The 116800-nt window shown below is 36.0% G+C and overlaps 2 protein-coding genes and 1 pseudogene across 20 annotated transcripts; 2 read left to right on the top strand and 1 right to left on the bottom strand.

Moving 5' to 3' along the window:
- The first annotated feature begins 16248 nt into the window (after nucleotides 1–16248).
- Nucleotides 16249–76203, top strand: LOC143244520 (cytospin-A-like). 16 transcript variants are annotated; one of them, XR_013025131.1, is made up of 5 exons: nucleotides 17731–17855; nucleotides 25439–25548; nucleotides 30353–30493; nucleotides 43466–43582; nucleotides 75077–76203. XR_013025131.1 is itself a non-coding variant. In XM_076489362.1 (4 exons), exons 2-4 carry the CDS (start codon nucleotides 30479–30481, stop codon nucleotides 75164–75166), a joined length of 222 nt encoding a protein of 73 aa, XP_076345477.1. In that variant the 5' UTR covers nucleotides 16249–16371; nucleotides 30353–30478; the 3' UTR covers nucleotides 75167–76203. The 16 variants fall into 16 exon arrangements, 13 of the variants coding, with proteins under 13 accessions (XP_076345477.1, XP_076345470.1, XP_076345465.1 ...); XM_076489362.1 differs by lacking the exons at nucleotides 17731–17855; nucleotides 25439–25548 and adding an exon at nucleotides 16249–16371; XM_076489355.1 differs by lacking the exon at nucleotides 25439–25548 and having other exon boundaries at nucleotides 17718–17855.
- Nucleotides 16484–110742, bottom strand: LOC143244518 (zinc finger SWIM domain-containing protein 7-like). 4 transcript variants are annotated; one of them, XM_076489345.1, is made up of 6 exons: nucleotides 110520–110742; nucleotides 110130–110151; nucleotides 97998–98179; nucleotides 90744–90769; nucleotides 78540–78665; nucleotides 16484–17840 (listed from the first exon to the last, which is right to left on the bottom strand). In XM_076489345.1, exons 1-5 carry the CDS (start codon nucleotides 110593–110595, stop codon nucleotides 78561–78563), a joined length of 411 nt encoding a protein of 136 aa, XP_076345460.1. In that variant the 5' UTR covers nucleotides 110596–110742; the 3' UTR covers nucleotides 16484–17840; nucleotides 78540–78560. The 4 variants fall into 4 exon arrangements, with proteins under 4 accessions (XP_076345460.1, XP_076345462.1, XP_076345463.1 ...); XM_076489347.1 differs by having other exon boundaries at nucleotides 110551–110742; XM_076489346.1 differs by lacking the exon at nucleotides 16484–17840 and adding an exon at nucleotides 62361–62691.
- Nucleotides 61097–62751, top strand: LOC143236903 (uncharacterized; annotated as a pseudogene).
- Nucleotides 110743–116800: the final 6058 nt, after the last annotated feature.

The raw sequence follows: 116800 nt of genomic DNA, 5'->3' as shown, positions 1-116800 counted from the left end.
TGTTTACCATATGGTAATGAATACCAAATAAAGGCTTGTTTAGAGTCTGAAAATTGGTAGTTACAGTGGACTTAAAGGAGGGGATGATGGTTAGAAATATACTAGTTAGCTTAGATTATTGTTTGGGACCATTCATACTAGTATAGTTTGTCTACTGAGCTACTAATTAGTGTCTTACCGCCGTAATGGGGGCTGGAATGCTAACTTCAGGAGATAAGTTTATCTAGTATTACAGCTTTTTTTGGACTTCAAGCATTTGTATTGATTTTTTTCAGGAATTCTCAAATACAACCAAATTAATTTTATTATGTTTATATCCTAAATTTCATTAATTATTTCCAACTACTTCGGCCCGGCATGACCAAGCGTGTTAAGGCGTGCGACTTATAATCTGAGGGTCGCGGGTTCGCATCCCCGTCTCGCCAAACTGTTTTGTTTTGTTTTGGGAATTTCGCACAAAGCTACTCGAGGGCTATCTGTGCTAGCCGTCCCTAATTTAGCAGTGTAAGACTAGAGGGAAGGCAGCTAGTCATCACCACCCACCGCCAACTCCTGGGCTACTCTTTGACCAACGAATAGCGGGATTGATCGTAACATTATAACACCCCCACGGGTGGGAGGGCGAGCATGTTTGGCACGACTCGGGCGCGAACCCGCAACCCTCAGAATACGAAGCGCACGTCTTAACGCGCTAGGCTATGCCGGGCCAAGTCTCGCCAAACATGCTCGCCCTTTCAGCCATGGGGGAGTTATAATGTTACGATCAATCCCACTATTCGTTGGTAAAAAAATAGCCCAAGAGTTGGCGGTGGGTGGTGATGACTAACTGCCTTCCCTCTAGTCTTACACTGCTAAATTAGGGACGGCTAGCGCAGATAGCCCTCGAGTAGCTTTGTGCGAATTTCAAAAACAAGCAAACAAATAATCCAACCACTTCAATTAAACTCGTTAAATGTTTGGAGGTGCAGATACATAAATAACATCCTTCTACATCGCCAGAAAAGGATATAACTCGCCACCCCTTGTTCATTTTGAACAATATTAGAAACTAGTTGTACTAACCTGGCGTTGCCAGAGTATTACCTGAACAGAGGATCAATGTTTAGCTACTTTTTAACAGTAAGAATAAACATTTCGCTTTTCATGTATTACATGTCAAATATGTAAATACACAAATACTGAAAAAAAAAGACACAGGCGTTTTCTCTCTTCTCACTTTTTGGTGAAACTCACAGTTACACTGCTGGTTCAGAAATGATTTTTGAAAATGATTGGAGATAGTTTTACATCATTTTTATCTCCTTCAATATTTTGAAATATTTTAAAATAAAAGCCATTATTGCCCGTTTAACGAAAAATCAAATTTAACTTTATTTCAGTTTTGTTTTTTTCGCTGCACAGGCAATAACGACATTTATTTTAAAACATTTTTTATCAATTTGCAAATCAGAAATACAAACGAACAAACATTTAAATATAACCATTTACGCCTGTGATATGAGTGTTAACAGGTTTTTTACATATTTCTTTTGTTAAACACTTATTCCCTAACAATTTGTTAGCCAAGCGACAGATGACAGCACATACGTCTTTATTTTTGTGGCTTGTGGGCAAAATTATAGGAAAAAAATTGACTAAAATATACTCTTCAAAACAAGAAACGCAAAAGGGATATTTTTGTTATTTTAAAGAGACATATATGTAATAACGTTACAAGCTCAGAGTATGTGATTTTACACGTGTTAAGGCACTGATTGTCAGACCAAAATGACAATAAAAGTTGTGCACTTTGAAAACGGAGGAAAACATCGAATTTTTCGCCAAAACGCATTCGTGTCCAATAAATTTGTTTGAAAGATCTGCATGTTCTGCAAGTGCAACATGTGCAAAATCCCTATAAAAGTGACGGGTTCTCGGTTTCCATAGCTCAGTGTTAAGCCACCGACACGCAATACAGTTACGCCAAGACTGACTGAAGCACAACGCAACAACGCCATTGGTCGATTGGAAGCAGGCGAATCTCGATCAGATGTTGCCAGAGCTGTGAATGTCCACCCAAGCACCATCACGAGGCTATAGAATCGTCACCAACAACATGGATCAACTCGTGACCGTCCACGATCTGGCAAACCTCGTGTGACCACGCCCGCACAAGATCGCAACATCCGGTTACGTCACCTTCGGGATAGGACCACCACTGCGACGTCTACTGCCTTAAACATACCAGGGCTACGTAGGATTTCCGATCAAACCGTACGCAACCGTCTACGAGATGGAGGAATCCGACCTCGACGTCCAGTCAGAGGCGTCATCCTCACCCAGCAACATCGTCAAGTACGGCTGCAGTGGACTCGGGCACATTGGGTATGGCCTCATTGACGATGGAGGCATGTTTGGTTCAGCGATGAATCACGTTTTATGCTTCGTAGGCAGGATGGAAGGACCCGTGTTTACCGTCGCCGAGGTGAACGTTTTACAGCAAACTGTGTGCAGGATGTTGACAGATTTGGTGGTGGCAGCGTCATGATGTGGGCTGCCATCGCCTACAATGCCAGAACAGACCTTTTGCACATTCGAGGGAATCTTACGGCTCAACGATACGTCGACGAGAATCTTAGGGCCCATGTGCAACCCATCATGGTGAACGTCAACGACGTTTTTCAACATGACAACGCCCGTCCTCACACAGCCCGACTCACCACTGTCTTCTTGAGACACCACAACATCAACGTTCTTCCCTGGCCCTCCAGATCACCATATTTAAACCCAATCGAACATCTTTGGGACGAGTTGGACCGACGTCTGCGACGGCGACAACCTCAACTGCAGACTCTACCTTAGCTTGCAGCAGCTTTGCAGGCTGAGTGGACAGTCATTCCACAGGATGTGATTCGTCATCTCATCGCTTCCATGGGCAGGAGATGCCAAGCAGTTATTGATGCTCACGGGGGACATACTCGTTATTGACGTTGAGTGACGTTAAAGTTCACCTAGTGAGCGTGGACTTCGCCTTTGCAGACTTTGGATGTTCAGCAGTGAATGTGCAAAGTTTCACACATGTCATACAGAACTACCCGGAATAAACTTGTTAACAATTTGTCTCATATTTTGCCTTTTGCGTTTCTTTTTTTGAAGATAATATTTTTGACAAAAATATTAATATAGAGATGCACACTCTCAGAATTCTTTTAGTATGCATGAAGAGTTTCAAATCTTTAGGGTGTTTTTTTTTTTAACTATGGCGTTGACTGACTGACAAATATAGACGCAACGGTTGTTTATAAGAATGTATGTATATTTTTATGTGAAACATGACAAACAACGAGGAAAAAGAGCATATTTTAATCGTAAGATTTTTTAAAGCTAAACTCCAATGCAAATTCCCTTTTTTTAAATAAAAATTAAAACCTTTCATTCGTAAAGAATAAAGCAATATGCCACAAAATAACACTGGCAAGACAAGACCAAACAAGGGGGTAGCTACTCTTATTCCAGAATAAAAACAAATAAAGATTTTAAACAGTTAAAATTGAGTAACAATTATGACTCAGTTTTTGAAGGACTAAAGTAAGCAATAATCCCACGTGTAGATGAAAGCTAAAACGATATGCCCGTTATTATCATTACTGAAGTGATAATTGTGTATTAATTTTATTGATGTATATATTGTTAAGAAACTACGCGCATCATTACAATTAGATCTATATATCATTAAGTTTATTTTCGGGTCCAGAAACTGGATCCTACTTCAAAATCCTATATATGCTGATACCAGATTTCGAAATCGTGTTATTATTATTAAAAAAAGCACAGGTGTATGTATATATAAATAGAATTATGACTAGAAATGGTATACAAAACCTACATAATAGAATATTTTGATGAACAAAGAACAAGCATACTTATTTGATGTTTCTATAGTATTTTGATGATTAATAAGAGAAAATTCTACACTAAACAACAAGTAATCTTATTAAGCTTTACGGAAACGATATCACCTCAAATTCTGACAAGTATGATTTAGAGCGATTTTTTCTTCGTATATCATTAGGTGAATAAATAAATCTAAGCATATTTTAGCTTTAGAGATGTACTGTATCAATTGTTTCTGATTCTTGAACAGAATTCGCAAGTTATATCGTAAAAAATACATAAATACTTGTGAACCTACTCCTGCCCACTTATCAGATGTAAATAATTCGTTAACAACTTTACGAGCATCACTAATTAATTTATCAAGTCATCCAAGCACAAAATTTGAAATTTTTGAGTTAAGAACAGAAGATAATATGCGATCATTTGTTACAAAATTATTAAATAGCTCCTTCTGTCAACTCTCTCACACATATACGCTTATATGTGCATACACATCTTATTCATTAAGTGTTCATCTTATCTATTATACAGATGTACAAGTACAAGTAAGGTTGCAAAAACTAAATAAAAGAAAAGGAAGAAAAATTAGAGAAAGTAGTAGGTGAAACTTAAAAGCTAATGGAATTATAGGCTCCGTTCCCTAGTACTGAAACCCTCGCGAGCCAAGACAGTGTAAACATTAGTATAGACACTAAATTTCTGGATACTGATAAAGGTCAACCTCATCATATTAAATAAAACCCTTGCCCTCAATCAGAAGGTCCCAAAAACATAACTGCCGACCAAAACCATAAAAACAACCATTTGATGCTGATGACTGTTAACCTCATCAAACTGAATTGATCCGCTACCAATAGGAAAAAACAACAACAATTATTGCAATGGCAATGAAGATGCTAATCCATCCTTTATATTCAACACTGGAATTGGACACAAGTTTGTGATCAAATGAAATATTTTGTTTATGCATAAGAAATTACCTCTTCCCAGAACATGCCTGCGGATTTCAATGCATCTACGAAATGATTGCAGTTGATAAGTATAAATGCCAATACTTAAAGACTGCTTTTTTATTTATCAAGCAAATGAATGCGAAAAAAAGGTTAAAAGAGATTGGCCTTGCTACTCGTGATAGAAGGGAGATGTCTTCTGCATTATTAGTTAGTTCATTGTACTTCAACACAAAGTTAGACAATGGGATATTTGTGCTCTGCCCACCATAAATATTGAAACATGTTTTTCTAGCACTGCGAGTCTGCAGACAAACAAATGTATCACTGAGAGGCTTTCTGTATTATATGCAAATCGTTTCAACAGCAATGGAAATTTCTCCGCTAGTAACAACTAATTATTCTGACTGGAAATATGCCGCAAGTAATTTTAGTCAGTACAAAACAAACTTGGTGCATCAAAGTTGTATCACCAAATTTGTTAGCTGTAAAATTAGGAATGAATGAACTGACAAGACTTAAACATAGTAGATAGAATTAGAGAAAAAATACTAACAACAAGTTCTAGAGCGTATTTTCTCCAACATAAGTTTTCTACTATTCAGAGGGCTAGCATCAAAAAGAAGTAATGAATTATTTGGGTGAGTGAATAATGGCAATTACTTAGAAATAGTGGCGCTATTGGTTAAGTATGATAGATTTGTTGCTGAACACATTAAAAAGCACAAAGTAATGGAAATTTCATGTTTCATACTTATACCACCAAGAAATAAAAATATCCAAGTATTACTCAGTGTTTGTTGGTTCTTCTCTAGACATATTCTACGCATATCAACTGAAAACAATCTGTACATAATATATTCTGCATGATGGTCCCATAGAGAGGTTTGCCACATTATTACTGATAAGCAATTACATTAAAGCAGATTTTAATAGAGTTCTCATTAATTTCCTTGGAAAGAATGATAAAATAAATTAAGAGCAGTCTTATGACAATATATCCATTATGGGCAGTAAATATGTTAAAATACAAGCTTTGATCAAAGAGAAGTACCTCTTAGCAGAGTATGTTCCCTGCTTTGCTCATTTGTTCACCTTGGTTGTACAATGCACTGTGAACTGATGTACTTAAGCTTGTTTCTTTTTGCATTTCTGCAAAAGCTTTATGTTTCTTCAACCTTGCATCTGCCTGAAGAAATGCATAGAGTTTCTTATGATAAAAAAGTTATGAAACACAAGATGGAGCACCCATTGTAGGCCTTTAAAATGGAATACAAAGCCACAAAGCCAATCCTCACTTTCATTACAGATGATGACTTTGAAAGGTCTCAAGTGCACTTAGAGTGAAGGAGTCTTATGCTTGAATTAAAACAATTAGAAACAGGTATAATGACGGAATTATGGAATGTTATCTTTAAGATGTTTCACAAAACATGCCAAATGGATGTCAGTATGGCATGAAGAAATTACAAGATTAATTTTCCAAATATGAAGAAAAGGGTAAACAATTATCAGGATTAGAAACATATAAGGTAAAAGGATAAAGTAAGAGGAGGAAAAATGTGCAATTGGACGAAGGATGGGCTGAAGACAGTGGCTTTTCATCCTCTATTCAATATAAAGTTCAGACTTCCTTAAAACTAACTGGCAGACTGTCATTTGCTCAACATAGTAGTGGCTTATGAAACGTTATCTGCAAATCTGGGTTTCTACGAAACTTAAAAGTCCTTGCCTACAGAAAACCACCACAATGCTACCAAAAACTGATTAGTACATATCCAACACACTTAGAGGGTTGTATACAGGAAATAATTGTTCAATTTGTCGTCATTTGCAAGGCAGAGTTCATTGAAAAAACCATCTGAATCCAAGAAACAAAGTATGCTGAAAATGATATGCGACCAATCTTTGAAATCCACTTTCCAAAACGTCCTGATAATTTTAAGGATGTACATGTGTTTTATGTCAAGCAATTACTTGAGTAAAAGATCATTCTAGACATTAAACAGGATAAAGAACAAACTTCAATCAACAATGTGCCAAGACAGACTAAATGAACTAGCACTTTTATGCAAAGAAAAGAACTTCTAAGAACCACTTGGCAGCAAATATAACATAAAACGTTTGCTACAAAAAAAAACAACAACACACGAACATACTAGAAAAATAGTAGTTTAATTAAGTATAGATAACATGATCTACTACTGTTGCTGGGTGTACTATGTGAGTACCAGTGTAAACTAAACGTACGTGTATATGTATTTGTATACTTGATTGTTTATTTGTGCGTGTATATGCGTGAATGCGTGAGTTGTTGAGTTTACGTGCATGTATTTTGTTTCAATATATATACTTTGTTTTCCAAATGCAGATTTTGTTTATGTTAGAGCACTACTTTCCCTATTTAAGAAACATCTGATACTTTTCATTAATTTGTAAACGAGGCTTACAAATCTGTGGATATAATTTTTTCACTGTCTCCAAAAATAAAACACATCTCGATATTTAGTTTATTTCACCTTAGTCCTTAATCGAGTTCATAAGAGGCCCAGTAGAAAGATTTAGCCTCAAGCCCAGCTGACCCATAATCCGCTCCTGCATGGAGTATTTGTTTTGTCTCTTTGAAGTTTTTGGTAATATATAAACCTTATTTATCTGATAGTATAGAATGAATTGACACGTTGTATGTGTGATATTACATAACTTCTGGTACATAAAGAAATGTCAAGTTTTAGAGGCTATAGAACGAACTGATTATGAAAGTCCAGGCTATGTAATGTATATTAGTGTTACTACTTGACTTTTGATACATAACCATTGTGTTTTGCATGCGATACTTGTAACGAATTTACCATTATACGTTTATTATAATACTTACGTTTGTTTTTATATAGTTTTCATTTTCGCCTGTGAAGTATATTTTTAACTGTGTATTGCGCAAGTCCTACCTGTTCTCGAAATTTGTAGAGAATTATTAAAAGTGAAAAAAATTAACAATACTTGTTTGACGAAAGAGCACAAAAATTTTGTTGAAATTTCTACAAACTCACACGATTCTTATAAAAAGCGGCTAGCCGAGAGGCAGAAAGAGAATACTACACTATGTAACACAAATTTTGTTTCTGGATAGTATGTGTTGTTTCTCAATTACCTATGTTGTAAAAAACACAGAAAATGGCCATTATTCCCTTCAAACTTTGTTTTTGTGACCTGGATAACGAAATTTAGAAATTACCATATTTTCTATGTAGAAATGGGCAAATTTGCCCATTTTCATTTACATAAGATCTGAATAAAACAACATATAAATCAAGATTTACATGTATTTATATTAAAGTTATACAAAAATGTCTAGAAGTGAGATTTGCGACTGTAATGTAAATCAATTTCACGTATCAGCCCCCAAATACAGTCTCCTATCATGTTTTCGTCATACGCTCCTTGGCAGCGGCGTTCAAAGTCCAGTATATCTTAATGGAAGCGCTCGCCTTGCTCCTCTAAGAACGCTACCAGGTTCTCCTTGAATTTATCAAGATGAGCGTCAAGGATATGGACTTTCAGGGACATCCTGCAACCCATTTTGCTGTGGTTCTTCACCAGAGTCTCAACCAGTTCCACATAATTTTCGGCCTTGTGATTGCCCAAAAAGACACAAACCACTGCAACAAAGCTGCCCCAAGGTTTTTTCCTTCCTACTGAGCTTTTTGGGGAATTCTGTGCACTCCAGGATCTTCTTTATTTGTGATCCAACGAAGACACCAGCTTTGACCTTTGCCTCAGACAGCTCAGGGTAAAAGTATCGAATGCACTTGAAGGCTGCAGACTCCTTATTAAGGGCTGTGAGAAATTGTTTCACAAGACCCAATTTTATGTGCAATGGTAGGAACAACACCTTCTGGAGGTCCACTAGTGACTTACACTTGACACTGTGCCTCCCCACAGAGAAGTCGGTCCATTGTGGCCAGTGCTTCCTGTTGTAGTGTGCTGCAGTGGCCCTGCTGTCCCAAAGGCAAAGATAACAGGAAAACTTAGTAAAGCCTCCTTAGATAGGTGTTCACTTAGGCAGCCAGAACTAAACTGAAGTGGTGAGTCCCTGTATATATATTACTATGAAAAGTTCTAGAAAATTATAAAAGATTCTTGAAAATGTTCATAATTTTTACAACATTCTAGAAAATTCTTGTAAATTCTACAACATTTTAGAAAGTTCTTGAAAATAAGTTCGAGAAAATTCTCTATCAGCTACTCAGCATTGAATCTACCTGGAATGTTCTGGAAAATGGGTAAATTTGACAATTTCATTACCCAGGTCACAAAAGCAAAGTTTGAAGAGAAAAATAGGTCTTTTCCATTTATTTTAGGCGTAAATGATTGGGAAATAACACTTTCTGCCCAAAACAAGAAAAAGTGAAAATTTCGTTACATAGTGTTATTGGACAACTACAGTCAGTGTGCTATAATTGTGATTAGCGTCTGTTTGTCGGAAAACTACAGAATTGGACGGGGAACGATTTTAGATTTCGAACATAAACCGTTAAAATTCAGTGAATTACTTTGGACGTTAGAATCTTTACGAGGACGATAAATATCATCATCAGTAAAAGTCAGCCATGTGAAGCCAATCAAGCCGAGCTAGCTTAAGCAAGGTGCAACAACGTCAACTCAGAATTAATTTACTCGTTGTGGACATAGATCGTCGATAAAAATTAAGTTCCAGACCGAATATAAGAATCGGTACTGTCTGTAAGTTTGTAAAATTATTGTATATAAACTATCATTTGTAATAACTATTAGTAACAACCGTTATTATAAAAACGGTGAATTATATTGTTTTTTATCTTTGTAAGTTAACATATATTTGTGTTAAAAAAGGAAATTGTGAATCCATCTTGTTATCAAATAACAAAAATTTAATATATATTAACATTTAATTAAGGCCCGGCATGGCCAAGCGCGTAAGGCGTGGGACTTGTAATCCGAGGGTCGTGGGTTCGCGCCCGCGTCGCGCCAAACATGCTTGCCCCCCCCAGCCGTGGGGGCGTTAAAATGTGACGGTCAATCCCACTATTCGTTGGTAAAAGAGTAGCCCAAGAGTTGGCGGTAGGTGGTGATGACTAGCTGCTTTCCCCCTAGTCTTACACTACTAAATTAGGGAGGGCTCGGTGCAGTAGGCTAACAACCTACTCACTTAAATACCTGTTGAAGAATCCGCAAGCGATTGCGGCCCTATATTCCATAATGGTGAATGAATGAACATTTAATTAACTACTAAGCTCAAATTCAAATTTCCGGTTATGTAAGATAGTAGTACATAACGTAATAAATCGCATACTGGTCCAAAATGAATAATAATATGTAACATAAGACCTGACTTATGTTACAGAACGTACAATCATGTTGCACTAGTGTTGTGACCTGAATTATAGTACAAAACGAACCCCTTGTTTGATTTATAATACTGCATGATCTGGTAAATAACAAACTGTCACGTTGTTCACTTGGTACATCTAAACACATGATTTTAGTTTGTGTTGAAGATAAGCTTCACGCTTAAAGAGATTAAGAAATGAGTAATAATAACAAACAGACATAATCAAATCATGCATCACACAGTTTTGGGGAAAAGTTACACACAAAACTAAAATTACAAAAATTAAAAAAATATATACGTTTGACACTTCATAATTCAGTTGTAGTAATCTCTCTCTCTCTCTCTAAACCAATGGTTTTTAACCTTGGTTCAGTGAGTCAGTCTCAGGAGTTCCGTTCACCCCACTCGTATGATTCGTGACGTCATGCTCCACTTGGCCATCAATGGCTGCGGCTGGTCACGTCACATCACTTGGCCTGAATATCTGTGCTGCAGGGAACTTTGTGCGCTTAACAGTCGACTTGTGACTGTAGTAATCGTGTGTCATTTGTGATTTGTTTTCCTAATCTTTCAATCCCTTCATACTAACTATGTCGAGCAAAAACAGAAAGTGGTCGGACGAATACGTACAATATAGATTCATGTGCATAACGGAACATGATGGGAGTCAGCGTCCTCAATGCATGATTTGCAATGCCAAGTTGAATAATTCTAGTCCAGCACTGGCAAAACTAAGAGAACACTCCCTATAGCTGCATGGAGATGGGAAATACAATAACACAACGCTTGCTGAATTCAATACCAGATTCGATGAAAAGGCTACTTTGCCTGTTCTCGGCTTTGTACCCATCGACAAACCGATCCTCACAGCATCGTACGAAGTTGCGTACTTGATCGCAAAGCAGGGCAAACCCCACATCATTAGTGAAACACTCGTAAAACCAACTGCGTTGAAGATAGCGAAAATCATGCTAGGAAGAGCTGCTGAAAATAAGTTATCCCAAATTCCTCTTTCAAATGACAACATCAGCAGCAGAATAGATGACATGAACGATGACATCTTGGCACAAGTAGTTGCAAATCTGATTTCAAGCCCAGCAAAATTCAGGCTTTAACTCGACGAGACCACCGACGTTTCCAATCTAAGCTAGCTCGTTGTATTCGTGCGCTATGTGAATGTTTGTTATAAATTTATATTAGTTTGGATGAGAACCTAACTTATTTTGTTGATATCTACAGCCATTGCTATGCTCTTCTTCTGTGACCATATCATATTTATCAACTGAGCTTTTTTTCTTTTTTACGGGTATTGATTAATTTTCAATTTTGGATATTGTTTGTAATTAAATACACAAAATAGTTCTGAAACTAAGAGAGAAATGTTTTCTGGCTGTAATAAACTAAGTCACAAAGTGTGAGATCTAAATTTGTACATACCAACGCACAGTATTTTTGCATAACGAAACTTGACTAAGAATTAAAAATTGTAATTTATATATATATCCCAAAAACTTGAAAGTATTTGTTTAATTAACAACTTATAATAGCCCACATGGAAATCTGTACCTAACTTCTTTTTTTTTTTACTTTAGTGAATGAACCCGTGTCCGCTCGATGTCTGTGAAACGGAAAGTCTGAAGAAATGTGTACTTTTTAAGATAATAACACTGTTAACAGCAATTCCAACTTAGAGGAATTACAAACAATAAATGAGAAAGAAGTTAAATATTAGGAGAGTGAGTCAACAATAGAATAGTTGGTAGACCTAACAGTTACTAAATGTCAGTCAATAGTTTATGGCAATTATTTTGTTATTTTGAATTAAGCACAAAGCTACACAATGGGCTATCTGTGCTCTGCCCACCACGAGTATCGAAACCCGGTTTTTAGCGTTGTAAGTCCGCAGACATACCGCTGAGCCATTGGGGGGCGTTTATGGCAATACTCTCGCCTTCCGCTAGTACAGCGGTATGTCTACGGATATGTAACCCTAAAATCAGGGATTCAATTTCCCTCGGTGGGCTCAACAGATAACCCGATGTGGCGGTGCTGTAAGAAAACACACACACACAATGCTCTCAAGTGATATGCAATGCACTCACTACCTTACTGTATAATTATATCACGATGTGTATTAAATATTGTCACTGTATTCAATTTACTAATGTGAGAATGAGATGTACTTCTACTCTGTAAAAGGGGGGAAAAAAATTGAAACTCCGATAAAAAAATCAGTTCTTGCAACTGACCATGTCTTGCTTTCTCAAATAACATTTCAATATATATATTTTTTGAAAATTCGTGTTTAAAACTTGGCGATATTCATATATCTTACTAAATCATTCATCTGGTGATAAATGAAGTTCGATTATATCCTTGAACATGGTAAGTTGCCCCTCTTGGACGTTGACTTTTATACTCCTTTTCTTTTTTGTTACTATTCATTTTATTTCATCATAACCTTACAAGATAAACTTGTAAACAAGATTTGACCCATGTTCTCTCCTAGTTTGTTAATGTTAATTTTGTTTAATCACAACCATAAACGCGATGAAAGGTAAGCTATCTCTTGGTAACTATTCTCTCTTTATAGTTATGAAACAGAAACCCTACGGCCCAAGCACTTTCGAAAGGTAGACCTTTCAAAAACTACTCCGGTTATAGGGTTTCTGTTTCATTTCTTTCAACATTTTTTGAACATAGGCGTTTTTCTAACACCATGAACTCTCCTTTTAATTGTAACTATTGATTTTGTTTTATCCTAACTTTAAACGTAATAAGATGTGGAGTAGCTGTTGGTCCATATTCTCCTTTTCTAATCTCTTAGTGTTTGAGTTACTTCACCATTTCATTAAACCTAGTAAAATATAGGTTAGCTGTTGGTTCATATTATTCCTTTCTAGTTGTTGTTGTTGGTTTTGATTATATCCTCACACGATAACATGTTGGCTAACTGTTGGTCCATCTTCTTCCTTTGTAGTTTATTGCATAACTTTAAACAAGAAGTATATTAGCTGTTTGTTCATATTCTCTCTTTATAGTTTTATTACTGTTCGTTTCCTTTCACCATAACATTAAACGTGACAAAACATAGGCTAGCCTTTGGTCCATATGCTGTTTTTCTTCTTTTCTACTGTTCTTTTTTATAGCATAACCTTAAACATGAAAAACAATGTAGGGTAACTGTTGGTCCATATTGTCCCCTTATAGTTTGTTAGTCTTTATTTTATTTGATCATGATTTTAAAAATCAGTTGAGTGTAGGTAAGCCATTGGTCCATATTTTCCGCCTCCTAGTTCGGTACTGATCGTTTTGTTAGGTCATACCTTATATTATAAAATTATAAACTAGATGTTGGTCCATATTCACTTTTTATAGTGTGACACAGTTCATCTAGTTTCATTATATCCTTGAACGTTATAACAAATACGGTGGCTGTTGTTCGATATTCTCTCCTTTTCGTATTATCCCTTTCTATTTATTACAGTCTGCTTTGTTTGATCCTATACCTACATAATAAAATTTGTCATCTAGCCATTGATTAATATTCTTCATTCGAATTTGTTATGGATGATTTGGTTTGATTATAACGTCAAAAATGTCAATGCAGGTAAGCTTACTGTTCTTTTAGTTTGATCATAACTTTAAACGTGATAACATGTAGGCTAACTATTGATCTATAGTTTCCCTTTTAGTTACTTTTCGTTTTGTTTAATGGTGTCCTCAAGCATTATAAATCCTACACTAGCTGTAGTTTCATATTATCTAGTTCTAGTTTGTTACTGTCCAATATGTTTGATCATAACCTTAAACGTGATAACATGTAGGCTAGTAGTTGGTCCATATTATTTCTTTTGAGTTTGTTATTTTTGTATGATTATATCTTTAAACGTGATAAAATGTACGCTAACTGTTGGTTCGTATTCTCTTTTGTTTAGTTTGTTACTGTTAGTTTTGGTTTACTAAAAGCTATACTTAAATGCAATAAATTATGGACTAGCTTTTTCTTCATATTATTGTTTTCGTTTGCCTTGGAGATTTTGAGTCATAGTTCATCTTTTTTGTTTGCTTTGAAAATACTATCCATACACACATACCAGTCAACGAGATATAACGGTCAATTTAGTTTGTGGTCGCCCGTTTCCAAGTAGTCTCTCAGAACTCAGTAATATAGACATCCATGCCAACTTTCGCCTGTTACTCAACGTGTAGCCACTACCTTACATTGACTAATAACGGCCACGTCTTGTAGGTGTTAAAACCAGGTGACCATCGATCTTTTCTAATTGATGGCGCTAATCCTTAAACAATCAAACAAACGGTATGTTTTCACACCGCTTTAGATTATGTTATGTGTAACACTTCCAATTCGGTGTTTCTTTGGTCTTCTTATGAAAAAATGTTCTTTCGTGATTTGAGTATAACTACAAGTGTCAATACATTTATATATAAACAACAGCGTCATGCCCTGGGCTCTAATACTGTGAGGTTTGAGGAAAAGTCACGAAGCTCATTGTCGTTCTAACTTTTCACATTTGTCTATAAATTAAAAATACAGTATAGTTTCATTTTTAGACAAGAAATGCAGAAAATGGGTATGTAAATATGTTATTACATCACGCTGCATTAAACAGCACCATAAAAAGGTGAATATTGTGGACAAATTGTAGAGGTTTGTACTATGCTTTTGATCCTAGAGTTGATATCGTGCAGTGACACTCGGTAATACGGCCATCAATTGCTTAGACCGAGTGAACGGGGCTGAAATGTCTTTGAAAGAGCGGAATGTTTCGGCAAAGGTGTGTGTGTGTGTTTTCTTATAGCAAAGCCACAGCGGGCTATCTGCTGAGCCCACCAAGGGGAATTAAACCCCTGATTTTAACATTGTAAATCCGGAGACATACCGCTGTACTAGCGGGGGGGCGTTTTGGCAAAGGAAAAAATGTTTGCTTAGAACTTCCCGTATGTCGCTCCGATAAGTTATTGTTATTAAACAATGTCTAAAAGAACATCTTATAGAATAACACGGTTATTAATATCATGTAATAAATGTGAGCTTAGATTGTAAATATACAGCGTTAATAATATGATTACTTATCACTTAACAATAAAACTTGTTTATATTACTGTGAGGAGTCCAGAATACTTAATTCTAAGTATTGTACGAAAATATATTAAATGAGGCAAATCACTCATGTGTGTGTTTAATATTTTTAACTTTATATTAGGTATTATGTTATTTTTACCATAAAGATTAGTTTGCGTTGTTGGTTTACCATTTGGAATGAGGACAAACTCAAATCTCTAAAATTAGGTGGGCCTGGCATGGCCAAGCGCGTAAGGCGTGCGACTCGTAATCCGAGGGTCCCGGGTTCGCGCCCGCGTCGCGCTAAACATGCTCGCCCTCCCAGCCGTGGGGGCGTTATAATGTGACGGTCAATCCCACTATTCGTTGATAAAAGAGTAGCCCAAGAGTTGGCGGTGGGTGGTGATGACTAGCTGCCTTCCCTCCAGTCTTACACTGCTAAATTAGGGACGGCTAGCACAGATAGCCCTCGAGTAGCTTTGTGCGAAATTTCAAAAAAACAAAACAAACAAAACTAAAATTAGGCAAACCTCGTAGGGTATTATGGGGATTACGACAGAAAGTATCGCTAATAGCGAAATTTTCCACTTATTGAAATAGTACATTCTAATCTTCGCATGTCATAACCGGGCGCGGGAATTAAGGGCGTGACAATATTCCTAATAAACTTAAGCCAAGAGGAAGCGTTTCCATACTAGACAGTAATCCAAGCCCTTCTATATGATCCAGAATGAAATGTATAAGTTACTTGGTATTAAATAACAAATAAACAAGAACAGGTCACCGTACATATGGTGCTGTAATAATGACACCTTTTTTCAACTCCCCAGGTTTAGAATAACGTTATTACTGGTAGTAATACATATATTCCAGTGGTAATATAAGGTATACACTTTCAAATGTAAATATGACAAGCGTATAGCTCGCAAAAAACGAGAAGTGGGTAAGAGGATTTATGTACCGTAAGTCACTAAACCATCCACGCAACATCTTTGTAAGATTCTCATTCTTTTTTCTTTTCAGAATTTAGCTGATCAAAATGGGCGTGAGTCTTCGACGCTGGTGCGTTTTCGACGACGGGAAATACGGTATTTTGTTTAAGTAATATATTTCATATATTTGTATAGCTACATAGCTGGTGTTATAACTATGCTATAATATTAGAACAATAATAAAACAATAATAATATTTTATACATTGTTTTATGCAGTATAATTTCACTTCGGAGCAGCTTCCGATTTATTTTATTACGTATGGTACGTATTACAACTTGAAATAATGGGAAATTTGAGCTTAGTAGTTAATTAAATGTTAATAGGTATCAAATTTTCCAACAAGATTGATACACAATTTTCTTTTTAACACAGATAAATTTTAATATACAAACATAAAAAACAATAAATTTATAATAAAGGTTATTCCTAATAGTTATTACAAATGATGGTTTATATACAACCGTTTTACAAATTTACAGACAAAAAAGAATTGTATCCGTTCAAGAACTAAATATTTTATCGACGATCCAAGTTCACGCCAAACAACTTGAGTTTATTGTCGAACCTCGATTGAGCTAACGTCGTCTTTCTTGACTAGCCTCACATCGGTTAGATTGTTTTTGAATTTCGCACCAAGCCACTCGAGGGCTATCTGTGCTAGCCGTCCCTAATTTAGCAGTGTAAGGCTAGAGGGAAGGCAGTTAGTCATCACCATCCACCGCCAACTCTCAGACTACTCTTTTACCAACGAATAGTGGGATTGACCGTAACATTATAACGCTCCCATGGTTGAAAGGGCGAGAATGTTTGGCGCGACGGGGATACGAACCTGCGACCCTCAGATTACAAGTCGCACGCCTTAACACGCTTGGCCATGCCGGGCCCACCACATCGGTTAGAAGTTCACTCCTTCTAGCAAATATGTTTAATGTTTTGTGTAGAAATACCAATGTCCGAAATAATTCACTGAAGTTGATCGGTTTGCACTATTCGAAATCTACAATGTGCCTGGTCAAATTTTTTGTTTTTTTCTGATTGATAGACGTTAATCACAATTATACCTTACTAGGCCTATAGCGTACTGATTACAGCTATTCAATAATATTATCTCGTCCGTCCCCAAATCTACTTGACAGTCATTTAGGTTTTGAATCTCGCCAACTCCCAGGGGGTTTGTGAGACAACGTGGGGCGCTCAGAAACTTGTGCTTCTCTTCAGCCCCGTACGCGTTGTGAGATGGAGCTTTACCGGTGTGCTGCAGGTTAGGCACGTGACGAGTTTGTTGTCGGTCGAGTGTATCGGGAAGAGCAGTGACGGAAGGTTCGAAGAATCCACAACTCGATGTCCAGGCCTTGACGGTGAGGTTTGTGAGCGATGAACTCGATTATATCGAAGGAAGGAGTGAGAGTTGAAGAAAAGAGAGGTGAAGGCAGTTAGGTGAGATAGAGATCCTTCCTGGGTTATGGTGCCAGGGATCTATGCATCCAATGGCTAGAAATTTTGCTGTAGAGGAAACTTTCACTGAGCAGTTACCGAATATTCTACCTGCCCAGTGCTCATCGCTGAAAACAAGAAAGGTAAAGGTTAATGCTTACCAGTGGTAGTACAATTATGTATTATTGTTTATCATATTATGTGGGAAGGTGTATTTAGCCCTGAACGCATAGGTTTTGGCTGTGCTTGGTAACTGGTGGGTTTGTGTGTTTATATTCCGAGCGCATTTTTAGTATCTGGATGCGAGCTTGATGAAGAGGTCTTGTACTGGGGATAATTCGGTTAGTGTTTAGAGATATATGGGTGGGGTGTAGTTAGGTAATCTAAACGCGGTTTTGATGGCTTTATTCTGTAAGTTTGTAATTGTGAGTATAGGCGTTATCACACCTAAAGGATCTAATATAAGCTTTGTAAATTGTAATAATGGTTCTGGCCCTTCCGTCTCTTGGCTAGCCGCCTTTTTATAGGAAATACGAGTTTGTTGAACTTTCGACAATATTCTCGTGCGCTTTCGTCAAACAAGTATTGTTGCTTCTCACTTTCAAGAGTTCTCCAGAAGTTTCGAGAACAGGCGGAACTTTTGCAATACACATTCAAGAATATGTATCACGTGCAAAAAAGAAACTTGGACGGAAGCAAGCGTAGGTATTATAAGAAACGTTTAACGGTAAATCCATTATAGTTGTTAGACGCAACCTGTAATAAACAGACTCGAGAAATAGAACATTACAACCAGTTTATAATGTAACGAATATTCTAACAAACGTTTTGTATATTAATTCTGAAGAAGCCGCAAAGGCGAAACGTTTGTTTAAATAAAAATATATTATTTTATAGTTATCTAGTGCATAAAGGTCGTTTTTTCTTAATCTTTGCCAAAATAACTATTACGGTTTTAAATGCCTAAAGCAGGTGAAGCATTAGAAACTAATCAACTCAACTTCTCTGATAACAGATTTTCTTCACATTCCATTTCATTTGTCCATTTTTGACAGAATTGTGTAAAAACTGAGATTTATATCTTTTACTTTCCACAAGTTATTGACCAATGCTAGGCTAAATCATTTTAACTAGCCTTATTTAAACTGAGGAAAACTGGAAAATTGAAAATAATTGAAACTTCCATTAACACTTGATTAAATATACTGAAAGAAACATCAAACCTATTTGTCCAATAAAAATAAAGCTCTATTCATCAACAGTTAGCACAGCAATAAAAATAAAACATTCATTGCTTTCTTCGTAAACACAGTACTTGTACGTAGGTTTCGTTAATCTCCTGAAACTTGTAATGTGCTCACATGTAGACCTGTTTTAGCTTCAAATTTCAGTAATGACGTCACTGATTGTCAATTACACACACACACACACACACACACTCTCTCTCTCTCTATATATATATATATTTATTTATATGGCTCTAACTATTGCTGCCACAGGTATCGAATTCCATTCTTTAAGCGTTAACCTCAAATTTGCCACTGAGAGCATCACAATGCCAACTTAATTTGGGCAATGAATAGTTTTGATGTATTTATCGAGTGATCTGATTTAAACTGTGCGCAACTAGCAACAAACATTCACAAGTCCAGTACATATCTCCAGATGGATCAGTGATAAGTTCATGGACTTGCAACGCTAACATACGAAGTTCGAATTCCAGATCTAGAGACAGTTAGTCTGCTTGTTACGAGATAAATTTTGCAACTTAAACTGGTATGGACAGTTGTTACAGGAAGTTCAGTTAGGCTTCCGCTGACCAGTATGTAAACTGATTTCCATATATAGAATCTTAGCTTGACCAAATTGTCCTAATGGCAGAGATAGGCACGTGTACATAAACACACACACACACACACACAATAAAAATCTAGTTGAGAACAACATCTTGGGTGGTACATTAATAAGTTTATAAAAGCAGTGATTTATTTAACATTGCCATATTTCAGTTCATTTAACCCGTTGGCCTGGTGGTATGTTTTTATCAAAGGTTTCAGCAAATAAACATACAGGTGTAAAAATATATATTTCTTACATTTATTAAATTTACTTTTACAACATTAGTCAACGCTGGGACAGCGGGGTGTCTCCAGATTTACAATGCTAATATCAGGGACTCGGTAGACCAGATAGCCTGATATAGCTTTGCTATAAAAAAAAAAAAAAAAAAAAAAAAAAAACGAACACACTATAACATTGTTTTTATAGGGAAATCCCGCAAGTCTAAATTTATGGAAACTGCAGAGTATAATTCCATGAAACACAACACGCAAGTTTAATTTTGGTAGTGTGTTTATGTGCTAATATGATTAATTCACAATTAAACAAACATGTCTCATTATTTTGCATGATATGATAAATTCTTTTAAAACGTAAAGTGATTTTTTTATTCTTTTTATCATTATATCGTTAATTTTAGCGATTAGTAGTGGTAAATGTTTGAAAATGTAAATTCATTATCTTGCTTAGATCATATGCTTTTGTTAACTCTTACAGCATATTTAGGGTTACCAAATGCCATAATGAAACTGGGATTGTCCCATTTTCCATTTCCATAAGAAACAGTAAAAATATTAAATTATCAGTTTTTAAACATTTCAATGCGAGTCTGGTATGTACAGTTTGTCATCACACACAACTCATTTAAATTTTACTTGCAGAAACAGCAGTCAAAAACAAGTCACACAGTACAGTGTTCAACCCTCTCTGCTAAGTTTTTAAGCTAACCTGTCATTGGGCAGCAGCAGTAGGAATTAAGATTTGAAGATCTGCCTTGCCGCGAAAAAGAAAACGAAGAAAAAAAGCGTGCCGTTGTAAATTAAAATATTTCAGATCTATTACAGTGTTGCTACATATTAGGGAAAGAATGTTGCGGTTTTTCAATCAGGTAACCTTAAGCATATTCGTCAGTCGAAGAATATGGGCCATGGCAGATGTTCGGTGTGTTACGGTATATATTAGTTTTACAATAAAATACAAGGGCACTTGTGTAGTGACTATATAAACCAGTAGTAGGCAAACATAGGCACAGATCACTGAAAAATCAACAAAAAACATACATATTTGTATGTATACGTTTAGGTATATAGTTGCATTAGACATACGTAATATATCTGGAAGTATTGATATATAATAGTATTGCAGTAATGTTATTGTAATGAATACTGTGAAGAGTTCCGTGAATTCAAAAATGTTGAGAAAACTTTCCAGATAACCACATTTAAGTGGTAATTGGGAAGTTTGAGTTTTAAGACTTAGTTAACCTAAAATTTTAGGTAGCGATATTTGGTTATAGATTATATATGTAGTTTCAGACTTAATTTTTTTTTATAGTGTGAACGTCTTTCACAAGCTAGTGAAGCATAGTCATAAAACTGATATTAGGCTTATGATATTTTAAACTATATCCTAATGGATTTTCAGTAATTAGAAAAGTGTATAATAATAGCATTCCAATCGTATTACATTCATGCATTAATCAGTGCTGATGATATGGTTGTCCCCTCTGTTAGATTATTTCTCTTTATTCGATAAGAATAATAAATATAGTGATGTCGAGTATCTATTATCTATCGTTTTTTTATTTAATAACGGGACTATTATGGGCTCTAAAGTGAATAATGAATCACAGAGTGTAGGATAATAGGAAATGGCATGATATTTGAATGTATATTTTTGAAGAAAGAGATAAGCAGTTATGTACTTGTGCCACTGTGGTAAGAACCAACAATAACACAGGAAAAAAAAAAAAGGGTTTTGTGCCTCCACTCGCAGACCCCTTTTAGGGTATATGAATAAAACTCCTTAGTAATTCTGCCACCATTGTAAGAAATGTTTGTTTGCTTGTTTTTTCAATTTCATGCAAAGCTACATGAGGGCTATCTGCACTAACAGTCCCTAATTTAGCAGTGTAAGACTAGAGAGAAGGCAGCGAGTCATAACCACCCACCTCCAACTCTTGGGTTTATCTTTTACCAACGAATTGACCATCACATTATAACACCACCAGCTGAAAGGGCGAGCACGTTTGGTGTGACGGGGATTCGAACCTGCGACCCTTGGACTACAAATTGAGTGCCTTAACCCGTAAGAAATGACACTCGCTTTTATAATAGTTTCTTTTAGCGAAGCCACATCGGGCTATCTGCTGTGCCCACTGAGAGGAATTGAACTCCTGATTTTAGCGTTGTAAATCCATAGACTTACCACTCTGCCAGTGAGGGACTTTTATATGTCTTTTATGTTGTGATATTTATTATATAAACTTGCAACTACTAGCAGAAAAAACACTAAATTACATAAGAACAGACAGATACTTATGGAACTCATCATATTTACTAGTACACAAAGTTATTGCTTGTATACTTGATTCTCTTCTGTGTAAATAATATTTGGTTTGTAGCACCAAAACTCGTTACTTCTTTGTTGATCAGTGTGACGTACCAAATATGCTGTTTCCGTATATGCAAAAATTAATCTGAAACAGATAAAAACTAAAAGAAATTACTATGCTGCTCCATGCAACTAAATTTGAACCACTGTAGATAACAGCATCTTGTTTGTTCTAGCAACATGATGGGTGTGTAGTTCAAATGTTTGTTGGGAAACCACCTAACTATAACCGATAGGACTGACTTTTAACAAGGGAAATGTGTAGTAGCGATATTTTTGGTTATTTATAGCTTCTGTTGTGATGATATTATTGAACAAAACCGTCCATAGCCACTGTGGGGTCTTAAGTAAAATACACACTAATAAGCAATAAAAAATGTAACGGAACTTGTACTATGTGGCATTTTTGTTAACTGTATGGTTTTGGGCATTGCAACTTCATTTTTAGAACCAATTATAAAAACAAAATATTAGTGCTCTAGATAAGAGGTTTCCCAGCTGTGGTATGTGGCCTATTGGGGGTCCACGATAGTACTTAAGGGGATTTATAATAATACATCAAATTTATGAAAGAGTAACGAATAATGTAAAATGCTAAAGCATTATAAAACTGAGATAATAATATATATATAAATCCCAATTTAATAATTAACATAAATTCGTTGTGCACCTGGTACTGTTGCCTAGTGATAAAAACAAACAAACAAGACAGATGATTTCCAGTTTGACAGATTCATGTAAAATTGAAGTATAGAAATAAGATAAATATGGAGCCGGATCTTCGTGTGAAACTGTCAGACATTGACACAGAAATTTGCAAGATTGTTTCAGCAAAACGGTATCATCCTTCCCATTAAAGCAAATCATATGATTTTTATTTTCCATTGTTCTTTTCTTAAAACTAGAATCAAGCTATAAAAATAGTAAAACAACTACATGATACACCAGTTACACATGATAAAAACTATTTTTAATGGGAGGTGGTCTGCCAGTACAGTAAAAAAAACAACAAAAACTGAAGGGCTCTGCCAGTTGAAAAAGTTTAGAAACTCCTACATTAGGTAGCTGCCATTCTTTAAAGCTGATTCTACTTTTGTAGGTAGTTAAATTGACAGAAGAATGAAAAGATTAAGAAGAAAAAAAGATATTGAAGCAAAGTTAACAATTTTCAGTATCTCATGAAAAATCTTGATCATGTCAGTTATATCGTTTCTGGATTTAATTTTAAATGCATACATGCTTGTTATACTTAGGTTGTAGTAGGGGATTGTTGGTATGCCCCAGTGTACAATTTGATGTTGCAAATGTTATGGGGAAAATTTCTCTGAGTACATACCTTACACAAACATATAATAATTTCTAAATGATACACAATAGACACTTTGTTTTTGAATTTCACACAAAGCTACACAAGGGCTATTTGCTCTAGCCATCCCTAATTTAACTGTGTAATACTAGAGGGAAAGCAGCTAGTCATCATCACTCACTACCATCTCTTGGGCTACTTTTTCTACCAACAAATAGTGGGATTGACCATCTTTTTATAATGCCCTTATAGCTGAAAGGGTGAGCTTGTTTGGTGTGATGACGATTCAAACTCACCATCCTTAGATTATGACCCAAGTACCCTAACAGACAATGGACAGAGCTTTCCAAACATACATATGTTGAATTTGTGTTAAGTTTTTCTTGCAAACCAGGAAAATAAATAATGGTGGGGTGTTAAAAGTAACATACTACAATAACCTAGACAAAAATTGCAAGTATGAATGAAGCCTTTGAAAATTTATTAGTTGATTGTCCCTATGATGTTTCACGTATAAAAATATCCAAAATAACCTGTTGCCATAATCATGTGTTATCTATCCTTTACAGTTGTTTATTTTCAAGACAATTATTGTACATTTTTGAGTAAATAAAAATATTTAGTCAAAAATCAATCTAGGAAATACATGATTTGATTTGATCCTACCCCAAATACAGGGTATCAAGAGATAATTTGAGTATGTCCATTTGAAGCTTGTAATAATTTTTTTTAAGCGTGCAGTTTCTTTTGCACATATCTGATGTAGATACGTTAATTACATCACATTGTTACACACAGCAGCTAAGACATTTGTTGTTATCAATAACTGAAAGTGTAAATTGCATTCTTGAATAAAAATCACTGAACGTGAAATTCCGTGAACTCATTTACGTGTCTGTGGACTTGCCACTAGAAACCAGGTTTCAATACCCATGGTGGGCAGAGCATAGATAGCCCATTATGTAGCTTTGTGCTTCATTTTAAACAAACAAATTGTTTACATATTCTTTACTTCAGTTTTGCTTAAGACATTTCTCTACATTAAGGTTTAGATCCATATAGATCTTGAAGGGTCAGAGTGTATAATGCTTTTCCTGCCATGTTTAGTTAATTAGGATAGGGTGGATTTGAAATGTATTAGTCAAAAATCAACTCATTTTCCTGCAAGCCCTTGAAACTGGAATTACATAGCAGCTATGCATCTCTTTAACTGTGTAACTAACATTCAAATGGTGTGAGTGGTGATGGTAATAAGTTTAAATTACTGATACATTACAAAGCTGAATTTGTGAACAATAATTGCTTGTTTATAAAAACAGATAATCAGGGATAAGGTGAGATTCAGGTAAAGGAGTTCACATAATGAATGATGGAGATAACTATTTTAATTCAACTCCTTATACATGCTTTGCACTTCTTAGTATAATATAATAAAAGCTTACATTTATGAACTTTGCAAGTAGTCTAATACAAATAACTATCCTTATTAGCCTACTATAGCTGAATATGTAAAGGAGGTCACATTAATTTCTGCATATGTCTTTGCTAATATACAGAGGTAGCATGCATAAGGGGAAACCTTATAATTTATTTGCTTTGTATAACTTGATAAAAGAGAATACATGTGAAAATCTGTATTAAGGTGGAAAAATATGACACAGTCCATCCTGAGTGTTAGGTTTTGGCACAAGGTTCTTCAGTAGTTATATGTTTAAGAATTGTATGAATCATACTTAAAGGAAAGGAATTTTTTCAACATTTTTTATTGAAAATGGATATTTAGAAAGCCTGACTTGTATCCTCTTGTGAAAATTAATCTTTCCATAAACTTCCATTTGTTGTGATTGAATAATGTTTTATGGTTACTACAGTTTCCATGTAGCTTCAGTTTCTGATATGACTGTTTTATGTTGATATAGTATCACATTTTATTTTCTCTGCTTTTATATATAATGTGCATCTTTATAGTCAACTCTGCCTACACAGTTGAGCTGTAGGAATTACCTCTTACATTTGAATATGAATAAGTCATCTGTTGGTAGATTCAACACATCTATCCCTTCCCTGGTGGATCAGTGGTAAGTAGCTAAGGATTTGCATCCCTAAATTTCAGGATTTGTTTCCCAATAGTAGACAGAGAGCTTATAATTCATTGTGTAACACTGCACTAAAAACCATAAAAGATAAAATGCAGCTTGTAAACCTTTATTATAAAAGTGTAAGCCACCTTTTGGTGGGTTAGTGGTATGCTTGAGAGCATATAATGCTAAAATTCAGGTTTGATATTTGTAATGGGCATTGCCTATAAACCAACATGTAAATTTCATGCTTAAGAACTTAAACACATGCATAATTTAGATATATCTAGATTAAGGTATGATATTTCAAGAAAAGTTATGTTATTGGAAACAATGATAATTCATTGTATAATTTAATGCTAACACTAGCATTTTCTTTCTGTACCTGAAATATAAATAAAAATGATTTTAATGTTTACTGTATGCTGTTTCTTTTACCAAAAACAAAATATTGTGAGCTTCAGAAAAATGTTATATTTCCTTTTAGTTTCAGCCTTTTAAGTGAACAGTACTGTAGTTTTATTGACAGATAGACAAATGTTTCATTATTATTATTTAAAATTTCCGTTCAAAGCTGCACAAAGACAAACTGCACATAGCTGTTGCTAATTATAAAGTTACAAACTCTTATCTTGCTGAATAGTGGTATCTAACCCAAAAGTTTAGATTGTACATATTATACAAAGTGTTTCCAATAATGGGATGCAAATCTTGAATCTCTAACTCAAAGTCCAGGCAAACTAGCCACAAGCTCACATTTGGCCTTAATATTTATTAAAACATCTGTGAATCCATTGTTGTTTATGTCATACTGCAGTGTTTCTCAGATTTTTAAAAGAATTATGCCCCCCTCAAAAAAGTCAGTTATAGGAAAGCTTACTGTATTCCTTTAAATAGAATCATGCTATTCATTGCAACAAATAATTTTTGAGATAACCTTTTTGCTAAACTTTCTTACAAACCTTGAGAACTGTAATGCATAAAATATCAATAGTGCACTCTGTGTAGGGATGACAGAGACAGCTATATTAAAGCTGCACAAAACTCATCTGGATTTCCATCTCTGTAGATCATCAGAAGCTAGATATGAAGAGTTACAATTGCACTATCTCTGAGGTATAAGCATCACAAAGTCAAAAACTGGTGAATGGCCAAATCCAGATATCTTATTTTTGTTCATCATTATCTTTCTTCAACAGTCCTAGCATCTACCTAGTTCTAGCTATAGTTATAATTTTATCATCATTTGTTAAAGCAAAACAGTGTTCACAATTTTTGAACACTTATTTTATTATTATTCTATGCAAAATAAAAATAATTCTAGTGTTAAAATATTATTACCCTTTGAAGTTAGTTTCTTACAGAAGTCTGGTGATCCTTTAAAAAAACACAAGTACAGGGTGAAACAGAAATTACCAGCAAATAATAAATGACAATAACATGCAGTATATTCAGTGTTTTTTACACTATGCAATTGGAATCTGTAGAAAACTAACCCCTATGTTACGTATCAAGTGAAAGAGTTTAAAAAAATCAAAACACAGATATGCCATCAGAAGGTGGATATGAAGAACTATCTGGCATAGTCACCTTATATCCTGCTTTTCAACTATCCAGATATTCCTCAAGTTGAAAACTAGCAAATAAGGAAAACCAAGATTTCTTATTCTCATTCATTGCCATCTTTCTTAAACAAGCCTAGTACTTTACCTAGTTCTAACAATTACTATAGTTTTATCATAATTTAATAGAAATTTAACTACCTATTTTATTATCCTATGCAAAATTTTTACAGCTTTGGAATATATTCTGTAACCTAGTAACCAATGTACTCCATCTTATAAAAAAAGTAAACAAGTATCAGGAAAACATCACCAGATAAAAAAAACAACCTATGTAAGGCAAGTTACTGAACTTGCTAAAAGGAACCTGACATATCACTTGATTTGATCAATGATCACTTAGCAGACTTAGTTGTCTCGACTTTACATGAAAGGTACAATCTCTATATTACTGGTTTCCTCACTTATAAATCAAATAGAACCAGAATTTATAATTGTACAATAGTCATAAAAGTAATAGTTAGCTTTATAATACTAGGAAGGTATAATGATGAAAGTGAGATTCTGTTAAAAACTAACTTTTGATGGAAACATGGGGGTCTTTATAGGTATATACCCAATATATCACATAAGATGTGAACACCTATGACATTGTTATTATGTAAATCTCTACTGACAAGTTTTTTTGTTTGCTTTCTGAATCTCCAAAGGTAACCCTAATTCCTGCTACTTCAGCAAATTTTTTTGTGAATACAGATCTTGCTTCGTAAAGCATGGTCACATGATTTATCTGGTTCTAAGTGCATGCTTTTTCTAAGTAACATGTTGGAAGTACTGTGATGCATGCAATAAATCCATGAACTTTGTATTAAGTAATGTAAAATAAACATTATTACATTAAATATCTGATAACTTTATTTTGCTATAAATATCTAATAATTGTTGTATTATTAAGATAGCAAAAATATTGTTATTAATTAGCACCCACTGTTACCTCCATGAAAAGCAGCCCGGCATGGCCATAGAAAAATGGCACTTGACTCGTAATTCAAGGGTCGTAGGTTTGAATCCCTGTCACACCAAACATGCTTGCCCTTTCAGCTGTGGGGACATTATAATATAACACTCAATCCCACTATCCATTGGTAAAAGAGTAGCCCAAGAGTTGGCAGTGGGTGGAGATGACTAGCTGCCTTCCCTCTACACTGCTAAATTAGAGATGGCTAGTATAGATAGCCCTTGTGTAACTTTGCGTGAAATTCAAATCAAACCAAATTCTATGAAAAATGTGATTCAGACTTTAATGGTAAATTTTTCCACTAAAAACAACATAAATTGCATATTTATTCATAGCCAATAATAAAAGTTCCATTAATTCATGTTAATTGCTCCAAAAGTCTAGTAGGATTTTAGAAAGTTGATCTAATTTTCACAGAGTTGTAAGTGTATAGTAGAAATAGTTCAGTCCCATATATATTATAGAACATTTATTTATATGTTATTTTGATCTTTTCAGTGACAGAAATTGAGCTGTTGGGGGTTGGTAATGTTGTACATGTTTCATTGCTTCTCCTCCCTAGGAATGAGCCGTAACTGGGTGTTGAGCAGAGAAGAACTTTTAGGATTGTCAAAATATCACACACTTAAGACTAATAATAATTTGTATTTAAATATCTGGGAATTTTCAGTAAAATACTGATTGTTTTCATTGAAATGTTTGACAAGGGAACCCCTTTCCCATACTGAATTCTGTAGTGAGAGTCTGATGGTATGTTAATTTATATATACTCTTTCAAGGCAATATCGAGAGCAATATCAGTACATGTTTCGCTTAGGATGATGGAGGAAGGCGGCTTTTAAATTTGAATACCCACTTTTTGGGTTAAATGTAACTACATTCAGACTAAAGAACCTTCAGAATGTTTACCACATGAGGATAACTGTTAGTGTATTTTTAGTTTAGCACATTAAATGTATTCTGCTTTGCAAAAATTAAAAACACTTTTTAGCTATCATTTTAAGAAGGGTCAAATTTCATGAACGAGTTTTGATTAAACTGAAACCTGTCATATATTCACTAATTTTAGTGAGTAGGTAAAATTCAAACTATTGGATTAATCCTTAATTACTCTAATGTTGTATTAATTAGAAGTTAACTTTTATTATGGATATATATATATATATATATATAAGAAAGAAAACTTCAAAAAATATAAATATGCTCTTAATTACTGATATTTTTCCTACTCTTCAATGTCGCAAGTAGACATAGCAAATACCATTCTAAAATTGAAGTCTAATGCAGCTTCTAAACAGTAATGAAATATATTTAATGTCATGTTACCTCTGAGGTAAAGTGGGGCTATCTTCTTTCAGATTTAAACACCACTTTATAAAAAAAGTTATAAATTATTTTCTGATGAACAACAACTTAATTTTTGTTGTTAGAAAAAAAGTGTGTAAAACTTATCTAATTATTGTTTTATTCCATAACTCAGGATAATATACTTATTTCTACAGTTTAAAATGCTGGACCAAAGTGAAACTGAAATCTACTTATTGATGGAAAACTTTCATTGTTTCTAAATATACACCAGTTACTGCATTTGGTCTGGTTTGCAGTTTGACAGTACTTGAAATAACCAGAATTGAGTTGAAGTTTTTTTACTAAAAAACAAAGAAACTACCACCAGACTAATTTTTTATAATGTATTATGTGTAGTCACGTTTTTTTATTTTATCTAGCTTAATCTAAAATTGGTTTTCTTTGACACTGAATTTGTGCATTAAGCCATACACACCATTCTTACAACAGAGGAACAGTAAAAAGAATAAACTTTAAAATCTAAACTTTGTACTGTACATTAATGGGATATAGTGTATTGAAACATGTGGTGGGAAATCATTCCAAAAAAATACTTAACTAGTACAACAGAAAATTACTTTAACAGGCATTTAATGTAATGTATGATGTAAAGCTGAAAATATCAGTATATTACTTTTTTTTGAACTGTAACACCAATAATGTATCATAAACCTAGGATGTAAATTTGCTACAATACATCACTTTATCAATAGGCATATCAGAAGTGTTTAGTACAAAAATCTACAAAATGTCAGAAATAACACTGGTTTTTCTGAATCTTACATCAAAATGTCAGTACATCACTACTTTTTATTTTTCAGTATACTATTTATCAACAAATGTTTTGAAAACATTTTTGTGAAACATTTATCAACAGTTTGAAAACAATGGAAGCAATAAACAAACAGGAAGATATCTGGAACATGGTGGAAAAATCTCGAGAAAGATATTTCTGAAATTGTAAGGAATACCATTGAACTAGCAGTAGAAAAAGGAATAAGGAATGTTCAGGATATTGGTAAGGAATACCATTGAACTAGCAGTAAAAGTCATAAATCAGAGGGAACAAGTGCAAGAATTAAGGGTTAATATAATTTATTTTAGTCTTAATGCATTAACATGATTAAAACAGGTTTGAAAGAAGTAAGAAGTGTTCAATATAAAATGATGTTCATTGAAACAAGTGACAGATATAATGGTGAAGATATATCTTTTTTTTCCTTTAGTTAGGTGTTGTTGAAAGTCATTCAAATGCATTGTAAGTAACACATCCTTCATCCTTGTAATAGTTATGATCTTCTATGGAAACTAAAATGCAACAAACAGCATCCTTATTCTATGTTTTGGGTTTAGGTAAAGACAGTTTAGCTAACACAATGTCCCTATAGTTCAGCTAGTTTAAACTTTTTATTATTGTCAGACATCACAGTACTGAAAGCTGCATTTGTTTTTTTATTGAGTTCTTTCCTCTTTATTCCTTTACAAATTTAATAATGATGTAGTTCTGATCTTTTGCACTAGTGGTTGTACTTAGTCTAATAGGTGGTTATTTCTTTAATTATTGAGGTTCAGTTTTCCACTTATTTTTGATAAAAACCTGATGTTTACTTATTACAGTGTGCATCAATTAACCTTGTTATAATTGATTATTAGAATACCTAACACTGTGAAAACTCCAAACTGACAGTCCACATCCTGTATTAAAAGTTAAGATTTTCCTATATATAGGTACCTCTTTACACAGTTAAGCTATCTTTCTTGCATGTCTGCATTAGAGATTTGTATGCCATTAGGCTTTAGTAAACACCCACCTAATTTCAAGAGATTTTTCATGAACTGTAGTACTACGTAATGATGTCATTGTGTCTCAAAAGCCCTCCATCAATAGGAAAGCAACGAACCTCTAGGTGCACTTACAAATCTTCCTTTCTTGACGAGACAAATAAGAAAACATGCACCGGAAGTGTGGAGGATGGGTGGGAATGTGTGTAAAGAGGTATTTATCAGAAATACATTTTCAGGTATGGCAAATGTCAACTTATGAGACAAGACCACAACTCTTCACACAGTTAAGTTAGAATTCCAAGCTGAAGAGGCAGAGTGACTAGTGCAAAGATTTACCAGGAAGTCCATAGAGTATGACACTCAGTGGCAGGAGTTTGATAGGGGGTACATTCATGGGTGACAGCATCTCATCTTTTCCAGGATATACTCTTTGTCCAGAATGAAGGAAGGAAGGAAAAGGCAAACTAGCTTTATGTGTCACTGGGTTGAGCAGAATAAGAACACAGCCATTCAAGTACATGCACATAAAAGGTAGAGTGTCAGTATGTGTAGTGAAACTGGTGCATGTTCAGACTATATCTTGTTTGCTCACCTCAACTTTACTGCCAGCCTTTGTTGGACCAACATCAATTGTAGGAGTAGGGCATATGTGTATAGTGTATGCTTTCAAATCCATTGGATAGTCACAGACTGCAGGAGAAGGGCATAGCATCATATTATGTATTTGCCTCAACTACACCAAATCGAGTCTGACTGCAGGAGGAAGGCAAAGCATTATAGTGCTTGCTCACCATATCTCAGCTGAATATACTCAGACCAGAGGAGAATGGTATAAGTGGCATATGGTATAGCTAGCTATGTGAGAGGTGGTTACCTGCACAACATCAGTATTATAGTTACTGTCTCACTTCTCACAGTAGTTGCACCTTTTGTTCTAGTCCTAGCAGCTACACCCTAATCATTGAGGATTCTCCATGGTCCACCATTCCAGTGGCTAGGAACTGGTGAGTGACAAAAGTCTTCCATGGCCCACTCAATATGAAAAAGGAAAAGAGGGATTTGTGTTTTATGGCACAAAATAACTAGGCTATCTGCATCAAACATCTGATAAAAAGTTAAAGTTATTAAAATTCATAAAAATGAATCAAGATAAAAGAACACAAAGTTTAATTTTTGAAATGAAAACATAAATAGCATTAAATCAAATTTTTATATCTAGTTTACAGCAGTAAGACAGAAACTACAGTAATACAACTTGTAAAGAACTTTTTGTTGCATAATTTTAATTATCATAACTGTCCAGGATGACTAACAGGTACGTTTAAACATCAGCAGTAGTCACCTGAAGTTAGCCTTTCCAGTCCTGGTTTCGAGTTATTTGATATTATAGCCATCTTCTAATTTCCAATTCAACTAGTTGTACTTTAATTCTTAAAAATGAATTGCATTAAATAAATGTTTAATTTATAAATTAAAAACTTAAATAGCATTAAAAAGATTAATGGCCTTTAAAAAACTAAAAACATTACCAAGATGGACAGAGTCACTATCTCTAATAACACTAAGGTTATGGATAAACTTGGGACAAAACACATTTAAGTGGTGCTGTCATTGAGAGTCGTAACGATGGGAAGACAGTAAAATGTGGCTTATTGTGGCCTGAATGTCACACAGACAACACACTGGTGCATTAGTCCCAGATAAAAGAAAAAGATGAGTTAAAAAAGTGTGACCAATGCATAGTCTAGTTAGGACAACTTCTTTCTTATTCTTACAGAAGCAAGATGGCCAAAGTCTAACAGAGGGTTTTATTTAGAAAAGTTTGTTTTCATGTTGCTTAATCCAAGTCATCTGCCAACTGGCACAGAGCTGAGCCTTGAATACAGGACCATAGTCCATGTATAGAACAGGCACAGCAGTGACAGTGCCAGACAGATTTAGCTGTGGTGTCAGCGAGCTCATTCCCGCAAGTACCAACGTGGCCTGGTATCCAGAAAAACTAGATGGAAGTAGATGTTAAAGACAAATGGGCCGGTTGGTTTTGAATACTGGCAAGAAGGTTGGGAAGATCTTTGTCATTGGAAGAAGATCCCAGCAACTGTGAACATGAACGAATGATCATTTTGTATTCTGGGGCAGGAGAAGATGTTCCCGAGGAAATGCCCCTACCCAGAACCAAAGGAAGTGGATCTGGGGATTTGCTGGAGTGAATGTTAGGGACAGAGATGAGTGTTGACATTGATTCATCAACCTTTTAACCATGGAGGTAAAAAGACTTTTCATATGGTTTGAGAATGATTCTTTTGGATGTACAGAGAGATCTGTCTGCATTCCCACTGTAGTAGTAGAATGATGTGCAGCAGCATACATCCAAGGTGAAGTGGTGGAATAGTAACATTTGAGCCTCAGGGTAAGTAATGTTTTGAATCATCTTCAAACAATGAACTTCTTTTTCTTTCAAGAATGAAAGTATGATGAGTGAGAGCCATTACAATTAATGCAGTGAGGGTCTGTTTCACAATCATAAGCATAGTGGTCCTTGCCACCCGCAGTGAGCAAATGTCATGGTGTCTTCGAGTGACCAAACCACTGACACTGGAAACATCTGAGATGATTTGGAATATATGACCTTAACTTGTAATTAAGATAACGTGATGACGTGCATGTTAAAATGAGAACACTGGTAGGAAATCATAGTTCCATATTTGCGAGTGGAGATATGCCTCACTGTAGAAATTCCCTGGATGGAGAAACCAGTGAGAATTTCCAACTCAGGAATGTTCTTCAAATCCCTCTCAACTATAACTCCTTGTGACGAATTCAAAGTAGCATGGGTATATCCCCAATTGCCTTTGAATGTAAGAGGAGTTCACTGTGTTTAGATATGGATGTTTCCACCAATACGTCACCAGAGCAAAGCTTTCTGACTGACTTTGGAGAGCCAGCAAATCCTTCTAGTCCCTTCTGAATAAAAAAGGGATACATTTGCCCTAAAGGTTTGTCTGAAAGAGAATGTAATATAAGAAAATGAGGTAGAGGTGTTACAGATGTTGAAGATTGCTGCTTAGAATCACATGGTCATTTCCCTGTGGACTGTTTTTTTACTACTTTTAAGTTTTTATTTGGAGGATCCATAATAATAATAAAAACATTTCAGTGCTCACTAACCCCACATACCATGGATCCCTACGAGGGGACACACTACAATGCCAAACAAGGACACTGCTGCAATACTAGGGTTTCATGAGCACTATACTTAAACACCGGTATCAGATACAATGTCCACAACACCTGTTGAGAACATCCAACACTGGTAGTTGGTTGACCCTAGGGGGCCATCTCAAGGCTGCCCATCTACAGGAATTCAAGGCCAAAGTGGTGTGTTAGGGTTGGACTCCTCAACCACCAGGATCCTCTCCTCCCCTTCACGGGTCACCAGCAAGGCAAACACAGGGTAGATGTTAAGATCCCAGAGGAGGTAAATTGAAAGAAGATAACCTTCCCTGGGAAGTCCCCACACCATGTACAGGATAATCAGCAGGTTAAGCCAGGGAAATGGGCAGAATACCCCATGCTGCTGGCTTCTATTTTGGTAGTCCATGGAATAGGTAAAGAGTAAATCAATCAAACGTCATAGAGATATACAATAAGGATACTTCAGGTGGACTTTCAAAACACCTTATTTCATGGTGAGCACACATGGAGCCAGGTTGGATGACACAAATGCTTTTCATTATCCAGGATCAATGCAGACTCTGGGAAAAAATAGATCCTGGGAGGCATTACATCACCTGATGAGATTTATTATATGAAGGATGTAAAAAAAGGAAACATACTAACTTCTTTACAGATGATGAGTAGATTGTAGAATGGCATATAGAGGAAAGCAGTAACCTTTAGAAGATAGTAGGTGATGAAGGTGTGTGGAATAGCCCATATGCCTGCCTGAAGAATCTTGTCCAATTGCCATCAGAAATTAGCAAGATGATAAATCTGATGGGATGAACTATTGAATGGTCTTTGAGCATTAACCTGCAATGAGGAGTAGACCAAATGTAGATTTTGACAGATCCAAACTTTATGACTAGAAGGGGAGATGTTTTTGGAGGATTGTTTTGGTTTGTTTCAAATTTTGCTCTAAGCTACACAAGGGCTATTTGCACCAGCCATCCCTAATTTAGCAGTGAAAAATAAGAGGGAAGATAGCTAGTCATTACTGACAACTCTTTGGCTACACTTTTATCATTTAATAGTGGGATTGACCATCACATACAATGCTCCCATGGCTGATAGGACAAGCACATCTTATGGGACAGGGATTTCAACCCACAACTCTCAGTGTGTGAATTAAGTGCTCAAACAACTGGGCCATGCCAGGCTGTCCCTTTAGGAAGAGGAATCCCAAGAAATATAGAATTGGTGATGGGAGCCTTAACAACTGGAGTTACAAAATAATGACCCAAAAAGAGTACAATAGTCTGTCTGGATCTGAGAGATCATAAGTGTATAAAGTAGATGGTAAGAATATAAAAGAGAAGAATTGATTACCTTCTTCATCACCCAAAGTATTAGAGGAAGGACTGGTCAAGATTAAGAAGAATACAAGAATGATGGACAAGAGCAACAGGAAAAATTGATAGTGTAAATGATGGTGACTACAAACAAGAAGAAAGAAAAATAGGGCTTGAGAGAAAAGTGAAATAAGGTTCAAGACACCACTGGCTCAAATAGTTCAAAAGTAAAACGGAATGAAATTACTTTAGGTTCCTATTCAGAAATGGGAGTGGGAAAAAATTATCTAAAAAGAAGGAAGAAATGGACCAGGGTAGAGAGAACTGGGGAGAAAAACATCCTCCACTACAAATAAAGGCAAAGTGTTGTGGACAAAGCCTCTTGATAAATGGCAATGGTAAAGACAGGTAGTCCACATTCAAACAGTCGTGCAAGGAAAGTGGAGAGACAGCTGACAGTAGGATGATCAAGAAGAAAGTGACAATGGATGGATAAATGGCAAAAGACATGCTAGTAGACAGACAAAGTACAAGGGCAACAAGAATGATAAAAGTTACATGAATGGGAAGTTTGGTTCTATAGTTGATGTACGAAAGAAATCCCAAATGTGAAAGTGGAGGGATTGGATCTCTTGATGGAACAATGACATGCGAGGTTGAATTAAGAGAGAGGGTACAGGAGGCAGACAAGTAGATTGGGTTGTCAGGCAGCATAGAAAAGGAAACTTAGGTTGATCTAGCTAAACGTGCCACCAAGAATGTCAGGAACCAAAGCCAGGACCTATGGTAATGGAGAGGTGGGAATGCACACACACACAAAAAAGAAAGACCAGTTTTTGCTAATAGGTTCAACAGCCAGGGCTAAGAGTTGGGGGAACAGGAGACCAGACTAGAAGGTTGGAATTGAGAGAAGTAGCAAAGGCATCACTGAGTGAGTGAGATTCTAAAGATAAAACATGAGGGATGAGGGAGGTGGTATGCAACCAGGCTCATAGCACCTGGCAGATAAAAAGATGAACTCATTGAGAATTGGCCCAGTAGAGAAGGTCCAGGATCAGGTAATCCTTAGTGGTTGATATAGAAAACAACCTTGGAGTTGTTGGAATGTATCATAAGTAAATGATTGACTATGAAGGGTGATAAATCATAATATGGCTGATGTACTGCCCGAAAATTGAGTACACTGATGTAGAGAGCACTCACTCTGGGTCCATGTACTCATTGTGAGACTGTCATTCAGAAATACCCCTCAAATAGAGAAGGAAGCATTAATGAACATGAGCAGGTCCAATTTGGGTGGAGGTAATGGACCACAGATGGTGGTATGGGATTGGTCCCAGCTACCCAAACAGATCCTTAAGTAGAGGGGAAGAAAGGTGAACCATTGAGGTCAAAGGTTGTTTCGAATGATTCCAGTGGTTTTGCAAAGAAATTTTATGAGGATGCTGTGATGGGGATATGCAGGAACACATCCGAAATGTTGACCAAGGTCATCACATTTCAGGCAAAAAAGACTAATGGAGGGAAAATAATTTTTCTACACCAAAGGGTGAGATAATGAGAAAGCCATTGAGAGGAAAGGTTAATAACCAAATGTCAGTCAAGGGTATGTTGGGGGACCACAATGAGATGAGAGAAACCCCAGAGGAAGGGGTTATCATCTCTCTATGATGTATTTGTCCAACACATCTGACACTGCCTTTTCTACAACAAGAAAAGGAGTTCCTAAAGCAAATTCAAGAGGAGGAAATAAGTGAACATATTTGTCCTCCTCATCCTTGCCCTCAAAATAAAGGGGAAGAAATATCTGAGAAATGATCAGGAAATGAAGGTCTTAGCTGTATAAAGGAACCCACTAGTCTATGCACAATGGCCATAATATCATTCTCAGTCAAGATGCTTCTTTAAGGTTAGTACCTAACCTGTGGAAGGAAGTACTTCACTCAAACAAGTAGTAAATGTTACACAAACATTATAATTTTCTACACTGAAAATATATTTCTAACAAGTACTTACTTCTGCTCACATCCAGTTATTTTAGTTGTGCTATCCTCTGTGTGAAATGTTTTTTTTTCGTGTGCCATGAGTCTTTCAATCCCAGGTACCCCCCAATTCACATGGTTTAACTGATGATTCTCACATGCAAATTATCATGCAATAAACCTCCACCAGTAGTAGTGCCACACATCCACATAATTCATGCTATTCTACTTAAATATTACTTCAAGTTTAGGAAGAAACTTAAGAACAGTTTGACAGTGAAAGCAAGTACCTGTCAGAAATAAATAGTAAAATTATAACTTCAAACAAGGTACCTTTCTTCATTGAAGTACATAGTTAGAATCGCACATTGAATAGACAGAGGGACGTAGAAGGGACCCTCTAATAAGAGTATTACATATGTGAAACTGCACCATTTCTGAACCAGGTATACTCTTTACCAAGATGTGGAAAAGGTGGATAGATCTATGCAGGAAAATGTCTGGAACACATCCAAATGGGAGAAAAATAATTGGATGGTGATCCTAACTTCAATATATTTTAATTTCAATCACCCTGTGAAAAAGAATGTGGGTGAAATAAGAGATGTGGCCCAAAGTGTAGAGTTGCTAGGGCGTGATAGACCATATATAATAAGTTGACTGCATCAAAAATTCAGTTGCTGAGAACCAACATCCAAGTGGGGGTAAAAATGAGGATCATATCATTTGCACTTCGGGTTCAGTCAATCAGAGGGAAAATCCCACCAACAATATGAGAACAGAGCATGTGAGAAGAGTCAAATATCATACTTATGTATTCCACTTAAACAAACTGGAACCACCTCAAATGCAGTGACATCCTTGGCATAAAGACATCTAGGGTAATGCAAGAGGAAGAAATGGAGCAACCAACAAGTGTACCCACAACACTGGGCTAAAGCACCTGAGGTGAATTGAGTGAGAGAACAGGAACACCATGAACACATGAGGAATCCCAATTATTATGACAGCACACTCTAAATGTACAACACTCCCATGAACAAACCTGTACAAAGATGGAGCATCCATTTGAAGGACATCTCATTATCTATAACAACAGAACAGCACCAACCTACTCTTTATCATGTGTTTATATTATTCAGAATGATAACACTTTCCAGTGGAAGACAGAAAGAGGAGGAAAGTAACATGGTGGAGAGTCCAGAGGAACATTCACATTGGAAACAGTGCAGCAAGTGACCATGAAATCCTATATCAAAAAGCAGATCAAAATGAATTTAGTCAGTCTTTACTCATAAAATCCATGGATTAGTACAGCCTGGAATAAGCATATTTATGAAGCAAAGATATCATGAGTAATAACACCTAACACAGTCTTGTGGAACACCCCATCTCTAGTTTATGTAATTATAATGAAGAGTGAGCATTTTGTGACTATGTAAATTATGAAAGTGAACTCAGTATAGCCTTACAGTGCAGATTTTAGTGCAATTTTTTTAAGTGACTGAAGTATATCTGGATTAGCACTACTTACCACAGAGCAAAACACTGGACATGCCCCTGAAAAATTATATAATATACATATTACAAAAACTTCTCCAGTTATATTTCACCAAAGAGTGAAAGATGGTGATAGATGGAAGATGGTACTCCTGTGCAAAAGAAACAGCTATTAAAAGAATATAAATGGTAATGAACGTATTAGGTGTAGTCCCAGTGCTTAAAAGATAAAGAACCTCTAATGGACGATAAGACTGAGATGTAGATAAAAAATAAAATGCTTGAATGAAGATGCCAATAATTGTTTGCAGGAAAAAAGAGACACGAAATAAAAGGCCATTCAAATCACAAGCTGAACCAAATGGGTAAGAGAGGAATGGAAAAAAATCTTAAACAGATGAGTGGAGGGAATGAAATTGTGGGAAGGGGAATGAACGAAAAGAAGTCTTAAAAGCAACCCAGAATATATTAGTGACAAAGAAGGTCATCCAGATATAACCAAGAATAAAGGTAGAAGATGGCATGAAATGAAAATGATGTAAACAATATCTCAGAGTAGCCCTCAATGTGCAGGTTAGTAAAATCATTGTAGACCAAAATGAACTTATAGAGCCTAAACAGCCCAGGAAAGAAGCTTATGTTGTAAACTGGATCTAATCCACTCAAAATTTATTGAAAACCAGGGCAAATAGACAATGAACCAGACACCAAAAAGAAAAGAGGAAACTTGGAATCAAGAAATGAATAGAGAAGTACCTCCACAAGAGGCAGCATCACTAAAAGGTTGAGGTTTGAGAGACCACTCCTTGGTAAAAAGTGTATCAGGACTGGAAAGGCAATCTAAAGCAAGAGCAAAAACATCTGGAACACAATATGCCAGGAAAAGTTTGTCATGTACACGAGTTTTAAAAGAAGATCCATTATCTACCACAGAGGGAACAAGAACAACTGCCTTCTTGAAAAATGCTCAGTCAAATCTGTACAAAAAGTATATTGAACTGCTGGAAGTGCTAGTGTGTTCACATTTTTGATCTTGCACCTGTAAACCATTGTCGTGAAGCCTCCTACAGATCAACCCATCCTCCCCAATTTTAAACGTGAGCATTAGGAAAAAAAGAGACAAAAGAAGATGAGGGAGAGGAATTGGTAAGCCCAATGACATGGAGGATATGCTCATCCATTATCACATGGTTGAAGAAAGGAGGAGAGGAAGAGATGCTGCATAACCCATGATCTCTTGCTATGGTCGCATTAGAACCTTGCTAGTGAACCCCAGTGGTGTAAATATTGGAAATCTCTATAAAATGCATTCTAAGATGAGAATGGATGTTCCTAATGGATTTGGGAGCTTAAAAAACTCTACAAATAACCACGATTGTTAGGTAGGTGCCAGGAAAACTGACCAAACTGGAAAATCCAGCCACCCTAGCTGCATATGAGTATGTTATTATTACCTTTATTTGGATAGAACTTACCAAAGCCAGATGTCTAAGTAGTAGTAGTGTTAGTAAAATCCCCCAAAATACAAAAGTTAGCTAACATGCAGACTACCTGAGAAAAAGACATAGAACCAAAACAAGTCCAAAGGGCAAGGTATGAAACTGTTACTGAATCACAAAGCAAAAAAATAATAATTAAGATAACGTCCCAATAAATGCAAAATAACAACATGTACCATGAACAGTCTTATAGTTCAGAAACTATAGCAGAAACTGCCCACCTAATTATGACAAAAGACTACATATTAAAACAAGGAAAAACCAAAAAAGTGATTGAGGTGGGACTTATCAATCCAGAACTGCAATCACTATTCAGTATACATGGTGAATGGAGAAATCTATGGGTAGGACAGGTGAAGGATGGGAAGTAGCCAAATATGAAACAGGAATAAAGATGGCAATAGCTCAGAATGATGCAAAAGAGCAACAACCAAAACTAAAAATATAGCATCATAGATACCCCAAATAAAAGCTTTTCCCACTTTCTGTAAAAACACCATGGGTTTGAAGAACAGGTGACAGCACTGATACCAATAAATTATTAACAATAATGCTGTCTCTCTTTGGTATAGTAGGGCACTGATGAAAGTAACATATCAGAGCTTGGCTGTAGAAGGGTTAAGAAGACAGTACCAGTATTGGTATTAACTAACTACACTGTATTAACAACAATGCTGCCTGTCCTTAGCAAGTTATCATAGCTTGGTTTCACAAAAGTTCAGGTGGTAAAAAACAGTACTGATACTAATTAATTAACAACAAATCTGCTTGTCTTTGGCAATGTGTTATAGCTCAACTCTACAATAGTTCAGAGGATAGGAAACAGTACTTGTACTAATTATTAAGAACAGTATTACAATATATTACAGTTTGGTTCTATAAGGGTTCAGAGGGAAGACTACAATACTGTTACTATAGGATTATAAACAGTTATGCTGTGTGTCCTTAGCAGTATAGTAGGCTACCCTGTGGTACGAACACGTACATAGCATGCGACTATTCTCCACCTATATTGGCAAAGCTAGCCTCTTCTGATATTTTCACTCAATCCTTACATTAAAAAATTGGCAGGATCTAAAAGAATGATACAGGCAGTGGAGGAAGGGTGATAAGTGTGTGAGAGAGGTAAGTACTTATCAGACATAAATTTTCAGCATAAGAAAAACATTAACTTCAGATATAATCTTACACAAAACTAGAATCTTACACTGCAAAGGTGAAGGAGATGGTGTAGGCACACAACAATGAAACCAAGCAGAAATTGACTGTTTAGAATAAACTGGTGTGCTCTGAGATTAACTGAAAAACACATGTGAGGTACTGCATTACTTTTAGAATAGGTATGCCCTTCTACCCTAGAAGAAGAAAATGAACCTGATATTGAGTGTAAAGAAAAGATGTGCACAAGTGTAATTTGTTCTACAAGGTGCAATCCATAGTAACAAAAAAACACTTGATGTAGCTATGGAGAAACCCAACTTCAATTGTACAGACAAGGTTTCACAATCTGTCCTTAACATTAAGTGGTTGAGAATCAATTGGATAAAAAGAAATATTAAATACATTGAACAATGTGGCTAGGTCATGTTGACCATGTTATATGTATACATAAATCCCAACTGAAAGTAAACTGATTGTCATGTGAAGAAACTGGAATCCTGAAGAGGAAGTTGGCATGTAACCAAAACTTGGCAAACTCTCAAACCCACCATACAAGCAAAAAGTACTATAAATTAAACTCAGAATTACAGGATTTTGTCAGATATTTGGCAGTATCTGTTACCACCATTAGCCCTTTCACAGCATGAGCCCCTTTAAATGATTTTCTGCACAATTCACTGTATTACATTCAAATTTTAATTAAATGTCTTTAATATCATAATTTGTGTTATTATTCAGTTTTATTTTATTTAAGTTTTAAGTCCTTTATTACAAAATAAACCTTTAAAAAGTACTTAACTTTAGATATATTGTCATGTGACTAATGAATTATGAAAAATCTCTACTTTGGCTCTTTATATCTTTAATTATACAATAGTAATAGAGTAGAGGTACATTTAGCCACTAAGATGCTTATGTAACCTTTTGATTCATTCCTTTCAAAATACTCTGAAAGAATATAGTTAAAACATGTAATCAATTTTTTCAACTACCTAACAGCTGCCATTAACCACTTTCAAAAGAATTATTTGGGTTTAATTGCTTCCATGTAGATGTTACATACATGTTTATATAACTGTCAGAAAGAGATCATTTTATAGCCACAACTAACAATGTTTATTTTGAAATTGGTGCAAAGTCTTCATTACAGAGTACATGAACTTGACTATAGTATTGTTGGCTGCTTGAACACTCCTACATCATTTATAGTTGTTTCTTACCTAAATTTATTAAAATACAGTTTTAACTGTATTTAGGTTGGGCACAGATATGATTATACCTTCAATCTTGACTGAATGTATACACTCCCACAGCTAACAGGTGCAGAATGACAGAACTAAATTAAGAAAGTTTGTTGTTCCAGTCAGTGAAAAAGCATCAACAATGAGGTGTCCTTAACCAAGAGTACACCCATCAAAACACCTGTGGATCATGTAGGAGAATCTTATTGGGTTGATATGTATGATCACAAACAAAATTCAGCTATTAAAAGACAGCTATTAATTTTGTATGATATATTATTTGGTAACAAGCTTCGTTTCTATGTATTTAGGATGTTGACATCACCAATTTCAGCAGCAGTTGGAATAACGGTTTAGCATCCTGTGCTCTTCTCGACACCTACCTACCTCAACTCATTCCTTATAATGAACTTGACAATAAAAACAAGGTAAAGTCAAAGCATTGCAGTCAACAAGTTAACAAGAAGTCTCAGAAATGTTAAGAAGTTTAACACAGCTTTACCAAAACAAGTTGTTAGATATACACAACTATTTCAGTTTTAAGTTTAAATAGTGTACCTAGCACAAGTGTAAAATTTAATTATTTTTAGTTCATTGCAAGTTTCTTTATGTCACTGATAATGAATCATATGTTATGTGGTTCAACAAATATGAAATGGTAATCATATATTGCTGCAAATGTTAATAGAACCTTTCAAGATTTTCTCCTTTTAATTGAGTATTATTGCAGGATAATACCTAGTAGGGTGTGGAATGTTCTAGACTTCTGTCAGGGTATAAATACACATCAGAAACTTAATTCAAAAGATAGATCTAGACTGCATAATTGTGAGTTTATCTAAAAAGAGTATATAGTTGCAATTTCTAAAGTGAAATTGTCACAAACTGAATTGTAATAATACAGAAGAAAAAATAATTTGTTTTACCAATTATGATACGTAACTGAATAAAATTGTGTGGACTTTGATAAAAGAAAAAGAATAAAACTAAAGTTTTAGATACAAATGTGATAACCAACAGTGTAATGAACATTTATATATATGTTTGACTTTTATTATATTATTCTAAAATAAGTTGTGTGTGCTATTTGTTTATTATTAAAATTCATCACAAACAAATCACAGCTATGTACATCACCTGATAGTCGAGAGGCAGCCAGGATCTATAATGGTAAATGGTAGTTGAATTAGATTTGAAGAACAGTGAAAAATAAGGCCATTATATGCACAGCTGTAGTGATGGCAAAAATAGTGTAGGGGTCATAACCACATATATAACTATATTGAGTGACTTGGGCTTAAGGATGGTGATTTATGAGTTTGTTAAACAATAACAAGAGAGAAAAAATCATCAACAGAGGAGAGAGGAATAAAGACAGAAAGAAGAACAGGAGAGGAGAGAGAGAGAGGAGAGGTTAGAAATAGAGAGAATAAGAGTGCAAACTCACTCCACAGAAAGATCAAGGACTCAAGAATGATAATAAGGTCAGGACCAACCAATTCAAAATGCCCAAATCTGTAAAAAGAAAGATGACATAAAAGCTGTCCTGGAGATGTATGAAAGATTTGTTCAAAGTTAGAAGTGGGAAAGGGGCAACTGGGCAGTCTGTCACAGCACCTTATTATAGAAAAAGCTATATAAGTGTATACTGGCATGATGTCAGTAGATGCTATGGATCATGAGTTAAAAGTTGCATTGCTGGAACTACATGAACTTACTAAGGAAGGTTTTTTGCTGTAAATTCAGATAATTTAAACCTGACACTAGAGAAATTGTATTTTAGTTTGTGGCATCTCCACAGCAACACTTCAAAAAGCGGACTGATATGGTTAAGTGTAAAAACAGTTTTGAAGGACTGGCAGATCTACTAATACATGAGTAATTCATGATCACATGCTCCACTGACATGTCTCTGTTAATAAAAGAGAGAGGGAGCATAAAAGTATGTGGAGCCCATGAATAATCAATCAAGCTGAAACCAGGTGGATGACCAACAGCAGGATGCTATCAAAAGTTAGAAAAAGTCAACAGACAAAAGTCAGAAAAGATGCTATGCTTGCTATAAAATTGATCACATTGTAAGTGAGTGCATGTCTATCACCAACAAGCAAGAGCAGAAATCTCAACATAAAGCAAATGAAGCCACCTACAAGGATGATGCTGCCAAGAAACAAGAAAGGAGTTATTGCAAGAACAAAACTTGTTAGATTCATCATAAGAAGAAAGTGCCATCACCATAATTAAACTGTGCATGATTGATGGTTACCAAATGGGTCAACAGTGCCTGTGGTGAATGAAGAATGTGATGTACACTGAGAGATGCCAACAAACTACAACATTCTAATAGGTGAAGGCTATGTTGGGAAAATGAAAGCCTTACAAGTGCAGCATTGAGAACCAGTCTAGTATCTGATGACAGGCATCTGTGCATGCTGATTGATGGGACAGTGATAAAGTTTCTATAGCAATAATAATGGTTAATGCTACATACTATAGGATCCCTTGAGGCCTTATGTATGAAGGTACCCATCTAAGACTTAATGATTAGCTACATACCAAGTAATAGAAGTTTGGAGGAACTAGATGGAAAGGAGACCGGAGCATTTGCAGCACTCACTAAAGCTCACATAAAAAAAAGGAAGCAAGACATCAAGCTCCTGTTGGCACCCAAAGGTGATATCCTAAATGGGAAATGAAGGAAGGAAAAAATCTAGCACAGGGGAAAGGGACTTACAGAATAGATGTCCATAAAGGATCTATTAAGTAATTTTTATTGGGGAAGTTAAATAGATCACAGTACCAACAGTATCCTAGACTCAAGTGGTTTTGGCTCATGAATTGATTCTAGGAGGATATTTAAAAACAAAGAAGAAGACAGAGAAAATCACAAGCAATTTCCATAGTCCAAGGATCACTGGAGATGTAACCAGATTTTTCAGATCATATGACATTTGCCAAAGATCAGTATCTTGAAGGAAGGTGGTTAAGGTGCTACTGGGTGAGATGCTTTGTATGAAAGAGCAGTTCAGTTGAGTAGATGTACACTGGATCAGACCATTAGCATCTGTAACCCACAAGGACAGTTGGTATGTGCTGATAGTAGTTGACCATACAACTGAAGCCATAATGCTGTTGAAGATAGAGATGAAAAGAGCAGCAGAATTCCTCCAAGAAGTTTTAAGTAGAGTACGCTTACCAAAAACAAGACAGAGAAACCCAGTTCACCTCACACCTAAGACCTTAGGTATGTGGACTCATCAGCATTGAGCAGCTTTTTAACATCCCTTACAAATCAAGACATAATGGACTTTGTGGTTGGGTTGGCATTTTATGGTGCATAGCAACTAGACTATCTCCAGCAAACAGCTGGTAAAAAAATTAATAAAAAGGAATCATGTTAAAACAAAACAAGCATTTTTGAATTAACAACTTAAATAGCATTAAAAAGATTAATGGCCTTTAAAAAACTAAAAACATTTCCAAGGTGGACAGTGTCACAATCACCAATAACACTGTCTAACGTTATGGATAAACCTTGGAACAAAACACGTTAAAAATGGTGCTGTCATTGAGAGTTGTAATGATAGGAAGACAGTAAAATGTGGCTTATTGTGATCTGAGTGTCACACAGACAACACATTGGTGCAAAGTCCCAGATAAAAGAAAACAATGAGTTAAAAAGTGTGACCAATGTGTAGTCTAGTTAGGACAACTTTTTTCTTATTCTTACAGAAGCAAGATGGCCAAAGTCTAACAGAGGGTTTTATTTAGAAAAGCTTGTTTTCATGTTGCTTAATCCAAGTCATCTGCCAACTGGCACAGAGCTGAGCCTTGAATACAGGACCATAGTCCATGTATAGAACAGGCACAGCAGTGACAGTGCCAGACAGATTTAGCTGTGGTGTCAGCTAGCTCATTCCCGCTAATACCAATGTGGCCTGGTATCCAGAAAAACTAGATAGAAGTAGATGTTAAAGAGAAATGGGCCAGTTGGTTTTGAATATTGGCAAGAAGAGAGTGAGGATGAATAAAGTGATTACAGGGCCAGTAGAGAACTAAGAGAGTCAGTATATATGGTGCAGTTTGAGTACTGCTTAGCTTCTATGTGATCCAGGGCAAGAGAAATGGCATACTGCTCAGCAGTGAACACAGAAACTGTAGAGGAGATTATGTGCGCAAAAACCGAACTACGAAAAACCATGGCAAAACTGAATAGAAGTAGATATTAAAGTGAAATGGGCTAGTCGGTTTTGAATACTGGCAAGAAGAGAGTGAGAATGAATGTAGAGTGATTGCAAGGCCAGGGTGAGTTGGTGTAAATAGTACAATATGACCACTGCTTATCTTATACATGATCCAGGGCAAGAGAAATGGCAGACAATTTGGCAGTAAACAAAGACACTGTAGAGGGAATTCTGTGCACAACCACTGAACCATGGCAAATCCCACAGAGTCTCCTGATTTTGAACCATCCCTATAAATAGGAATGGAAGGATAGTTCAAAAGATGTTCATTAAATAAAAGGGGGTACTTCTAGTCAGGAGTATCTTCTTTTTTCAGGTGACTCAAAGTAAGGTAATACTTGGGGATGGTAATAAGCCATGGTGTAATGGGCTGACCAGTGGATACAGCAATGTTATCCAAGGACAAACCCAATTCATTCAACTTCACCTGGATACAAAGGCTAAAAAGAACAATGGCAGGTTTAGGTTCTGAGAAAGCATGGCCCACTTAGGAAGGAAAATGCCACACAAGGTGGGATGCTGTGGTAAGGATTGAAGCTTTGAACTCTCATCTGGGGAAGTGTGGAAAGCCCTGGTGCCGAGCTAAAGACCCTGATGGTGAACAGGGTCCAGCATCTTTAAGACCAAGGTCCTGGCAGAGCCATAGACCAGAGACCCACAGTCCAGTTTTGATCAAGTGAGAGTGTGATATATCTTTAGCAAAGAACGTCAATTCGCTCCCTAAATAGTGGAAGAGAGGTCAAGGAGGATGTTCAGTGCTCTTGTACACTTGACTCATAGCTGCTTGATGTGTGGTATAAAGGTCAACTTATAGTTAAAGATATGCCCCAGAAAAATTGCCTCAGGGATCACAGGAAGCACAGCTTAACTGACATGGAGTTCAGGATCTACCAGGTATAAATACCGCATTGGTTGCAAAAATGCATGTAAATGGTTTTAGAGAAAGAAAAGGTAAAACTATTTGCTGTGGTCCCCTTCAGCAAGCGATTGAGTGCAGTCTGTATCTGCCTCTCAATAAACCTCATGTTCGATGACTGACACGAGATGTGGAAGTTGTCAACATAGAGCCCATTTGTAACAGTTAGAAGAAGTTGTCCAATGATGGCATGAATCTTTATACTAAAAAGTGTGACTCTCAAGACACACTCCTGAAGGATTCCAAGTTCCTGTAGAAAAGAACAGGAAAGTGTAGAACTCACACAAACTTGGAATCACCTGCACATTAAAAAAATTTTTAATAAAAATGGGCAAATGGCCATGCAGCCCATATAAGTGGAGGTCTTGCAAAATGCTATACCTCCACATAGTATCATAAGCCTTTTCAAGGCAAAAAAATACTGACAAAAGATGTTGTTTGAGAAAGGCTTCTCTCATGGACATTTTAAGTCGAATCAGGTGGTTCATGGTGGAGAGCTGTCTTCAAAACCCACACTGGGTGGGTGAGAGGAAGCTGTTCGATTTGTGGAACTAAACAAGATGAGCATTAACTAATCCTTTCTGAGCTGTGTCTTACAAACACAGCTCATCAAAGCAATTGGACAGTAGTTTGAAGGAATCTTGGGATCCTTCCCAGGCTTAGAGAAAGGTAGAACAATAGCCTGGAACCATGCATCAGGAAAAACATGCTTCTGCCAGATCTGGTTAAAAACAACCAGAAGAATAGCAAGAGAAACAGGAGAGAGATGATGCAGCAGCATCTAATGTATGTCATCAGATCCAACCAATGAAGAGCCAGCTTGAGTTCTACCAGTGTAAAGGAGTTATTATAGTCATAGAGACCATCAGCCGAAAGGTGTGTGTGTGTTTTCTTATAGCAAAGCCACAAAGGGCTATCTGCTCAGCCCACCGAGGGGAATCAAACCCCTGATTTTAGCGTTGTAAATCCGGAGACATACCGCCGTACTAGCGGGGGGCCAGCCGAAAGGAAAGAGGCAATCGCTCTACCTAAGTCTTGATAGCTAAGAAGGTGGAGGATGAAGCAGAAGTGTTAGATACCCTGCAAAAGCTTTTGTTGGGAGTATTGGCAATGCTCTGGCCATCAGAGAACAAGATCAAAAGGGGGACAGAATTATACTGCCCATTGACATTCCTAATTTTGTCCCATATGACTTTGGAACTGGTGGTAGAAGAGATGCTGGTTGCAAATTTAATCCAAGATTCTTCCTGGTTTTGACATCTTACCTGCAGAGCATGTGCTTGTTGAAAAGCCATGCAGTTCAAAAGTGTGGGATACCTATGAAAGGTACCACAGGTCCATTTATGAGCCTTCTGTGTCATATATGAGGTAGGATTCAACTACCGATGAGAATACCGTGGAAAATGTGTTGAGGTTTTAGGAATAAATTGAGCAGCTGTCTGAACAATACAGTCAGTCACTGCTCCTACACAGTCTTCTGTTGATGTCTTACAGATAATGGCAAGATAAAGGTCTGCAAGAGCCCATTGGCTTGGTCCAGCTTTCACCAGGGCACAATGGTCGGGATGCATTGATAGTGGTCACTCTCTTTCAAAATGACCACTGCCCTGTGGGTTACTGGTAACTGATTGATTGATTTAGTGTTTTATGGCACAAAGCAGCTAGGCTATCTGCGCCAAACGTCCGGTAAAAAGGTAAAAATAAAGTAAATGTAGTGAAATACATAAAAGGAAATGAAGGTAAAACAAAACATCATTGAAAAACAGAAAAAGTATAACACCAATGTTGACACCTAGTCTACAATGTTAAGAGAGAAAGCAGAGTAAAAGAAGTTGTAAAATACTTACTCTAGCAAAATGGTAATGATCATAACCTGCCAGGAAGACTAACAGGTAAGTTCAAGAACTACCGTCAGTCACCTGAAGTTGGCCTTTCCAGTCCTGGTTCCGGGTTATGTGTCATAGCAGCCATTATCAAAATGTAAAATAATAGAAGTTTTAAAAGACACATAGCAAAATCGTAATAATGAGTAGCCAAACGTCCAGTAAAAAGGTAAAAGTCAAGTACATGGAGTAAAATTTGTAAAAGTAAATGAAGGTAAAAACAAAACAGCAATTAAAACAGAAAATGGCGTAAAACCAATGTTGACATCCAGTCTACAAAGTTGTGAAGAACTTCCTGTAGCAGAATGATAATGATCATAACCCACCAGGAAGACTAACAGGTAAGTTCAAGAACCACCGTCAGTCACCTGAAGTTGGTCTTTCCAGTCCTGGTTCCGGGTTATGTGTTATTATGGCCAGTACTAAAAGGTAAAGTAATAAAAGTGTTAAATGACATGCAGCAAAAGTGTAATAACAACTACAAAGTTGTAAAGGACTTCCTGTAGCAGAATGGTAATGATCATAACCCATCAGGAAGACTAACAGGTAAGTATAAGAATCACTGTCAGTCACCTGAAGTTGGTCTTTCCAGTTCTGGTTCCGGGTTATGTGTCATTATGGCCAGTACTAAAAGGTAAAGTAGTAAAAGTGTTAAATGACATGCAGCAAAAGTGTAATAACAACTCGCCAGGACGATTAATGAGTAGTTCAAACAGCAGCTTTAGTCACCTGAAGTTGGCCTTTCCAGTCCTGGTGTCAAGTTATTTAATGTCATGGCCATTTTCCAATTTCAAATTGAGCTAGAGAGATTGTGACTCTTAAAAGGGAACAATTAAAAAGGTGTAATGAATAAATATCCAACACTTAAATGAGATTAAAAAGATTAATGGCCATTAAAAACTTTATCAAGGTGGACAGTGTCACCATCACCAATAACACTGTCCAATGTTACAGATAAACCTTGGGAAAAAACATGTTTAAAATATTGCCGTCGTTGAGAATTGTAACAATGGCAAGGAAGTAAAATGTGGCTGATAGTGATTTGAGTGTTACTCAAACTACACATTGGTGCATCAGTTCCAGATAAAAGAAAACGATGAGTTAAAAAACTGTGACCAATGCGTAGTCTAGTTAGAACAACTTCCTCCTTCCAAACTTTATGGAAGCTAGATGGCCAAAGCCCAATATAGGGTTTTATTTGAAAAAGCTTGTTGTCGCATTGCTCACTCCAAGTCGACTGCCAGCTGGCACGGAGCCGAGCCTTGAATACAAGACAATAGTCCATGTATGGAATAGGCATAGTGGTGACAGTGCCGGAGCAGATAGATTTACCTGCCGTGTCTGCAAGCTCATTCCCGCGAATACCAACATGGCCTGGTATCCAGAAAAACCGGATAGAAGTAGCAGTTAATGAGAAATGGGCCAGTTGGTTTTGAATATCAGTGAAAACAGGGTGTGAGCCAACGTGTAGCGATTCCAGGGCCAGTATAGAACTAAGCGAGTCAGTATAAATAGTGCAGTTGGAGTACTGCTCAGCTGCAATATGATCCAGGGCAAGAGATATGGCATACAGTTCAGCAGTGAACACAGAAGCTGTAGAGGGGATTCTACGCGCAACTACCAAACCGCAGCAAACCATAACAGAGCCCACTGAATTACCTGATTTGGAATCATCTGTATAAATGGGAACGGAATGACTGTTTGAAAGATGTTCATTAAATAAAAGACGGTACTTCCAATCTGGAGTATCTGCCTTTTTCAGATGACTGAAAGAAAGGTCATATTTGGGGACTATAATAAGCCATGGTGGGATGGGCTGACCTGTGGAATCTGCAATGTTATCCAAGGACAGGCCCAATTCATCCAATTGCGCCCGGATGCGAAGGCCAAACAGAGCAATGGCAGATCGTCTGTTCTGAAAAAGTACAACCCACCGAGGAAGGAAAACACATCTCCAGGTAGGATGCTTTGTTAAGGAACAAAGTTTCGAAGAATATTGTAAAGATAGTTGCAAACAGCGAAGGTGCAGAGAAGGTTCATGAGATTCAACGTATAAGCTTTGAACTGGAGAGGTACGGAAAGCCCCAGTGCAGAGTCGAAGTCCTTGGTGATGAATGGGGTCCAGCATCTTTAAGGCTGAGGGTCTGGCAGAGCCATAGACCATTGATCCATAGTCGAGTTTTGATTGAATAAGAGCACGATATACCTTTAACATTGAACATCGATCTGCTCCCCAACTGGTAGAAGAGAGGACACAGAGGATGTTCAGTGCTCTTGTGCATTTGACCCGAAGCTGCTTTAAGTGTGGTATAAAGGTCGGCTTATAGTCAAAGATAAGCCCCAAGAACTTGATCTCAGGGACCACTGGCAGCGAAACTTCACCGATATGAAGTTCAGGATCAGGGTGTATACCCCGTTGGAAGCAAAAGTGCATGCATACGGTTTTAGAGAGAAAAATTAAAGCTGTTCGCCATAGTCCACTTTAGTACACGATTGAGGGCAGTTTGTAGTTGCCGCTCAATATATCTCATGTTCGACGACTGACATGAGAAAAACTAGATGGAAGTAGATGTTAAAGACAAATGGGCCGGTTGGTTTTGAATACTGGCGAGAAGGTTGGGAAGATCTTTGTCATTGGAAGAAGATCCCAGCAACTGTGAACATGAACAAATGATCATTTTGTATTCTGGGGCGGGAGAAGATGTTCCCGAGGAAATGCCCCTACCCAGAACCAAAGGAAGTGGATCTGGGGATTTGCTGGAGTGAATGTTAGGGACAGAGATGAGTGTTGACATTGATTCATCAACCTTTTAACCATGGAGGTAAAAAGACTTTTCATATGGTTTGAGAATGATTCTTTTGGATGTACAGAGAGATCTGTCTGCACTCCCACTGTAATTGTGGAATGCAGTGCAGCTGCATATGTCCGAGATGGAGTGGTGGGCAGCAATTTCCGAGCCTCAGGATAACTAATGTTATGTATCGTTTTCAAACGCTGCACCTCTTTTTCCTCCAACCATTTTGGGCAAGAACAAAAGTAGGAGGGGTGAGAACCATTGCAGTTGACACAATGTGGGTCCATGTCACATTGATAGGCATCGTGGTCCTTGCCCCCACAACGAGCACATGTCAGGGAACCACGACATGATGTCTTTGAGTGGCCAAATCTCCGACACTGGAAACATCGGAGAGTGTTTGGAATGTATGGCTGTACCCTGCAAATGAGATAACCTGCTTTGATGGTGGCAGGTGCACGTGATGAAGTAAATGTCAAAACGAGGGTATATGTTGGCAGTGTAACTCCATCTTTGCAAGTGGAGATGCGCCTCACTGCAGAAACTCCTTGAGTGGAGAGACCAGCAAGAATCTCTGACTCAGCGAAGTTCTTCAAAGAATGCCTATTCTTTGCATAGAATAGGCAAGTGTTGAGTGCTTGAGTCTTCACATAATTTACAATTTTGATTACAGATTCAAGCACTTCCTGCAGAGAGGCAGGGAGTCTTACTGGCGAGAGCATATCTGTGAATCATGCAGTGGATGCCCTTTGCTTGAGGTGCTAGCTTCTTCACTCTCGACTGGAATCCTGATTTCGATCCCAGCATAGCCGATGCCCCATCCGTACAAACCCCACACACGTTTTCCCATTGAAGATCTTCGTCTTGAAAAAAAGTTGAAACTTTTTTCATGACATCATCAGCTTTTGTTGTGGTTTCAAGTGCACTGCAGAATAAGAATTCGTCTTTGATGTCACCTGAATTAATGTATCTCACGAAGACAAGCAACTGAGAACATGAACTTACATCTGTTGACTCGTCGAGCTGAAAGGAGAACAAAGGGGAACCCTTGATTTCAGTCAAAACCTGTTCCTTCACATCCATAGACATTTTAGAAATGCGCCTCTGTATAGTATTATTTGACAGGGATACTTGCTGCATCTTCTTTGCACTGGCTTCTCCAAGAATAAGATTTACTGCTTTCATCATGCAGGGTTTAAGAAGTGTTTCTCCAATCGTTTGAGGCTTTTTTTGTTTAGCAATTTCGAATGCAATCTCATATGAAGCTTCCACTACGGCTGCACTCTGCTGCTGAAACGACCCACTTCTATCGATTCTTTGGCTTTTAAGACACCGTTCATGCCGTTTGAAGAAATCCAAACCCTTCTTTGTGTGTTCTGGATGTTTCGTCTTGAGATGACGCTTGAGTTTTGATGGTTTCATTGACTCTGCACTCAGGACAGCATGGCACAAAACACACTGTGGTTTATCGATGCCGTTGTTGGCGAGCACAGTGGTGAAGCCAATGTTGAGGTAGCATTCTGAGTATCTGCGCCGTTTAGCCATGGACACAACTCACCTCTACTGCTTACTTATCTCCTTGTTAAAATAAAATAAAAATGTTGAATAATGAATGCTTTGGCAACTGTAGATCTTACACTGACTACTTGTGGGGGATGCAGGTAGAGTAATGATGGGGTAAGTATTGGGAGGGAAGGGAGCGTGGCCAGTCAGCGATTCGTCATCCACCAATCAGCAACGGACATGTGACTCACGTGTCGACAGCGAGCACACACACACACTTAATCAGAGCTAAACAGACATACAAGCATACGTACATGCGCGTGCACTCACATACTCGCTACTCACTAGTACACACATACACATTCACACAGGCACATTCACTCACAGGCACGCATACATACACCCATAATATCACCTAATGACATTGAACTAACGTAGCACACATTTTGTTTTGCACCGAAAAAAACCAAAAAAAATTGTAAGAGCATGAAAATGTAATTGATGAAATAAAATTAATGTTATCCCAAGCTACTTCTAACAAGGCAACGCGACTCCCCTGCCAAGGCTTCGCGACCCACCGGTTGGGAACCCCTGGTATAAATCATTGTCAGGGTGATTTGTTCTAATAGACACTTGGCATTCAAAGTGAAAATTTACCATGTCTTATCAACCTTTAACTATATTCTTGCAAAATTATAAATTTAATCTTGCTGCTTATTTCATAGATATGGAAAAAATGGTGGTCATTGAAACTTATGTTTAATTTCATCACCGTTATGTCTCCCAATAATTTTGGCACCCCTTAAAAATATAATTTATCAATTTCTCAATAGCATTGCATTATTCTTCTCTGACATATTTGAATATAGTTTTCAAGAAGATTGAAAACCTGAAAATTCACAAATTTAAAATAGGGCAATTTTAAGTCATGAAAAGTCATTAAATTTTATGGTTGGTTGGTTTGGTATTTTATGGTGCAAAGTTACTAAGCTATCTGTACTAAACATCTGGTAAAAAAATTAACTAAAGTAAAATTATTAAAATTCATAAAAAGAATTTAAGGTAAAACAAAACAAAGTTTAATTTTTGAATTAAAAACATAAATAATGTAAAATCAAATTTTTATATCTAGTTTACAGCAGTAAGAGAGAATCTACAGTAATACAAGTTCTAAAGGACTTTCTGAAGCTTAGCTGTAATTATCATAACTCATCAGGATGACTGAAGGATAAGTTCAAAAATCAGCATTAGTCACCCGAAGTTGGCCTATCCAGTCCTGGTTTTGAGTTATTTGATGGTATGGCTGTTTTCGGAAAGTAAAGTAATACAAGTTTTAAAGGACTTGTAGCAAAATTTTAATTATTATAACTCTTCAGGATGACTAACAGGTTGTTCAAATAACAGCATTAGATACCTGAAGTTGGCCTTTCCAGTCCTGGTTTCAAGATACTTGATGTTACAGCCATTTTCTAATTTTAAATCAAACAAGATGTACTTTAATTCTTAAAAGGGAATCACATTAAAAAAAAGTATAATATATAAATTAAAAACTAAAATAGCATTAAAGAGATTAATGGCTTTTAAAAACTAAAAACATTTGTCAGGTGAACAGTGTCACTATCTCTAATAACACTATCTAATGTTATGGATAAATCTTGGGACAAAACATGTTTAAAATGGTGCCGTTGCTGAGAGTCATAATGATGGCAAAACAATAAAATGTGGGGTATTGTGATTTAAGTGTCACACTAACAACACATTGATGCATCAGTTCCACATAAAAGAAAATGGTGAGTTACAAAACTGTGACCAATGCGTAGTCTAGTTAGACAACTTCCTCTTTCCAATTCTTACAGAAGCAAGACAGCCAGAGTCCAATAGAGGGTTTTGTTTCGAAAAGCTTGTTTTCACATTGCTCACTCCAAGTCAACTGCCAACTGGCATGGAGCTGAGCCTTGAATACAGGACCATAGTCCATATACAGAACAGGCACAGCAGTGATAGTGCTAGAGCAGATAGATTTAGGTGCAGTGTCAGCGAGCCTATTCCTGCAAATAGCAACGTGGCATGGCATCCAGAAAAACTGGATAGCAGTAGATATTAAAGAGAAGTGGACCAGTCAGTTTTGTATATCGGCAAGAACAGGGTGACAACTAAAGTGAAGCAATTCCAGAGCCAGCAGGGAACTAAGCAAGTCAGTACAAATAGTGCAATTTGAGTACTGCTTAGCTTCTACATGATCCAGGGCAAGAGAAATGGCATACAGTTCAGCAGTAAACAAAAAAACTGTAGAGGGGATTCTGTGCACAACCACTGAACCACAACAAACCATGGCAGACCCCACAGAGTCAATTGATTTCTAACCATCCGTATAAACAGGAATGGAAAGATGGTTTGAAAGATGTTCAGCATATAAAATACAGTACTTCCAATTGGAAGTATATGCTTTTCTCCGATGACTTAAAGAAAGGTCACATTTGGGGATTGTAAGAAGCCATGGTGGGATGGGATGACCAGTGGATACAGCAATGTTATCCAAGGACGGACTCAATTCATCCAACTACACCTGGATACAAATGGCAAAGGGAGCAATAGCAGATTGTCTGTTCTGAAAAAGCATGGCCCACCGAGGAAGGAAAACCCAACCCCAGGTGGGATTCTGTGGTAATGATCAAAGTTTCAAAGCATACAGTAAAGACAGTTGCAAATGGCAGAGGTGTAGAGGAGGTTGATGAGACTCTGTGTATATGCTCTGGACTGTGGAAGTGCAGAAAGCCCTGGTGCAGGAAAAAAGTCCCTGATGATAAATGGGACCCAGCATCTTCAAGGCCGAGGTCGTGGCAAAGCCATAGACCAATGACCCATAGTCTAGTTTTGATCGAATAAGAGCTGCTTGATGTGTGGTATAAAAGTCAGCTTACGGTCAAAGATAAGTCCCAAGAACTTTGTCTCAGAGACCACAGGTAGCACAACTCTGCTGATATGAAGTTCAGGATCAGGGTGAATACCCCATTAGCAGCAAAAATGCATGCAAACAGATTTAGAGAGAGAGAGAAGTTAAAACAGTCTGCTGTGGACTGCTTCAGTAATCAATTGAAGCCAGTCTGTAGCTGCTGCTCAATATACCTCATGCTCGATGACTTACATGAGATGTGAAAGTCATCAACATAGAGCCTGTTTGCAACAGTAGGAGGGAATTCATCAGTGATAGTATTAATCTTTATACTGAAAAGTGTGACACTCAAAACACAACCCCGATACTCTCCAAGTTCCTGTATAAAAGAACAGAAAAGTGTCGACCCAACATGAACTTGGAATCGTCAGCCCATTAAAATTTTTTTAATAAAAATGGGCAAATGGCAATGTAACCCATATAATTGGAGGTCTCACAAAATGCCATACCTACATGTAGTACCATAAGCCTTCTCAATGTCAAATATTGTTGATACAAGTTATTGTCATTTAAAAAAGGCTTCTCTAATTGACGATTCAAGTCGAATCAGGTGGTCCATGGTAAAGCACTGTCATCAGAGAGGAGGTTGTTTGATTCAATGAACCAAACAAGACGAGCATTGGATAGTAGTTTGAAGGAATCTTGGGATTCTTCCCAGGCATAGAAAAAGGTGGGACAATAGCCCAGCACTAGGCATCAGGAAAAACATTCTCTGCCAGATCAAGTTAAAAACAATCAGAAAAGTAGCAAGAGAAGCAGGAGATAGATGGTGCAGCATATCATAGTGTACATCATCAAGTCCGACAGATGTACTGTCAGATCGGTGAAGGGTCAGTTTGAGTTCCACCAGTGTAGGGGGCAATTATAGTCATAGAGACAATCAGCTCGAAAAGAAAGAGGTGATTGCTCTGCCTGAGTCATGATGGCTAAGAAGGTGGAAGATGAAGCAGAAGTGCTAGATACCTGGCAAAAGCTTTCACCTGGAGTATTGGTGATGCTCCAGGTATTGGCTACTTCCTGGCCATCAGAGAGCAAGACTGAGAGGGGGACAGAATTGTATTGCCAACTGACCTTTCGATTCTTGTTGCATATGACTTTGGAACTAGTGGTAGAAGATATACTGGTTGTGAACTTAAGCCAAGATTCCTTCTGGGTCTGACGTCTTATCAACCGAGCATGTGCACAGGTCTGCTAAAAAGCAATGTGGTTTGAGAGTGTGGGATACCTACAAAAAGTATCTCAGGCCCATTTTAGTCTTTTTGTGCCAGGTAGGAGGCAGGATTCCACCACAGATGAGGATATTATGGAAAACGTGTAGAGGTTTTAGGAATACATTGAGCAGCTGCCTGTATAATACAGTCAGTTACTGCTGCTATGCACTCGTACAGACATTGACTTACAGACAATGGTAGGATCATGTTCTATGAGAGCAGTGAAAGAGGGCTAGTTAGCTTGATACAGCTTCCAGGATAACATGAGACCAACAGTACCACCCCTCATGTACTCGTCTATCACACAGCCTGTCCTTTCTGTAGAAAAAACTGTCAAAAGGTGACTGTATCAGCAGGTTTCAAAAATGTTCCCTGTAAGGAGACATACAGGTTGCAGGAAGCAATCAGTGCTTTGATGCCATCCAGATTAGAACCTATACCTTGAGAGCTCTATTGTATCAAGGTGGCCATTTTTATTTATGTTTAAACGAATTGGGTGGTGAACCCTTCTGTTTACAACCTCATCTTTTTCTTTATTCAAGGGAGGTCTGTTGACCTCCATGAATCCTGTCCTGGGTTGATTGGGTAGGTCTTTGTTGTTGGAAGGGGATTCCAGGGACTGAGGACATGAACAAATGATCGTTTTGCATCTTGGGGCAGGAGAAGAAGTTGCACCTGAGGAAATTCCCATACCCAGAACCAAAGGAAGTGGATCTTGGGGTTTGCTGGAATGGATGTTAGGGACAGAGATGGGTGTTGACATTGATTCATCAACTGTTTTAACCATGGAGGTCAAAAGACTTTTCATTTGTTTTAAAAATGATTCTTCAAAGGCACAGAGATCCATTTTCACTCCCACTGTAGTAGTGGAACAAAGTGCAGCAGCATACGTCCAAAATAAAGTGGTGGACAGCATCTTTCAAGCCTAAGGGTAAGTAATGTTTTGAATATTCTTCAAATGCTGCACCTCTTTTTCTTCCAACCATTCAGGGCAAGAACAAAAGTAGGTTGGGTGAGAGCCATTTCAACTGATGCAATGATGATCTGTTTCACATCAAGCACACGTCAAAGAACCACAACATGATATCTTCAAGTGACCAAACTAATGACACTGGAAACATCTCAGAGGGTTCAGAATATATGGCAGTAACATGCAATTAAGATAACCTGAGGTGATGATGTAAATGTTAAAATGAGGACATTGGTTAGCATCATAATCCCTGCAGAAATTTCTTGGGTGGAGAAACCAGCAAGAATCTTTGACTCAGGGATGTTCTTCAAATCCCTCTCAACAATAACTCCTTGTGATGAATTCAAAGTAGCATGGGGCATAATCTCAATGGGTATATCCCCAATTGCCTTTGAATGTAAGAGGAGTTCACTGTGTTGGGATGTGGATGTTTCCACCAATATGTCACCAGAGCAAAGCTTTTTGACTGACTTTGGAGAGCCAGCAAGTCCTTCTAGTCTCTTCTGAATAAAAAAGGGATACATTTGCCCTAAAGGTTTGTCTGAAAGATAATGTAATATAAGAAAATGAGGAAGTGGTGTTACAGATGTTGAAGATTGCTGCTCAGAATCACATGGTCATTTCCCTGTGAACTGTTTTTTTACTACTTTTAAGTTTTTATTTGGAGGATCCATAATAATAAAAAAAAATTTCAGTGCTCACTGACCCCACCTACCATGGAGCCCTACGAGGGGATGCACTACAGGGTTTCATGAGCACTATACCCAAACACCGGTATCAGATACAACGTCCACAACACCTGTTGAGAACATCCAACACTGGTAGTTGGTTGACCCTAGCTCAAGTGGACCACCTCAAGGTTGCCCATCAACAGGAATTCAAGGCCAAAGTGGTGTGTTAGGGTTGGAACCCTCAACCACCATGATCCTCCCCCCCTTCAGGGGTTGCCAGCAAGGCAAACACATGGGTGGATGTTTAGATCCCAGAGGAGGTAAACTGAAAGAATAGAACCTGCCCTGGGAGGTCCCCTCACCATGTACTGGAATCCACACCAAAGGGAAATTTTATGTTTTAACAAACAAAGTCAGTAAATATCATAATAAACATTAACCCTAAATGTTGTCAAACTCTCCAAGAAAAACTGAAACCTAAATGGGGCAATGTAGTATTTCCCTACTGTATTTTGCCAATCAGAATTCATCATACTCTTATTATTAAAATATTAAATATACATATGACACTCTGCAGTGTATATAAAGAGTTCAGCCTTGGGAACATGGGTGAACCTGCAGTTAAATCACACATGGATGGGAAAAAGCATAAAAATAGCAATATATGTATTAGTTCATTCTTAACTCAGAACAAACCAAGTACCCGTAGAAGTAAGCATGCACATACTAACATAACTGAGAGCATTTCATCTACAGGTGTACTTATAACCAAAATTATTTGGGATGTAAAACTTTGGCTACAATAGTTGTAAAAACATTTTGAAACATTTAAACAGATGTTTCCTCACACCAGTATAGCTCAAAAATTCACATGTGGTAAAGACTGGTGTGTTTGCCTTGTAGGCTTTGGACTTCGTCCATATTTTGATAATCATTTGGCTTCATGCTTGAAATAAGTGAATAAAATTGTATTTATGTTCAACGAATCTCACAATAGAAGCTTGAATAAGAAGCAAATGAACTTTCATATTAGATACTGGGATCCTATTGAGGATTGCACTGTATCACATTACTTTACTTCTGCTTTCATTGGTCATGCCAGGGCTGAAGATCTGCTGCCTGTGTTATAGGAATCCGTTTAAAACATTGGAATGAAAAAAATTACCCAACCTTCCATGGATGGACCAACAATTCACGACTTCTTTAAAATGGTTGTGAAAAGTCACAGTTTGGTGCAGCTAAACTAGTTAAAGCCCCATATTGGTTATTCAAAGATAGTCCAGCATGAAGTGATGACTACATAACTCTCACTGGATCATCAGTATTCCCACTTCACTTTTATGGCCATCATTGGCTCGAGAATAGACCTGCTGCTGAAAGAGCTATTGAGGTATTGCCAATTATTAAATATATTTAAGCTGTGCAAGAAAAGAAGAATGAACCTTCTAGCCAGTCATATCTTACTGTCAAAGATGCAGTGTCAGATAAGTTTACCATGGCTCGATTGGCATTGTTTGAGACCATAGCAAATACTGTGACACCATTTCTAGAAATATTGCAAAGTTCATGTCCCCTTGGAACTATTTTTGTCATCACCTCGAACAGTGTATCAAGAAATTGATGAAATGATGTGTTAAATATGACATTCTACATACTGCCAGCTAAAGTGTTACAAACTCCTGAAAATATATGTGCAAGACTCTGGTAATCATGTAAACTACAAGATTGATCTTGGGCTTAAAATCCAGTCTATATTACAAAACATACAGGATGTTTCATACATATCAATCATGCAGTTCCGTATGAAATGTGAGGAATGTTTATGCATTGTAATGAAACATTTAACTGAGAAAACACTGATAATTTTTGTAATTGCTTGATATTTAAACTTTCTCAACCCTAACAAAATTGTTGATAAGCCATATGTTTGCAAATATTACTTCACAACTCTGGTAAAGAAGCTGATTGAACTACATCATCTGGATGAAGGGACAAGTGAAATTGCCAAGGAAGGAAACTGTGACTTTATAGACAGTAGAAAAATCTTACCTAGTTCTTACTGTCATTATTTTAGAGATTATGATCCACTGAATAACGAGTCAATGGATTCGTTTCTGCATAATTATGTAAGAAAGAGATGTTCATGTCAGAGTTCAACAGTTTGGAAAGTTTTTAAACTTTTACTAATTCAATCTCATGGACAAGCTAGTGTGGAGCAGTGGTTCTCCATAAATAAAAGAAATTTTCATTGAGAACATGCAAGAGGTTTCTCTAGTTGCTCAGAGGAAAGTGATAGAGTATACTGATTTGATTGGTGGTATGTCTAATTTCAAAATAACACCAGCTCTTCTAGCAAGTGCAGCAGCAGCGAGAGAGAAACACAGACAGCATCTAAAAGATAAGAAAAAGAAAATTCAAGTACTACCTTTGGCCCTTAATAGATACTGCTGACTAAACTTATATAATAGTAGAATCCAGTCCGAAAATGAAATCATTTATTGTAGAATCAAATGTATTAAGACAAGCACTACTAAAAACAAAGATGAAATATATAATCTGGATATTGCAATCCAAAAATTAGAGGAAGAACTGAAAAAATGTCTTTGGTATGTTAAATCCAGTCTATCACAATGATGTTATAATGACCTGGAAGTGTCTTTGGCTTCAACATAATGACTGTTTCATCACTGTGACTTTCTGAAGTTTATAAATATAAATGCAATTAGCAATTTGGAGGAACAGCTGAAAATTAAAGACAGAAAAAAAAATCTTAATACTGAATCTGGTAATTTGAGGTGAACATTTTGATTGTTATTGTTTTCGTGTTTTGATGTTTGAAATAACAAATCCTATGAGAATGTCAGAAAGATATTATGAATTGATGTGCTTCAACTTAGTAGGTATTGACTAATTTTGGGGTTCTAATTCTTTAAGGTTCAAATTGGTGTTTATTTGTCTTGGAGATTTTAACTTGAATAAGTGTACATATCACCAAGTCTATTTTGGGTATTTTTACTCTATATGGAAAATCATGGAATTTAGTCCACTTTTGTGTGCAGGAACTCTACCAGTATTCAAAGTAAGGGTGTAATTTTTAGTTGCCCACACAATTGTCAATTAACTCTCTTGTTACAAGGTTGGTTCATTCAACCAACCTCATAAGCATTTTGTACTCATTATAGTTTGAATATCATTAGCTTTTAATACACTTTGGGTATTTTCACAAAATGTGGCATACTTTTAGTAAACAGTACAAGCATTTGTACAGAAAAAAATATCAGATTTAATGGAATCAATTTTTTTAGACTTATAACATCCCAGTCACTAACACAAGCTCTTAATGAGGAGGAAGGATGGAAGACTGTCAGCAGATTTAAGTATTACTAGAAAAATGTTACCTTCCCAAAACATACTTCCCATCCACTGACACTTACAGCTAGAATTCCACATTGAGAGGGTGGAGGAGCCATTCAGAGAATTATCCATATAGAAAGGTCTGCACAGAACAGGAGTGCACAAAGATAAAAGTAGTATAAGAGTAGGTTAACTGCTCTACATTCAGCACAGGTATGCTATTCCCTTGGAACTTAAGTTTCTCTATCAAGGGTAGGTAGAATAATAAATAAAAAATCAGCATTATAAGCTAACATAAACCACACATATGAGGTTCCATAACTCAGTGTTGGAATTAAGAGGTCTTGGTCTCCATACCCTATGTTGCTAATTATGGCAAGTGGACCACAACCTTAAATATGTAGTTTTACTTTTTGATTGAATCCCAAGTTCTAGTCATAGAATGATGTGTTTCAAATCACTGGAATCACAACGAAATAGTAAACAACATCAAAGTGAATAAACTTTCTCCTTCACCTGAATAAGTCCAACCAAAAGGCAACAACACTCGGCTTCAGAATGAGTATGCCTTAATCAACTGAAGGAACAAAACTCAACCAGTCAGAAATAATAAACATTCATCCTGACTCCCCAACTGAGTTGGCAAGGAGCATTCCACTTGTTCCTTGAATTGTGGAGAGGACATGGAACACTATGTTCAACCAAGGACCGAGGAAGGGAACACTCTGCAATCAAAATTAGAAGGAATAATATACTAAATTGGCATTGATAAAAACAAATGGCCATGCCAACTGTCATGGAGCTGAGCCTTGAATAAAGGGCAATAGTCCACGTATGGAATAGGCACAGCAGTGATAGCACCAGAACAGGACTTAGCTGCAGTGTCAGTGAGCTCATTCCCATGAGTATCAAAAGTGGTCTGTTATCCAGAAAAACTGAATATAAGTAAATGATAAAAAGTCCAGTCGGTTTTGAATACTGATGAGAATAGGGTAAGAACTAACATGAAGCCATTCCAGGGCCAGTAGAGAGCTAAGCGGTCGTTATAAATAGTACAGTTCATTACTGCATAGCTTGTATGTGATCAAGGGCAAGAGAAATGGTGTACAATTCACCAATAAACACAGAAAATTTAGAGAGGATCCTGTGAGCAATTATCAAATCACAACAAACCATGGCAGAGCCCCCATAGTCACCTGATTTTGAACCATTCGTAAAAATGGGAATGGAAGGATGGTTCAAAACATGTTTGGCAAACAGAAGGTGATACTCCCAATTGGGAGTATCTGCCTTTTTCAGATGACTCAAAGAAAGATCACACTTGGGGATAGTAATAAGCCATGGTAGGATGGGCTGACCTGTGGAGACAGCAACATCATCCAAAGACAGACCCAATTATGCCAACTGCACATGAATATGAAGGCCAAAAGGAACAATGGTAAACCATTTATTCTGAAAAAGCATTGCCCATTGAGGAAGGAAAACACAACTCCAGATGGGATGCTGTGGTAAGAATCAAAGTTTTGATGCATATGGTAAAGGCAGTTGCAAATGACAGAGGTATAGAGGAGGGTCATGAGACTCAGTGTATGGATTTTGGATTGTAGTAGTGCAGAAAGCCCCCACACATAGCTGATGGTGAAGAGGGTCCAACATCTTCAAGGCTTAAGTTCTGGCAGAGCCATAGACCAGAGACCAATAGTTCAGTTTTGATCAAATGAGGGCATGACAGATCTCGAGCATAAAACATCAACCTGTTCCCTAAGAGGTGGAAGAGAGGACACAGTGGATATTCAGCGCCCTTATGCTCTTTACATATAGCTGCTTGATGTGTGGAATGAAAATCAGCTTACAATCAAATATGAGCCCCAGGAATTTTGCCTTGGGGACCACAGGAAGCACAACTTCACCAAGACAGAGTATGGGATCAGGGTGAATACCCCATTGGTGGCAAAAGTGCATGCAAATGGTTTTAAAGGTAAAAAAAAGTAAAATTGTTTGCTGTGATACGCTTCAGTAAATGAATGTGGGCAGTCTGAAATTGCCACTTAACAACTGAAACAAGATGTGGAAGTAATTAACATAGAGTCCATTTGCAACTGTAGGAAGAAGTTTTCCAATGATGAAATTATCATTTATAATGAAAAGTGTGACTCCAAGCTCCTATGGGAAAGAATGGGAAAGTGTTGTACCCACAGAAACTTGGAATAGCTAGTTCATAAAAATATTTTTGATAAAAAATAGGCAAATGGCCATGCAACCCATATGAATGGAGATTCACAAAATGCCATACCACCAAGATGTTGTCACTTGAGAAAGTCTTCCCTGATTAATGTTCAAAGTCAAATCAAGTGATCCATGGTGGAGTGCTGTCCTTGAAACCCCCACTGAGTGGGCTAGAGAAGTTTGTCTGATTTGAGAAAACCAAACAAGATAAGCATTAACTATCTTCTCTGAGAGGCATCATTTTGTAGTGAATATCATCAGGACCTACTGATGTACTATTTGACTGATGAAGAGCAAGCTTGAGTTCCACCAGTGTAAAGAGGCAATTATGATCATAAAGACAATCAGCCCAAAAGGAAAGAGGTGATCATTCTGCTCATGTCTTGATCACTAAAAAGGTGGGGGATGAAGCAGAAGTGCTAGATGCATGAGAAAAGCTTTTACCAAGTATTGGCAATGCTCTGAGCATCAGCAATTTCCTGGCCATCAGAGAGCAAGATCGAAAAGGGGGCAGAAGTATACTATACACTGACATTCTGAATCTTTTCCCATATGACTTTGGAACCAATGGTAGAAGAGATGCTAATTGTGTACTTAATCCAAGATTCCTTCTGGCTTTAACATCTGACCTGCCGATCATGTGCACAGACCTGCTGAAAAGCAATGTGGTTTAAAGTGTGGGATACCTATGAAAGGTATCCCAGGCCTATGTTTGAGCATTCTGTACCATTTGGCAGGCAAGATTCCACCACAGATGAAAATACCATACAAAGCATGTCCAGGTTTTAGGAATACACTAAGTAGCTGCCAGGACAATACAGTCAGTCACTGCTGCTAAGCAGTTGTTTATTCTCGGAATGTCAGGAAAGTGAACAATGTCCTATGGGTTACTTTCAACCCTTTCAAGAAGTAAGAGAAAAGTGAAGGGGAGCAGATAGAGATAAACAGCAGTAAAAGATCAACTTGGTGCATGAATGTAAGTATAAGAACCAGTATTGTTGTAATCTGAGAGCATATGCTCTATGGAACAACCCTTCCCATCAATATCAGCACCACCTCAGAAGGGAGTATGTCCATTAAAATCTCCCAAGAATAAAAAGGGAGATGGTAATTGTTTCATAAGGACATCAAGGTCTGAATGATTTTAGATCTCTTCAAGAGACAGGTAGAGAGAACAAAGAGTGAAGGTACAATCTATAAGATGATGTTTTTGAGTGACCAAACCACTGACATTGAGAATGTATGGACGTACCTTACAGTTCAGATAACCTGCCTTGACTTTGGCAGGTGAACATAGTGATGTAAATGTTAAAATCAGAACATTAATAAGAATCATACTTTCATCTTTGCAAGTGGAGATTCAGCACACTGCTGAAACACTTTGGCTGGAAAAACCAGTGAGAATCTCTGACTTGCAAAAGTTCTTTAAATCCCTCTCAACAGTAACTCCTCTAGAGGAATTCAGAGTAGCATGGGGAGTAGCCTCGATGGGTATATTCCCAATCTTCTTTGAAGAGCTTGGTGTGTTGTGGTGAAGATGTTTCCACCAAGATGTCTCCTGAGCACAGCTTCCTTACTAACTTGGGGGAGCCATCAAGCCCCTGTATTCCCTTTTGAATGAAAAAGAGGGACATATATCCTAAAGATTTCTCAGACAGTGAATGAAGAATGAGAAATCAAAGTGTTGAGTTTGACTTAGATAGTCACTGTATAAGTTGTCTATACATGGTTGTTTTCCAATAATCTGTTTTTTTTCTGTTATTTCATTTTAAGTTTTTGGTCATGAGTGGGGATATCCATAATAAAGTAAAAACATTTCAGTGCTAACTGTCCCTACCCACCACTGAGCTGTGGGAAGAGATGCACTGCAATGCCAAAGAAGAACATTGCAGCAACAACAGGGTTTCATGAGCACTATACCCAAACACCTGCATCAGACACAATGTACACAATACCTGTTGAAAACTTCCAACAATGGTACTTAGTTGACCCTAACCCAAGTGAACAAGGTGTTTGACTATTGGGGGGGGGGCACCCAAAAACTACCCATCTACAGAAATTCAGGCCAAAATAGTGTGTAAGAGTTGGACCCTTTCCTCCTTTCACAGGCCACCACCCACAGCAAACATGTGGGTTGATATTTAGATTCCAGAGGAGGTAAACTAAAATTACAGAACTTTCTTTAAGAGGTCCCCTCACCACGTACAAATATCGACCTCGAGGGGCTAAACATTTGGAGAAGGCTAAATAACACTGAAGAGTCAACAATTTTTCAATATTGAAAATAATGAAATGTAGATGATAAAATTGCATTACCTAAAATGACAAGAAACAAAGCTAGTCCCAAATTAAAAACGAGATGTGGTGGGCACATTTGGTTGAAGAAGGTTCAAATTCCTTGTAAGGCACACATGTCAATTTTAGAAGTTAAACCCCAGAGAGCTTTGAAAGGTTTCATTGTAAAATGTTGGATAGGCAAAGAGAAAGAGGCACATGTGGACCTTCTTGAAGTTACTATAGAAAAGGAAACCACGACTAGACTGGCCAATCTGAGGCTGCCAAAAGCCTTAGGCAGAGGATAAAATTATGGCATAATTCTTGAGTAATAATCAAACTGGGAGAAAGGCATACACATTCAATCCTATCCAATCTAGAGTGATTTCATCTATTACCAAAGACCAAGAATGAGGATCTTGGGACAAAAATGCCTGTAGTAAGAGTGACAGAAGTGTCAATTACCCGAGAACCTAACCAAGAGCAAAGCTATGGGAAAACCTTGCAATTGAGAATCCTTTCAATTGGGAAATCATTTGGGTTTAGATGGGTAACTAATTGTCTATGAAATTCATCACCCTAAGAAAACGACAATGCAGAAAGGTGATATGGTATGAGTGAGCCCCATAGAGAAGTAAACAAAGTTCAAAAACAAGGTCACAAGCATAGGTGCTCTCATGATGGGAAAAATTAAGAGACCGCTGTGGAAATGATGGAAAGAATCATGACAACATTCCTTTGCAACAGGTCTAGACCTTGAACCACCTGTTGGGCAGTAAGAAGTTTGAAACTGTTGATGTAAAAGAAAGATTCATCTTCCATCCATCCATGTATCCTGGAATTTCTGACCTTCAACATATGCACCCCATGCTGGACATATGGCATCTGTGAAAAGATGAAACTTTGAACATAGTGTGATATAGGTACACTGATTCATTGATTGCACAGTGACCACTGAAGGGACTGCATGTGTACTTAAACCTGAAGGAATCAGAGAATCGAGGGATGCCAGCATCTCCAAAAGAGACAGAACTATCCATGTAAGTAATAGCCTGACCACCCATATGATAGCGTGGATCTTAATGGGAGTTGGATAAGTTTGGCTTAAATTCTTGAAAAACTCCTATAATCCTGCAGGAAACATACAGTGCAAATGCTAAGCCAAACAGTAGATACCTTAACAGCTGCATCTCACCCCTATGCACAAAATGCAGATAGTGTAAAATGAATTAACTAGAAATGCATCAACAACACTGAATAGACCTGGTGAAGAATGTCAATGCAGGTTGAGAAAAGAACTCCATTATGAACCTGGGAGAATAAAAAAATTGGCTGAGATGAGAAACATCGATGATCATTCATCAGTCTCCTATCATTTGGGGTGTAACAAATAAATGGGAATACAATCTTAGAAGAACAGGATGAACTCTCGCTATCACCCTGTTACCAATAACTCACTGATAGCTTGAGAGTGGAAATCCACATTCCACCAATCAGTTAGGGGTTGAAAGACTAATGATGGTGGAGAAGTGAATGGAATTACCAATCCTGATAACAGAACAAAATAATTGTGACTCTGCTGTGAAAGAATATCAAGTGTCTATCAGTTGTAATAACCTCACTCCTACAGACCCCCACTCATGAAGGTAGACAACAATGCCTTTAGCGACAGCTTAAGTGGAAGAGTCTTGAAACTAAGGACAGAATCTATTTTGAGTATCCATAGAGTGAGGAAAAGAAGCCTGGGGTTAGGACATGAGACATAATTGTGCCCACAACTCCAATGCCTCTAGAATGCCTGCAAACATCAAGTGACAAAGAAAAGAAGACTCATATAACTCACAATGAGCTATAGCAGGTAGAACTCCCTCCAACAAAGTACCTACTCAATAAATCCTAACAACATACAAGTTTTTGGGGGAATAAAAATCCCTCAGAGCAAGAGTCAAACAAATGCATGAGATTGTGATCTCTTTAATGTAATCACAGGGTCCAGCCTGGAGCTCCACATATACAAAAGCAGATGTAGTTTTTGGATTTGGTATATACAACCACTTGGTGGTGATAAACTAAAGCATAGAAACAGAAGAATGAGGATACAGCATATATTCATTTCATCACGTAATAAAACAGTAAATCTTCCAGCTTGAACTAGTAATATCATGGATAGGAGGAAAACTAAGTAATCCCTCCCAGTCTTTCCACCATCAAGTAAGGAATAAACTCAAAGGCAACCTAAAAAAATTCCAAATACTCACAAACTTGAATGATTGATTGATGAGAAGTAGCAAGAGGTGATTGATCACATAGGAAGTTGACTTAGTGAAGAAAGGCATCAGCAAAATAGAATTTACATTCCTAAAGAATGTCCTGGGTTTTCATGAAATGCAGACTTGGAACCCCCAGGAGAAACACCCTCGGGACAAATATGTATCTCAGTCTTACAGTGGATCAAATCATGGACAGCCTCAACTGAGGGTGGGGATATTATTCATAGAGAAATGCTAGACAACACAGGAGGAATAAGGAAGGTCTGATGAGCTTCTGCACTGACAACACTAACACAGGAATTCATACCTGAAAACAGTGCATGCTTTTATTTTTAGGAAATAATAATTGTAGGGAATTCTACCAGACAATGCCAAAATTGCAATCCAAAACGTAGTGAAGCACAGCATTTCAGAGAAATCTGTGATCAACACTTTGTTGCTAAAGAGTCGCTACATTATCTGAATGAAATGTTTATATATACTACTAGGATAGAAAGTCTATTGGTATGACATTGAGAGTGTCACAGGTCAAAAACTGACAAGGGAATAAAAGACTAGAGCAAACAAAACTAATGCTTAGATGGGCAAAGTAAAGATCAAGGAATAGCTATAAGTGTTAGTTGATAAGTATGATTGGAATACATCCTATGATAGATGAAAACCTTGGCTTTCTATTGGTTATAAATAACATGATATTGAACATCAGAGAGAACTATTGGTAATTTCTAAAGGAGGATGTAGCAAGAGGAGTCCTGATTGTTTATTTCATGGCTTTGTTACCAAATAAGATTGAAGGTTATAGAAATTATGCTTTGCCTGAGCATTGATGGTATTATAATGTGTAATTTACATTAAGTTTCATAGCCCTTGGATGGGTGGTAAATAAATTAGAAAAGAGGGAATGCCTAGAGAACAAATGTCACAATTTTCACAATGGGAGAAATAACATTTTTCATTAATATTGTCTTAAGAAAGTAAAAACATAAAACTTGTATACTATTAAAATATTGATTATTAGCTACTTTTTATGCTATATTTATTGCTATACCCTGAAAAAGAAAGTAATTTAATTAAATTTTGAACATAATTCATTAAAGCCTCATGCATGCACAGAAAAAAAATGCCCACAGAGAGAGAGTTAACATATTCAACAGTTAAGTTAGAAGATTTGTGACGTGTTTCAATAAATATCCCAGTATTGCTGCCAAATATTTAGTTTATTTATTAATAATGGAATAACCAATTCTCAGCTCTTTGCTCTATAAATTGTAAAAAATGTGTTAGTAAAAAATGGTTTTTATCTCTCTTTACTTGATGGTATATTAAAAGTTTTTCATTATTGTTTTTTAATGGAGAGTACACCACACATGAAATGAGTTATGACGTGCCCAAACTGTCATTTTAAGTCAGTCTCTCATTTATGGGTAAAACACAGCTGTGTGTTGAGAAATAAAAAGATCATGAAATCAGATTATCCATAAAGTGTGTATAGCCTTAAAATCAGTATTGAGAATTGAGAACTTTTTCAAAATAAAGGACGAAATTAATAAACTTAAATGCTGCTATGATGGTTATCAATATTTGTTTTCAATATGGATGTGATTAAGTGGGATCAAGCATGTTTCCTTTAAAGCAGTATATCAAAGAGCATCTGCAGACTAGTGCTGATAATTCTTCAAATACCTACAAACATTTAGATCAAAAATGTGATAGCACTGCTTGTGAAAAAAACATTGCCCTACTATGTAGTTCCAACAATAAACAAGAGGTTAAAAAGTCAAAGAGATTATCACAATCAAAAACTACAACCAATATTGAACTCTTAATTCATCAGTGATAGAAACTGTTTATCTTGAGGTCATGGTGACTCATGATCAACACAATGGTTTTGATACAAAAATAATTAGGGTCAATTCATTTTCGAAAAGTAGTCTGCCCATGGGACATTATTAGATAAATTTTGGTTGTCTGATACAACTGGACTACCATTATTTAATATGTTACATAATATGATTTTGCAAAATAAATCAAGGAAGAACACAAAGCAGTGTATTATACACAGTTTAACTTAGAGTAAAAAGCATTTTTAAGCACCAAAGAAAGATCACCCACTTCACCAATATTACATAGTATAAAACTCAAAACAATGTAATAAGCATTACCACAGTACCCTCTACAACTTCTCGTCAGTTCTGTTTATTTTCTTAGGGCCTTGAATGCTTAAAAAGGCAAGTAAGATAAGTACAAAATTATAGACTTATGATACCATAGTTGTTATATAACAAAAGAAATAGTGAACACAAATTTATAAACAACAGAGATCACATTCATATTACAATCTTCACTGTAAATTAAAAATACCTAACTCAATATGTTTTTTTTTATAACATTTTTTGTTATAGTTAACAATCTCACTACAGGCAGTTCAAAATGTATGTCACAACCCTTTTAGAGTTGTATTAAAAAGTTATTTAAACTTTGTTATTAATTATCTTGATACATGAATAAACTTGCCATGAAATATAGGTATTTAACAAAATTTTAATATTATATATGTTTTAAGTTCTTAATTTATAAGGAAATATTTTCAAAAATCCTCAATCTTACCCTTGTATGAAAATTGTGCCATTTGCTTTATAAGTATCCCCACGTCTCTAGTTTAATTTCCATCCCTACAAGAAGTAGGGGATTTAATGAAAATTACTCATTATGGTATTGTTATTACTAGGATGAAGCATATTTTTATAGTGTTCAAATTTATTTGATTACAGAGCCATAAATTAAAAAAACAGAACCCTCTTGCTAAACATACCTGTCATATCCTTTCTTTCAGAAAATGCCAATAGATCTCTTCAACTTTTAATACCATGTTATTTATAACCAGTAGAAATCCAAAGTTTTAACCTATTAAATAATGTATTATAATTACATTATTTTCTGTACAGAGAATTGTTAATTTTTTTCTAGTTCCAACTATATTCCCATTGGAAACACACTGACAAGCTTAGCTGAATTTTTAATGGCTCTTATATCACACAGTTAAAAAGCCAGAAAAAACTATGATAACTATGAAAACGATATTTTCTGCTTTTTTACCTGCTATTATTCTGTGTTCTGAGGCACATTATTTAAATAAGGAAAAAAATTTTAATGTAGCAGATCCATTAGTATACAAAAATAGGTTTAAGTCTCATTGACATCCAACAGCAAAATAGATCCAAGTAATTACTATATTTCTTGTTTTCACGTATTTAGGAATTAGAAACTTATTAGGTTAGTTTGGTAAAATAACGAAAATAAATATTAATTTTATTTTCCTAATATACACTTACAAGGATAATGTAAGCTAGACATTTTCCAAGTGATTTACAACTTGTGTTGCAGGATTATTAGCTAGGCAGGGTCCAAATAGCAAAAAAAAGAATAAAATTTAAGTAGAAACAAATGTATATACTATCATTAGCTTTAAGCTATTTAATATAAACAAGTCTAGTTTCCTGTTACAATCTGAATTCTAGAAAAAAAAGTATTTAATTTAGATTTAATTAATATAAATATATTTTTTATAGTGATTATGAAGTTGGTCAAACTGATCAACCCTGTATAGAGTTAAGGTAGGAAAAATAACAACATTTTACTGAAAGAAACGTTGGGAATGTATTTAGGAGGTTTTATAGATTATGCAACTGAAATTTGACAATTGTCAGATAGAGAAAAGTAGTTTTAACATTAACATGAAAAATCACTCTGCAATTGAAGCAATCTTCTATAAATCATTTCTGTGTATTCATAAAGTAATTTTTATAGTAAAACTACTTTATTCAAACATTCTGATTTTTGTTTATAAAAAACTTGTATTGGTTACTGAAAGCTTACAAAATTTCCTGGAAATACACAAAACATATTAAAAGTTGTTGTATGGAAACTCTTAAGGTCAAGTAGAACAAAGTCTGTAGCAAGTGAGTTAACGGGCTATGTATGTGTTACAAATGGCAGGTAATATCTATCTGTTCCAGTTAACAAGCCAAGTGTAGATGTTTTGCTATGAACAACAGGTATAATCTGTTCCAGTTAACAAATCAAATTAATATTTTATAAACTTAAGGCATTAATAAGTTGTATCTCTAAAAATTTTAGGATATAAATTATTGTTTTTTATATTAGCATTATCTCTATACATATACAAGTGACATCACACAAGATACTGCACAAATTAGTATCAGAGACATAACACATAACATAACCTATGTTACTGCATAGGTTAATGTTAGAAACATCACACAAGATATTACAAATTAATATCAAAGACATCTTACAAAATACTACATATTAATATTGGAGACACTATATAATATACTACATAGATTAATATCAAAGGATTACACAAGATATTACATATGTTAATATCAGAAACATCACACATGTTAAGTACTGGAGATGTCACATAAAATGCAGATTAACCCTTAAACAGTAGCCATCATCAATTGATACTGCTACCTAAAATATTTCTGCCAAGATACTACAGAAGTCAATATCAGGAATATGATACAAGGTAATGAATGAAATTTATAGTGATATATCTTTTTTATAACACTGAAAATCCTCAAACATTTCTATATCACACTTCACATTTGTTTTCCTTCTCCTTCCAGGATATCAATGAAATACTAGCTCAGGAGAGACCCGAATGGCAGTTGATAATGGCTTATGTTGCAGTTATTTACAGATATTTTGAAAATTAAACTTCCATCTATAACTGTTCAAACAACACTATACAATAAATTCTTTCAGGTAAAAAAACAACTGTTGTGTGAAATGATGCAAAACAACAGGACCTTAAAAATGATTACTTATACATCATACTTTGCAAAAAAAAACAAAAAAGCTTATTTATATGTCCTATGAACTTAACTTTTAATACAAGTGTTGCTTATAATGAAAACATGAGACAAAAACTATGGTAATACAATGCAAATATGATATTTCTGACAATAGAGACTGGTATCATGGTTAACCTACTAAAAACAAATTAACTTTCAAGACAGTGTTTACCATCTCAGGTGACATAAGGCATTATGAACCCTTGAGTGTGTCAGTGATGATTTTTAATTTGAACACCTTTTTCTAGACTGATAAAGAAACAACATTTTGTTTCAAGCCAGCTCTCTGCTTTATAACAGAAGAAATAATTATATTTTAATATTTTCACCAGCTGTATACAAGACTTGGCAGCACAGGAATGTGCTACTGTGAGGTTTAACCTGATGTTGAAGAAAATACACACACCAGCAAAATGTCATAGATAAATTTTCACCTTCAAATATACAAGAGGGTAAGGGTATGTGGTACCAAAGTATTGTGTTGTGAAGAGTTTGCAAAAAATAAGGAAATGTAATAGATATGTTTTGTTTGCTGTTTACAACGTTCAAGATTCCATTGTTGTCAGCAACAAAATGAAGTGGTTTCATACACCAAGGAATTATGAGATTCACCTCATGAGAAATAAACTGAAGAATTGGAAAAAAATTACTTAATATATACCTGCATTCTTCCTTAATCATAATAGCTTCCTCAAATACATTAATAATAAGAATACCATGTTATTCCTTTTGATTGTACATACCCAAATCCTATTTAATAAGTTCCCAGATACTTCACTTGATCAGTAAAAGAATTTTATAAACTGAGAAGATATCTAAATCTGTATGTGTTTATGTATAAACATAATCCTATTTTGATATTGGAGTATCAGTGTCTTACCACTGATGTAAAATTAACTGTTGATATTATTTTTCAAAGCTTCAGCTTTGCATTTTCAAATGATGCAATGATAAATTAAAATAGATAATACTAATACCAAAATTGTAAAAAAAAAAAATAATAATAAAATAATTGGTTCAAATTGTTTTTTAACTCAAATTTATATGCTATTCACAAAAGAAGGATAACAATTCTTGAGATAACATTATTTATAACAAAGGAGAACAAAGATAAATGTTTCAGAATTCTGCAGAGTCTGTCTTCAATATCTAAAGCAAAATAAAGTAATTACGTTATTCGTAAGTAAATAACTTTAGATACTGAAGATGGAATCTTTAAAATTGTGAAACATCTATCTGTGAGATAGATAACACTATTTATCCTTAGCAAATATCAGACTATTTGCTATATATATCTGTGAGACACAGATAGATACACAAATTATGTAATAATTTATGTTATGTACAAATATTGTTGTTTATTTTAAGAATCATTATCCTTTTCATTGTACAGTTTTGTTTACCTCCAAATATATCAACTGTTATTTACATATTTGTGTGAAACAAGTAGTTAAACTACAACAATGAAGAAAGTGTGTCTAGTCATGATGACCCACTGGAAAAAAAATAGCATAGAATGTTTTATTTCAAACTAATTAAAGGTGGCTAAAAGACAAGAATCAAAAACTATGTTTTTACATAAACTGTAAACTCTATTTAAAAGTTTCTAAATGCAAAACATATCTACTACAGGAGAGTGGTTGAAGAGAAACAAGGTGAACATACTTAATGAAACATTAAGATTTGATTCCAGTTTCAAAACTTCTTAAAAAGTCTTAAATACTGGGTACCAAAACTGCTTCACATGTGGGCTTTCATGAAGCTGCTTAAAAAAGCTTCTAATAAGAAATGCACTTAAAATAGACAAAGTAAGTCAATCTAGTCCAAAAATGTTGATGTCATTCCATGTTTTGCCCCTAAGTTTGTATTAAAATTTTGTACTGCAAAAACATACATCAAAATCATAATATAGTTACTATTCTTTATAATGCTATTGAGAAAGGTCATGAATGAAATAAATCTAAGTAAAAAGAAATAACAAATAAAGTCCAGAAATACCAAGAGGCATAAAGATTGAACTTATTTTATGCTAAAAGTACTTGTTCAGAATCAATAACAGAAGTATAGACTGCTAATAAATAATGTTCGATACATCTGTTCATAATTATGAATAGAGGAAAAACAAAGAGCTCAGAATTACTAACAGAAACATAAAGATTGTTATTGTCTGGTGCTAAATAAGTCAGTTCAGATATATCAACAGAAAAGTAGACTGTGCTTAATACATTAGTTCCAAATTGCCATAAGAACTCTTGCCACTTAATAGTTACATAAATTAATCAAATCACACTTTAATGAAGAAATCTTCAAAATTCCAAGCTTTAACAATTTCTAATGTACATTTTATTTGATTTATCATTGTTATAGCAAGTTTTTAGATAACAGGAAAAAGTAAGGAATTCTCAGTGTATTTGTTAAACAACACAGTTTAGAACTTATAGAATTCTGTTTGCTTGTGATGTGTGGTATATGTATCTTTTTTCCATCTATTTTGTTAAGAAGGAAAAATATGTATATTTATTTGTGAATATAGTTTAGCTAACTGTTCAGCTTAGTCAGAAGCTTGCTTAAAAGTAAAACATACATTAAACTATTACTGTGCAAATACTACCATTTACGTATGAGGTATTGTAAATCAAGATTAGCTAGAAGCCTATTTAAAAATAACCACACATTGCCATGAATTAATCAAGAATAACCAGAAGCTGTGAAAACACAAAGACAATGGTTCTTTTTACAGAAATCATTGATGCCACTGGTTGAATTAACTGACAAACACAGTGGCAGTTATGCTGTATACAAATTATCAAATCAACCTCTGCACGAGATAACTTGATTTTCTATTTACAGTACTGTTCATTTTTAAATAAAATGAATGATATGCCTCCCTATATTGACAAGTAACTTGCTGCAAGAGACATTTGTACATTTTTATACAGAGAAGGACTGCTGGATTCATAAGATGGCTATAAAACTATGTCTTGCTGACAAGTATCTCAAAATGATAGGCAAATTTAGCAAAGAGAGTGATCTTCTGATTATTACATTGTGCACTATGAAAGAGACTAGTGATTAAAATTTAGGTGATGAAATTCACCCTAGCACTCTACATGGTTCATGCCTGTTTGCATATTATTATGCACTTTAATGTATAACTGTGTGGGCTGAGCAGATAGCCCTTCGTGGCTTTGCTATACGAAACACACACACACACTTAAATCTTAGATATTGTTACCTCAATACCCTAGATTGTCCATCACTCCAATCTGGCTAACATTAGTGCTACTGTTTCATCAGTATATTGTATTTCTTGGCACAATTCCATAGCTTCACTTAACCGAGATGCTAACATATGCTTGCACTGTTAAATGAAAAGAAATAAAACAATATTCATCTTAAATTTCATTCCTGTGCAATGACAGTATTACAAGTTTATTTTTCAAATTGTTGTAGTCTACATGGACATTAACTACGAACATGAAAGATAAGAGGTTGGATAGTAACAATGAAATTCTGAAATATCTTCTGTAATTTGGTTGTGTTGTACCTACCAATTTGTTGTGCTACAAAAACTAGTACCTGCTTTAACATACATTCCCACCATATGATTGAACCAAAGAATGTGCAGGTAATATTTCTATAAAATTGACAGTCTTCAATTAGTATTAATACTGTAAACCAAACGACAAAATGTTTCAGCAAATATTCCAAAATAACTGTTAAAAGTTAAGATTTAAAGCATGTAAAATAGCTTAACATTGAGAAATAGGTTTTGGTGGTATACTGTGCTTCTTAAAAGCTGTTGTGGTACATGATCCCATGAAATCTGCTGTTATACTTTTATTTATTTTGTATTTTTTTGCATTAAAATTTTTCAAATGCTGTACTCTAGTGGAACATATAGTTTTCAAAACACCCATATAAATCAACAGCATATTTAATAATGAAAAACAATCACTTTTTCATAGTCAAGAGTAAGAAATACAGTAATACTTCATAACTAACAAAACAGGACACAATACAACTGGAAAAGTTTGTTCTGAGGAAGAGTGCACCAGGCAAGTATGATAACATCACAAGTTCAGTGTCCCAGTTATGACAACATAAGTGATAACCTCAAATTTTATACTAAGCAAACATAAACATCATTTAGGTTGAATTATATGCACCTGCTTGGAGTTAGATGCATGCCTGACATACACAGGTAAATAACAGGCAAAAAGTTAAGTATTAAAGCAAATCAGTTTCTACGATTGTAAAAGGAATATTTAATTTAAAAGTTGAGTATAATTTGATCATTGACATTGAAACGTGTATACACACAAAACAGATAGTATTTAGCACTTTTAATGCAGAATATGAGTTTCAGCAATACAAGATATTTCAAGGATGTAGCACATAATCTTGAGAGGTTACAATACAGTCTTTACATCTTGATCATATTAAAATGGCTTTAAAAATATTTGTACATTTTGCGAGTACTTGAAATGCATGTACACAATTATACTGTTTATCAATATGTACTATCAATATGATTTTAAAATTTACAGTTTAGTAATAATAATCTTCAAATATATCAACATTAAAGTATTAGTAAACTAAGAGTATAAGTATTTCAGACATGTAATTTATTCACAATAAAAGTACACTAATTTAGGATTAAGGTGTATCAAAAAACCTTAACTGAATGTGTATGGAGTTGGACCCTGTATTGGAAAATTAACATTCATTATAATTCCAAATTTACTTTACATATCTTCATGAAGTATGACATAATTTTTGCCTATTGTAAAGTTTGCATAACTTCCAGAACTTCCAAAAGCACGTCTAAAGATATCTTCCATACTCCAACACAAGCATTTACAATATAAGTGTGTGTAGGAAAACATGAAAAGTTGATAAATTTATTATAATACCATGTTAATATACAGAATGCTACAGGAAAGAGAAGAAAGACATTAGAAAGATAAATCTGTTGTACTGTTTAGATTTTTCAATAATTTTTTTACTATTAATATTATCAATTGCAGTGATTTGGATTGAATAAAAAAAGAATAACTAGATTTAGTAAGATTGATAAATAAAGATAGCAGTGTTAAAGGTTTAAATTAGAGTTTAGTGGTGTAATCTATAATACATTAAATTAGACTTGGAAAGTGTAATGATTTTTTTAAGCTTAGTTATAGTTCATCTTACTGGCAAGTCATAAAACAGGTTAAATATATTGTTTGATTAAGCAAATACAATTTAACGACTAATTAAGGATTATTTTGTTTATTTAATTTTAGTCTAGATCCATTATTTTAAATCTAATTTATAAATCAGGATAAATACATTGTATCATTACTATTAATATTAGAACATCAAACAGTAATAACTAATTATTTGTTACTTCCATAAAACTAAAAATAAACTTCATTAAGCTCATATGAAAATAAAGCAGTGATAAAAATATATTATATTTGATTCTAAAATGTTAGGCTTAACACTAACAGTGTTGGCAATAGACTGTTGGTATTTAAATTTAATATTGAATATTTGTTTCCATGGTACAAATGCAGTGGCTAAAAATAGTGTTGAAGTTAAGAGTTCGCATGTACCTGTGATGTGTGCAATGAGCAGGTTTTATTTGAGACTAGTAGTGAAGAAGTGCAGTTTGTATGTAGAGTTTGGAAGTTAAAGGATACTTTAATTAAAATAGAGGCAACAGATAAAAAACTATAAGAAATAGCAGCAAGATTTCAAGAGGAGCTTAAGTTCTAACATGCAATGGATGCATCAGCTGGCAACTTTCAGGATGTTAGAATGAGTATTATAGGGCTAAAACTAAAAGTGATGGATTTAGTTGTGATAACCCTAGTCTACTAAGCAACATATTTCAGCCTTTATATTGTGAAGATTAGAAACTATTGATAAGAAGGAAAAAAAAAAAAAAGGTCAGAGAAGGATTTGGATAATAAACTTAAGAAGGTTATAGTTATAGTTAATTCCTTGAAAAGACTTGTGGATAAGAAAATCTACAGAATAAATAGGAAGAAAAGATTATGCAACTCAAGGGTACAGATGAAGGATATAACAGACAGAGAATAACAATGATGCAGTTTTTGTTGTGCATATAGAAGGTAATGATATAATGAAAGACAGATTAGAGGAGCTAATAAAAAATGCAAGTGGTTGATAAAGACGTTTAAGGAAAAGGACCATAACCTAATTATATCAGGGACACTGCTAAACATTAGTTGTGGGGATGAAGTAATAAGTAGGTCACAAGAGTATAAGGTATAAAATTAAAGAAAAATATCATAAATTTAAATTTAAAAAATTACAGAAGATCTCAAAGAAAGCTGGTCAAACAAGAAGTTAGGACAACAAAAGGGGTTGGTTGAAAATATCAAAATTAACAACAAAAATTTTTAAAAGTACATTAAAGGTAAATAACATGTAAGAATGGGGATACAATCCTATAGGGATAATTATTATGAAATGGCTGGGTCATTCAGGTTTGCATTTTCTTTAGTTTTCATAAATGAAGATTTAAGCAGTATTCCTCATACTGAACAGTTCTTAGATGGAAACAAAGTCAAACCATATGATTGTATTAATTCAAACTTGGTTAAGAAGGAATTGGGAAGCATAAAAATCATAAGGCTCCTATGCCAGATAATATTTCCCCAAGGATTTTGAAGGAGATTAAAGATTGGATATAAGAGCCACTTGTTGCTATTTTTTGTTAATTCTTGAATAGTGGGTAGGTACCAGAAGATTGGAAGTTAACTAATGCAACTCCTCTTTTCAAGGAAGGTCATAAAAATTGTTCCAATTATTATAGACCCATTAGTTATAGAAAAAAGTTTTGAAAAATCTGTCAAACAATGCTTTGAAAAGTCATTTAACAAAGTTACCAGTATTATTAGATTGTCAACATTGTTTCACCAAGGGAAAATCTTGTCTTACAAATCTTTTGGCATCCTTTGGAAATGTTACTGCTTATGACAATGAGAATAAGAATGTATATTCAGCATATGTGGATTTTCAGAAATTATTTGACAATATGCTACACACAAGGCTTGTAAAAAAACAAATTATGTCTACAGATGTAGGGAGAAAGTTAGCAAATTGGATAAAAGAGAGTAGAGTTCAATCAAACTTTATTAATGTCACAAGTGGGGTACATCAAGGCTCAGTCTTAGGACCTTTGCTCTTTTTGTTTTTTATCAAAATTTTTATTTAAATATATAGATGTCATTACTGTCTTGGATGTTACTAGCTGTGAAGAAGATGCTGCTGATTTACAAAAAATATTTGGATCATTTAGTGAGTTGGACAAATAGGTTTTAATTATAATAAATGCAAAATAAACCATGTGGATTATTACAATTTAAAATATAATTTGAAAGAAAATAACTTTAACACTGTCATGAAAGACAAGGATCTTGGTGTAATAGTTGATCAGTCTCTTAAGCCATCCAAGCAGTGTGCTGTTGCTAGTTGTAGGTGAAATAGAATTTTGAGAAATATCTGCAGAAATATTGAATACTCGTATAAAGAAGCTATAATTTCATTGTACAGGTCAATGGTTAGGCTACATATGGAGTATTGTGTTTTGCCTTGGGTTCCTTAGGAAGGACATTGAATTGTTAGAAAGAGTGGAGAAAGGACAATACAGGGTGGCCCGTAAGTCCCTACCCATTCATATGTTATTATGTTATATTCAATTACACATGTATTATAAATGTTTCTTTTTTTTTCAAAGAAATATGTACGATGTAAGCCCATTTACACTTGAATAGCGTATTGTGACAAGTACGCAAGAATACTGTTGACAACCTGGATACAATAACTGGCAAATTTAGAGAAAGATTCAATAAGGATCCACCAACACGAAAAACGATGCCAAATTGGGAGAGCGAATTGTTTGAAACTGGCAATATTAAGGATGAACCTCGTTCAGGAAGACCAGTTAAATGCAGAGAGTCATGTGCTGGTGTGGAAGAGTCAGTAATTAACTCTCCATTAAAATCAACAAGGAAAATATCAGCTGAACTTGGTATCCCGCAAGCAACCATGCAGACCTTTATGAAAAAGGACATAATAGTTAAAGCATGGTGACCTACATTTGTGAATGAACCAAGTGATGCTGATAGAGAAAATAGGAAACTGGCGTGTGATGAGTTACTACAAATCTTCAATACGATCCCTTCTCAAGGAAAGGTGATGTTTATGGACAAGTGTGCAATTTACCATTCGAGTCAAGCATGAAATGTTTACTTCTGGGCAAAAGAGAATACTCATTATTATGAAGAAATTGAATACAACACTCTGCATATCATGATGTGGGCAGGACTTAATGCACGTCATGTTATTGGACCATACTTCTTCGATGGGCCAGTAAACCATACCTCATATCTAACATGTTACAACAATGATTTATACCAAAACTCAATGAACTTGGAATCAGAGAGGAGGTTTGGTTTCAACAAGATGGAGCTCCAGCTCATTATGCCCTCACTGTGCAAGATTATCTTAATGACACTTTTCCAAACAAATGGACAGGTTGTGGTTCTGTAACATCCCCGGCACCCATGAAATGGCCTGCAAGAAGTCCGGACTTGACAACATGTGATAACTCTCTTTGGGGATACATAAAGGACATAGTGTCTAAGCAACGTTATAATACTAATGAAGGCAGCTGTGACTGCGGCACTTGGAACAATAACTAACAGGTAGTTCGAACAGCAGCATTACTCACCTGAAATTGGCCTTTCCAGTCCTGGTTTCAAGTTATTTAACATTACAGCCAATTTCGAATTTCAAATCAAACTAGATGGACTGTGATTCTTAAAAGAGAACCACATTAAAAATGATTTAATGTATAAATTAAAAAAACTTAAATAACATTAAAAAAATTAATGGCCTTTAAAAAACTAAAAACATTTCCAAGGTGGACAGAATCACTATCTCTAATAACACTAAGGTTATGGCAGAGCCCACACAGTCACCTGATTTCAAACCATCTGTATAAATAGGAAGAGGAAGGAAGGTTTGAAAGATGTTCAGCAAATAGCAGACAGTATTTCCAATCGGAAGTGTCTGCTTTCCTCAAATGACTTAACAATAGTGCTGGGGACTGTAAGAAGCCATGGTGGGATGTACTGATACAGCAATGTTATCGAAGGACAGTCCCAATTCATCCAACTACACCTATATACGAAGGCCAAAAGGAGCAATGGCAGACCATCTGTTCTGAAAAAAATATGGCCCACCAAGGAAGGAAAACACAACCCCAGGTGGGATGCTTTGGCAAGGAACGAAGTTTCGAAGCATATAGTAAAAACAGTTGCACACGGCAGAGGTGCAAAGAAGGTTCATGAGACTCTATGTATAAGCTCTGAACTGGGGAAGTGCAGAAAGCCCCCGTACAGAGCCAAAGTTCTTGATGATGAATGGGATCCAGCATCATTAAGGCCGAGGGTCTGGCAGAGTCATAGACCAGTGATCTATAGTCATGTTTCAATTAAATAAGAAGTTAAAGCCGTTTGCTATGGTCCACTTCAGTAAACGACTGAGGGAAGTCTGTAGTTGCCTCTCAATATACCTGATGTTCGACGACTGAGAGGAGATGTGAAAGTCATCGACATAGAGCCCGTTTACAACAATGAGAGGGAGTTGTTCAGTGATGGCATTAATTTTTATACTGAAAATTATGACACTCAAAACACAGCCCTGAGGGACTCCAAGCTCCTGCAGAAAAGAATGGGAAAGTGTTGAACCCACACAAACTTGAAATCTCCAGTTCATTAAAATATTTTTAATAAAAATGGGCAAATGGCCACATAACCCATATATATGGAGGTCTTGTAAAATGCTATATCTTCATCTTGTATCATAAGCCTTCTCAATGTCAAAGAATACTGATACAAAATGTTATCACTTAAGAAAGGCTTCTCTGATTGACGTTTCAAGTTGAATCAGGTAATCCATGGTGGAGACCTGTCGTCAGAGCCCACACTGGGTGGGCGAGAGGAGGTAGTTTGAATTAAGGAATCAAACAAGACGAGCATTAACCATCCTCTCTAAGGTCTTACAGAGACAGCTTGTCAAAGCAATTGGACGGTAGTTTGAAGGAATCTTGGGATTCTTCCCAGGCTTAAAGAAAGGTAGGACAATAGCCTAGCGTCAGGCATCAGGAAAAAACATTCTCCTGCCAGATCTGATTATAAACAATCAGAAGAATAGCAAAAGAAGCAGGAAATAGATGGCACAGCATGTCATAGTGTACATTATCAGGTCGAACAGATATACTGCCAGACCAGAGGTTCTTAACCTTGCTGGAGGTACTGAACCATGGAAGTTTCGTACTTGCGTTCACTGAACCCTTCATAATTGGAAAAATAAAATGTGATTTTTTTCAAATTCAAAACATAAGTAGATATTTTATTAGTGCACAAAATGAATCATGCATCAGTTACATACAATATCACTGTGTTCAAAGAACAAAACCAATCAAAACATGAATTTCACACAAAAACAAAAACATAACTCAATGAATATTTACTGCAAATCAATGTGACTTGCTGTTGCATTTCAGAGACAAGTTCAGAAATGCATGGCTTCACCTTGGCAAGTGCCATTCTCATATCATTTTCACAACAAATTCTGTTCCTTTTCTTCATTTTTATGTGTACCATCCTCGAAAAGGATTGCTCGCAAAGATACACTATAACAAACGGTATGAGTATCTCAAGGGCTTTCTTAGCAATAAGAGGGTACGCTACAATTTGGTGACACCAAAACGTTGAGAGCATTGTTGTTCTGAAAAGTTGCTGTTGAACCTGGCTGTGCTGAAGTTCAATGATTTCATCGAGGTATTCATCATTGACATTGCTGTCGCAACACTAAACGTGAACGACTGTCTCACCCATGCTGGATATGACTCTCTGAGGGGAAGTATCCATCGAGAGACTTTGCAAGCACATCTAAGTGCATGGAAATTGCTTACTTCAGTTCCCCGGGTACAGAAATATCTCCGATTTCAGACACATCTTCAATCTTACTTACACAGTCATCCAGCAGGGGAAAGTTTGCGAAGTTATCATTCTCTATTCGTCATTTCCATAATGGTTGCTTTTTTTTGAAAAGCCTTCAGGTTTTCCTACGCTTCGATGATGTTGACTTAATCGCCCTGCATCTGTTGATTGAGATGATTGAGAGCATTGAAGATATCGACCATGTACGCTAAAATGAGAATGAACTCAGATTTTTGAAGCATTCTGCATGACAATGTTGGTGCTCTCGCAAAAACAGGGCTAATTCCACATGCATGGTAAAAACACGATTCAGCACTTTTCCCCGGGAAAACCACCGAACATTAGAATGATACAGAAGTACCTCAAATTCAGAGCCATTTCATTACACAGCTCTTTGAAAATGCAGTGCTTCAGGGCACTATTTTGCACAAATTTCATACATTCCACTACAATTTTTAATACTTTTGCCAGTTTTGAAGGCAAGGTTTTTGTTGCCAGTGCATGCCTGTAGAACACAATGTGTTACAATGATGTGTGGTGCATCAGCTTTTACCTGCGCAGCAAAACCAGAGTTTCGTCCCAGCATGACTGGATCTCCATCCGAACAAACTGCAGAAACCATATCCCACGAAAGATCGTTGTCTCTGAAGAAGTCATCCACAAGTTTCTTCACATTGGCTGCCTTAGTTGTTGTTGCAAGAGGCTTACAAAATAAAAAATCTTCTTTTATCTTGTCGTTCTTCACATAGCGAATGAGTACAACTAGCTGGCTTAGATTGGAAACATCGGTGGTCTCGTCCAGTTGAAGGCCGAATTTTGCTGGGCTTGAAATCAAATCTGCAACTACTTGAGCCAAGATGTCATCGCTCATGTCATTTATTCTGCTGTTGATGGTGTCATTTGAAAGAGGAATTTGGGATAACTTATTTTCAGCAGCTTCTCCCAGCATGATATTCACCATCTTAAATGCAGCTGGTTTTACGAGTGCTTCACCAATGGTGTGTGGTTTGCCCTGCTTTGTGATCAAGTACGCAACTTCGTACAATGCTGTGAGGATCGGTTTGTCGATGGGTACAAATCTGAGAACAGGCAAAGTAGCCTTTTCATCGAACCTGGCTCTCTTTACCTTGAATTCAGGAAGTGTAGTGTTCTTGTATTTCCAATCTCCATGCAGCTTTAGGGAGTGTTCTCTTAGTTTTGACAGTGCTAGAATAGAATTGCTCAACTTGGCATTGCAAATCATGCATTGAGGACGCTGATTCCCATCATGTTCCGTTATACACGTGAATCCATATTGTACATATCCGTCCGACCACTTTCTGTTTTTGCTCGACATAGTTAGTTTGAAGGGATTGAAAGATTAGGAAAAAATTCAGAAATGACACACATTTACTACAGCTACAAGTCGACTGCTAAGCACACAAAGTTTCCTGCAGCACAGATATTAAGGCCTAGTGATGTGGTGTGATCAGCCACAACCAATGATGGCCAAGTGGAGCATGGCATCACGAATCATACAAGTGGAGTGAACGGAATGGACACACACACAGTGTGTGTGTCTTGATCTCTGCTGAACCCATGAGACTGACTCACCAAACCCCTGGGGTTCGATTGAACCACTGTGCCCGACCGACGAAGGGCCAGTTTGAGTACCACCAGTGTAAAGGGACGATTATAGCCATAGAGACAATCAGCCCAAAAGGAAAGAGGTGATTGCTCTGCCTAATTCTTGAAGTGCTAGATACCAGGCAAAAGCTTTCACCTAGAGTATCAGCAATGCTCCGGGTATCAGCTACTTCCTGGCCATCGGAGAGCAAGATCGAGAGGGAGGGAATTATATTGCCCACTGACCTTTCAAATCTTGTCCTACATGACTCTGGAACTGGTGGTAGAAGATATGGCAGTTGTGAACATAATCCAAGGTTTCTTCTGGCTTTGACATTCTACTCACCGAGCATGTGCACTGGTCCCCTGGAAAGTGATGCAGTTCAAGAGTGTGGTGTCTATGGAAAGTATCCCAGGCCCATTTTTGAGCCTTCCATGTCATGTGACAGGCAGGATTCCATCACGGACAAGGATATAGTGGAAAATGTATCAAGGTTTAGGAATACATTGAGCAGTTGCTTGTATTATACAGTCAGTTACTGCTGCCACACAATTGTCTTCTGATAGCTTACAGATTATATGAGGATCAAGTTCTGCAAAAGCAGTGAAAGAGGGCCAGTTTGTGTAATCCAGCTTCCATTGGAGCACGTGGGTTGGGTGGCACTGACCACAGCCAGTTTCTCTCAAAATTATAGGAAAATGATCACTGCCTCATGGATTATTGTCAACCCTCCATTAAAAATGGGAGAATAATGAAGGGAAGCAAATTGAGAAATCAATAGCAGTAAACGACTGACTTGGTGCATAAAAATAAGTAGAAGAACCAGTATTGAAAAGATAAAGGTTGTGATCAGAGAACATATGCTCTACAGAACGACCCCTCCTATCATTATCAGTACTTCTTTAGAGGGGATGATGTCCATTAATGTCTCCAGGATTAAAAAGAGAGACAGCAAATGTTTATTGAGAGCATGAAAATCTGATTGATCATGTCTCTCCAGGCAACGGGCAGAGAGAACAAACAGTGATGGTATGACCGAAGGAAACACGGATGGCTACAGCTTCCAAGGGTGTGTCAAGTGGCAAAGACAGGGTGGGCATGTGCTGATCAACCAACAGTGCCACCCCTCCATGCACTCATCCATCACACAGTTTGTCATTTCTGTATAAAGAAAACTGCCGAAAGGTGACTGTATTGGTAGGTTTCAGAAATATTTCCTATAAGGAAAGAAATGCAGGATGGTAAGAATCAATCAGTGTTTTGATATTATCCAGATTAGAATGTAAACCTCAACAGTTCCATTGTATCAAAGTGACCATTTTTATATATGTGTAGACAATGTCCACAACACCTCTTGAGAACATCCAACACTGATACTTGGTTGACCCTAGCCCAAGTGGACCAGCTGACAGACCAAAGGGGAGCCACCCCAATGCTGCCCGTTTACAAGAATTCAAGGCCAAAGTGGTGTGTTAGGGTTGGACCCTCAATCCTCTCCTCCCCTTCACTGGTCACCAGCAAGGCAAACGTGTGGGTGGATGTTTAGATCCAAGAGGAGGTAAACTGAAAGAAGAGAACCTACCCTGGGAGGTCCCCTCGCCATGCACAGGAATACGCACCGAGGGGTGATACGATTGAATTGTTAAGATTGTAAAGGCAGTTGGTAGTGTTGATGCATCATATTTATTTAAATTTTAAAAGCAAGAATAGTAGGACTATGGAACACTACAGCAGTTATCTTCAGTTAAAACACTTTTATTAACAGGATGGTTGTCCTTTGGAATGGGTTAAGATATTTTTTTTAAATTTATTCATGTAACAGTTTAAGTTTATAATTAAAAGACGTGACAGCTGAGATAGACTAATTGTACTTGTTGTTCCAAAAACATTTTAATGCTGAATTACATACTGTAAGAGGTCATGGCATGTTCACTTTGACCCCCACCCAAAAACATAGGGTTAAGTGCACTATAACCATCCTTTTCTTTTCACAAAAGTTCCTAATATTGTAACAAAGCTGTACATGTGAATCATGCAGTTTTTCTTTTGGCACATAGGATAAAATAGCAATATTACAAATATATCAGTCATGTGACAAAATATTTTGTGACTCATTATTCAGAAAGGCTTTGTATTTCTAAACTTTTGTTATCTTGGCCTCAAGTGTCCTCCCTTTCTGCTTCCAGAAGTACTTTCCCTCTCCAGCCTATTATATTCTTGCCAATGATATCTTGTATTATGTCTGGATAAATGCCCTCTACTGGTCTTGGGGCCTTCTTTTCTCTAGAGAGTAAACCTTTCCCATGGTTGATTCCTTTGATAGATCTGTATGTGCTCCCACATATACAGATCTTTGATCTCGCATGTGTTTGAATTTCTTTGTGCTCTTTATATAGACAGTAGTATGTATTTCTTGATATGAAAGGTTTTTCTTGATATTTTTCCTTAGAATAAAATAAACAACAAATAAAACTATTGAAATTCATACTATTCCTAGAACTTCTTGGATGCACTTTGGTTACACCACAGACATCAGTACAACAGTGAGAATTTTGCTTTAGTGTGCTTAGCATACCATTTACTCCTTACATCATGCTTAAGTTTGAAGGAAGTAATTATAAAAGCAGAGGCAATTGTGACAACATAATTTATGCTTCCTTAATGCACTACACCTCTCTGAGTCATATCTAACATAGTGTTGCACAAAGGTTTGTACTACAAGGTTAATTTTCAAGCCACTAATTAAAATAATTGGCATGTGTGTATTATCTTCAGAAATCTGTTACTTATTAACTGTTATACTTACCATTAAATGATCTCCTCTTCTTAAAACTAGAATAAAAAAAAATCATATTAGCTAGTCACACATATACCACTGATGCTGTAGTTACATAATAAAAGACAACTTTAAGGAATTATGTAATATTAGTTGACCAAGTGGTAAAGTTATAATTTTCCTGTACTGAAAATGTATTTCTGATAGCTAATTATGCCCCTCACATAAATAACTATTATCATTCAGTTCTGCCCTCTATATGTAAAAGTATTTTTGCACAAGCCATAAGCATTGAATCTCCCATGCTGTTGGAATTGATTAGTTCCAATATGTCTCGCTTCAAATCATTGTGTGACAACCCTCCATTAATAAGAGAGTGGCATACTCTCTTGACATATGTGACTATTCTATGCTATTGAACTATCAATTCAATTGTTGACATAAAATGGAAGCACCAGTTTTCATTGGGAAGAAATGGTGGAACGTATAAGAAATACATTTTCATTATAGAAAAATTATTACTTCCAATATTGTACATTAACTCCATTCATATACATTGTAAAAAGACCACAATGAATAGGTAGAAGGATTGCTTTTGTGTTAGTTTGTATTTGGTTCCCTGCTTAGTATGTTGGTGTTTTCTATGATTATGCTGTGCTTAACTGATTTACAATGTTCAAAAATGTGCAAAGGTTTTTTTTTTTGTGTTCCTTGAATCTGGTTTCCATTTTTCTACTTGTTTCTCCAATATAGAAGTCATGGCAGTTGTTGCATTGTATTTTATAAATAATGTTGGTGTTATGTTTGTCAGTGTAGTTTTTACACAGTATGGATGTTAGTTTTGTACCCTGGATTTTTAATAAATTTAGTGTTTACTGGAATGTTATGTTTTTTGTAAGTTTGTTTTCGAAATGTTGGTTATTTTTTCGCTAATATCAGGAATGTATGGTGTGCAGTAGTGTAAGGTTTAATAGTTTGTTGTTGTTTGAAAGAAGTTTGTTTGTGTTAATGAAGTGTTGTTTTATTTGGTTGATTTTTGTCATATCTTTTACCAAGTTAGCATACTTTTCTGGTTGTGTTTATTTGGTTTATTAATATGTTGAGTTTTTTTTTTGTTTCATGTGCTGAGTCCCAGAGAATGTATAGTCCAGTGCAGGTTATTTGCCTATGGATTTCCGTTTTGAATTGCATATCAAATTCTTGCGATTCTTAGGTTGAGAAATGCTATTTGGTTAGTTTTTTTATGTGTGTTTACAGGTGAACTTAATGTTGGGGTGTATGGAGTTAACATAGTTGAAAAAATTAAGCGTTTGTTCTGTAGATGTGAATCTAGCAATTGTATCATCAACACAATAGTAAGGTGGTGGGTGTACAGCTGAATAGGTCACTTGAGATCTAACCTGTTATCATGAAAATGTTGGCAAGAACTGATGACATGGGATTGCCCATACTTACACCATTTATTTGTAAGTAGTTTTGGTCATTGAACGTAGTTAGTTTTGGTGGTAGTGGATTCTATAAGAGTTTTAAATTTGTTGCTGGTGGGTGTGTATTAATGGGTTGGGGTCTTGGATGTAAATTCTAGAGCTATCTTACAGGCTTCAGTAGTTGGGACTTCTGTGAAGAGGGAAATTACATCAAAACTGTCTATTAAGGCTTTATAGTTTAGTTGATCAAGAATATATTTAAATTTAAGTCTTTTCTTGATCAGTTAAACAATAAAGGCTAAGAACTGTTAAATATGAAGAATACAATTTAAATCTTCATCAGTAAAAACTGAAGGAAATGCAAAACTGAATAACCCAGCCATCTCAAAATCACTGGGTATAAACTTTCCTTTATCATCCCTCAAGGATCCTATCCTCATCCTTACATATTGTTTACCTTTAATATACTTAAAGAAATCTTTACTGTTCATTTTGACATTTTCAGCCAAGCTTTTGTCATATATTTTTTATGTCCTAACTTCTTCTTTATCTGGGCCAGGATCCTTATGATTCTTTAAACTTCCCAATTTTATTTTAACATGTTCAAAATTTATGCAGTTGTTTTGTTTAGCTTTATTTATCAATTGTTCTGGGTGTAGAATACTGCTTAAATCTTCGTTAGTAAAAACAGAAGAAGAAGCAGAATTAACAACCTATTTCATAATCATCAGATATAAGTCTACTTTTATAATCTCTCAATGGTCCTATCCCTATCCTAACATTTCATTTACTCATGTACTTGAAAAAAGTCTCACTGTTAATCTTTATGTTTTAAGCCAATGTTTTTTTTAATACATAATTTCAGATGTTCTAATTGCCTGTTTGACCAACTTTCTAGATCTTCCCAAATCGTCTGTAATACTGGCCAATTTATATTTATTAAATTTGTAATGCTTTTCTTTAATTTTATCTTTCATACCCCATTTCCCTGTGAAGAGGGAAATTGCATCAAAACTGTCTATTAAGACTTTATGCTTTAGTTGATCAAGAACAGATTTAAAATTAAGTATTTTGAAAAAGGAGCTGGCTGATGTTACGTATTTAGAAAATGCCTATGCTATGTATTCACCAAGGTTGTAGTTGAATGATTCATACATCAACATTATGGGTCATAGTGGACAATCAGGTTTGTGAGGTATGAGGGTTCCATATAACTGTGGTGTGAGTGAGTTGGTCTTATGTAGGTAGCAATAAAGATTTTCTGATATTGTGCTGATTTCTTTTCATTTGTAGTAGCATTTGGTGTAGTTGGCTTTCATGTGTTTTTGTTGGATTTGTGTGTATTGGCTTCAATTTGTTTATATCTGATATTATTCATTTTCTGAATGCACTCATTTGTGTTCATTGTAACTATTGCATTGCCTTTTATCTGCTTTTAGAATTTTTATGATGCTGTCCTGCTTTAGGTTGTTTATAGAATTAATATCTCTCTCTGTAAAGTTGTCTTTTAGCTTTCTTTTTTGCATTATATTAACAGTTTTACATGAGAATTCTTTGAAAAAGTTGTTTAAGATACTGTTTTTAGGTGTTTGGGGGAAATTCGTGTTTCCAGTTCTACTTGGAAAGCTGTGTTGTTGGTAGTCAATGACATTATATACTCTTTGCCTATCACAACTCAAGGGATGAAGGATATGAGATGCCAATGAAAAAGTAAGATATCATAACAGATTGCCCTGAAGAAGTGAGATCCACCTTTCAAAAGCACTCAGGGTTATAAGGGTTTCTATTTCAGTTTTATAATTGATAGAATACACCCAGGAGAAAAGATAATAAAGAAGAATAAGCTAATAGAATTAAAAGCTGAACCCAAATGTTGAGGGGGAAGGAGAAAGATTATGAACAAAGGATGTCTGCCAAGAAATAAAGAGGTGGAAATGGGCACCACAGGAGGAAGTCGTGTGGGCATTATAACAGCAAAAAGGATGTATGAGACACAGAAGTGTATCTTGATCAGATCAAGTATAAAAGTAGGAAATGAAGAGAAGGGAAACTAGTGAAAAGGTGCTGCTAAACCTGGATAAAGGAGAATATACATGGAATGATAAAGAGCATGTGAAACATTTATGACAAATAAATCTGATCTCCAATGCCCACATACTAAAAGGAGAAGAAAATAAGTCTTAAGGGAAAGCTGAAACAAAGAGCATGTGAAAAGTGGTTTGAACAGAGGCAAAGTGAGAAAGTGAAGAATCACATTAACATCACAATCTGGAAGGACAGCCCACTGAGGTGGAAGAATATGGAAGAAATGCATCAAAATGAAAAGAGTAGGGCAGATAAACATGTTACAGTATCAGCAGAAACGAAAAATGTGGGACAAAGCTGCCCATTAATTTAAGATTGATGAAATATTAAGCCCCTAATGGAAAAGCTAAGGAAACTGCAATATGAAGATTAGTGGGTTGACAAGGTAAAGTCCTTGACCCAAAGACCTACAGCAGAAAACACTACATTTACACTAATAAACTTCCCTGAAAGAAGAGCAATTGGAACTAGTTAGAAAAAAAAAAGCTACCCATCTGGACGAACCAGATCTCCTCACCAAGGGCCAAATAAATACCAAGTGTGAAAATAGACTAAGGAAAGGGCTGGATGAAACATCAGTGACTGAGGTTGACAAAGAAGGGATGGAGTAAGAGCGATAGGTAATTTGGAGCTGGAGTAGATGCAGAAACCATGGTTGCACTGACTAGTAAGAAGCAATCAAAAGGACCTGACAGTGTGGCATAGATGGTAAAAATTACCCTGTGAAGAAGTTGAATAAGAGGATAGATATACAGATATCTGTTGGTCCAATGCTAACTGAAAGCATCTACAGCCAGAGCAAGGGGATGAGAGACTGGAGACCAAAACAGAGGCACTTTATTGTTTAGGGATGTAGCAAGTGTCTCAGTGTGAGGAGTACTCCACCAAAGGCAAAACCACTGGAATACAAGAGGATCAAGAGAACACTCCAATGGATAGATTGTTTTCTGGATGGAAAGGCCAATCCACAACAAAATCAAAAGCACCCAGAATATGATACTTAATGATACAAATATCTTGTATTTTGGACCAAAAACAAAAATCCAAAGTATGTAAACACAAGGATTAAGAATGGGTGCTATTCTAACAATTGTGATAAGCAACCACTGTGGACTTGTTGAAATAGATTATTTTTGGCCAGATGAAGAAAATGAACCAAAATATAACATTACAGTGAAAAGCTTCAGGATGTTGATATTATAAAATGAGAATGATGAAGTAGGATACCTGGTCAACATATAAATATTGTCCAACCACAAATGCAGACCACTGTCAAAGGTTATTATGCAAGATTTCACTGGTTGTGAATAGCTCAATGAAGATCCTGCACATGTGCACAACCTGAGGGTAGAAAAGCTGCCATGGAAGACCACATCCCCAAAATAATAGAACCTCACAAGCTGTACTGGAGAGAGTGATAAGTTTGCAGAGAACTGTAAGCTCCATTGAATAAAGTTGAAGAGGAGAAAGTTGGGCCAGACTGTGATAGGTGCTGAAACAAACACCAAAATGGGCAAGATACTGGATAGGATGAAGAAATAACTTTTCTAATTTCATTAAACAGCCCACCCAAGCTACCTCCATAAGCAACTGATGAGTGTGATGGATGGAATCTTGTTCAGAACAAGCTAATGGTAGCTTGTCATCCATGTAATGATAAAAGCACAACCCAAGAGCATGTAACTGATGAACAAACATTTTGACCATTGACAAAAAACACAGTAGGCCAAAGCAAGCTCAAAGAAGCAGTGCACAAACCTATAAACCATCCCATGGTGATCAAACCAAAGAGAAGTTCGCAACTCATGATATATCAGGATATGAAAGGTAACATTTGCAATGTCCACCTTCATCATCCACAAACCTGGAGAAAAAACTCATATGAGGGTGAGTAACAACTTCATGGTAAAAAGGGGTGAAATTAGAAAATGATTAAGGTGGAACAAATCTATTACAGGCTGCCAGTCTTCAGTTTTCTTGGGGATGACAAACAGCCTGGGGAAAGATAATGGACAGGTTCAATCACCTGTTGAGACAGAAGGTCTTGTACCACCTCAGAGAGATACTGACTGATAGAGGGATTCCAAAGCATGGGGAAGGAAATTAGTACCTGAGATAAGAGGGGGAGGAAAAAAAATTGTAGGGCAAGTCAAAAAGCCTTTATAATTTCTGTGTATTGCCGCAGATAAGATGGGATAAATGCACAAAAATCAGGGAGTATCCACCGCACAGTTAAAAGTGACCCCAGTTGATGAAAGTTGAAAAACAAACAGTTTGCCTGATAATAGGACAAGCCATGCTGGTATCCTCAACCAATTGTGAAGCAAATTGCTCAGCATAAACCCTAATAACTGGGGAAGGCAGGAAAACCAAATACTGAAATAAAGAAATATTGTGCAACAAAGGAGGATGGGGATCGTAGAAAATCAGAGAAATGGACAAACCATTATGTAACTCAGAAACCATGTCTAAAAATGTTGTATTAAGCCTAGCTGATTCTGCAGGTGGGGCATAGGAAAACCCAGAAAAAATATGTTAGAAAAAAGCCATCAAATTATTGTCAGCCTGAACAAGTTCAACTTGTTCAGGAGGAAGTGGGTCAATTTTATCGTAGATAATCACAAATAAATTTCCCACTTACAGCTTGTTAAGTAAATAATAGCAGATTGTATAATAACCAAGGTGGTAACATTAATCTCTGAATTTATATTTGAAATACAAATATAAAAAAATTATTTTACATGTAAAAATTTGAGTGAAAAAAACTACAAAATTCTTACCCAAGATACAAAAAAATTAATGAAGGAAGTTCACTTCATAAGTTAAACTTTTAAAAGTCACAAATACATACCAAGAGCACCAAAACAAAAATGTCTTAATATGAGTGCTACCAAATGAATAGTGATATTTTGGTGGAATATAATAAAGGGAGTCACATGCTTTAAGAGAATATTTTGTCAGCTTGAACAAGTTTGGCTTATTTAGGAAGAAGTGGGGCAAGTTCATGGCAGGTAATCACGAATAAATCTATCAATGGGTCTTCCCCACCTGCAGCTTTTGAGATAGTGATGGTTGGGTGTACGATACCTATAGTAGTAACATTAACCCCAGAATTCATATTTGAAATATAAAAAAAAAGTGATGTACAAAAATTTGAGTGAGTTAAAAAAATATGAACTTAAATTAACTGAAAAATTCTTCCTCAAGGTAAAGAAAAAAAAATAAAGGAAGTCTACTTCATAAATTAAACTATAAAAAGTCATGAATTCAAATGATATGAAATGTACCAAAAAAAAACAAAAAAACATTTTGATACAAGCAGTGCCAAATGAAAAGTAATATTTTGGTAGAATAGAATAGAGGGAGTCACATGATGATTTGCTTGCAAGGTGCATTAAAATCACTGAATTCCAAATGGGTGGGTGTTGAAAGGCTAGTAACATATACAAAAAAAATGTTTTGCATATGGAGAGCCTCACTAAACAAGAATAACTATTTATGTGAGAAAAAGGTAATGTACTGTATGAAAAATCTTACCATATTAAAAAAAATGTAATAGAATAAAACTATCAAAACTCATTATGATATAACAATATAAGTTTAAGAAAAATTGAAAGTATATAGTAATTAAAGTGTATGATAATTATAACAGGTTTGTAACTGGAACAGAACAAACTGAGACACTTGTGTTACTATATTTTGGAACTTTTATAATGAAATGCAATTAAAATTACAAAAGGTGGCAATAATTTACTAAAATACCTGAACTTACTAGAATATTTGTAATATTGGCACGAGCAATAATTACTGGACTTTAAACACAAACAGAAGACACCAGAACTTTCATACACTTGAAACAGTTCTCTTCCACTGCATGAAACAACATGTTTGACATTTCTCTGATCCACAAGTTCCATTGCAGGAAGCAGTAGTCCATGAAATATGAAATTCAGGCTATGTATAGAATAAATAATTTGTTGTAAGAGGCTCCACAAATAAATATTGTAATAAGAAAAACTGATTTCAGTGTGTAATTCTAAAAAAAACAACAAAAAACAGAGGACAATGAATTAATAATATGAATATGATATCAAAAAAACAAGTAGATTCAAGAAGTTTCAATATAAAATGATAAAATCCCTCAAACCCAAATGCTTCTGAAAGGTGGGTCTTTCTTCTTCAGGGTTAAACTGGGAATCAATGGGGTATACATGCATCTAACTGGCTTTTCACACACATTTTTCCAAACTATTTATGCACCAAACTGCTTGTGACCCTTTATGGGTCTATTGTAACTTTATTAGTTACAGGATTCCTAATAACATATATATAAAAAAAAAAAAAATCATACAAAAGAACCCATCAATTCAAAATTTAGTCTTACTAATTACTGTTGGAATTCCACATGTATTTTATTAGAAAATGGGTTATTTCACCTAATTTTGTGCAGTTCCTCAGTGAGTGTTTAAATAAGCAAAAACATAAAATTTTGCAGTATAATACAATAATATGTAAACCCCAATAGTAAAGAACAGTATTTAGAAAAGAAAATCAGTAATTTCAGGGTTAAGTAATCACTTTTGAACCTTATTGCAAAAACACAGATGAAACTACATTAGGTTGGTTGGTTGACTGATTTGGTGTTTTATTGCACAAAGCAGCTAGGCTATCTGCGCCAAACGTCTGGTAAAAAGTCAAAATTAAATTTAGTAAAATTCATAAAAGGAAATTAAGGTAAAACAAAACATTTTTTTTTTTAAAAAGCATAAAACCAATGTTTACATCTAGTCTACAAAGTCAAGAGAAAAATTACAGTAATTCAAGTTCTAAAGGACTTTCTGTAGCATAACAGTAATAATCATAATTTGCCAGCAAGACTAACAGTTCAGTAAAAAAACCATGGTCAGTCACCTGAAGTTGGCCAGTCCTGGTTTTGAGTTATTTAATGTAACAGACAGTTTCTAATTTCAAATCGAACTAGGTGAACTGTGATTTTTAAAAGAGAGCCACATTAAAAATGTGTAATGTACAAATTAAAAAAACTTAAATGGCATTAAAAACATTAATGGCCTTTATAAAACTAAAAATATTACCAAGGTGGACAGTGTCACCATCACCAACAACACTGTCTAACGTTATGGACAAACCTTGGGACAGAATATGATGATAATGATGCCGTCGTTCTGAATCGTAACAACAGCAAGAAAGTAAAATGTGGCTTACTGTGATCTGAGTGTTACACACTGGTGCATCAGTTCCAGATAAAAGAAAACGATGAGTTAAAAAACTGTGACCAATGTGAAATCTAGTTCCAACAATTTCCTCTTTCCAATCCTTACGGAAGCAAAACAGCCAAAGTCCAATATAGGGTTTTATTTGGAAAAGCTTGTTTTCGCATTGCTCACTCTAAGTTGACTGCCAGCTGGCACGGAGCCAAGTCTTGTATACAGGACCATAGTCCATGTATGGAACAGGCACAGTGGTGATAGTGCCAGAGCAGACCCGGTATCCAGAAAAACTGGATAGAAGTAGATATTAAAGAGAGATGGGCCAGTCGGTTTTGAATATCAGTTAGAACAGGGTGTGAACTAACATGAAGTGATTCCAGGGCCAGTAGAGAACTAAGCATGTCAGTATAAATCATGCAATTTGAGAACTGCTTAGCTTCTATGTGATCCTGGGCAAGAGAAATGGCATACAGTTCAGCAGTGAACACAGAAGCTGTAGAGGGAATTCTGCATGCAACCACCGAACCACAACAAACCATGACAGAGCCCACACTGTCACCTGATTTTAAACAATCTGAATGGAAGGATGGTTTGAAAGATGTTTAGCAAATAACAGACAGTATTTCAAATCAGGAATGTCTTCTTTTCTCAGATGACTTAAAGATAGGTCACAATTGGGGACTGTAAGAAGCCATGGTGGGATGGGCCGACCAGTGGATACAGCAATGTTATCCAAGGACAGACCCAATTCATCCAACTACGCCTGAATACGAAGGCCAAAAGGAGTAATGGCAGACAATCTGGTCTGAAAAAGTATGGCACATTGAGGAAGGAAAACACAACCCCAAGTGGGATGTTTTGGTAAAGAATGAAGTTTTGAAGCATACAGTAAAGACAGTTGTACAAGGTTCATGAGACTCTGTGTATAAGCTCTGAACTGGGGAAGTGCGGAAAGCGCCAGTGCAGATCCGAAGTCTTTGATGATGAATAGGGTCTAGCATCCTTAAGGCTGATGGTCTGGCAGAGCCACAGATCATTGATCCATAGTGGAGTTCAATCGAATAAGAGCACGATATATCTTTAGCATAGAACATCGATCAACTTCCCAAGAGGTGGAAGAGAGGACACGGAGAATGTTCAGTGCTCTTGTACATTTTACCTGTAGCTGCTTGATGTGTGGTATAAAGGTCAGCTTATGGTCAAAGATTAGCCCCAAAAACTTAGTCTCAGAGACCACAGGCAGCACAACTTCACCAATACAGAGTTCAGGATCAGGGTGAATGCCCCATTTGATGGCAAAAGTGCATGCAAACGGTTTTAGAGAGAGAGAGAAGTTAAAGCCGTTTGCTGTGGTCCACTTCAGTGAACAATTGAGGGTAGTATGTAGCTGCCGCTCAATATACCTCATGTTCGACTACTGACATGAGATGTGAAAGTCGTCAACATAAAGCCCATTTGCAACAGTGAGTTGTTCAGTGATGGCATTAATTTTTATACTGAAAAGTATGACACTCAGAACACAGCCCTGAGGGACTCCAAGTTCCTGTAGAAAAGAACGGGAAAGTGTCAAACCCACACGAACTCGGAATCTGCTGTCCATTAAAAATGTTTTAATAAAAATGGGCAAATGGCCACATAACCCATATATATATGGAGGTCTCGCAAAATGCCATACCTCCATGTTGTATCATAAACCTTCTCAATGTCAAAGAATATTGATACAAGATGTTGTTGTTTGAGAAAGACTTCTCTGATTGACGTTTTCAAGTCAAATCAGGTGATCCGTGGTTTGAGTGCTATCATCGGAACCCACGCTGGATGAGCGAGAGGTTGTTTGATTCGAGAAACCAAACAAGACAAGCATTAACCATTCTCTCTAAGGTCTTACAGCTTCTCAAAGCACTCGGACAGTAATTTGAAAGAATCTTGGGATCCTTCCCAGGCTTGAAGAAAGGTAGGACAATAGCATGGTGCCAGGCATCAGGAAAAACATTCTCCTGCTAGATCCAGTTAAAAACAATGAGAAGGATAGCAAGAGAAGCAGGAGATAGATGGTGCAGTATCTCATAGCGTAAATCATTAGGTCCAACCAATGTACTGCCACACTGATGAAGGGCCAGTTTCAGTTCCACCACTGTAAAGGGATGATTATAGTCACAGAGACAATCAGCTCGAAAGAGGTGATTGCTCTGCCCGAGTCTTGATGGCTGAGAAGTGCTAGATACCCAGAAAAAGCTTTTACCTAGTGTATTGACAATGCTCTGGGTATCAGCCACTTTGTGGCCATCAGAGAGTAAGATTGAACCTTGTCCCATATGACTTTGGAACTGGTGGTAGATTATGTTATGGTTGTGAACTTAATCCAAGATTCCTTCTGGTTTTGACGTCTTACCCATCAAGCATTTGCACTGTCCCACTGGAAAGTGATGTGGTGCAAGAGTGTGGGATACCTATGAAAAGTACCCCAGGCCCATTTTTTGGGCCTTCCGTGCCATGTGGCAGGCAGGATTCCAACACGGACAAGGATATTGTGGAAAACGTGTTGAGGTTTTAGAAATACACTGAGCAGCTGCCTGTATAATACAGTCAGTTGCCGCTGCCACACAGTCGTCTATTGATGGCTGAGAGACAATGGCAGGATCAAGTTCTGAGAGAGCAGTGAAAGAGAGCCAATTTGCCTCTTCCAGCTTCTACCAGGGTACAGGGGTCGGGTGGCATCGACCATGGCCAGTCTCTCTCGAGATTATAGGAAAATGATCACTGCCTCGTGGATTACTGACAACCCTCCATGAAAAATGGGAAAATAATGAAGGGGAGCAAATTGAGAGATCAATAGCAGTAAACGACTGACTAAGCACATGGAAATAAGTCGTAAAACCAGTATTGAAAAGAGAAAGGTTGTGATCAGAGAACATATGCTCTACAGAGCAACCCCTCCTATCAATATCAGCACTTCCCCAGAGGGGATGATGTCCATTAAAGTCCCCCAGGATGAAAAAATGAGAAAGCAACTGTTCAATAAAAGCCTCAAGGTTTGATTGATCATATGTCTCTCCAGGTGACAGGTAGGTGATGATATGACCCAAGGAAACACAGATGGCTCCAAGGGTGTGTCGAGTGGCAAAGACATGTTGATCAACCAACAGTGCGACCCCTCCATGCACTCATCCATTGCACAGCCTTTCATTTCTGTATAAAGAAAACTGCCAAAAGGTGACTCTATTGGCATGTTTCAGAAATGTTTCCTGTGAGGAAAAATAAACAGGATGGTAGAAAGCAATCAGTGTTTCGATATCATCCAGATTAGAATGTAAACCTCGATAGCTCCATTGTACTTAGATGGCCATTTTTATTTACACCTAGGCAAATTGGGTGGAGAACCTTACTGTTTACGACCACATCTTTTTCTTTTACTGTCCTCATTCGAGGGAGATCTATCAACCTCCATGGATCTTGCCCTAGGTCAGTTGGGCAGGTCTTTGCTGTTGGAAGGGGATACCAGAGACTAAGAATGTGAAGGAATGATTGTTTTGCACCTTGGGGTGAGAGAAGATGGATCCAAGGAAATGTCTGTACCTGGAACAAAGGATGTGGACAGAGATAGGTTCTGAAGTTGATTCATCAACTTTTTTAACAATGGAGGTCAAAAGACTTTTCATTTGGTTTGAGAATGATTCTTTTGGAAGCACAGAGAGTTTCATCTGCACTTTCACAGTAGTTGTGGAATGAAGTGCAGCAGCATACGTCCGAGATGGGGTGGTAGACACCAATTTTCGAGCCTCAATGATATTATGAATCGTTTTCACATGCTGCATCTCTTTTTCTTCCAACCATTTAGGGCAAGATCAAAAGTAGGATGGGTGAGAGCCATTGCAATTGATGCAATGAAGGTCCGTTTCACACTCACAGGCCACTGCAAGGACCACACGTCAAAGAACCATGACATGACGCCTTTGAGTGACTGAACCTTTGACACTGGAAACATTGGAGAGGGTTTAGAATGTATGGCCGTAATCTGCAATTAAGGAAACCTGCCTTGTTGGTGGCAGGCGGATGTGGTGATGTAAATGTAAGAATGAGGACATTGGTCGGCACCATAATTCCATCTTTGCAAGTGGAGATATACCTCACTACAGAAACTTCTTGGGTGGAGAAATCAGAGAGAATCTCAGACTCTGGGATGTTCTTCAAATCCCTATCAACAATAACTCCTTGTGATGAATTCTAAGTAGCATGAGGTGTAACCTCAATAGGTATATCCCCAATTGCCTTTGAATGCAAGAGGAGTTCACTGTATTGAAATGTGGATGTTTCCACCAATGTCACCAGATCAAAGCTTCTTTACTGACTTTGGAGAGCCAGCAAGTCCCTTCTGAATGAAAAAGGGAGACATTTGCCCTAAAGGTTTGTCTGAAAGTGAGTGCAATATAAGAAAATGAGGTGCAATAGGTGGTTCAGCTCACAAGGATTGCTGCTCAGAATCTTCAAGACGTGGTCGTTTACCAATAGACTGTTTTTTTACTATTTTATTAAGGTTTATAATTGGAGTATCCATAATAAAGAGAGGGAAATTTTGGTGCCCACTGACCCCACCCACCATGGAGCTTTACGAGGAGATGCACTACAATGTCAAACAAGGACACTGCAGTAATGCCAGAGTTTTGTGAGCACTACACCCAAACACCAGCATTAGATATAATGTTGACAACACCTGTTAAGAACATCCAACACTGGTACTTGGTTGACCCTAGCCTGAGTGGACCAGCCGATTGACCCATTACGTCAAAGTATATTATTTAAAACTTTTATAAAATATAAAGACAATTTTCATGCAGCTTTAAGTAATTGGAAGGATTTTATTTCAGTATCAAAATTAGAGCATTTGTACTACTATTTATACTAAAGTTAATGTACACAGCATGTGACTACTCTCCACCTATATTGGTGCATTTAGTTCCTTCTCCTATTTGCATTCAATCCTAACTATCAAGAATTGGAAGAATCTAAAAGAATAATACTGGCAATGGGAAGGAAAGGTAAGTGTGCGAGAGAAGGAAGTACCTATGGGACATAAATTTTTCAGTATACCTTTTCTCACGCAGAGTTAATGTGTTACATTGCAAATGTGAAAAGGATGGTATAGGCACACAACATTGAAACCAAGCAGAAAACAATCACTCAGAATGAATGAGTACTACATAGCTTTGGGAACAGGTATGTCCTTTACCCTTGAAGAAGGAGATGAATCTGACACAGGTTTGATAAAAAGGATATGTACAAATGTAATCACTCTAAGTGATGCAATCTACTGTAAAAAAAACACCTGGCACAGTTATGGAGATACCCTACTTTAACCATAACTCATCCTGTGCATTAGGAGGTTAAGGATCAATCAGACAAAACCAAATATAGAGTAACAAATACATTAAAAGAAAGATATGGAACAGTCACTCAACCATAGGAATGGTATATGTACATCTTGTTGCCAGTATTAAGAGACAAAGAGAGTTCCTCAAACTCAACTGAAGGAACAGGGAAGAAATTACCTACAACCAGAATTAACAAGAAGGAGGGACTCTACAGCACAAAACTGTAGGAACAGGGTGGTGTCATTATGAGGAGGATCCCACATAGGCTGGTCCTGCTCCAACTGACAAATGTCTACCTGGAACTAAGCATCCAGGGAGAAACCAGTTTTTCCCTCATCTCAATGAATGGATATATGGAAAATTAAAAGTTTACAATACACTAGAAAGAAGTCTCCGTGTTCTACCACCCCAGCAACTTGAAAGTAGTAAAGACTCCCTTGCTCCACTCAAGAAAAGATGAAGAAAAGTAAACATCATGTAAACATGTGGTGGGGAACATCACACTATGGAAAGTGCAATGGGTGTCCATGATTCTCTATTTTGGAAAGCAGACTGTTCCCACTTTATTCAATCAATGGGTCAGCAAGGATGAGTATAACACCCCTTCTACTTTACTCAGGAAGGTCCATGAGAGATAATCCACAATGGAGTAAAGTTTATGGATACTGAGAAACATATGTACATATCATTGGGCAAGCCACCAGTAGTCTTGCAGAACATCCCATCTCTACAGTAGGCATTATAGCACTATCAGTAAATAGTGTGGTTTTAAAGTGAAACACACCTGATCAGGCAACATCTGCCACAGAGTGGATTCCTATTAGCAGTGGCAAAAAAGAGAGCCTCTGAAAAAAATTATGGAATAAGAGGTATCCTAGTCAAAGGTAACTGGACATGTAGAACTGTCATGGGAGGAAGACAATATCTGTCTGAGGAAGATACAAACAAGTCATGTAGGTAATGAGAAATAGATATATTGGAGTAGTCCATATTCTGGTCTGAACAATTTCCTCCAAAGAATGGTGAAGGCAAGAAGACAAAGACACAATGATATGATGAGAAGAAACATTGTGAAGACAGTAATCTTCAATAGGGAAGTCAGAGTATGCTAGCTTAATGAGTTGACAAATCCAACAAATTAGTGTAACAAGAGATAAATCACAGGAAACATACTGATTTCAAGAAAGTAATAGTTATGAATGTGAAACCTGAAAGGAAGCAGTATGTGCCACATAACAACATAAAGAGCAAACTAGACAAAGAAGTTGAGCTAGATCAGGATAGATGTGCATGAGGGAGATGGAAGGTGAAGAAACAGATGGGAAAGCCTGACAACTTTTATGGGTAATATAAATCTTAGAAAGGAAGAATTGGTCTGAATATAGGATAGGTGGAATGGTAGAATATTCAGCTGGCATAAATATCTGATTAACAACAACCACAGACACGATGGAAAAGGAAATAAATCTTGAGGGACCTATGATATATGGAACACAGAGAAAAAAGTTACAATGGAAAAGAGGAAAAGATATAAAGGACTACCTTGAGATCCCAATCAAGCAATTCAAAGGAACATGGAGAAAGCACAATCCAAAATGAGCAGAAAAGGAAGGAAGTCACAGGATAAAACAAAATCTTGAAGACATGGAAGGTGTTCAAGAAGTCCACATAAAAGTTAAACAAGTCAAAAGTTGTTAAACAACTTGGTGAAGAATTGGGAAAGATGAGAAATGAAGTGACTGGAAGAATGGAAACCATGTAGAAGGGACCAAGGTAGAAAGGTAGACCACCTTCTCTTATATATGGCTATGGTAGAAGGTTGTATGGACCCAGAAAGACACAACACATGCATTAAGTCCATGAACTGACAAAACTTTTGAAACTGACAAAAGCTGTGTAAAGACAGAGGGTGGTGTTAAGTATTATAATTTACCCCAGACAAGTCTCCAATTTATTGTTGTGTATTAAGATTTCAAATAACTAGAAATTTTAATTTTAATTGAATAACTGAATGTTGACATATATCAAATTTGCAATATTTGCCAACAAGATTGATACACTATTCTTTCTTTACACAAATATATTTTAACAAAAAACAACAATAAAACTTGTAATGGTTATTACAAATAATAGTTTACATACAATAATTTTACAAGCTTACAAACAATAATGAGTCTTCTATCTAGTCTGGAACTGAATATTTTTATTGATGGTTCATGATAATTAACTTAATTCTATGTCAATACAAAGGTACAACTTCACCTGGCAGGAAGCTAGCTAGCTTCTTCACAGGGTTTTTTTTTTCCCAATGAAAATACCTAATACAAGTAATATTTGAAGTTAATTCACTGAAGTGGTTTGTAATGTTCAAAATCTATAAACACCCTTGGTTAAATATCTATAGTTTTCTGATTGATAAGCATTAATCACTATTATAGCTTCTGAAGTTTATAGATACTAACAGTAGCAAACCAACAACAATATTAAATTGTCTCTCTGCATTATATTGGTTATCTTTTATTAGCTTAAGAGGAGATTTTCTAGAAATTTCAGCTAAAGAAACAATATTGGTATTTTACATACACACATTGTACATTGTTGATTCTTATGCTTGAGAATCTTCTAGAAATTTAGAGATGCAGGCTGCAAAATGGTGCTCACTAATATATGAAAAGTGGCCATCATGTTATCAACATGCAACTTTCTTTTCCTCACCACTGTTAAAATTGCACTTGTATGAAGAAATTCTTTTCTCACAAAGGATAGAGAAATAGTAATATGAACTTGTCAGTTAATAAATGAAAAAATGTAAGTCGAAAAAAAAAAGGAAATCTCCCTCATTAATAACTAGTAAATTTTCAAAACAATTATTTGTAAGTTTCACCAGCATAAAACTATAGAGAAAGTTGGAAGATAGGAAGTTGGTGTCTTCTCAAATTGTTGGAAGACACGTGCTGCATTATAAGAAATCTCATGAGTTAAGATAGCAATTGCCTAAAGAGCAAATCTCTAAGGCAAATATATCAGTTAAATAATATAAAATATTAGTTTTAAATTAAAACAAAATAAAGATATAAAAACAGGAATAATAATGCAATTCTCATGATGATCTAATACATTTTCTACTTCTGTTTAATTACTTGATTTCATCGGGCATAGCAAGAGGCCAGCCTTGAGCTGCTATTACCTCTGGGATTAAGGAGAAGCTATCTAATATCTGTGGTCTCTTTGACCTACTGCTATCTGCACCAGCCAGCTCTGCTGAAGCACAGGGAGGATTCAAAAAGATGAAGATAATAAGACCAATCTGAGATTTTGTCTAGGACCTGACAAGATCACTGATCACCTTTTGGTCATGTTCCACTTGCCTTTCATCTTTGGAACTCTGTTTGGAGACCAAATGCTGATAGGCTCCAGATTGAGAAGCAAGTGTAGGAGGGCAAGGAAGAAGAAGATGAAGTTGGGACATAGTTGACCACTGCAAGATGCATACTAGATTTTATTTCATTATTTTGATTAGGAAAGGACAGTAAGTTTAACTCATCACCACCTAAGCATTTTACAGCTATTTGCATGTTTCCTGTACATTGCTAATTTGAACAACTAATTAACAACTATTTAAAAATATGAAAAACTTATTGCTGTAAAGTTAATGGTAATAAAACTGTATGATTTTCCCATCTCTCCAAGAAAAGTGTTTGACATTTTATTGAAAAATACATTAGCTAAGTGTTAAATGATTGTATATGATCAAGAACAAATTCCATTGGCAGTCATGCAAAGATTTTCTTTCATTGTTTCAGAAGGAAAGGACACTGGTTTGAAAAGGAACAAAAAAGTTACTGTTATACCATTCTTCAGAGAGAAAGTAAAGATCATATATGAAAAAAAAAATCATTTAATTAGCCTGAAAGAAATGAAATGGTTTGTTTGGTCTTTTTTTCAAAATTGAGCTCAAAATAAAATAAATTATGTTTCAATTTACTTACAATGTGCTATTAAGTGATTTAAAAAAATCTCCATTATAGAGTACATTTTACAGTCAGCTTTAGAACTAACCCCTAAAAATATGTTCTGGGATTCAACTAGCTCCCTTAAAAAATAAATTGTGCAAGCCCTTTCCTTGTAAAAAAAAAAAAGAATATTATTCTTTTAATGTGTGTTTGCATGGAGATGTGTCTAAAAGAATCTTAAAAATGGAAAACCCTATACAACATAAAATGCTCAAGATATGCTATCAGAGACATCCTAAGCTACATCTAAGGAATTTCTAAATCAGTTTTCTTTAAAAGTTCAGAATAGAGTAAAAATATTTGTACTCAAAGATTAAAGATTCTATATATTTGTAAGTTAGATAACTAATCATCTCTTTGCTTACATATACAAAATGTACATGCTAATGACTTGAATTTTTACATTTACATTAAGCTATTTGTATAACTAAAAACGTTCAACAGGAATTCCAAAAGGGTATTAGTTTTTTTCATTTCTTAATGAAATTTTGCAAAAAACTATTTGAGAGATGTCTGCACTAGTTTGTTTTTAGATGTGGTAAAAGCAGTGAAAGTTTTAACAGATGACTGGAAGAGTTTCAGAAAGATGAGGGTTGTAATGTAGAAAAAAAAAAATTATATGTACGGAGTACGGTTGTAGTACAAAATAAGAAAGCTTATATGAAATGGCTCTTTTTGAAAGAAAATAATTCACAATGCAATAATTTTAAAAGTTCTAGGAGAACTATACAATATCATATTTCAAGATATGGCTTTGAACAATCTTGTTCAGCCCTATCTTGAACCATACAATAAGTATATTTTGAAAATGAGTTTATACAAAGAAAATGTTCTCACAATACACAAGTGGTAAAATGTTTATACTTCAAATTAAAATACAGAAACATTCTTTCAAAGTCCTGCTTCCTTAACTAAAAGTAACATCTTGTTGTAAATATTATGAACACGAAATTGTTTTTAAACATATTTTACCAATCTGCAACTAATGCCTAGTTTATCGAATGTAAAATTGTATTGCACATAAATAAACTGCTTAAAATAACACTTCATCATTGGTCACTCATTTCATTACAATTTCAAAACAAGCTTGTTTTCTGAAATCAACTAGTATATATGAAACACAGCTCTTTCCTCAATATCATATTTAGCATAACTCTTTTCTACTACACATTTTAACATAGCTAAACTTAATATACACATTTGTTTTAACTCTTTCATGTTTACGTTAAAAAATGAACACTTTTTAAAAATTCAAAGTAAACAATTTGACCAGTAATTTAACGAATATACTTACGCAGTTAAAACTTCATCTGTCACTAAAAAACAAATTGAAAAACTATTTTAAAAAACAAGAGTATAAGTATTAGAAAAACTTATATAATGTATTTATTTATAAGCTACTCGAATTTTCTCTAAAATTTAATTTGTGTGGGGTTATTCGACCATGAGCTGAATCATGATTTTGCGCTAGAAATTAAAAAGCTTCGTGGTATAGTTATTTAATATCAGTCAAACACGTCAACAACTACAGTACATATGATTACGACCTAAAAGTAAAGACTAAACATGTTTTCTAAGTTAGAACGATACGAAATGTTTTGAAGAAAACAGAGTTTAAATTAAACCCACAAAAATCTTTGCTGCTGTAGTTAAAATAAATATAGCTCTACGAATATTTAATTACATTTTCCTAGTTCACGATATACGCGTCTTACTTCTCGAAAAAGTTCATCAGCTAAGTTTTTTGTCAAATGATCCATTAAAATAACAGAAGTCAAATGAATTTGAATTTAACGCTTTATTTCAATTTCCTTTAAATAAACATATACGAAAATCAATTTTAATTATTAAAGCTATTTTTACTTTTTACTTCAAATTCAAACCTAACTTTGAACTCAAACATTTGACTTTCCCGCTTGTGATTAGTTTATCTAGAGGGCAAGAATGATTATATTATCCGAAAAAAAAATGTTGCAATTGAGTAATGTTTAGTTTCATTTGTTTTGAATTTCGCGCAAAGCAACGGAGGGCTAACTGCACTAGCCGCTCCTAATTTAGCAGCGTAAGACTAGAGGGAAGGCAAGTAGCCATCACCACCCACCGCCAAATCTTGGGCTACTCTTTTACCAACAAACGGCTGAAAGAACGAACAAGTTTGGTGTGACGAGGATTCAAACCCGTGACCCTCATATTACAAGTCGAGTGGCTTAATCACCTGGCAATGCCGAGCCTCAATAATGTAAATGAAGTAAAAATACCGCTGGTTATTAACATAAACAAATAAAAACTCTTATTCTGATACTGTTTGCAACATGTAATTTCGTTATTATAAAATACTTTCGCTAAGTTCACTTATAAGCTAATCCATATATGTAACATGAATATATTAACTATATGGGTTAAAATCTCTACACAGGAGGTGATTCGAAAATTATAGCCCCCCCAGTGGCTCAGCGGTATATCTGCGGGTTTCGATACCCGTGGTGGGCAGAGCACAGAGAGAGCCCATTGTGTAGCTTTGTGCTCAATTCAAAAACAACAACAACATCGAAAAATATAATATATCCTACACTTTTGATAAATTATTTTCATACCCTATCCCAAACCTTTAATGATAACAGAAGAAAAACTGGAATATGTGAAAAATATAATTCTGTTTCTTTTGTGTGTGTGTGTTTGTTTGTTTTTTGTAATTCTTCGTGCAACAACTTTGAGGTTGAACAATCAAAGCAGCTTTAATGCACGTGTTTGAAGCCGTATCATAAATGCAAAATAGAAAAGTTATACTTGAAGAACAAATATATGCGAAGAGGTATAACAAACAACTATCGTAACTACAAATACAACAAACTAATGGAAATTATAAGCGAATTGCCGCTGTTATTAATAGGTTTTTTTTCTGCGGAAATATTTTTGCCACAGTAAAATAGCGTCGCGTCTGATGATAGAGGCCAATTACGATTTACTTGCAAAGCGACAGTTTGGAAGAACGCCATATACTTGACAAGGCATTTTGACCATAACTTGAATATATCTGACACAGAGAAGGATTTGTCTGTTTGTTTTTAAATTTCGCTAGCCGTCCCCAATTTAGCAGTGTAAGACTAAAAGGAGGGCAGCTAGTTATCACCACTTGAGCTACTCTTTTGCCAACAAATACTGGAATTGACCGTCATATTATAACGCCTTTAAGGCTGAAAGGGCGAGCATGTTTGGTGTTCAAACCCGCGACTCTCATATTATGAGTCGAGCGTCTTAACCACCTGGCCATGCCGGGCCCAGACAGGAAGAAGAGCCTTTTATACTATAACTATAGTTATAGCCAAGTGCTGCATACTAATCAAAATCTGTTACTCTCAAATGCTAATTCCCTTGGAATGTTGAAGATATTTATCATAAGTATAGGATATATTTATATTATTCACATGATCACTTATCATATCGTGGCTCGGCATGGCTAAGCGTGTAAGGCGTACGACTCGTAATTCGCGGGTTCGCGCCCGCGTCGCGCCAAACATGCTCGCCCTCCCAGCCGTGGGGCGTTATAAAGTTACGGTCAATCCCACTGTGTGTTGGTAAAAGAGTAGCCCAAAAGTTGGTGGTGGATGGTGTTGACTAGCTGACTTCCCTCTAGTCTTACACTGCGAAATTAGAGACAGCTAGCACAGATAGTCCTTGAGTAGCTTTGTGCGAAAAACCAAAACAAACAAATTGTCATATCGTATCTGGTGTATATAGAACTCTTTTGTCTATGTTCTCTTTGGCTATAAGTTTAATGTGGTTTTTATTTTGCATAGCTTATGAAAAATATAGCGGTATCTATTTTTTCAAGTAAATTAAAAAAATACTTGCACATATTCTTTTAAAATTTCGGGAAATAAATCCTGTTATTCAGCCCATTCACAGGCAAGAAAGTTTCGCAAGATTTTTACTCTTCAAAATATCAGAGTCAGGAATAATTGCTTCTAAATTAATATACTGTTATAAAAGGTGTATATTCGAAAACATAGTTGCAATCATCAGACAATTAGAAAGATACTACAGGAAATAAAAGTTGTAATACTTTTCGTAGTTTCATCAGCGATAAGTCCACGGATTTACAATCATAAAATTAGGGGTTTGATTCCCCTCGGTGGACTCAGCAGATAGCCCGATGTGGCTTGGCTATAAGGGAAACACACACACTTCATCAGATAAGTATATATTACAGTTGGTGAAATTTCTGTTTTATTCATTTTTTATGTAAAGCTTGAACAATGAACAATTAAACACGTAATCGAGTATTTATTTTTCTACTTGTTTCTCCAATATAGAAGTCGTGGCAGTTATCACATTGCATTTTATAAATAATGTTGGTGTGATGTTTGTCAGTGTAGTTTTTACGTAGTATAGACCTTAGTTTTGTGCCTGGTTTTTGAATAAATTTGGTATTAACTGGAATGTCATATTTTGTTACTATTTTTTGCCAAATGTTAGTTATTTTTCTGCTGATGTCGGGAATATATGGTATAGCAGTATATGGTTTCGTGATTTTTTAATTCGTAGGGTATATATACTTTTGTTAGTTGATTTAACTTTTTGTCTAGGTGTGTGCGAATAATGTTTCCTGCGGTTTGTGGAGGAAACTTACTGATGTGGATGAAGTATTGTTTTATTTTGTCTAACTGACAAACACCACACCAACATTATTTATAAAATACAAGTGGTAAGTGCCACGAGTATTTATTTGTTTGTTTGTAGTTAAGCAAAAACTATCTGTGCTTTGCCCATTACAAATATAGAAACTCAGTTTCTAGTGGTGTAAGTCTACAGACATATCGCTGTGCCACTTGGAGGCTGGAGTATTTATTACATCTGTAAACATGAAATGCAGTACGGTGAAAAAATATATTTTATTTGGCATAGTTTGGTAATGTGGTAGAACTCTATATTTCGAAGTTAGCAATACCACAAAAATTCCTCCCCCTACATACACAGTTAAAGTTGTTATTGTATTATAAGAGGAGCAGCCAGTCCATTTATAAGGTTGTGGATGATAGGGTGCTACTGACTAGTTGCCGTCCCTCTGCCGTCGGAGTTGTTCAAAATTAGAATTGTTGTCATTGATTTAAGTAAAGCCGCCTTAAGTTGCATGCTGTATCCATCGTGGTAAATCAAATCCCGGATTTTAGCTTTATAAATCAAAAGACTTACTGCTGTCTCACAGTGGGATTTAAAATTAGGGACGGTAGCAGATTGGCTTGGTAGGTCAGACATAACAATAAAATACAAATACACACTTCTTTATTTCTCCAATAGATTAATTTACGATTGCTACACACCAGAATTTTGCAGAACTGTAAAAGCTGTAAATAATAAGTATTATGGGATGAGTGAGTTATAAAAAGAAATATTAGAAAAGTGCTAATCTCAGATACTTGCTCTGTAGATTAATAGCTGTAAATGCATGATATAGGTTAATGACCTGGCTTACTTGCAAATAGCTCAGCTAAGCTGTGATACAAAAATCCGATGAATAATGGTGATTTGCTAGCTGCAATGCTAATTATATAATGATCCTTGAACTAAAAAAATTACTGTTTAATCTTGTTTCAAATGGTAACCATCGATGTTTATTAAGTTTATTCTTTACGATATATATACTTTGTAGTTTCCATCACCTTTGCTATCTCTTAATTTACAAGTGCTTAAATATTTTATTGTTGTTCGAAACAAACTTCTCTCCAGTTAGTTTTAATCTATTCTCTTGTATGGCTGAGTAGGCTGAGTACAAGCTGACCTAGTGATAATGTTCTGGATTTCGGAGTTGGCAAACAGAGTTTAAACCTATATGACACTGCACTGCAAAATACTTGTTTCATCTTAAACTGAGAGCGCTTCATAAGAGCAGCAGTCAATCCAAAATGTTAATGGCGAGTGCTGCTGACTGGCTGTCTTCCTTCTGATCAGTGCCCCCTAGTGGCATATCGGTATGTCTGTGGACTCATACCTCTAGAAACCTGGTCTCGATACCAATGGTTGGTTAAGTACAGATAGGTTATTGTATAGCTTTGTGCTTAATTCTAAACAAACTCTGATCAGTAGTCAAAATTAATTACTGCGGCATATAGTATTTGTCATAAATACAAGACATAAATGTCAACTCAACTTCAACTTAATAGTTTGTTTTTCATAGCAGGTACAATTTATAATTTGTCTGAGTTTCATTTTAATTCAAACATACTAGTCAATGACACTTACTATTTCTTAGTATAATGTAGAATACCACAAGTTTAATTTGCTGATTTCTACTAGCTGTATATAGAATGTAAAATGTGTTACAAAAATGTTTTATATAAGTTTTATCTGTAGGTACGAGTGCATCTGTAATACTTAAGCATTATCAATACAGCTAGAAACACACAGATCTTATGATACATAACCATATCGTGCACTTTTATCTTCTTATTTTAATATAGCATTTGAAATCTGTTAGTCATTCTGGTGTGTACAGTTTTCGCGTAACATGTGTTGATAAAATAATTAACTTGCTTTTCTTTTCTAACTGTATTTGTTCTTATCATTCTCATGAGGTAACAACTAGTCTACAACTAGAAAGTATAAATGCAATGCTGCACACTATGCAAGAATATCGACAGCAGTAATGTAAATAAGAAAGAACAACAATCTATGCATTGACCCATGAGGTACTCCACTAATAACAAAAGTTTTCTTTGACTGGATGGACTTAATTAGTGTTCATAGACATTCTCAGACATTTTAAAAGAATGCTATTTTCTGATGTACAATATCGAATGTCTGCTAATTGCTGAACCAATTCCATGCTAAAAACAACAACAAGTTTTTGTTATTTTATCGAACCTCTGCATTTACTGGAAATTCATAGGGTATTCGTTTCCAATACGAATAATTATTCTTCGTATGTTTGTGATCCCCTCTTTTTCTTTCAGAAGGGACTTTGATATTAGATCCATTTTTGCCAGTCCAGCGTTTTATTCCATATTACATCATTGAATTAAGACGGTGCTGGCATAGGAATGATATTACCAGTCTAAAAGCAAAATAAACACTCAAAGAAGTACATTAAGTAATACCAATGCAACACAACGCAACACAAATAACCATAAAGCGAAAGTTAAACTGTAATTCAACATTTGCAAGAATGTGTGTGGTGTAAAATTTCCAGTTAACATTCAGTTGTTTTTTTTTACACACACAGCATTTATAAAAAACAAAAAAGAAAAACAAGAAAACCAATTTTCAAACAAAACATACGATAACCAGTTCGGAATGACATAGGATGTGAAAAAAGAAGGTTATTACACGTAGTTTGATTTTGATTGGTTGTTTCTTTTCTTCTCATCAGTATCGTTTGAGTGGCCAAGATGACGGTCGTTCGCAGATGACGACCGTCTCTTTTGGTTTGTTTTGAATCTTGCGCAAAGCTACACAAGGGATATCTGCGCTAGCCGTCCCTAATTTTATAGTGTAAGACTAGAAGGATTGTTTGTTTTTTTGGTTTTTTTTAATTTCGCACAAAGCTACTCGAGGGCTATCTGTGCTAGCCGTCCCTACTTTAGCGGTGTAAGACTAGAGGGAAGGCAGCTAGTCATCACCACCCACCGCCAACTCTTGGGCTACTCTTTTACCAAAGAATAGTAGGATTGACTGTTACATTATAACACCCCCACTGCTCAAAGGGCGAGCATGTTTTGTGTGACGGGGATTGGAACACACGATCCTCAGACTACGAGTCGAGTGCCTTAACCACTTGGCCATCCCGGGCCACCAAAAATAAATCAAACCATACATGGCAAGGTGTGCTTGCGTACTCAGCTGGACAAATTAAAAGCGCATACGCAATATTCGTGTGGCAGATTGTTTAGTCATCTTGTCAGCGATACGTGAGAAATACAGGGTTATTAAAATAGATATTTATATATAAAATTTATTTTATAAATCTGC

The sequence above is a fragment of the Tachypleus tridentatus genome, chromosome 2 (assembly GCF_004210375.1).
Source record: "Tachypleus tridentatus isolate NWPU-2018 chromosome 2, ASM421037v1, whole genome shotgun sequence".
NCBI lineage: Eukaryota > Metazoa > Arthropoda > Merostomata > Xiphosura > Limulidae > Tachypleus > Tachypleus tridentatus.
This window is presented reverse-complemented; position numbering and strand designations above follow the sequence as displayed.

Coding starts and splice junctions, on each gene's coding strand:
- LOC143244520 (XM_076489350.1), top strand. CDS start 17,757: ATGCATCCAATGGCTAGAAATTTTGCTGTAGAGGAAACTTTCACTGAG. Junction 17,856..43,465: donor CATCGCTGAAAACAAGAAAG/GTAAAGGTTAAT, acceptor CTATGTATTTAG/GATGTTGACATCACCAATTT. Junction 43,583..75,076: donor AACTTGACAATAAAAACAAG/GTAAAGTCAAAG, acceptor TTCTCCTTCCAG/GATATCAATGAAATACTAGC.
- LOC143244518 (XM_076489345.1), bottom strand. CDS start 110,595: ATGGATCATTTGACAAAAAACTTAGCTGATGAACTTTTTCGAGAAGTA. Junction 98,180..110,129: donor ACAGATGAAGTTTTAACTGC/GTAAGTATATTC, acceptor TTCTATACATAG/CCTGAATTTCATATTTCATG. Junction 78,666..90,743: donor GAAGAGGAGATCATTTAATG/GTAAGTATAACA, acceptor TTCATTTAACAG/TGCAAGCATATGTTAGCATC.